The sequence below is a fragment of the Ursus arctos genome, unplaced genomic scaffold, assembly GCF_023065955.2.
Source record: "Ursus arctos isolate Adak ecotype North America unplaced genomic scaffold, UrsArc2.0 scaffold_18, whole genome shotgun sequence".
Taxonomy (NCBI): Eukaryota; Metazoa; Chordata; class Mammalia; order Carnivora; family Ursidae; genus Ursus; species Ursus arctos.
Genome location: NW_026622852.1, coordinates 47,625,818 through 47,769,202, shown reverse-complemented (window position 1 = coordinate 47,769,202; position 143,385 = coordinate 47,625,818). Strand labels below are relative to the sequence as shown.

The window sequence follows — 143,385 nt, the reverse complement described above, 5'->3', positions numbered from 1 at the left end:
TCAAAATATGGCCTCTGAAAAGAATTAATGTCAAAAGCCTAAGACCAGGAGATTTTTGCCCAAATACAGGAGACATTGTTACTTTAGACTTCAGGTGACATTTTAACTGTGTCCTCAAAGATCTTGGAATTACAGTACCGTGAATCTGTAATGTACTTTTGTAATGATCTGGCCATTACTGAGAAGCTGTTTCTCCAGTTTATCATAATCATCAAGGCTTTGGATTAGGAGTAAGGAAATGCTGCAACCAGACACAGGCTTTATATATTAGTAACGTCTACTGCAGTTTTATTTTAAAAGGTATCTTGTTCATAATTCTTATGTCTGTCTTACAGTGAATCCATGAACCTGACTACCACCAGCTGGTCAGCTCCGGTTGTGTGGGATGGCACTTTTGATGAAAAAGTATTGGAAAAGTATTATGAAAAAAATAAAATTACTGTGGGATTGACTGTGTTTGCTGTAGGAAGGTAGGTAACGCCAAATGTCCTTTATAGTCAATCTTCTTATTGTAGAAAATGGTAGATTATCAATAATCCCACCTCAAGAATCTAGGAAAAGTGGGACAAAATAAAGCCAAAGTAAACAGAAGTAAGGAAATAGTAAAGATGAGAACAGAAATCCATGAAACTGAAAACAGAGGAGCAATAGAGAAAAATCAAAGAATTAAAAAGCCTTTTCCTTGAAAAAAAATCAATAAAATTCACAATCATCCAGGAAGTCTGGCAAAGAAAAAAATTTGACACAAATTACCAATATTAGGAAAGAAACAGGGTATATCACCTCAGACCTGGCAGACATCAAAAGGATAATCAGAGAATACTACACTACACATACATACATTTGAAAACTGAGGTGAAATGGACCTTGAAAACACTATCACAACCCACTCAACATGAAATCGACCATCTCAACAGCCCTATATATGTTGAGGATATAGAATTGATAATTTTCAAAACTCCCAAAGTCTCCAGGCCCAGGTGGTTTCATTGGAAAATTCTACCAAATAGTTAAAGAATTAACATCAGTTCTACCTAATATCCTTTGAAAAATCAAAGAGAAAGGAACACTTTCCAATTCATTTTATGAACCCAGTGCTGCCCTAATATCAAAATCATATCCAAAAAAGTACAAAAAAGTAATAAGTTGAACAATGTACATATTACCCAATAAAATTATAAATTTTTATAAAGAACTTCTCAAACTCAACACCCAAAAAACAAATAATCCAGTCAAGAAATGGGCAGAAGACATGAACAGACACTTCTCCAAAAAGACATACAAATGGCTAACAGACACATGAATAAACGTCACTAGCCATCAGGGAAATACAAATCAAAACCACAGGGGGATAACACACCAGTTAGAATGGCAAAAATTAACAAGACAGGAAACAACAAATGTTGGTGAGGATGTGGAGAAAAGGGAACCCTCTTACACTGTTGGTGGGAATGCAAGCTGGTACAGCCACTCTGAAAAACAGTATGGAGCTTCCACAAGATGTTAAAAATAGAGCTATCCTACGACCCAGCAATTGTGCTACTAGGTATTTACCTCAAAGATACAGATGTACTGAAAAGAAGGGGCACAAGAACCCCAATATTCATAGCAGCAATGGCGACAATAGCCAAACTATGGAAGGAGCCAAGATGTCCTTCAATAGATGAATGGATAAAGAAGATGTGGTCCGTATATACAATGGAATATTACTCAGCCATCAGAAAGGATGAATACCTACCATTTGCATCCACATGGATGGAACTGGAGGGGATTATGCTAAGTGAAATAAGTCAAGCAGAGAAAGAAATTTATCACGTGGTTTCACTCATATGTGGAATATAAGGAACAGTGCAGAAGACCATAGGGGAAGGGAGGGAAAACTGAATGGGAAGAAATCAGGGAGGGAGACAAACCATGAGAGACTATGGACTCTGGGAAACAAACAGGGTTACAGAAGGGAGAGGGGTGGGGGGATGGGGTAACTAGGTGATGGGTATTAAGGAGGGCATGTGTTGTGATAAGCACTGGGTATTATACACTACTAATGAATCGTTGAACACTACATCAAAAACTAATGATGTACTATATGTTGGCTAATTGAACATAATAAAAAATAAATAAAAATAAAATAAAATTATAAATTTTATCAACTTTATAGTAACTCATTATTAAATATTGATAGTAATTTACTCTTTTTTTAAATAGACCTTTTTAAAAAGTTTTATTTATTTTTTTTAGTAATCTCTACACCCAATGTGGGGCTCGAACTCACAACCCCAAGATTAAGAGTCACCTCTTCTTCTGACTAAGCCAGCCGGGCACCCCCAATAGTAATTTATATTTAAAAAGAAAATGACACAGGGGTGCCCGGGTGGCTCAGTCAGTTAAGTGTCTGCCTTTGGCTCAGGTCATGATCCTGGTCCCAAGATTGAGCCCTGCATCAGGCTCCCTGCTCAGTGAGGAGTCTGCTTCTCCCTCTCCCTCTGCTCATCCCCCGACTCATGCTCTCTCTCTCACTCACTCTCTCTCTCAAACAAATAAATAAAATCTTTTTTAAAAAGAAAAGAAAAAAACACAGAAGGAAAGAGGGAGGGAGGGAAAGGGAAAGGAGGGGAGAGGACGGGAGGGGAAGGAAGGGAAAGAGAGGGGAAGGAAGGGGAGAGGAGGGAAGGGGAGGGAGAGAGGATGGGAGGGAGGGAGGAATCCTTACAGAAGAAGCTCCTGGATTCCCAGATCCATTCTGATCCCTCTCTGTTGCTGCCCCAGGATCTGTAAGAGGCATGGTGAGGGACCCTGTGCCCGGTCAATGCCCCTACTTTCAGGACACAGAGCTTCTGCTTCCTTCCCACCCTCCTTCAGTAGAACTCACTGAGTCTTAGAAGAATACTATGTAAGTGAAGGGGCACTGAAACCAAAGCCTCATTAACTTTATCATAACCCCCCCTTCATGTGCCCCTGAAAATCAATCTAATTAATGGCATCAAGTGCCTCTGCAATTAGGAGTATAGGTGGGACTGAAAACAGAAGGATAGATTGAAGGTATCTATATGGAGCATTCAGACATGAATATTTGCTGCAGGGATGAACAAATAAGCCCATATAATAAAACAAATGCCCACGCAAATGTGAAAGACTATGGCTGTGGCTATGACACTGTGGATCTGTAGGGAAAGGCTTCCATAGATGATGCTGGAGAGAGTTGATGTCAGCATGGGAACATCGCAATTGTACCTCTATGGCACATATGTATGGCGAGCATATACAAACATAATTCCCAGGGAGCCTGAAGACCAAAATTTAAAGGGAAAACCATAGTGTATCTTCATGAAATCAAGACAAGAAAGGAGTTCTTAATCAAGATACAGAAAATACTAATCATAAAGGAAAAGGTTGATAAATGTGACTGCATTTAATTAACTTTACCTAAGAAAACATCAGAAAAACCCAAACTGGAGAGAAACTGAGACAGACTGGAGGAGCCTAAGGAGACATCATGACAAAATGCAATGTGTGTTCTGGATTGGAGCTTGGAAACTAAAAAGGCCATTAGGGGAAAAACTGGTGAAATAAAAATAAAATCTGTGGTTTAGTTATAGTATTTAATCACTGCTAATTTCCTAGTTTTGACAAATGTACCGTGGTTATATAAGATAGTAACATTCGGTAAAGGTGAGTAGAGCATGTACGGGAACTCTTTATAATATGGTTGCACCTGTTCTGTAAATCTAATATCATTCCAAAATAGAAAGTTTTTTTAAAAATTGAAAAAAAAAAGTTTGCCGTTATAGTGAGAACGCCTAACAATAACCTTTTTTTCCTGTAAATGCCTGCCATTAAGCTTTTGATCACTGAGGCATCCTCATCAAGGCATCCAACTCAAATAAACATATTGCCAGTCTTGACATGGTCACTAGCTAAACAACTGGGTAAAGAGCCAGGCCACCCCTCCAATGAAATTCCCCTTTTAGAAAGGCCTGGGTAACCAACATAACCAACCACTTGAGTGACCCTGCATTTTCCTTCCTGTGCTTTCATTCTTGCTTTTAGGTTTTAAATTGTGAAACCCTAGGTACCCCACCCCCTACCCCAGTAAAGGCAGAACCCCCAAGGTCCCCCCTTCTTTCTCCCTACCTAGGACCTCGTTCTGTGACCCTGGACTTAGCTTGTACCCTCTAGGACTTGTGAGTAATAAATCTTACTTTTTCAAAGTTCTCTGGTGGTTGTGCTGAGATGCAGCTTGCAAATGTAATGAGAACCACCAGAGCTGGTCCAGCCAACATTGGCTCTGGTAGGGGAAATGTCTTTGGGGGTCTCACCACAAGTAGCAGGGCTCAGGTGAGTCCCAGGTATTCCCGGCCAACAGGATTACCATCGAAGGCTGAGAACAACAAAAACAGCCCTATATTATACCATACACAAAAATTAATTCAAATGGATAACCAACTTAATGTGAAAGTTAAAACAATAAAGCAACTAGAAGAAAACATAGGAGCATATTTTCCCTACTTTGAGGAGGCAATGATTTCTGAAACATTAATACAAAAGCACGAACCATAAAAAATGTGCATAAATTATATTTCTTCAGATTTGAGTTGCTAGTTTCCAACTCGGTAGAACATTTTAAGTGATATTTTTCTAAATTAATCTTGCTTTAATTATTAAATTGCCATAATTTTAGATATTCCAAACTAGAAAGTTTTCTCCTAACTCCATCTGCTATGTTTCTTAAAACTTAGGTCAACATTCAGAACTTACTTTTAATGATTCTATAAACATTAATTGAAACAGGAAGCATGTATGATTACCCTCCCTGCTTTGAATTTACCCGAGGCCATTTATTATTCTGAGAATTTTCACTGGTTGGAGAGACCGGAAGTGAGAGTTTCGTTTTCTAATCCTGCCATCTTAGCACTATCCTGAAGGCCACGAGGCAAAATAAGAGAGACACTGCAGATAGTGGTAGTTGATCATGCTACCTCTAACTTTTTTCTGCATAACTGACCCTTTACAAAGCAAGCCATAGACATCAATCACTGCTCTTGCAATGACCCAAGACCTTCTTGCCTACAACCTGCAAAGCAAGTTCCTTCTTCTCTGATAACTCTGAAGACTCTAGCTCTCATCTTGCACTGGGCTCTATGTTGTATCCCCCTCGTGAGGAAGTCCTCTTCTCTCCTGTAATTCACAGAGTCCCGTCAGGGAGAGGAAAGGCAGATGATTTCACTTGCTTCTATACCGCTTAAATACAACTCAAGAAGTATATCTAATACTTGGTTTGCTTACCAGCATGTTTGGACAGACTACAGCCAGGATAATTAAAGTAGCATGCGTTCCACTGTAATGTAAGACCATGAACTTAGTCATTTCTTATTTGCTTCACAGATACATTGACCACTATTTGAAGAGATTTATATCCTCTGCAGATAGGTTTTTTATGGTTGGCCATAAAGTCATAATTTATGTCCTGATATGTGACTTCTCCAGGATGCCCTGGATACAGCTGAGTCCCCTCCGTTCGATCAAAGTGTTCGAAATCGAGCGAGAGAAGAGATGGCAAGATATCAGCATGATGCGCATGAAGGCTATTAGTGACCATGTCGTGGCTCATATCCAGTATGAAGCTGACTTTCTCTTCTGCATGGACGTGGATCAAATCTTCGTAAGGAAATATGGATTGGAGACTCTGGGGGAGTCAGTAGCTCAGTTACACGCTTACTGGTACATGGAAGATCCTATAGGGTTGCCATATGAAAGAAGTGAGTTATCAGAAGCATATATACCTTTTGGTATGGGAGATTTTTATTACCACGCTGCTGTATTTGGTGGCACTCCCATTCAAGTTCTCGATATTGCCAGGGAGTGCTTCAAAGGAATCATGAATGACAAGAAAAACGGCATCGAAGCAGTGTGGCATGATGAAAGTCATTTAAACAAGTATTTCTTTCTCCATAAGCCCACTAAACTCTTATCACCGGAATATTGCTGGGCTTTTCCTAAAATGGATGTTCCTTTTATTCACAGTATCAAACTCTGTTGGGCTAAAAAGGATTATGAAAATCTTAGGGTGACAATGTAATTAGATAGCACTTCCTTCAGGTTGCTGAAGTTAAGAGCATCATTTTGTCTTATTCCTTAGGAAATTAGCACTTGATACATTTTAGCACTAAAAAAGAAATCACTAACAAAATGGCAAGGCCACCATCACGGCATACTCATACTTTTCCTCATATTCATTTTGAATTGTATAAGATGGGATAGAGCAGTTGCAGAATGAATGTATTGACATCAGATGGAGATACAGTGATTTCATATCCTAGGTGAGTGTTGAGGAAATATTATTTGTGGGATCACATTGAACAAAATAGACTCTCTCACAAGAAAATGAAACCTGAGATATTTTTATTTATCCATGCGGATACACATTTCTCATATTGCTTAAGAAAGGGAATTGAAGGGAGGTGTGGATAAGAAGTCACTGCAAGTATAGTAATATTCTATGTAAAACGTTAAAGACATTAAAGTTGCCACCAGATGGACAGATAATTACTTAAGAAACTTTGAGTCATTCAAAACTTTTTTTTGAATTTGTAGTTTTAAAACTACAAAGTTGTTTGTTGTAAAAACTAATTGAAAAGAAAATAAACAAGATACAGAGAAAATTGAAAGCCACCCCTTTACTCTCCCTTTAAAAACCTATCCTTCAATACTCCTTTTATATGCATTTACATACCCACATGAATACACACACACACTTATTTAATATTTTATACAAACTGATTTATGCCACACACATGCACGCACACAGATTTTATCACTAGTCAGTGTCCAGTTAGGAAAACAAATACTACTATTCTCAGTATTTTAAACAGTGGGGATTTAACTCAAGGAACTGGACATATAAAAGAGGTAATAACAGAGCTGAGGAGTTCACAAGAGAGAGCGGAGCAACCCACAATTTTTTTTTAAATGAAGGCAATAACAGTCCTAAGTCTGAAGGAAAAATTGTAGAATGTCCAGAAAGAGCTAGGACCTAGTATGAGTTGCCAGGCACGAGTGGAGACAACAAAGAGAGGAGTCCCAGTCACTGCTAAAGATGTCACCCAAAGGAGACAAAGACAGAGACAAGAGAGAAACATACAGACTTTTCTCCTTCTCCTATCCTGTCTGCCTGTTTTCCACTGTCTAGTGCTGTCCACGAGTCAGATGCAAGGGAGTCTGGGAGACATAGGTCCCTGTCATATGCAGCAGAACGCAGGAAAAATGAGAGAGGAATCCAACAGTAAACAGACAAATGGCTATCACAGTTCACCAATTTTGCCACAAAGCACCCATACTCCTCCTTCCACCCATGCCTAACTCCCATAAAACGATTTCATGTTTCCACCTTGCAGAATTCAACCAACTTTTGTATAAACAATCACTTTCTTCCCCAAAGGGTGAAACACAAAGTTTCCCTCATCATGTCCAGGAACCCAAGATGATATGAGGTCCTCTCCCTCAGGACTGTATGTGACTCTTCAGTTTGGCCAACTCTGATCTAAATTGTTAAGGAAAAGAATAACTAACACTTCTCCTTAAAAAAAAAAAAGTAGGAAGAGAAGGAAAAGGGGAAAATAATTGGTTAACATATAAAAAGGTACATATATATATAAAATATATATACTTATGTTTATAATATAAATATACATGCCTGCTATAGTCCTCATTTCTTGTAGCCAGTTCTAAGGTCAAGTTCATATTGATCACTTCTTTCCTCCACCACCAATTTTATTCCTACCCTCTGCTAGAAGCTCAGCTGAATAGGGTTCTTTACTAGTGAGATGACATAAACCTTTTCCCTGTGGGATCTGAGTCTTTAGTGGGTCCTTATTCATTGGATTGCCACGGTTTTCCCCTAACATGGATTGTTGGATAAAGTAGTTTAAGAGGCTCCCAGGGAACACCCTGAATTCTAAAATACAGCCCTCATTCCACTATTGTGTAATAGCAACCTCCTTTCATCTTGATAATTGTGATCAGTTCCCTGATCCAGTACACAGACCCCTTCTCTGGCTATTGATTCAGCATGAAGAGAAGGCAAAAAATGGCCAGGAGAAGTCTCAGATCCCAGTTCAACAGGACCATCACTGTTTCGTTGTGCACTAGGATCTCCAAACTCACTGAGCCCAAGGTTGCAGAGAAGGAAGTGAAAATTTCTCCAGTAGATTATTTGGTGTAATTGCAAAAGAAAGCCTCACATCTCTACTTCCCAGTTCCAGATCCATGCATTCTGGCTTTGAGGAAGACAATATGATATAGTGACCACTATTTTAAGATATATCCCATACCTTTAGGATGGCACCCCAACCTCACCAAATGTTGTCTTATAGCTGATACTGTAACTGAGTCTTCTTTAGGCCATTTCACAAAGTTAGCTGCTTCTGGGTCATGACCGACATGGTAAGACCAGTGACTTGCATGGATAGGAGCCTATTGTTGCACTTACTTGACAATAAAATCTATCTCCTTGTAAGGGGCAATGAATAAAACATTCTGTAAGTCCATAAGTGGTGGTGCTGGAAAAGGAAGGTATATCTGTACCCAGAATATATTTGTTTGGGGACAAATTTCTTCTCCTTCCCTGATGGAAAAGATTCAAGGTAACCAATATGCCACCAGTGGCCAGACAGTCCCTCAGAAGAAAGGAGTCACATGATGTACTCAGGGTGGCCTCTGCTGTTGGGTGGTTGCACGTTTAGCAGCAGAGAAAGCCAGATCATCATTGATGAGAGGAAGGACTATCTTACTGAGCCACTGGATAGCCTCCATCCCTGCCACCAAGGCCACTCAGTACATGTCCTCAAGAAAGCACTGTGGTGGCTGCAAAAGGAGGCTGAGTGACATCATGGAAGTTTTTCTCTGCTCGGTTACTGAGAGTCTCCTTTACTAAGATGGCTCTTCGATGAGTATTTTCATGGGACACTCACATCCTTACACTCTGTACCTATTTCAGAAGCCCATAAAGGACCTCAGACTTTCTTGTCACCAATGTTTCAATCTGCCTGAGTCCAATTTCATAGAAATGACTTTCACTGATAGATTACAGCTGCATGTATCCAAGCTTTTAGTTTGTTGGATCAGAAAGCATTAAGTTCATGGTGGGTAGGAGAGGTCATAATTCAAGTAAATTTAGAATCCCATGTGTCCAGTATTCATTCTCTGCCTGGCTATGCAAAATGCTCTGTTTAGTATCTGTATCTGCCACTTTAACCTGCTAAGGGGCACAGATCCTTGCTCTGCAGACTATCTTACATAGAGCCTTCTCTTGCCCTGGGTCTCTCTCAAAATGGGCAGGGTATTGGTTTCTCAGTACATAGGTCAGAGTGGTACTCAAGTACAATATATGTTGCCTCCTATATCCAAAAAGTCCCACTGAGCTTTATGCATACTCTGATTTGCTACTAACTGGTGCAAGGGGCAGGAACTTGCCCAGAGCCAATAACCCTACATGCTCCGCAGAAATGTCACCAATGTGTCAGGCCCCTGAATGTTTCTTCCAATTCCTGCCATACATTTGTATTAGCACGACATCTGGGATTCTTGCTCCTTTCTGCTCAAAATGCTCAGCATGGTGTTAACAATGGTAGCCTGTAAGACGTCCAGATGGTCAAGGACTCGGGATTATACGACGACAACACAGGAGAGTTTTTGTAACTCTGAGGTTTACTGATGTCTCTGCCAGGTAAAAGCAAACTGCTTTGGATGATCCATACTAACTGGTATAAGGAAAAACACCTGTTACCTGCAGGCCAAATATCAAGGACTGTGTTCATTTGCTCTAGCAAAGATACAATGCCAGGAGTCACCTCTTGATGAACTTTATGATTGCCAGCCATTCTGCAAATGTCGCTGTCTTTTATGCTGGCCGAACAAGCAAGGATATTAACAAATCTCAGGAAAGTGTACCTGTTTCGATAACTTCAGAACCTCAGCTTAATCCAATATTATATTCCATTCATCTTAATCTAATATCGTTCGATATTAAACAAGGGTGTGATAGGAATCGACAACCTGCCGTGTTCAAGTTTTTAATGGTAGCACTAATCTTTACAATCGCCACGGGGAGATGTTATGATTATATAACTTTTGATTTGGTAGGAGAGCCTTTTCCTTTGGCTTCAATTTGACCCTTCTTACCACGTTAGCCCTTACACCATGAGTCAAAGACTAATGTAAATACTCTACTAGTTGCTGACTATATATATTTCAACCATGAATTCAGGAATTCAGAAACCACACAGTGGCTCTTTTATATGATGGGACCACTGTGAGATAAACTCAGGGTAGAATCTCCACAAGCCTCTGTTTAGTAGATCATGATGCTATTTCTAGCCTCTAGAAATTGCCAACTCAGAGCTAGTGTCCGTTCTGCGTTTTCCTCCAAGGACACAGTCATCCTACTAAATAACCACAGGTCTTCCCTTGAGGTGACATAGACTCCTCTTGTCAAGAGACTCCAGGTCTATAAACTGGCTTAGGTACGGGAACATGATGAGATACCATAACTTGTTACCGGGACAACTCAAGTCAGGTTTCTGCTCACCAGGGCTGGGGTTTCCCCAGTAATGTAAATCCCATAATTTTCATTGAAATCTGAGAGTCCATTTCAATATCAGTATCTCCCCACACTGATTCATTTCTCAATGACTTAGTGAAAGAGAGAGTTCTCTGAGTCCCCCCCCCCCATCCCCTGGAACACAGTTGGGGGGGAAGGCGAATGGTGTGAACATGATAAATTCACTTCAGCATTTCTGCCTCCCTAAACATTTGGATTTCTTCTACATCATGCCAGAAAAGCTATGACATCTTAACCTCATTGACTGTAGGCTACCACTGAATTCAAATTTTAGATAACATCCAAGAAAACTCTTAGAACCACTTACAGCTGACTAGGACAACATATTAAATCCAGAATATCAGGTAAATGTACCTGTTTCAATAACTTCAGAACTTCAGCACAATCCAATATTATATTCCATTCATCTCAATCTAATATCATTAGAATCCATTCTCACATGTGTTTCCCTGCTAATACAAATTTGCCTTGAAATTTGCAAGAGCTTGAAATTCTTTTAATGGACCTATCTCTTACTGGAGCAGACCTTGAATTCCCTCTCTGAGGCATGCTGTTTCTGACTCTAGGTATTAGGTCTTCAGGCAATGAGAACAGACATCACCTTATAAATCAACTATCTTGGGTGAGATCTTTATGGAATCTTTTAGCAAGAAAAGACTTGTTTCCTCAGAGAGATGAAGAGGAGGAGTTGCTTCCACTGACAAGGGAAGCTCAGAAGGATTAGAATATGAGTTCTCAGATTCATCTGAATCCACCCAAATGTTCTCATTCCAAGTATAGCGGTGCCAGTCTTTCCAAATTCTCTAATTTTAACATGAGACTTTTCCCCCAAGGTTTTATTTAAATTCCAGTTAGTTAACATACAGTGTAACATTAGTTTTAGGTGTAGAACCGAGTGATTCATCACTTACATATAACACCCAGTGCTCATCACAACAAGTGCCCTCCTTAATCCCCATCACCCATTTAACCCATCCCCCCACCCACCTCCCTCCAGGAACCCTGTTTGTTCCCTGTTGTCAGGAGTCTGTTTTCTGGTTTGCCTCTCTCTCTCTCTCTCTCTCTCTCTCTCTCTCCTCTCTTTTTTATCCTCTATGTTCATCTGTTTTGTTTCTTAAATTTCACATATGAGTGAAATCGTATGGTATTTGTCTTTCTCTGACTGACTTATTTTGTTTATAGCATTATACTCTCTAGCTCCATCCACATGATGGCAGGTGTCATTCTTTCAATAGCTGAATAATATTCCATTGTATACATAGACCACATCTTCCTTATCCGTTCTTTCGTTGATGGACATTTGGGCCCTTTCCATAATTTGGCTATTGTTAATAATGCTGCTATCAACACGGGGGTGCCTGTATCCCTTTGAATCAGTATTGTTGTATCCTTTGGGTAAATGCCTAGTAGTGCAATTGCTGGGTCATAGGGTAGCTCTATTTTTAACTTTTTGAGGAACCTCTATACTGTTTTCCAGAGAGGCTGTATCAGTTTGCATTCCCACCAATACAAGAGACTTTTAGAAGTTATATATAAACTTACATTCTAATTATGCATATCACACAATTCGATTTGGGGCCTTATCCTCAGGAATGCGTGTCTGTGACTACAAGTACACATGCACATGCATGCACGCACACGTACCCACACACACATACCCATGCACCAATACACACACATGCTCCAAAGGAACCATCTTGGTCTGTGTCCATGTCTTGAGCTGATATTTCCAATTTTTAGACTTAGCATTTTATTTCTGTAAGCTCTCTAGAACAGTCAGAAGAAGCAATCCCATCTCAAAGACCTTGTACTTGTTATGGCCACAATGGCGAGTATCGCACCTGTGTAGTGTCCTGAAGTCTTCCCTTCAATGTACTCTTCCTATTGAGCAATAATAGTGATAAAGTAATTTAAATAATTGTGATGTCACTACATGCCACAGATTTCTAGTAATCCACAGTAGGATAGGATTCTACATGGTAGTCAAATAGGTGAGCAACCCAAAACCAGAATCCCACTTTGAGAGACTGCTTCTTAGGGCCTTTGGTGGATAGTTGGCAAAAGTGAATATTAGTATCCCCTCTCTGTATCCATGCCCATTTTACATTGCCCCAGTTGATGTTCTCCAACGGCCAGATATGTGAATACAGACCAGGGTTATGCATCTTTAAGAATTTTATATAAACAGAATCACACAGTATGTGCCTTTTTTTGCAGTATCTTTCTTTCACAGTCTCATTATTTTAAGGTTCATTTATGCTGTGGCACATATCAGTGCTAAGTACTGTTCCATTGCAAGGACACACCACAGTTTGTGGGTGAATATCAGGGATCATGACCTGAGCCGAAGGTAGACGCTTAACCACTGACTGACCCACCCAGGTGCCCCGAGACCCTTTTTTTTAAAAGATTATCCTTTCACCAACGAATTGTCTTCTCTTATTTGTTAAAAATCAATTGTCCATGGAGGTATAGATCTATTTCTGGACTCCCGATTCTGCCCCAAGGATCTGGTTGTCTATCTTAAAACCATATGGTCTTAATAACTGTATCTTTAAATCTAAAATTATGCCAAAAATAAAAAGTTTATTTAAAAAATGCAAGAAGATAGAGACCTAATAGAAAATGAACAAAAACTATGGACAATTTGCAGAGAAGGAATGACAATGGCTCTTAAACATTCAAGAACATGCTCAATATAAGCCATAATGAAACAAATGTAAATTAAAGCCACACTAAGACACAATTCAGACACTCCGATTTTCAACTACCAAACATTTTAACAGCACACTTTATATTGATAAGTATGTAAGAAAATGGGTACTTTTACCCATCGATGGTACAAGTTAAACTGGAATAACCTGCATGGAAAACAATTTGGCAACATTTACTTAAACGTGAAATGGGTATAACCTTTGACCCAACAATTCTGTTTCTAGAAATTTACCCTGCACTCTAGTTCAACATATGCTCATAGAGCACGATCGCACGTCCAAGTAGAAATGGAAGTGGAAACACTGTGGCATTTCTTATAATGGCAACGACAATAAGCAAACAAAATGTCTAGCAATAGAGAACTGGTTACATAAATTATGATACATGTAATATAATCAACTAAGGTTCACTAGCAAAAGAATGAGTTAGGTCTCTTTCGGAATCTCAGAACCAAATGATCTTCAAAATATACTGATAAACGTGAGATATTCGAAGTACCGAAGGATGTTTTTAGTATGCTGCCATGTGTGTGAAAAGGAGACCTATAGATACACTTAAAAATAGATAAATGCCCTTATAGGTGCAAGATAGCTATGGAATAAAAGCCAAGAAACTGTGACAGTGGCTGTCGCTGCGGATAGGATAATGGAAAAGAGTTGGTGCTGAGGGGGAAGATAAGCATTGCACAACCTTTCCTCTGTTCGAATTTTTTACTCTGTGTGTGTCTTACTTTTTCAATAAGAAAAACTATTTTAAAAGAAGGATATATAATAAAGGTACATGCTATCTTAAATTAAGAGTGATTATCTCAGGAGAGGGTAATTACATTTGATTATCATTTTGTTTGTGCTTTTATGCACTTGACAAATTTTATAACATGAAAATGTGTTACTTCTATAATCAGAAAAATAAGTACTTGTAAAACGTTCTACAAAAGGGTGAGAAGGGATTAGCTTTACCTGGGATAATTGGACAATGCCTGAAAGGGGTTGAAGAAAACGATGGTGCACGTTTTTTGGCATTCACCTGCACATATGTACACACACGGCACACCTCTCAAAATACACCTCGGTAAGGGCAAGTCAGTCATCAAGAAAGGTAAGGAAGTACAACAAAGGAAACTAAAAGCAAACCATTTTTTAAAATCCTTTTCCAAATGGGACAAAGTTCCACCATCTGGTAGCAATGAGATCTTGGGACCACAGGTATCATTATGACAGTATCATTATGACTTTCGAATGCTTTCATCATCAAAAGAGCCTGGTGACATCACCACAAGCAAAAGATTCAAACACCTGCAGAATATTTTACAATATCTGATTTTTTAAAATACAGACCCCAAAATATAATGATTGGGAAACATCCTAGGACTCCTTTTTACATCACCAAAACTAAAGGTAAGGCTCTTAGGAAGAAACCGTATGAAAGGTTGGATGATCTGGCAAAAATCACAGGTAGGGGTCATCCCCAAACCTTGGCCTTAAAAGTATATTGTACAAAATAGATGGCACTTCAACATATTACTGGCCTTTAAGAATAATGTCATTGAAGGCACACTGTCAGAAAATCATCTGACTAGATGAACTCTTACCTCATACATAGGGTATTTCTAATGGTTTTTTTTTTTTAAGATTTATTTATTTATTTAAGAGAATGAGAGCGAGAGAGAGAGAGCATGCATGTGTGCGGAGGGAGGGGCAGAAGAAGAGGGAGAGAGAGAATTCCCCGAGGAGACTTCCCATGGAGCACAGAGCCCTGACACCAGGCTCTATCCCAGGAACCTGAGACCATGACCTGAGCCGAAATCAAAAGTCAGAGGCTTAACTGACTGAGCCACCCAGGAGCCTCTCTAATGTTTTTGAATTTAAAAGGTGGTCATTCCACATTGCTGGAACACGAAAACTGTGTCAAATGCAAGCCTTCCCAGGCTGGTAGTATCTATAGAAGAACGGTCTAATAGAAATACAATGTAAACCACATTGTAACTTTAAATATTCTAGGAGCCATACTGGAAAAGGTTAAAAAGAAACAGATAACATTCATCTCAATGATATATTTTATTTAACCTACCATATCCAAAATTTCATTTCAACATCTCATCAATATATGCAATCATTAATGAGATATCTTCCATCGTTTTTTCCATAATGAGTCCTCAAACTCCACTGTTTGGACTAGCAAAATTTCAAATACTCACTAGTCACTTGTTGCTAATGGCCACCACGCCGGAAGGAACAGATCTAAACACCTTGCTCATTAAATAAATGTTCAAAAAGTAAGTATCGGGGGGAAAAAAAAGTAAGTATCGGAAACCTCCATTTTACTCCAACACATAACCCAAAAGCAGGACCTGTTCTTGGATAATGCCTACTGAAAACCAATTTAATGCTGGTCAATAGAAGTCATTTTTCCCCCACATTTGAGCCAATGTGGGGCTCAAACTGATGACCCCAAGATCATGAGTCACATGCTGCACTGACTGAGCCAGCCAGGCACCCCATGGGTAAACAGAAATACTAACACTTTCAACACAAGCTCAGTGCATTGGCTGGAGCCAAATATTCCATTTTAGAGTGTAATGCTTTTAATTTAGATTTTTAATCACTGTTTACAAGACTATATCTTTGAGAGAGCGCATATGTTTCTAGGTTACTAGACCTATAGTGTTTGAATAAATTATTAGTCTTAATACCTTCGTGAGAAAAAAATATATAAAAATCAACTTTGGGGGAAGAATATATTCCAGTGCATAAAAACATCTTCATAAGGACCACATTTTCTTTTCTCAGAAGCACAAGTGAAAAAGAATGAGAGTTTTACTGAATTTCCTTTAGGCATTCAGGGTGCACTTTGATAAAGGAATACAAAAGGAATCTCACAGACACTCTGCACCTGATCTAAAGATCCCGAGATTTTTGCAGGCACTTCAAACAAAATAGGTGGTTTCCCTAAGTCTGCCTTCTTCCGAAGGCCAAGCATTCTAGAATCAGAAATCAGACACTTTGGTAGCCAAATTTCCAGAAACTGATTCCATAATTAATTAGTTATTAGAAGATGGCAAGGAAATTGTCTCTTACTTTCCAAAAAACTGCTTTTCTCCCTCCCCCCCTTTTTTTTTCTAGGGAAGAATGAATTCTTTTTTTTTTTTTATTAATAATGATTTTTTATTATATTATGTTAGTCACCATACAGTACATCCCCGGTTTTCGATGTAAGGCTCGATGATTCATTAGTTGTGTATAACACCCAGTGCACCATGCAATATGTGCCCTCCTTACTACCCATCACCGGTCTATCCCATTCCCCCACCCCCCTCCCCTCTGTAGCCCTCAGTTTGTTTCTCATAGTCCATAGTCTCTCATGTTTCGGGAAGAATGAATTCTAAATGGAAAATGCTGTTATTAACCTCATTTGCTTTATTGCTGATGTTGACTAAGCATCATTCCCGGTAAATATAAAAGATTGATGGATCACCATCTTTAATGATTGGCAGAGTAGATCTAAAATGCTGAGTTCTGTGCAAAAAACGTTAATAAACACCCCCTAAATTAATCAGAGATTATCTCCTCTTTGAAGAACTAATTAAATTATAAATACATTCTTTCACTTTTCACCATTCAACAAATATTTACTGAGCACTTTTTTTGGTGCCAGGTCCCGTTCTAGGTGCTGGGAAAACAGTAATAACCCAAACAAAGTGACTGCTGTTATGCAGCTTTATATTCGAGGTGGAGAAGATGGACGATAAACAAGGAAATATATAATAAAATGCCAGGAGCTTTGTATTTTATATAATAGTGCTATGAAGAAAGAAGTAAGGCAAGATAAGAGAAGAGAGAATGCTGGGGGCTATTTTAGGTACATTTTAGCTTAAAGCTACGTCAATGTTCCACCTGATAGGAACAAGATTCAAAGTAACGTGCTATAGAAACATAGCTGTACTGAGAATCTGTTAACCCACTAGTATTCTCTCATAGAAAAATTCGAATTCTTCCCTCATCCCTGCCTTCCTCTTTATGGTCTCTTTAAATAAGCAATGCAATGTTACTGAGTGCTACCGGAAAATCAGCTATATTGTGGGAGCTAATGTCTTTCAAAATTAACCCTATTGCTTTGCTATCATGTTCTACATGTTATTTGCCCTCTTAGGGGGTTGTACCTTAATAGAAAGGCCTCATTGTCACTTGTAATAGTATTATTATAATCTTTTTGAAGATAATGGGCTTAGTCAAAAGGGAAATAATAGACCATAAGCTCATTGCAGGCCTGGATCCCAGAACTGGATGTCATGTATTCCAGAACTGTAGCATTGTGCCTGGCAATATAGCAGGTATTTAGGAATTGTTTGGCTAACAATTCAAATGAATGGATTTGAACTCGAGATTTTTTGTTATTCCAATTGCGTCTGTTCAAATTTAACACGAAATATCTTTTTTCATTTATATGAAGAATAAAGAACCACCTAGAGAAGATAAATCTCTGCTGGTAAGAACCTCTGTTCTATAAATATTCTTAACTGTATTGAGGGCGACCTGGTTAGAGTCAAGTGAGTTCTAATGGTGATGACAGGCAGAAGGATCAGAAAACTGGACTGAATTCTCTAGAGACAATCACTGACAAATTTCTTGGGTATCAGTTCAGAAATATTTGATGCATACGTACCCATCTATGAGTCTGTATGGACACGTGTATGCGTGCATCTCCAAATTTTGCTCCCTCGCCACACTCACTTGCTTACACCAGACAAATTTTTCATATTTGCTATAGTTTAAATATCTCCGTCTAGGATGATATTTTTCTGTAGATTGATAGCCCTCTGTAGTCCACCATGTTTTCTACCAATGACCATATGTAGGACCTGAGAAATTAGTGAAATCAACCCTCAAAAAAAATCAACTTTTTAAAAAAGTTCTCCATTTGTCACTATACATTTTTAATGAAGTTAGGCATGGACAAATTGGATTTTGAAAAAGCACAGTCTTGAGCAGTCCTATATTAAAATATTTTTGGCTAAAAACACCTCTGATATGTCAAAACGGGATGCACTTTCAAAGTTATTATTTGATATTTGATTTTGAAATAATTACAGATTCATAGGAAGTTGCAAAAATAGTAAAGAGGTCACATGTACCCTTCACTCAATTTCCCCCAGTGTTACAGCTTACATAATTGTCATGTGATATCAAAATAGGACATTGATGCTGGGACAAGGTATGTATATAATTACATAACATTTTCTCACATGTGTAAATTTGTAGACGGCCACGGCAATCAATATACAAAACTGTTCTATCACCACAAAGATCTCCTCTGAGCTACCGTTTATATTCACCCCCAACCTCCTCCTCAACCCTTTCTAACCCCTAGTACCATGAATCTATTTTTATCTTTATAATTTTGTCACTTTGAGAATGTTTTATAAATGGAATCATACAATATATGATTTATTGAAATGAGCTTTTTTTTCACTCAGGATAATGCTCTTGAGATCCAGCCACCTTGTTGTGTATCTCAATAGATCACTCCTTTTTTGTTGCTGTGTAGTATTCCATGAAGGGATGTATTGAAGTTTATTTAACCATTTACCTACTGGGGGACTTAAAAAAAGAGATTTATTCATTTGAGAGAGAGAGAGCATGAGTGGGAGCAGTAGAGGGAGAGAGGGAGAGATTTCCAAGCAGACTACTCCCCGCTGAGTGCCAAGCCTGATGTGGGGCTCAATCTCACAACCCTGAGACCACCACCCAAGACTAAACCAAGAGTTGGGTGCTTAACCAACTGCTCCATCCAGGCGCCCCTACTGGGGGACATTTTGGATGACAGTTCTTTTCTTACAGCACCTGAAAAATACTGTTCTACTTCCTTTTATATCCATAGTTTCTAATAAAAAATCCATTTTCATTCAAATTATTTTTCCCCTATAGGTGAATCATTTCCTTCTGTCTGTTTTCAAGATTCTTTTCACCTTTAGCTTTCTTTTCACCTTTAGCTTTCAGAAATTTGGCTATCATGTGCCTTAGCATGGATTCTTTTTTCCTTAGGATTATCCTTTTTAGGGGTCACTCAGCTTCTTGAATTTGTATGTTTATCTTTTGCCAAATTTTGGGGGCATGTTCAGTCATATTTTTAATACTTTTTCAGCCCCATCCTCTTTCTTTCCTTTTGGGATTCCAGCTACATGAATGTTAGATCTTTTGTTTTTGTCCCACATGTCCCTGAAGCTTTTCCTTTTTCTTTTCTCCCCCCGCCCCCCCAGTTTTTTCTCTCTGTTGTTCAGGTTAAGTGATTTGTTATTCTGTCTTCAAGTTCACTGATTCTTTCCTCCATCATCTCCATTTTGCTGTTAAGCCTATTTCTTGAGTTTTTATTTCAGTTTTATATTTTTAAGTTCTAAAATTTCCATTTGGTTCTTCTTTATATCTTCCATATCTTTAATAAGACTTTCTATTTCTTTGCTGTGACTTCCTATTTTTTCATGTTTCAATGGTTTGTAATTGCTCATTGAAGCACTTTTACAACGGCTGCTTTAAAGTCCTTGTCATATAGTTCTAATATCTTGTTATCATGGCATCTACAGAGTATCCTTTCTCATTCAAGTTGAGATCTTCCTGATTCTTGGTATGTGATTTTTTTTATTGAAACTCAGACAGCTTGGAGTATTATGAGACTCTGGATCTTATTTAAATTTTATGTTTTCATAGGCATCCCTATGTGATTTTTTTTATTGAAACTCAGACAACTTGGAGTATTATGAGACTCTGGATCTTATTTAAATTTTATGTTTTCATAGGCATCCCACTGTTCCAGCTAGGAAATAGGGTGGCACCATCTCATTACTGTCAGTTGAGGGGTGAAATTTTAGGTTCTTGACTCTGCCTCCCTTAAAACCCAGTGGGAAGGGGCTCCTTATTACTAATGAGCAGGGGTGGGAGTTTGGGGTACCCATGTGGTCTCCACTGACACAACCACAGGAGGGTTGCCACAATTGCTGAGCAGTGGTGACAGTTTTAACCCCCATTAACCTCCTTTAGCTCCATACAAGTGAGGGAGGGAGGAGATCCTCATTATGGTCTGGTAAGGGTAGAAGTCTAGGCTCTCTACTTAGTTATTGGTGGAAGGATGGATATGGGGCTATGGTTTTTCTGTTGTATTGGGCTGCATAACAGTAAGTAGTGTCTACAAGTTCTCTGCCTTGCTGGGTTGCCCTTTTCCTGGCCCTTTAACTATCAAGAGCAGCGTTTTTTCAGGCCTCTTTTTTTTTTTTTCTCTGTCTGTGCCCATTGGCATCTCTGGGTTGCTGGCTTCTCTGGCACCCAGTCTGGGCTATACGTGGCAGAAAACCCAGGGAACTCACTGCCATGTCAATCCTTGAGTCCCAGTGCACCTACCTGATCTGCCTTCTTCTCTTCACCTTTCAGAGTCTTCTTTTGTTTGTTTTAAATACAATGTCCTGGGTTTTTAGCTATACTCAGGGTTAGGAATAGGGAAAATTAGTACTTATTCCATCTTTCTGGAAGTACTAGTCACTTAAGGTTATTCTTATTTTACAAAATATCCCCGGTTTATGAAAGAGAAGTTCCTTCATAGCCTTGTTAATTAAATAATTAACTTAAAAGTAAAAGAAAACTTAGGGTGGATCCTAACTTTAAATGAAAATCAAAGACAAACATCTAGATCCCTGCTATAACCCCTTTATTTTAACATGTCATTAACTATCTATCACAGAGTAAGCTACTAATACTTGATAAGTGAATTAAATAAATCTGTATTTTTGTCTGAAGATGCATTATTTTTCCTGCTCTGTTAATTTAAAAAATATATCCCCCATTCAAAAACCATACTGTTCCTTGCCTTCTCACCTCTGGTCATGACCTCTTCACCCTACAGTTCTTTCCTGAACTAGCCTTTATCTTTCCAGACCCAGTTTACATATTTCATCTCCAAATAGTTTTCCTTAACCCCACATTTAGGTTGGATGCCCCATTTATATGCTCCCATGGAGATCTGTTTTTCCCTATTAGTAGTTAACACTCTGTACTGTAATTGTTTATTTACTGTTGTCTTTCCAGCTAGTCTATTGGCTTCTGGAGAGGAGGAGCTGATCTAAATGTTCATAGATATAGAACCAGCACCAAACAGTGTCTGCCATATTACAGGGACACAATAATTACTTGCTGAATAAGTGGATTACTCTTAACTTGACTTTTTCTTTGTATCAGGGATCATGAAGCAGAAGAACCTCAGCTCTCAGACTGGTTTAATCCTAAGTAAGAAAAAATATTCTGCACACGGATAATAATAATAATAATAATAATAATAAACAATTCAATTTAAATGGGGGAGATTTTTTTCCCTATCATCAAATTGTACCTATCCTGGCATGTTTCTAGGCCTTGGAGTTTTTATTTTCTTTTAATTTTTTAAAAAAGATTTTATTTATTTATTTGAGAGAGAAAGCATGAGCGGGGAGGAGAGGAAGCTGGGAGTCTGACATGGGGCTCTATCCCAGGACCCTGGGATCATGACCTGAGCTGAAGTCAGATGCTTAACTAACTGAGCCACCCAGGTATCCCCTTGGAGTTTTTATTTTTAAGGCTTTTATATATAAACCTAGTGTCTCTTTATCAAGAATCGGGCAATTAAGGGTCATAACGAGAAAACTGTTATCTAGTTTAACATTCCTGGTTTTATTAGGGGAAAGAAAAAAAAAATCTTTTTAGTAGCAGCCCAAAAATGCCACTAAGGACTTCTCTTGATTTTGGCATTAACACTCGGGGGAGAATCTCATTCTTTATAATGGCAATCGAGTATTCTATTTTATAGATAATTTATATAACCAGTTCCCTCTTGGTTTTGAATCGTTTGCAATTTGAGGGCTGTTGTAACTCATGCTTTGATGAACATCCTTGTATATATATTTTTGTACCCTCTTGTGTGAATTTATCCATATGATAAATGCCTATTGTAGCATCATTAGTTTAAGAGACGTAGATATTTTATATTTTCATTCAGGTTGCTAAATTGCCTTTTAATAATTATTCCACTTGTTTTCTAATCCACAGTGGATAAATGTGAATAATATTTTGTTTTATAAATTTACATTTTATTCTAGTAGTATCAAACATTTTATTGCTGGCAAAAACTGCTAGTTAAAATATCTCAATTCAATTTGTACTTCTGTAATTATTATTGAATTTGGGCATCTTTTATATGTGTGTTCTTTATTTGTATTTCCTGTTCTGTGAATTATTTTTTTCATATTTACGTTTTTAAAATAACCTCAAGTGCACAGAATTAGATAACAATCTTTGCTTCATGACTCACTCTGATCATTAGGTTATGCAAGATCCACTCATATTATTTGTGTGGTTTTTTGCTCGCTTATTTTTAATGAAACAAGAACTTCGACATTCAATAAAATTCAACATCCAGCTCTGCCTTTCCCAGTACCCGCATTCTGTCTCTTCACCCTCTGCCTTGAAACAATCTCCATCCTGAATCCTGCTTCATCACCCCATTGCTTTCTCTTTTTAAAATATAAGTTAGATCTTCCCCATGTGTTGTGGGAAAAGTGTATTTTTTTAATTTAAGTTTTGGTAATTTTATAAAGAGGATATAATGCTATGTATGTAATCTCCAGGGACTTATTTCGGCCCTTAATATTAGAATGCAAAGATTCATCCAAATTGCATATTACTATCATTCATTTTGATGGCTGTGTTAATAGTTGACTACAGAAATATACCACAGTTTGTTCATCCATTGCCTTAGTAATGGGCACTTGAACTGTTTCTAGGTTTTTGTTATTACGAACATTAAGAAGTAACACTCTCGTAAGGGGCCTTTCCAAAGACTTCAAAGTGTTTATAATATATATATATTAGAAAAGTTATAGATAAAACAGCGGCCCAACATCTATCTCTGACCTCCTCTTCAACTGTTGTTTCCCTCACTCCACTCCAATCATGCTAGCTCCCTTTTGTTCTCTGGATCCACCCAGCGTGCTCTCACCTGGGGATCTTTGCACCTGCTGTTCTTTCTCCATAGACCATTCATCCTTCAAACAGCCAAATGACTCATTCTTTCACTTCCCTCAGGACTCCACTCAAATGTTATCAGTGAAGCCTGCTCTAATCACTTCATATAAACCAGCACACCCATGCCCTTTCTCCCTTATCCAGATTTATTTTTTCCATTGCTCTCCTCAACATTTGACACACTGTATATTTGCTTGCTTATTCATTTATTATCTGCCTCTCCCACAAGAATGTGCCTAGAAAAAAAAAAGCCTAGATATAGTAGAGATTCAATATTTGTAGAATAAACAAATACATGAGACCTTTTGTCTAAGTGAAACGATAGCACCTTCATAAAAATATAATACAATGGTAGAAGGCATTGTGCTTTATTATGAAGCATCGTATTGGCTTTTAGTTTAGAATGAAATGACCCCTTCAATATTGTGATATCAGGCAGGAAGTTCATTTTTGGTTCTTATTAAGTAGAAAAAAAACTATAAGCTTAAAGCAAATATAAAAGAGTAAATGTCTCAGAACATCCAAGGAAAGTGTGAAAAATAAGAAAGTTAACAGGATTTTGCCTTAAATATCCAAACATATTCTACTATCATTATGATCAAATCAACATGGAATGGATCAGAGGAGTAGTAAATCCAGAATTAGATCACAGTATGTATCAAAGTTGATACATAACAAAAGCAGTATTTTAAAAATCAGTGAGGAAAGGACTGATTATTTCATAAATTATACTGACACTACTCGCAGTCTAAGTACGGGGAAAAATGGGGTCTTACCCCTATGGCATAAAGATAAATTCCTGATAGATTACAGACTTGACTGTAAAAAATAAAGCAGTAAAACATTTTGTTAGAAAATCAGTATGACAACATGTAAAGTCTAGGTAAGAAGGAAATCTTAATTCATGCTGGAAACCTACTAGCTATATAAAAAGACATATTTCACTATATTAAAAAAAAACTTTTTATTTTGGTTTTAAACCAAGCACCTGGGTGGCTTAGCCGTTAAGCGTCTGCCTTCGGCTCAGGTCATGATCCCAGGGTCCTGGGACGGAGGCCTGCATTGGGCTCCCTGCTCCGTGGGAAGCCTGCTTCTCCCTCTCACACTCCCCTTGCTTGTGTTCCCTCTCTCATTGTGTCTCTCTGTCAAATAAATAAATAAAATCTTTTAAAAAAAAGTTTTGGTAGACAAAAAATCTGGGAAAAAATTATTTGTAATACAGATAATAATTATCAAACCATAAGGAATATTCATAAACTGCTGAGAATAAATTAACAATTCAATAGAAAAATATGAAACTCAGGGCATCTGGGTGGCTTAGTCAATTAAGCATCCAACTCTTAATTTCGGCTCAGGTCATGATCTCAGGGTCATGAGACTGAGCCCCACATTGGGCTCTGTGCTGGGAGACTGCTTGAGATTCTCTGTCTTCCTCTCCCTCTGCACTTCCCCCACTGCACACGCTAATATACATATATATAATATTTATATATATTATATATAATATTTATATATATATTTACCATCTGCTCACACATATATATTATATATAATTTGCTCACATTAGAACAAATTGAGATAGCCAATAAGTATATGAAAAGATACTCAAATTCACTAGAAATCAGAGAAATGTAAAATAATGTAATAATGAGCTATTATTTATACCCATCAAACTGGAATCTTTTTATTTATTTATTTATTTTTAAAGATTTTATTTATTTATTTGACAGAGATAGAGACAGCCAGTGAGAGAGGGAACACAAGCAGGGGGAGTGGGAGAGGAAGAAGCAGTCTCACAGCAGAGGAGCCTGATGTGGGGCTCGATCCCATAACGCCGGGATCACGCCCTAAGCCGAAGGCAGATGCTTAACCGCTGTGCCACCCAGGCGCCCCTGGAATCTTTTTAAAGCTACAATCTAATAGTATAGGAGAAATTCTGGTGGGAAGGTGAAATATTGCAGCTGTTTAAAAAGTAATTGGGTAAGAACCCAAATTTTTTTTTAAATTATTTATTTATTTATTTATTTATTTATTTATTTATTTACTTGAGAGGGAGTGTGAGCAAGTGGGGGAAAGGGCAGAGGGAGAGAATCTTCAAGCAGACTCCCCACAGAGCACAGAGCCCCACGTAGGGCTCTCTCTCACGATCCATGAGATCATGACCTGAGCTGAAACCAAGAGTCAGCTGCTTAACCAACTGTGCCACCCAGGTGCCCCAGGTAACAACTATTAAAAATGAACACAGGTATACAGCAAACGTACTCCTGGGATCAGCCAGTAAAAAAAACAGCAATAAAACCTAAGGACATAAGATTAAGATTTGTTATATCACTTTTTATAACGACAGACATCCCAGAAATAAAATGAAAACCCATTCATAAGGAAATGGCTAAACAAACTGTCCACACCTTGGAATATTATGCAGCCATTACAGAGAGTGAACGAGAACTAGTCCAGAAAACACGAAAGGATTTCCACAAAGTTGTATTGAGTAGAAAGGCGAGCTGCAGAAAAGGATGCATTATCTCATTATTATAAAATAAACAAGATTCTAAAAGCCTGGATATATATGTGTATTTAATGTATATGTGCATATTGTACACATATTTTCTATAGAATTCTATGAATATGGTGGGGGGAAGAAAAGGGTACCAACTAGGCTGCTAATATGGCAGTTTGGCTAGGAAGAAGGGAGGTGGAATATTGTATACTGTGGAGCAGGAGTAGATGTGGGAAACATACACCCTGGAAATTCTCTAGTACTATCATGATTCTGTTTGCTCATGGTATGTTTATCTCTGTGACATCACATCTGCTTCCTACACTTTCTAGACTCCTGTTCAGTTTCCTATAACTAGACATACATCAATATAGCCTGGACTTACAGGAAGAGTCCCTGCCCTCTCCCTCCAGAACTACTTTTTGAACAAATTATACCCTCCCATATTATTGTCATGATCACATCTCACCAAATCTTAGTAATACCTTCTAGCATTGAAATTATTTCTAATTCATTTTGGCACCTATTCTCTCTTCATTAGGAATGTGGGTATCTTAGGTCATATATATGATGTCCCCCCTTCATTATCGTGCTTCTATGTCCCACCTATGACAGTCTATAGCACTATGACACTGTAGCATTCTCCCCTGTGTACCTCCTTCTGCAAATGTTCATTGTTAGCAATATACTTTGTGAGTAGGTCACTTTGTATCCTGCTGAATACCATCTGCTCAGGCCTCCTGAGGTATTTTCTAAGCTCCTCAGATACTGAATCTATCAGGGTGTAAGAGGAAGAATGCAACTGAGATGAAGTAACTCTGGTGAAGGGATGGTTGGCAGAGATGTGAACAAGGTGAAGAGACCCAGCAAAGGATATGGAGGCATCGAGAGGCTTGCAACAGCAAAAAGTTATGACCACCCTCTGCCTAAAGGGACAAGGGAAGGGATGGTGTTCCTGGAGACCAGGGATTTCTGGAACCAGAAAAGAGCTACCCAACAGAAGCTGTAGTTGTATATGGACACAGCCACTGTTAAGATCTCAACAAAGCTGGGAGAGAGGGGAAGAAAATAGACAACCACCTTTCCTGTCCTCTGCTCTCATGCTGGTGCCTCCCACTAGCAGAACTCGCTGCAAGCCACAGGGCAGGGAACTTTGGGTGATCGGTCTGCTCCCAAGGCAGGCCAAGTAGAGAAGGGCTGAGGAAGGACAGCGGAACAGTAAATGGAGAATAACTAACACCAGGCACCCTTTTTGCCACTAAGCATCATTTCTCGAATTTGACTTAGATGGAGAAGCTCATGTTCCCCGAACAGGAGAAACAAAAAGTCATATCAGCTAGGGGGTATCATCAAGATGATGGCAATCCAGCCCCATTCCCAACCTAAACTGTAATCTAAATTGTAACATTTGCCATCTCTAGCACTCTTCATATAAAGTGGTGAAGGGGAGAGAATAATTAACAGCAAATCATGGCTACAATCCCACTTCTGTAGCTGTACAGGTGGTTGGGAATAAAAGGAGGCAGCTAACAATCACTACCCCATGGTTTCTTTACCCTCTGCTAACCCCTTTGATGGCCAGAGTTTCTATCTGATAGGGTGACTCAAACCTCCATTCCTGAAGAGTCTGATTCTCTTGGTGGTCTCACCTTAGGGAGTTGCCACAATTTCCCATTGACCATTATTGCTGGAAATGGGAGTAGCAGGGGCAACCCCGAAGAATCCCTTGCATTCTATGTGAAGCCCTCCTTGCCGTCATTGTATAACCTCATCTCAGTATCTTCCTGGTGAGGAAGATCAGTCATGCTGGCCAGCGCAGTAATGCCATTTTCTGCCTGTTAGCTCAGCAACATGAGGAACCACAAGGGATCGGCTATCAGGTTCATAGAACCATGACTTATTTCCTAGAGGAAAGACTCCTCCCTTGGGAACTGAGAACACTACACACACTGAACGCAAGGTCACAGCAATGGTGAGTAAACATTCTATAAGTGAATTATTAGATGTGATTGTGAGCAGGAATAGCCCCACATCCACCTTGTTTTATGAACGGCGCATGTTAGCTTGGGAAGAAACAGTATTTCACAGTGCTCGCTGATTCAAAGCATGAATGGTGTAATACTACTGAACAGTTCCTCAACCTTTTCAGGGAATTAATCTCGGAACTAGCACTGAAACTGAGACTTTCCCTGGCTCTTCCACTTTCTATCAGGCCAGCTGCCTCTAGACGGTGAGGCACATAGTCAGACCAGAGAACTTTATGGAAATGGGCCAACTGTTACACTACTTTCACCATGGAACGAGTACCCTGGATGGGGGCAATATTATGTGTGATACAATGGCAACTAATAAGATATTCTGCAAGTCAACAAAGCTGACAAATTTGTAGGCAGGAAAAGCAAATCCCTCCCCAGAACATAAAACATTCCCCTGAAGGACAAGTGTTGTTCCTTTCTTCGTGGAGTCTAACATAATCAACCAGCCATCATCTGGCTGGCCGGTCACCCTGGGAAGTGGCTTCATACTGTGGGCTCCCATTGTCCCTTGTTGTTGACAAGTTGGGTGCTCAGCACTGGAGATAGCTCAGTCTTAGCAAGGGGATGTCCATGTCATTGAGCCCATGCATAAACTCCACTGGACTCCAAGTAGCTAGGGCCACGTTATACAGAGACACTAAGCCAGTCACAAAGGAGACTGGGCAAGGTGTCTAGCTGCCATCCAGAGGGTCGATCATCTTGTCTGCCTAATGCTGAGCACCTCTTTGGCAGAGAATGCCCTCTGGCCAGCACTTACCTTCCAGGTAAGGAGCTTCATACCTGTAATAGAAATCTAATGACTCTAAGTCTCTCCTACTCCTTCCTCTTCTGTTTTATCAATTTCCAAACACAAGTTTTTACCTGCCTTCTTCTTTCAGAGACTGCTTTTGTTCTGTCAGCAAATCTTTAATCCGATCTAATGAAGAAAGAGGGATAATCTTCAAACCCTTTCATCTTCACAAATAGATACTGATTTGCATCTGGGATGTGCCTAGGTGATAAGCATCATCACCCCGATAAGGGTACAGGTGGCCAATATTAAGGCGGAGTTTGAGACTTGTGAGTCAAATAGAAGTGTCTGACTATAAGCTCTAAGAAGTGTTTAAAAATAAATGCATAATAAATAAGTAAATGTGGAAGTTCAGAAAATCCCTAAAATAGTAAGAGTAAGGGTACTTTGAAGAATTTTTTTTATTAATGTACTATTGAGGGTTGCCAAATCTTACTCTTATCTGGGTCAGAATTTGTAAACAAAACCTGTAAATCACCAAAAGCAAAATGGCTTCTCATTTTGTAGTCGATTCCTTCCAAAGCAAAGGTGTTAATTTGTTTTAATAGTTTAATGCCCTGCCTCCAGCCGAACTATTACTTTTGTCTGCTTCTTTGCTTTGTTTTTTGTTTATTAGTACTAATGCTGCTTCTGCTGTTATTTTGTTACTATTAGAAGCAAACCTAATATTAATCTTCTCTTTTGGACTAATCTTATTTTCTTCTGGTTTGCACTCATGGGCCTAGAACAGTAGGAAGGGTGGGAAGAAGGTGCTCTAGATCTCCTAGAAAAGAGGGAAGAAGAGAAAGAGGCAAAGCGGGTAAAGAGAACAGAAGACAAACGCACACGGTGGTGCTGTCTGCTTTAGGCAATAAGCAGAGAAGTGATCAGACACTGGGCAGCTAGTTTAAGCCGCAGTCAGAGCTCAAGGGAAGGGGCGCCTGGGCGGTTCAGTCATTAAGCGTCTGCCTTTGGCTCGGGTCACCATCTCTGGGTCCCCGTGCTGGGTTCCGTGCTCAGCGGGGAGTCTGCTCTTCCCTCTGCCTCTGCCGCACCCCACCCCCCCACTCCTGTTGTCTCTCACTCACTCACTCACTCTCAAATAAATAAATAAAATCTTTTTAAAAAAGATTTTTAAAAAAAGGGGAAAAAAATCTCTGGGCTCAAAAGGCAGTTGGGAACACTGACTGAAGCACAGATTAGGAAAGCCAACTGGTTAATCTTGAATCCTGACTCTGCCATTTGTTAACTGTGGGATACTAAGTAATTGACTCAACCAATCTCTGCTCATGTTTCCTCATATGAAAAATAGAGATAATGATGGTAGGACAATGTAGGACATTGCAAGGATTAAATGAATACTATAAAGCACTTAATCACGGTGCCTGGCACATAGTAAGTACTTTGTAATCATTAACTATTATCACTTGGACCACAACTTACGTTGTCATGATAAGGTGGTAGCTTAATTTGTTTCGTTTGTTCAACAGAAAGCGTCCTGATGTAAAAACAACAACTGATTGGTTTGCACCAATCATATGGGAAGGAACTTACAACAGACAAGTCCTGGAAAAGTATTACAAAAGGAGGAACATTACCATAGGCTTGGCTGTGTTTGCTACTGGAAAGTAGGTGCTACCAACATTCATCCTTCTTTATTTTGGAAAAACATGGATAGGTACCCATAAACTCTCTACATCCAAAGAGTTACTCATACTTAACCCTAATCATGATTTCTGGCTGACCTGCATAATTATAGTGGTTATTTTCTGCAGCCATGGCTGAATCCTTTACACGACTTGGGAATCTTCTTATTAATATCCACTTAGCTCTCTTTTCCTTTTTTCTCAATCAACTTTATGGCTCTTCTCCGGCCCCCAAGCTCACTACCTCCTCTTTCATTAATCAACACAGATAAGCTCTATACCCAACTTCTCTGCCCCTACCCATTGGCAATTCGGTAGCAACAATGACACATGGTATTCGACAGCATGCCTAAGTGACATGTTTTCTCCTGATGAGTTTTCAAAATAAGTGTTTTGTTTTTTGTGTTTCTCAGGTTTGTAGATCAGTACCTGCAACAGTTCATCCAGTCCGCTAATAAACACTTCATGAGTGGCTACAATGTTATCTTTTATATCTTGATGGATGACTTCTCCAAACTACCTCCCATAGAGTTAGGTGCCCTTCGAACATTTAAACTATGTATTGTATTCAGACGACATGAGTGGAAAGACCTGAATTACATATACATGAGGAACTTGCATATGTACGTCCTAGAACACATCCAGCACGAAGCTGACTTTCTCTTCAGTATGACCGTGAACCAGATCTTCAGGAGTGACTTTGGGGTAGAAGCCCTGGGCAAGTCTGTAGCTCAACTCCATGGATGGTGGTATTTTGGACATGCTAAAAACTTCCCTTATGAGAGAAGCCCTAACTCAGCAGCTTTCATCCCTTTTGGAGAGGGAGATTTCTATTACCGTGGCGCAATTTTTGGTGGTACACCCTATGAGGTTTTAGCCTTCATTGAAGAACATAAAAAAGGAGTTCAAAATGATGCCCGAAGAGGATTTAAGAGTACATATGAACGTTACCTAAACAAATATTTATTTATCAATAAACCCACTAAGTTGTTATCACCAGAATACAGTTGGGATCCAAATTTTAGACCGCCCCCACAAATTAAACGTGTAAAGATAGAATGCCAGTCAAAAAGTATTTGAGGTTATATCATTAGATTTATGAATTAATAAGTGAATCATCACAATAATTCCTCAAATATAAAACTTGTTAAAAGTTTCAGTGTTTTAGAAGCTTGCAAAAATGTGCAATCTTCCAAAATAAATTGTTTTTCTCCTTGTAAACTTGAACCATCTAAATCTGCCTAAACTGGATTAAGAATAAACGGATGGTAATTTAATGTTAATGCACAGTGATGTTATTATCTACATATAATAAATAATGTAGAAATACTTTTGGAGGCATAAAATGAAGAAACACACCCAGACTCTAGTTCAGAAAATAAAGATGGTAGAGAGATGATAGATAGATAGATAGATAGATAGATAGATAGATAGATAGATAGATAGGTGATACACATACACATATACACAATGTCAAAGGGATATATTTAAGGGAAAAAATATTCATCAACTCACTCATCAAATACTCTTTTTTAGTGTTGGGAGATAAATACTGCTTATAATTAATCTCAGTTAGTATTTAATCTATTATCTGATTGAACTTAGGTGAACTGGAGACATTCTACCAAAAACATATCTTACCTCTATTGTTACAAAGATGTTGGATTCATTCTTTTTTCTTTTTGGGGGGGTTGGGCAGAGGGAGAGGGAAATCTTGGAAATAATTACAGACAACCATAAGAGGACTCTGAAAGATAGAACGAGGAAAGCAGATGGGCTAGGGACCTTAGGACTTGAGGAACAATATGGCAGGGAGTTCCCTGGGATTTCTTTTGTCTCCCGTATATCCCAGACCGGGCACTGGAGAGGCACACAGCTCAGAACCACCAAAAGGCAAAGCCCAAAAACCCCCAAGCCAACCAACCAACCAACCAACCAAACAAACAAACAAACAAAAAAACCTCTAGGACCAGCTAGGAAAAGGCCCAGGAAAGAGGCAGCTCATCAGAGACCTAACGGGGAAGCCCATCTCCATGCAATACCTGGCTGACCTGCTCTGCCTACACCAGCAGCACCTGCAAAGAGGAGGCAGAGGATTCCACCCAGAAGCTCAGTGTCTCCTGGTCCCCCGCTCAGCAGTAGAGGGAGACTCATTCTAGCATCTCCTGGGCTCTACACAGTGGTAAAGATGACGCCCACCACTACCACCAGAGGCAGAAGGAGGCCCAGGTACATGCTTCTCTCCCTCAGGGGCACTGGCAGAGATGGAAGAAGAAGTGTCAGCACCAGATGACCTAGAGAGATGGCCCCTGAAAACCTTCCAATCCACATGCCCGTCATCCTCCACCCAGCACCTAGAGGCACCGGGGAGCCCAGGAAGCGCCTTCCACTCCCTCAGACAATACCAGCAGTGATTAGGTAGGCACAGGGTGGCCCAGACAACAGGCTCAGGGAAGCACTCACTGCCCCATAGCTTGGCATCTCCCATACTCCCCCTAGGAGCACCTGCCTGGGAAAGTGCACGCCACCCCTGCGGGCAGCATCAGCACAAGCAAGCAGGAGACCTGATGGTGCCGGGTGAGTGCAACGGACCAGAATGACACTATACAGGCTCCGAATCCTATACTATTATTGGAACCACAGCCCAGAAAAGAAAGCCAGGGACGATGTCCTAAACATAAACAGGGTGACTGTCTGCTGAAATAAAAAACTTAAATAGGATCCAAGGTCTCAACACTTAGTAGTCAAAATTTCCAGGATACAATAAAAAAAAATCATTCATACCAAGGACAAGAAAAGTCACAACCCAAACAAGAAAAGGCAATCAACTGATGCCAACATAGAGACAAATCAGATGCCAGAATCATCTGACAAAGGTTGGAACAGCCATCATAAAAAATGCTTCAGTGGGCACCTGGTTGGCTCAGTTGGTGGAGCGTTGACTCTTGATCACAGGATTGTGAGTTTGAGCCCCACAATGGTTTAGAGATGGCTTAAACAACACAACACAAAACAAACAAACAAAAAAACCCAAACCAAACCAAACCCAAACAAAAGCTTCAACAAGCAATTCCAAATTATCTCAAAACAAATTAAAAAATAGAAAACATCAGGGAAAAATGTTTATTAAATGAATGAATAATGTTTAGTAAATACTGTGGAAGAACACATATCATGTATTACTATTTATATTTTACTTTACAGAATGCAAAGCAACAGTACATACTGCTTAGGAATATAAACGTACAGGTAAAAATACAAAGAGATAAATTGCAAGGATAATCACCAAATTTGTGATTGTGGTTACCTCTGTGATAGAAAGGAAATGCGATCAGAAAGGATACACAAAGTATTTCATCTGTATGTGAAATGTTTTATTTCCTAAGCTTGGTTACTGTTACTAAGGTGTTCATTATAGCAGTCTTTACACTTTGATGCCTGAAATTTAATAAAAAATGACTTTATTGAACAACTCTACTGAGTGATCTCTGTCTCTTGTAGTTCAAAAATTTTCACTCAATACCGTAAACGAAGCTTTTGAGCTTAACTTGCTAATTTTTGCTTTAACCTTTAAGTTTTTAGGTTACAAAGACTATTGCCCCTACCAAAGACTGTACAAAATGCATATATTTCAAAGGAGAACAAAATATATATATGTGAAATAACTTTATCTACGATAAAATCTAGACTAGCACCATATGTAAGAGGAAAGATTGTCAATGTTCTAGTTCTTAAATTAGGTAGCGGTTTCTAAGTAAAAAGAGTAATAAAATTGACAAACTACTCACAGAATCCAACAAGAAAAAAAAAGAGAGAAAACACAGATAACCAATATCATAAATAAAAGGAGAGACATTTTATTACCAATTATTACCAATAGCACAGATAACATCAAATATAATAAAAGGATACTTTGAAACAAAAATTTCCAATACATTTGAATATATGGAAGAAACAGAAATTTTTAAAGAAAAATATAAAATTGCGAACGACACGGGTAGAAATAGAAAAATAAAATATCTTAAAGAAACTGACTCAGAGGGGGGAAACAAGTCTTCCCTCAAAAATAAGTAGGCCCTGGGTGAAATAGGTGAAGGGGATTAAGAGCACACTTACCATGACGAACACTGAGTAGTGTATAGAATTGTTGAGTCACTATATTGTATACCTGAAACTAATACAACACTGTAGGTTAATTATGCTGGAATTAACATTTGAAAAATACGGGAAATAAAAAATACGGGAAATAAAAAATAGACCCTTACCTCATAACAAAAATTAACTTAAAATGGTTCAAAAATCTAAATATAAGAGCTAAAACTATGAAATTCTTAGAAGAAAACATAGGGACAAACCATGCCCATGGATTTGGCAATGGTTTCTTAGATATGACACCAACAACATGAGCAAAAGGAAAAATAAACTGAAAGTACAAAACTTTTATTTTTATTCTTTTTTTTTTTTATTTGATAGAGAGAGAGCGTGCACACAAGTGGGAGGGAGGAGGGGCGGAGGGAGAGGGAAAAGCAGACTCCCCGTTGAGCAGGGAGCCAGACGCGGGGCTCAATCCCAGGACCCAGGGATCATGACCTGAGTTGAAGGCAGACACTCAACGGATTGAGCCACCCAGGCCCCCCAAAACTTTTATGCATCAAATGACATGATTAAGAAAGTGAAAAGACAACCACAGAATGGGAAAAAAAAACCCTGCAGATCATTTATCTGATAAGTCTAGTATCTAGACTTACCTATATAAAGAGTTCTTACAACTCGACAAAAGAGAACAAGCCACTTTAAAAATGGAATGGCCATTTTTCTGAAACTATATATGCAAATGGCCACCAAGCATATGAAAAGATGCTTAACATCATTAGCCATTGGAGAAATGAAAATCAAAACATTGAGATACAACTTCACACCCACCAGGATGGCTATAATTTATTTTAAAGATTTTATTTATTTTTTTGACAGATTGAGAGTGGGCGCACACAAGCAGGGGGAGCGGCAGAGGGAGAGGGAGAAGCAGGCTCCAGGATGAGCAGGGAGCCTGATGGGGGCTCAATGCCAGGACCCTGGGATCATGACCTGAGCCGAAGGCAGACACTTAACTGATTGAGCCACCCAGGTGCCCCAGGAGGGCTGTAATTTTAAAAGATGGAAAATAATAATTGTCAGAGTGAGGAGAAGTTAGAACCTATGTACGTTGCCTTGAGAATGTAAAATAGTGTGGCGGCAGTGGAAAACATGTTAGCAATTCCTCAAAAAGTTAAATATAGAATTACCACATGACCCAGGAATCCTACTCCTAGGTACAGGTCCAAAAGAACTGAAAAGGTTTTCAAACAAACACTTGAACGTGAATGTTCATAGCAGCACTATTCGGAAGAGCCAAGAAGTGAAAACAATCCAAACGTCCATCGGTGGGTAAATAAGCAGAATGTGGTTTCCACACACCCGGAGAATATTATTCAGCCATAAAGAGGAATGAAGGACTGGTACAGGCTGTCACATGATGAGCTTGAAACCATTATGGTAAGTGAAAGAAGCCAGTTATGAGAGACTACCTATCATCTGGGTCCATTTACATGAGATGTCCAGAATCGGCAACTCGTAAGACAGGAAGTAGGTCAGCGGTAGCTTAGGGCTGGGGTTTTACAGAAGGGGACAGTCAACAGCTAAAGGGTACATCATCTCTCTTTGCCGTGACAAAAATGTTCTAGAGTTGGCTGTGGCGATGGTTGCATATATTTGTGACTATACTAAAAAACCACGGACCTGGATGCTTGAAATGGGTAAACTCTCTGATATGTGAACTCTATCTTAGCAAAATTAAGATAAATCATTAATTTTAAAAAATAATTCCAAGCTCTGATGTATTCTCCAGCAAATCCAAAGAAGAAATCATGCCAAAATTACACGAACTCTAGGATGATAGGAAAAGAGAGATTCATCAACTCACATTCGGGGGCTGGCAAACTCTGATACGAAAACCTGACGATAGCAAAACCTGACTGACTGTGTTCTCAGGCACCCTTTCACGAACAAAGACAAGGAAAATTATAGGCCAATCTCATTCATGGACATAAATATAAAAAATATTAAAGAATACGTTAGGAACCCAAATTGAGAAATCTATTAAAAAGTTAATCAATCATGACCAAGGTGGATTTATCTTAGGAATGTAAGGTCAGTTTAACATTAGGAAATCAGGGGCACCTGGGTGGCACAGCGGTTAAGCGTCTGCCTTCGGCTCAGGGCGTGATCCTGGCGTTATGGGATCGAGCCCCACATCAGGCTCCTCCGCTATGAGCCTGCTTCTTCCTCTCCCACTCCCCCTGCTTGTGTTCCCTCTCTCGCTGGCTGTCTCTATCTCTGTCGAATAAATAAATAAAATCTTTAAAAAAAAAAAAAACATTAGGAAATCAAACAGTGAGATCTACCACATTAAAAAATCAAAGCAGGGGAAAAAATCACAGCATTTCTAGACAGATGTAAATTTTTTAAAAAATTTATAAAATTCAACATCCATTCATGATTTTATTTAAAACTTTCCCCAAAAAATAGTTTGGAATTTTCTTAATGCGATCAAGAATATCTACAGAAAACCAAAGTAAACTTACCATTTGCTCAATATCAAATATTAGAAGGCTTTCCTCTGAAAAGAGCAATTAAAGGTTTGCTGATATCACTACTTTTGTTCTATGTTGTGCTAGAGATTCCAGCCAGTACATGAAGGTCAGGAAAAATAAATAAAAGGCATAATTATCTACAGATGATATATTATGTACATAGAATCCCCCCAAAAGCTAAGCCATTAGAATTAATAAGAGCATTAAGCAAAATTGCTAGATGAACCAATATACCCAAATCAACTGCATTTCCAAATACTATCCATAAACTGTTAGCAAATATATTGTTTAAAGATGTCTTTTTGCAATAGCATAAAAATTAAGTATCTAGAAATAAACCTATCAAAAGATATGCAAGACCTCTATATCGATTGAAAGTCACTAAAGACTAAAATAAATGGTGAACTGGAAGATTTAATAGGGCTAAACATGCCAATTCACTCAAAAACAATTTATCGATTCGCTTCAATCTTAATTAAAATTCCCAACAGATGTAGTTTGTTGCTTTTGGTTTGGGGTTTTCGTTTTGTTTTTGTTTGAATTTGACAAATTAAAAAAATACATATTTGAGAGAGAGTGCGCACGCACGCATGAGCAGGCCAGAGGGATAGGGGCAGAGAGAGAGGGAGAGAGAGAATCCCAAGCCGGCTCCACACTCAGTGCAGAGCCCAACGCAGGGCTGATCCCACGACCCTGAGATCAAGACTGAGCGGAAATCAAGAGTCCAATGCTTAACCAACTGAGCCACCCACGTGCCCCTTGACAAGCTGATTTAAAACACTATTGAAATTTTAAGGACCAAGAATATCGAGAACACTCTTTAAAAAAATAAGGTGAGAGTTCTTGTTGTATCAAATATTGACTGATTATAAAGTAAAAAAAAAAAGTAAATAATTAACACACTAATACTGTCACAGAAATTGACAAATCAGTGGCACATAACCAAGATATGCAATGACTCACACACAAATGAACACTACATATACAACGGTAATGGTAACGCATGGTCATAAAAAAAAAAAAAAGATAATCTTTTCAGTAAATGGTGCTGGGAAAACAGAATATTCCTATGGAAATAATGAAACTGTATTCTCTCTCACCATACACAGAAACCAAATCCAGGTGAATTAAAAACCTACAAGTGGCCCCTTCCTTCCTTTTCCTTACTCTCCCAAATAATTTAGTCCCAAAGCCTTGAGGTAGGGCAGAGCAAAGTGGGCGTTAACAATTTCTCACCAGCTTACTCCTTTATTGTCACCCATCTAGCTCAAGTTGTCATCTCTCACCTGGATTGTTAAAATAGCATCTTACTGCTCTCCCTGCTTCTGACCTTGCCTTTCAGTCTGTTCTCAACACAGCAGCCAGGGTGATCCTATTAAATGGTACACAAGACCATGTCCTTGCTCAAAACTCTGGTAGGGTTTCCAATCTCAAAATAAATGTAATAGTCCTTACTGTGATTCCAAAGGCTCTTATCTCCTAATGCTCTCCCCCCAGTTCAGCCTATTCCTCCTCACTGTTCCTTGAACTCACCAAGCATGTTTCCACGTTGGGGCTTTTGCACTATTTCCTCTGCCTAAAATGCTCTCTCGCTATCTCTTTTTTACTAGGAGCCTTCCCTGACCACCTGATTTAAAATTATAGACCCCTCCCCAGAAAACCTTAAACCTAAGTCTTCCTTCCTTGATTTATTTTTCCTCCTTCACATTTACAACTATATAGCATAGGATATATTTTACCTTTGCATTATCTTTATCCCCACAAGAATGTAAGCTTCCATAAAATCAGGCTTTTTGTCACAGTTTTAATTTCAATACCTAGAAAAGTGATTTGCATATAGAAAGTGTTCCATCAGTATTTGTTGAATAAGAAAAATAACAAATGACTGATGACTTTGGAAATTGTTCTCAGATTCTTAATTCCCCTGCTTTCTAGTCGTGGAGCTAGGACAAAAGAAGTACATTAAAGTTAACACTAGGTGGCATAATATCATAAGGAAAGTAATCGTTAACAACCCATCCTTTCCTCCTGACTGATACTGCTTCCAGAAAAGCCATTGTTGCCAAGTTTCCTCTGGCCTCCCCACTTCCCAGCCTGTTGGTGTCATGTTTGCAGTAATAACTTAAATTTCACTGATGTATGCCCCACCTGCATGAATGTTATTCTGTCCTGCCAAGCACCTCAGTTCTTCCATAAGCACTAGTGCACAACGTGCCAGTGTATGTTACCACGTTCCTACTCCCCATCCATTGCAATACCCCCCAACCCACCTTCAACTAAAGTCACCGCTGCACTAAAGCCCTCAAGTTTCCAGGGCGGTGGGGTGGTCTGTGGTGAGAAAGAATCTGTCTCCCCTGGGTTACACACTGCTCGATTTCCCAGATTTTACTTCCAAACTTCTCTCCCTAGAGCCCACACCAGAGCCCTAGGGTCCATAGGTTAGGAATCGATCTAAATGGCAGCTACCATGGAGGACTAAGACTCACTACTTCCCTGCACCACTAATGATGACTGGACTCAGTGCTCCTGCCAAGGAGCTGCTGTCACTAATCTGCCCCACCAGTTCCCTACCAGGGCAGGATGACCAACTTGTCCCGGGTTGCCAGGGACTTTTCCAATTTTAGCATAGGAAGTCTCAGGTTCCAGGAAATCCCTCCATCCGGGGCAACCTAGGACAGTTGATAACACTACATTAAACCCGGATCTGTCTGCACTCCACTCAAACTCAGCCCAGATCTGTCACATTGGTGCTACAAATATTACACCATTCTCTCATTCCACATGTGGTCATCACCAAGCACGTCAATTCTCCCTCCTTTGTGTCACCTATATTCGTTTTCTCCTCCACATGCCCACTGTAAAAGTTAGTGGAAAACGACAGTAACCAAGAAAAGACACGACCACTGAAGATGCAGAGGCTTCGGCAGTGAAGCATTGGATCACATCACCTGGGGCAGGCACTGGCTCAGAGCAAAGGGAAGATGGAATGAGTAGGGGAAGAAGGAAGTTAGAAACATCAGCCACAGGCTCATACCCAGACAGAAAAAAGGACTAATATCTAGACATTATTTTCTTCTTTGCTTAATGTATGTGCACATAGGTGTGTGTTTATGTATTTTTGTATATATTAAGTAATTTTCTTCTTCTCCCTTCCCATTGTAATTTTAAGAATTAATGGCAGTGGTTAACTTTACAATTTCATCTTTAGGTTACAGAATATTCAAGAGGGACTCCAACTGAACTTGAGTAATTGACATCATCCAGATATGAATGTAATGACATTTGGAACCTTTCCTTTTTGGGGAAAAGGTGAGAGTGCCTATTTCTACCAAGGGTCATTGTATCTTATTAAAGAAATGGCTGGAATCTGGTATTGCTGCACAGGAAGTTGAAATATATGGAGAAAGTTGTGTATGGACATGGAGTAGGCAGTGGGATGAGCTGTCCCTGTCATTACACCACTGCCTCTCAGTCCAAACCTACTTTCATGCTCTGCTTTGTGACGCCAGGCCTGGGACTACGGGAGCTCTACGTCTGCGTTGCCAGTCGACTTCCTTTGAATTCTGCAAGGCAGACAGAAGATGGGAGGAGGGAAGCACTCCTTTCCTGACAAGTGGTTAGCAATGATAACATTCAACTTTTGGGGGGGCACTTCTAGAACCAGGCTCATCATGCCTAATCAAAGACATCGGCAATAGTTAGGCCATGGCACCCGTTCCACAGTCTGAGGTCCCCTCCTTTGAGCTTCCTATTGTCTCCCCAGGCTAGAGTAGAGTTCCTGGAGTTCCTCTCCCTGGGTTAGCTCGGTATCCTCTTTTTTGCCTTTTCAGTTCTCCAAAACTACTTAGCTAATTCCCTATATTAAATTCTCTCTGTTGAAGTTCCAAGGTGTGTTCTATTGTTCTGAATGTATCCTGACTGATCCAGTCACCCCGCTAAGTAAAGAACCCTAACCACCTGCAATGCTGGCTAAAAACAATGGAAATATGAAGTGAGTGGTAGAAGAGGGAAGTGATCAATATGGACTATGACTTTTTACAGCGACGATGACTGTATAGCTAATGTGTATTTTTGTTATGTACATATTAACCAATGATTTATACTTTTTCCCCTTCCCTGTTACAGTTTTATATGGAGTGTGGGTGGAACTTAATTTACAATTTTGTTCATAGGTCACCAGGCCACAAGTTACCTCTAGACCTACTGGAGAGGAATGAGGATCACCAGGAGGTCCTGAACTTGAAAAGGCTACAATGACCAACGGGACTTTGAGTCTCTCTTCTTGTTTGGAGAGAAGGAGTGTCTTTGTATGACAGGCAGGAGTAGGAAAGTATTAAATGACGAGTGAACTTAGATGCTAAGTGGTAAAGGGGTGGGCTATATAAATGTTGAACCCATTTGTCCCCAAATTCATGTTTGCCCTTCCACTGCTGTGCAACCTATGAGAGGGCGCACTGGCTTTTCTTAACTGTGGTGCCCAGGCTCACTATCAGGTGGTTTCTGAAAGACTGGAAGACGGGGGTAGGAAGGACGAAGCCAGGATATTTCTCTCCATCTCCCTTCTATCTCAGGCACTTCTCTGGCAATGACTGCAACTCCAAAGGGCCCCAGCGCTCACCAGACAGGTCCTTAGAGGTCCAAGGCTCCAACAGATGAGCCCCAGCTCGGAGACTCAGCAACACGGCTTTCTTACCTTTGTCTCTCCAGGTTGCAGGCAGAGGTTCTCCCACTGTCACTAACCTCTGGGTTGCTTCACTTTCTCAGTAATGCAGTCAGTTCTGTCATCTGGCAGTCACTTCCCTGCATTATATTTTCTCTGTTGTAAATACTAAAGACGGTTGCCACTTTCCTCATTGTCCCTGATTATTTAAAACAGATGACAGCTGATCCCAGTCTGGGTACACTATAATGCTCAGTCAATATTCTGCCACTTTCCCACTTCTGGGAATTTATATCAAAATATATCTACACACCTACAAAATGAGATTTGTATGAGTTTATTCTATGTGCAAAGCCAACAATATATTGAGAAAAAAACACAAGCCACTTTCTGTAAGGGAACTGCTTACATGAATATTGGGACATCAACAGAGCTGTGAAAAAGAACAAGGAAAACCCCTATGAACTAATACAAAGTATTCAGTGAAGAGAGCACAGGATGGTAAAAATAGTGTGTTATCTTTTGTGTAAGAAGAAAAGAAGACTATGTGTTTGTACGTGCATAAAGAAACACCAAAAGACACACAAAAAACTAATCAAAGTGGTTACTTACAGTGGGTAGGGCAAAGGAGAACAAGGTAGACAGAGACAAGAGAGAGTATTCCCAATATATAGTCTGTGTTGTTTGGGCTTTTGAGCTGTATTAGTCCGTTACCAATAGAAAAAGTCACAAAAACTATAAAAATGCACAGGAAAAAAATGCAACAACCTAGTCACAAAATGATAAACAAAACCAATACCAAAATACTTTACATAAAATTGTAGGAAAATAAAAGAGGAAAAAAGACTACCTACTGTCTGATTCCAACCCTAGGACATTCTGGAAAAGGCAAAGCTACAGAGACAACACAAAGATCAGTGGTCATCAGGGGGTTGGAGGAAGGACGAACAGGCAGAGTGCAGAGGAGTTTTAGAGCAGTGGAAATACTCTGTATAATATTATAATGATAGACGTATGTCATCATACATTTGTCCAAAGCCATAGAAAGTACAGCACCAAGAGTGAACCCTGAGGTAAACTATGGGCTTTGGGTGATTATGATATGTCAATATAGATTCATCCTTGGTAATTAATTATTAAAATAAAAATGTACCATTTCTGGTGAATGGAAGAGGCTATGCCTGTGTAGGGGCAGGGAGTATGGGGGAACTCTCTGTACCTTCCTCTCCATTATACTGTAAAGCTAACACTACTCTGGAAACATAAAGATGAGAGACAAAGGAGAAGAAAAGAAAGGCAGCAAATTTTCAGAGGCCTTCAGTCCTCATTTATGCAACTGGTCAAGAAGCCCATGTGGAAATTGTAACTCCCTTCCTCAACCCATTCAAGTTTCAGTTGCCTTTGACTAGCATAAGCCGGGTGAAGCTCTTTGCCTGGTTGACTAACCCAAACTTAGATTCCTGAGGTATCCAAGTCTGCCTTGTTTTCTGTTAGACTTAATAACTGGGCATGTAAAAAGCAGCTTCCATGCTCAGCATAAACCTGGCTTTATAGCAGTAACCCTAATTTACCTTTGATAATTAGGGCCAATCACACCAGCCAACATTAGAAGCCTTACTTCTCTAGCTATGAACTGAGTTTCTTGACTGATCACAATGTTTTATGAAATACAACAATGATACCCCAAAAAAGCATTCAGAGATTCCATGCATTATATTAATGGTAGAATTATAACAAACAGGAAGGGCAAATCCAAACAGATTAAACATCAATTTTGATGATTAAAAAACATTTCCCCCAAGGCTTCCAGATAAAGATGGCAGATTGAACATAATAATTCAATTTCACTTCCTCTGAAATCCCACTAAAACTACCATAAAGGGATCTTTTAAAGCCCAGAAAACTATAAATACAAAGACAAGGAAGATAATAGAAACAAAATTTTGCTAGCTGGAATGCAGAAAAGTACTTGGGATACAGTGGGGAAAGGCAAGAACTGAACTGACGCATATCACAGAATCTTCCAAGGGCTCAGGAACTGAGTGGACTTTTAGAAGTGGGGGATAAAAAGTGATATTAAATAAGCATTGATAGAATGCAGTTTTAAAATACATTCCCCACCCCTCGAGTGTGGGCTGGATTTGGCAACTCTCTTCTAAAGAAGAATGTAGAGAAAGAGAAACAGTAAGGAGAGGAACCTGAGACACCACCCTAGCCAAATGCTCAAGATTATCATCACCAGTCCTAAGTCATGTTGACACTGTGCACCCCTGGTAGGATGCAGCATATCCCTGCGGTATTCCTCCCCCCAATCCATATTCCCAACGTAATCACGGCAAATCAAAACATCCAGCAAACCCAAATGGAGGGACAGCCTACAAAACACCTGTCAAGGTCATGAGAGACAAGGAAAGACCAATCAACGGTCACGGCTTGGAGACTAAGGGAACAGGATGACTGAATGCAATCTGATATCCTGCAACAGAAAAAGGACTTCATGGAAAACCTGGTGAAATCCAAACAAAGTCTGTGGTTAGTTAACACGATCATCCTCGTGTTGATTTCTCAGTTCTGGTACATACAGCTTGATCAAAAGAGATGTTACCATGAGGAGAAGCTTGGGGGAGAATATACAGGAACTGTCTTTGCAACTTTTTCTGGTAAATCTAAAATCATTTCAAGATAAAAGGATTTTTGAAATACAAAAATGGCATGGCACTGAGTAAACTCCTGCAGAAGACCGGAACTGGTGAATGGGGAATGACAGACAGAGCAGCTATGGGAGCAAGAACCCTACTGGAAAATAGGAGCATGACCTAAGTGCGTGCATACCGAATGCTAAGACCCCAATACCAGCCTTAGAACTGGGCACCCCACACGGTAGAGTCCCTACAGATCAAAGAGAGAGGGAGAATACATTGATGAAAGAACCCATGGGTACCATTATCACCCAAGAACTAGCACTCAGTGCCGGGGCAGTACAATCTAGAACATTAGATATTTTATTCTGTGACGCTAACTTCATCTAGGCTCCAGGGAGATGCTTCTCTACTTCTCCTGCTCTTGTCCTCCTTTCTCCTCAAAGTAAAAGGTGATTGTCCCTGAATGCTGCGTGTGGGGGGGGAGGCAGGGGTTGTGCTTCTATTGTCAGAGACAGACTTTGCTGCTCAGAGAATGTGCACAGTAGAAGCACTTTGGTAAAACAAAATACAAATTAACTAGTGTGACAAATCCTTCCTCTCTGAGAGCATGAATGAAACAGATACTTGCATTTTAAAGTCTCAGAGTATTGAAAATTCATTTTTTTAACTCATTTCAGATTCCACTTGGAGAATTCACTGATAATCACTAATTAGCATACTGTTCAACACTGTTACACATAGCAGCTGAGAAACATTTTGTAGTATTAAATAATTCAAATTATTCTTAAATCTGTGTGTGTCTAGAAGTAATATGTGTGCAGCAAGCTATGTGTGCAGCAAGCTATTTGTATCTTATACTGACAGATGGATACTAATTCTAGAATCCTAATTAGATTTACTTTTATAAAACATATGATACGATTTAATTAAATTTTCAAAATATGAAGTTAAAAATTCCAGCTTTAAATTTTTATATTTGTTGATTTATAATCAGTATCTTACCTTTCAGTTTTAATAGATTATCTTGAATGTTTTATTTTTTTTAGAAGATTTTATTTATTTACTTGATAGAGAGACAGCCAGCTAGAAAGGGAACACAAGCAGGGGGAGTGGGAGAGGAAGAAGCGGGCTCCCAGTGGAGGAGCCTGATGTGGGGCTCGATCCCAGGACCCCAGGATCACGCCCTGCACCAAAGGCAGACGCTTAACAACTGCACTACCCAGGCGCCCCTATCTTGAATGTTTTAAAAGAAGAATATGTAAAGTCTACAATGACTTAAGAAAGGTCTTAATGTGATATTATTGTCAATAAATCAAACTTTACGTGAAGTTTCAGGGTAATATTTTGCTGAAATTAAGAAAAACAAAATTCATAGCGAAGAATATAATCATTTATTAGTTTGGCAAGTCTTTACTAATCATCTAAACATCACTTTTGCATTTGCAATAAAAGTTAATATTCAGTTGTCTAATAAGTCATAGGCCTTCAGTCATATAAAAACTGCGGCTTGAGATAATTTTCAGTTTTGTTGTGAAGGTATACATATCAAGTCAAGAGAAGAAAAGAGAGTTTACTCAGTAGTTTGAGTTATAACTTTTAAATATTTAGACATGTGGTATGTGGGCCTCCATTAGTATTTATCCTGGAACACATAAAATTATACTGAAAAGCAATTTAATTCAGTAACTGGCATAAAGAAAAATAAGAAAAAAAATTAAATAAACAATTTTTAACCTCAGAAAAATCACAAAATAAGAAAAGAAATACAGTCGTAATATATTATGATACTTGACTATGCATAATATTGGCACAGGTATAGTGTAAATACTGGACATTCACTCAACCAAAAATTATGTTGAGAGGATAGAGAAGGGAAGCAGAGAGGATGGCAGGATGAGAGATAAAGCCTCAGCTATCATAAGGGAAGTCGTTACACAGGATCTAAAATTGCTACTCCCCATTCCCCACAATGGAAGAGATTCCCTGTAATGTATCTGTCAACAGAGAACTGGCGAGGTGCCTACAGGTGTAATGCTAAGTCCAGAACCCAATACTGGCTGCTGTTGGTAGCAAACTGAGCCCTCAGCAACGGCATGGACCAGGGCAGCCTTGGAGACAAGAAGTCCATGTTGTTGAAGCCCATGCATAGCCTCTACCACTGACACCATGGCCACTCCATTCAGCAAGCATCAGGCTGGCTGGAGACAAAAGAGAACTGGCATTTACAGAGTGAGCCACCTTGAACATCCTAGTATTAAGAAGCTCTTCTGCAGTGGAAGATTTCTGCTGAGCATTTCATGAAAGCAAGAGGGATCAGAGGAAAGAAATCTAGGGAGTATTTGCCTTTTATCTTTTTTTTTTTTTTTTTTTTTTGAAGATTCACTGATTTATTTGTCAGAGAGAGAGACAAGCAGGGGGAGCAACAGGCAGAAGGAGAAGCAAGCTCCCCACTGAGCAAGGAGCCTGATGCAAGACTCGATCACAGGACCCTGGGATCATAACCTGGGCCGAAGGCAGACGCTTAACCGGCTGAGCCACCCAGGCATCCCATTTTTTATCTATTTTTTTAATTCTTATTTAATTTATTCTTATTTTAAAATCCATTTTATCAATTTTTTTTAATTTCTAGCAATAAGAAATAGTTACATGTTACTTTCTACAATCAAAAGTAAATTTTCATTAATTAACTATGGTAAAACCTCCCTGAGATTGAATCATCACATTCACTGTGTTATGTGATGACCATGCCTACTACTTGCTCGTTTCTGTCATAGGACTCTGCCACCCCCACTGAGATTACGTCTCGCATTCCAAGTTCCAAATGTGGCCCGCCTACCCGTCAGCATTCTCAGCCTAGAAAGGGCAGCCAAAGGAAAGTGCTTTTTAAAGATTCCCATACTTCCTTCACTAATTCATTCCTTGCGCCCAAACTAAACTGAGCGTCTTCTGGAATATACCAGGGGATCTAAGAGGGGCCCACAGGCAGATTACATGACAGATGGAATCCTGCATTCCTATACCCTAAAATTTTTTATCCCTTCTTTTAGACCAAATTCTTTCTGGCTTTTCAATGCTACTTGGGGTTTGCCAGCTCAGGACATCGTTAGAACTACAGTGGGCTGCCCAAGCAACCACAGAGACTGCAAGTGCAATCTTATCAATTAACGTGGCTTAATCTAAAAACTCCGCTTCCATTTTCCTGGTCAAGAACCCTCAACTCCATTCCTGCAAATATTCCGCATATTTTCATGACATAAATGAACAAATTCCTATCATTCTTGTGGGTGTTAACACTCAACTACGATGTGCCACAATTGAGAACTCGGTTTCAGATAAATCTAGGAGTTCGGGGTTCTCTAAGCCTTCGTTTCTGTCATAGCTCACTATTCAATTTCTCAAGACCCTTCTCTTCCCTAATCTAGCTTAACCTACCGCTCATGTAAAATATTTGGCCTAGTATTTGAATTCATGTACTAATATAATTTACCAAACCACAGAATCAATCTTTTTTTTTTTTTTAAGATTTTATTTATTTATTTGACACACAGAGAGACTGCCAGTGAGAGAGGGAACACAAGCAGGGGGAGTGGGAGAGGAAGAAGCAGGCTCCCAGCAGAGGAGCCTGACGTGGGGCTCGATCCCAGGACCCTGGGATCACGCCCTGAGCCAAAGGCAGACGCTTAACGACTGAGCCACCCAGGCGCCCCCACAGAATCAATCTTTGAATTGGTTTTGAGATACCTCAGCTACGACTAAAAGCTATAAGAGATTTTTTTCAAGACCATCCCATACAGACTTGAGTGTCATTCTACTAGGGCAATATTTTTACAATTTGAACATGTCATCTGCTTGCTTTAAATCATCCTATGCCATTAAAGGCATCCATCATGGTTCAATCACTCTTCCCCTTTAAATTGGTCTAGGCAGTAGTTATCTGGTTTCCCAGAACTTCCTCTTCAGTGAGCACACAGTCCAATACGACCATACAAGATAACTTGATTCGCTATTTTGCCATATCATAGTACGGAATGCCACCTTACCATCATGTAATACAAAAGGAAGTCTCCGCCTTTTGCCTGATCTCTATGTAATTACCGTTTCCCTGAAGCCGTGTTACCTGCAATCCACTGTCTGAAACCACTAGACGGTAAGCCCCACGGAGGGACCATGTCTGTCCTATTAGTCACAGTATCCCCAGCACCTAGACTGTACTTGACACATAGTAGGCACCTAGTTAACATTTACTGAACAAATTAATAAACCCAAATGTCAATTCCTCTAAGAAACTTTATTATAGTGCTTATTACATGTTTTTCCTTCTGGACTGGGTCTCTCGAGACAGAAATCTATCTTGATCCTGGGACTGCAGGTTCAAGACCCATGTTGGGTGTAGAGATTACTTTAAAAAAAAAAGACAGAAACAGAGGCACCTGGGTGGCTCAGTCGGTTAAGTGTCCACCTCTTGATTTCAGCGCAGGTTATGATCTCAGGGTCGTGGGATCAAGCCCCAAGTACGGCTCTGCATTAGCGTGGAGCCTCCTTGGGATTCTCTGTCTCTCTCTCTCTCCCTCTGCTTCTGCCCCTCATTCTCTTTCTCTCTCTCCTTCTCAAATGAATAAATAAATCTTAAAAAAAAAAAAAAAGACAGAAACCTAACAACAAAGACACCTAGTGACCCTGCAACCAAAGTACAGGAAAGAACTCAAACAATGCATACAATAAAACCAACATCCCCACTACCATCATCAAGGGAGATATTGTGAAATAACTGAGAGTTTAAAAATTTACAGGCTCATCTGCATAGGAATGTCAAAAGGCTGGAACAGCTTAGGTTGCTAACACCTGCAGAACTGGTCTCCTAGGAGATAAACAAACTTCTTACATCCCTGCCAAAAAAAAAAAAAAAAGCCCTATTTGGAAACTGTCTGTATTTCTTTTTATACCATTATAATAAAAGGAATTCCTTCCAATAGAAACTCATTAGGTGTGAATGGGTATTCTTCATAAAAATAACAGTTACATCTGAAAATGTTAAGAGGCTGGTTGTTAATACTTGTTAGGGTAAATCAATTCAATGAAGTTTCTGTTTTTCTTTTCTTTTTTTTTTTTTTTTAAAGATTTTATTTTTTATTTATTTATTCGACAGAGAGAGAGACAGCCAGTGAGAGAGGAAACACAAGCAGGGGGAGTGGGAGAGGAAGAAGCAGGCTCATAGTGGAGGAGCCTGATGTGGAGCTCGATCCCAGATCACCGGGATCACGCCCCGAGCCGAAGGCAGACGCTTAACCGCTGTGCCACCCAGGCGCCCCTAATGAAGTTTCTGTTTTTCTAATAGCAGAGAATTTTGGTGCAAAGAGAGCTCTGATGGGAAAAAAACATGCTTGGCTGGATTGCGGCAATGTGATAATTGGGGTAAGTTAGCACTGCACACTATGAAGTAGAGGAAAAGCAGGTAAGAACAGGGCAAGGTGCTACGGACAAAATACCCCAATTTACAAACTGCCACAGGTTGCTTCAAGACTTAGAACAAAGTATCTTTTCTTCTTGTTTCTGCACCTCACCCTTTGCTCTCCAGTTAGTGCTGCTTATCTGCTTCTAAATGAAGGATTGTGGGAAGGATTCTGGGTGGCTGCTGCTGCTGCTTCTTCTCCTTCTCCTTCTTCTCCTTCTTCTTCGTTTAAAGATTTTATTTATTTGACAGGAAGAGAGACAGCCAGTGAGAGAGGGAACACAAGCAGGGGGAGTGGGAGAGGAAGAAGCAGGCTCCCAGCGGAGCAGGGAGCTTGATGCGGGGCTCGATCCCAGGACCCTGGGATCACGCCCTGAGCCGAAGGCAGACACTTAATGACTGAGCCACCCAGGCGCCCCTGGGTGGCTTCTTCTGAACACACGCACTCCACTAAATACAGCTACTGTGCTGCTCGCTTTACTTGCAGTCAGAAAATTATGCATACCCAATGCTTCAACTGGTACTACTGAGGCAACAATGAACTTCCTGTCACTTTGGAAGGCCTAGAATTCTCAAAAAAGCCTTGAGATGATTTCAACACCTGAATAAATTGCCTGACGGAGAGCTAAGAAGGATTCAGTGAGTACATATGGGACATAAAACCAATCAGCCTCGCTCAAGGGGAAAAAAATCACTGATACCACCACACACTTCTGTTATCTATTGTATTGCCAATCTATAAAAATATGGTAGCTTTTACATTAAAAAAAAATGAAAGTTCCACCACACTGAATTAGAATCACTTTGTGGAATTCTAAGAATAATTTAATTTCATCACCTTTTGAGGAAGTTTGTATAAAATTACCCCTTCATTTTATGACAGGCAAATTACAACACAGACTGTTTGCCATGATTTAGTGCACGGCCTGTCTTTTCATTTTCTTTTCAGTCTATGGACATTTGGTTAATAAATGATAAAAACAGAACTCAACCCAGAAATCATTCTCAACTTCTTTCCTTCCGGTAGAAAAACAGTTTCCATTTCTCCATCAAGAAAGCAATGTTTAGAGGAAATGTGGGGTAGCAAAAAAGTCACATTGTTCTTTTATTTTAAAAAAAGCTAAAAGTGAAAAGAAAACGGCAATCATTATTTCCTTAATTCCTCTATATGGTTTGACTAACTCTTAGTAACCACGACTCCTATGTTCAGCACAGATTAAAGGAAACCCGATATGTAGATGATTTTAACTTTAAAATTCTATCAGGAATACAATGTGGATTTAATCTTTACTTGAGTCTCCGTGTTCACCATAAAAAATCACCAGGCACTGCATACAAGACTTGAGGATATGCAGCGATACACCATGTATCATACTTGTGATGAGGAAATGCTGGGCCTGCAACCATTGCAGTTTTCCGGGTTCCCTCAAAGAGCCAACTAGTATCTTTGAATTTCTCTTTCAACCTGAGCCACCTGCCATCATCTCTATACATCACTTTCAAACTCTAGACATCACTTTCTCCGTTGAGTTTCCTTTGCCTGAAAAAGAGCCTTTCGTGGACGTTTTCTGTTCTTGGTAAGATACAGCACTTTTTCTCAGATCACACCAGCTCAAGGGGAAGGTCAGATCACAGTAAGTCTCCCCACACTATAGGTCTCTGACACAAAGATCCTGCCTCCACGGGCACCCGAAGAGCTCCAGTTTCTCTGCTCAACGGCTCCGGGTGCCCCAACGGCTGCTCTGCAGAAAAATCTGCTTGGTTACCCATTGGCTGGCACCATTTTACTCCTCTGCTAATGATTTTCCCTGGTGCTGCTAATGAACAAAACAGGGGCCAGGCTGCCATGCCCACAGATGGCACTACAGCTATTGGGATGAAACTGCCAACGTCTATGCCATGGGTCCTGTCCTTTGACCATTCCAAAGTCTTGCCACTAATGCTCCTGACACTTCCGTTGTCAGCGATACAGCCGCTATAATTTCTACACCGTTTTCCTCTGTAGCTACCATGTTTTATCATTCTGAGTCTGACAGCTGGGCTGTAGAACTGTATGCATAAGCCTCTGCTATACTCAAACCATCTGTCTGCTACTATGCTAGCCGACCGTTCTTTTTTTTTTTTTTTTTTTTTTTAAAGATTTTATTTATTTATTCGACAGAGATAGAGACAGCCAGCGAGAGAGGGAACACAAGCAGGGGGAGTGGGAGAGGAAGAAGCAGGCTCATAGCAGAGGAGCCTGATGTGGGGCTCGATCCCATAACGCCGGGATCACGCCCTGAGCCGAAGGCAGACGCTTAACCGCTGTGCCACCCAGGCGCCCCTAGCCGACCGTTCTTAAATATAGGCTCCTGAAAAATCTTCTTTATTTTAAAGAATTACACATTTACTCTGCCTTTTTAGGAAAAACTTAATTCCTCTCCAGTTGATTAAGAAAAAAAAAAAAGCCCTTCTTTATTGAAGAGTGTTAGACAATCATAATAAACTTCGTAGGGATAATAAAATCAGAAAATCACTCTTTGGCAACCCCTGCCCCTCAATAAAATAATTGATTCAGGCAACAATTACCAGTGGATGTCAAAAAATTGGCAAATAAAACAAATATAGCAAAATGCTAGCAGTTACTGAATTAAGTTGTGGGTCAATTCTTTCAACGTTCCATCTGACTGAAATTTTTTCAGTAAAAAGTTGGGGCAGGGGTAAAAGTCTCCCTTGATTTACAGGGAGGTGGGTCTCTTTCATGCGGATTGGTCTTCCCTTACGTACAAAACCCTGGAGTCACCTAGGCAACCCCGAGATACACTGACCTCTGCGGCAAACACAGGTTAAGCCTGAGCTAAGAACCTGCTAGACTGACTCATAATTTTTGTTCTGATGCCTTCCTCTTTCCCACACTTTTAGTTCTGTTTCAGAGCTGTTTTCACTTCCCATCTGTTTTAAGAGCAACCCCCGAAAACAAATATGAGTTTACAACTACACAGTCACAACAGAGGGCAAGCCAGAACCATCTGGGAAGCTTTATCAAAATACACACATCCAGAGCCTGACCCTTTGATATTTCAATTCACTAGTTCTTGGGTGAGGCCTGGGCATATGGTTTTGAAAAAGTCTCCAGATAACTCTGATATGCCTCTCTGAAACAGAGAGGTGTTTCTTTGAAACTATACATAATCTTTTACCTGAAGAATCTATATACAGAAGAAGGGACGGGGGCAGATTTAGAAATGAAAAAGATAAATACCAAATTAGGAAGCTCAAAAAGTTCAAATTATTGGTATGGTAGTCATTAATGCTGCTCACCGATGTCTAATTCTCCTCTTTCCTGAACCCCCCAAAACTGCACTTTCCCCTTCTTGTTTAAAGTTGGACCCGGCCATTTACTGGCTTTGATCAATGAAATATGAGCAGTGGCATGTGTCACTTTTTTTTTTTTTTTTAAAGATTTTATTTATTCATTCGACAGAGATAGAGACAGCCAGCGAGAGAGGGAACACAAGCAGGGGGAGTGGGAGAGGAAGAAGCAGGCTTCCAGCAGAGGAGCCTGATGCGGGGCTCGATCCCAGAACGCCAGGATCACACCCTGAGCCGAAGGCAGACGCCCAACCGCTGTGCCACCCAGGCGCCCCGGCATGTGTCACTTTTAAGCAGAAGTCTTCAAGACACAGTACACAAGTCACCACATCCCTTTCTTCCTGCCTCGGTGATGGTGGAAGCATGTGTTGAGATGGTCCCTCCATCTGCTGAGATCCTTGGGGGACTGTGATGAAAAAGCCCCTGTCATCCCATGTAGGCCATTAAATGGGACTAAGAAACAAACATCTTTATGATAAATCATTAAATTATGAGAACTGTTCAGGGCACCTGGCTGGCTCAGTTGGTAGGGCGTGAGTCTCTTGATCTCAGGGTCCTGAGTTTGAGCCCAGGTTAGGCATAGAACGTATATAAAAATGAATGAATGAATGAATGAATGAATGAATGAATGAGTAAACAAATAAAATGTGGGGATATTTAGAAAAACATATGAAAGTTGTTCATTAATGCAACATAATCTACTCTATCCTGACTGATAAACTGGCAAAACTTTTTTTTCCACAGAATCTAAGCAACTCATAGAGAATGAGTTCTATCTCCATCAATGACTAAACATTTATAGAGACGGTGTTAAATAAAGGGAAATGAGGGAGTTTTAGGGTCAGAGAGCCCTAAGTTTAAACCTGTGGTATCACTTGTTTGTTCTAATAAAATTAGTATATAATGTCTGTATAACGTACAATTACCTTTAGTGACTGCTAATGTTTTTGACGTTCTTACGATATACCAGGCACTGAGCTGAGAACACTACATGGATTATTTCACTTACTTTTCCATTTTGCAGATAAGAAAAATGAAGTTTAGGGGCGCCTGGGTGGCACAGCGGTTGAGCGTCTGCCTTCGGCTCAGGGCGTGATCCCGGTGTTGTGGGATCGAGCCCCACATCAGGCTCCTCTGCTATGAGCCTGCTTCTTCCTCTCCCACTCCCCCTTCTTGTGTTCCCTCTCTCGCTGGCTGTCTCTGTCTCTGTCAAATAAATAAATAAAATCTTTAAAAAAAAAAAAAGAAAAAAAAAAAAAAAGAAAAATGAAGTTTAAAGAAGTTAAATAACTTGCCCAAGATCACGGAGCTAGGAAATGGCAGAACAAGATATCTAGTATGGGCAATAGGGCCCACAAAGCCTGCGCTCTTAACCACTACTCCTTCGGCTTCCCTATGTGACTCTGACCAAGTTACTTGACTTCTTGGAAGCTCAGTTTCCTCTATAATGGGGTTGAGAGCTACCAGGCAGGGTTTTTCTTATAAGGGTTAAAGAAGATAATTGGGTAAAGCAACTAATACGATTCCTGGCAATTAGCAGGTATTTAAGACAAGGTAGTTATTATGTTTTAGTAGCTAATACGTCACTCCTTGGCGTCTCCTATAAATGGAGACTAATCAATACGGGAAAGATAACAAGAATAGATACTTGTCATGACCTATCTGAATTCAGTACTATAAGAAGATAGGTAACACACACAATAATCAATCCTACATTACTCTGCTTACATTACTTAATGGGCAACGTTGACTTCTTAAAACGGGTTTTTGGAAATAAAGATACTGTGTATCAGCAAATACCACCTATAAAATTCCCAAGGATGTAATAACTGCATCCAGTAGCTCCAAGGCCATTATGTCTCAAGGTCCAAGAAAAAAAGACTTCAAGGGTAGTGAAAGGTATTTTCTGCTCAACTATTCACAAATGATACTGTGGGATTGATAGAGTTTAATAACCTTATGGTCCTATATTCATTGATAAACTACATAAGACAATACCACATTTAATGTGAAAGTACTTGCTCTGGGTTTTCTATTTGTTTATTTAACTTCCCTTTTTCTATTGCTTCCTTATGTAATAACATAAAAGGACAAGTACAGATTTTCTACATAGACAATATTCTGCAAGCAAAGAGTTTTATTTTCTCTCTTCCCAGTCTGCATGCATACACTTTTACTTCCTTTTCTTATCTTACTGCATTAGCTAGGGCTTCCAGTATGATGTGGAAAAGGAGGGGTGATGACAGTCATCCTTGCCTTGTTCCCGGTCTTAACAGGAAAGCGTTATGCTTTTCACTATTAAGCATGCTGTTCATCGTAGGTTTTTGCGCATGTTTTTTTACCATGTTGAGTAAGCTCTCTTCAGTTCCTAGTTTACTGAGAGTTTTTATGATGAATGAATATTGGGTTTTGTCAAATCCTTTTTCTGCATCTATTGATGTAAGTATGTGATTTTTCTTCTTAAATCTGTTGATGTAAGAGATCACATTAACCGACTTCCAAATGTTGAACCATTTTACATATAGCTGTATATAATTTTTGGTTTTTTTGAGAGAGAGAAAGAGAGCACTAATGGGGGGTAGTGGGCAGAGGGAGAAGGAGAGAGAGTCTTAAGTAGGCTCCACATTCGGCATGGAGCCCAATGCAGAGCTCAGTCCCACAACCCTGCGATCGTGACCTGAGCTGAAATCAGGGGTTGGATGCTTAACTGACTGAGCCACCCAGGCGCCCCTGTATTTAATTCTTTTTATACCTTGTTGGGTTTGATTTTGCTAATATTTTGTTGAAAGCTTTTACACTTTAAAACTTTAAGCTCATGAGAGATATTGTTCTTAGTTTTCTGATAAAGTCTTTGTCTGCTTTTAGTGTTAGGAATGGTGGCCTCATAGAATAAGTTAGGGAGTATTCCCTCTGCTTCTATCTCCTAGAACAGATTGTAGAGAATTGGTGTGATTTCTTTCTTAAATGTTTGGTAGAATTCACCAGTGAACCCATCTAGGCCTGGGGCCTTCTGTGTTAGGTCATTAATTGTCAATTCAATTTCTTTAATAGACATAGTCTGTTCAGGTTGTCTATTACATGACCTTTTGATAGGAAGAGTTCATTCCAATCCTTTTGTTAAGATCTTTCAGGGGCTTCATATTTACCTTCTAAGTTTGGCATGTACCTTTTAGTCCACTGCCATTTTTTAATGCTCCAACTTTTTTTTTTTTTTTTAAGATTTTATTTATTTTTTGACAGAGAGAGACAGCCAGCGAGAGAAGGAACACAAGCAGGGGGAGTGGGAGAGGAAGAAGCAGGCTCTTAGTGGAGGAGCCTGATGTGGGGCTCGATCCCAGAACGCTGGGATCACGCCCTGAGCCGAAGGCAGACGCTTAACCGCTGTGCTACCCAGGTGCCCCAAATGCTCCAACTTCTTGCATATCTTACTACTTGCATTTTCCCCAAAATATCAAGCTCTGTCATATGCCTATGTATGCATAAGGGCTTTTTTCTGTGTTCCTAAAGTATCCTTTTCTAATTTGTATTTATCCTACTAAATTCAGCGCTCCACAGAAGCCTTTCCTGATGTCTCCAGGTAATTTACCTGCCCCGTTCATCTTATACAATAGAAAAACAAAATTATTCTTTAAAATTATAAGAAAAAAAGCCAAACTTTTAAACAGTTCTTTTAGATTTTCAGTGTAATTCAAGATGTACAATGAAATAAACTATAAAATACTGACCCGGTTGTAGACAGTGTCCTTTATAAATTCAGTATCAAAGACAGACAGACAAGACACATTTTGACACAGCGTATCAACAATGATATAAACACTGAACAATAAAATATCATTTCAAGATAAAGGTTAAGTATATATCAAGACTGAAGGCAAACTTTTGTACTCATTTAGGTGTAATTAGATACTTAGATACATCACTTTCTCAGAAGTGTTTGTATATGAAACATTTGAGTCTTTTTTTTTTCTTTTTCCTTTTCTGAATGGTTAAAGGCTTAAACTCTAGAGTCATACAGACTTGGGGTAGACATCAGTTATAATCTGTGAGACCCTGGGCAAGTGATTAAACCATCTCAATTTCCTCATGGGATAAAAATAAATAGTAACTGGGGCGCCTGGGTGGCACAGCGGTTAAGCGTCTGCCTTCGGCTCAGGGCGTGATCCCGGTGTTCTGGGATCGAGCCCCACATCGGGCTCCTCCGCTATGAGCCTGCTTCTTCCTCTCCCACTCCCCCTGCTTGTGTTCCCTCTCTCGCTGGCTGTCTCTATCTCTGTCGAATAAATAAATAAATAAATCTTTAAAAAATAAATAAATAAATAGTAACTAGTTGTGATGGTAAAATGGTAATGATATTACTCGAATTATTAAAAAATAATGTCATTATATAGACTTCTCTTTCCCCTCATGTACAGTGTTTGAAAAAATGGGGTTTTTTTGTTTTGTTTTGTTTTGTTTTTACCATGGATCCTAGTACCCTGCAAATAATAACCTGTCAAACTCCTTCTCCAACAACATTCTTCCTTATTTTTTTTATAACTTTGCCAAAACAGTAGACTATGGGCTGGACGGAGCAACATTTCAAGTAGAGTAATCCTTCTGAACCAGAAACTTTCCTTTTAGTAGTTATTAAAAATAAATCATGTCTAGAAAAATAATTGCTCATAATTATAGGTCTCCTAGACACACTTTGCAGGAAACATAAATGGTTATGAGTATCTCAGAGATGTGGATATGAGAAAACAGGCAAGACAAAGATTTGGATCACCACAGTCACATGTGATATTATGGGCTAAAATGTGTTCCCCTAAAATTCATATGTTGAAGTCCTAACCCCTAGGACCTCAGAATGTGACTGTATTTGGAAACAGGGTCTTTTTTTTTTTTTTTTAGACAGCATCTTTAAGGAGGTAATTAAGGTAGTGTGAGGTGGTTACGGTGGGTCCTAATTCAATATAACTGGTGCCCTTGTAAGAAGACGAAATCTGGACACAGATGCATACAGACAGAAGACAATGTAAAAACATAGGAAGAAGATGGCACCTACCAGTCAAGGAGAGAGGCTGGGACAGATTCTTCCCTGAGGCTCCTTAGAGGAAATCCCCTCTGCTGACTCTTGATCTTGGACTTCTCGCCTCCAGAACTGTAAGAAAAATAAACTTCTGTTATTAAAGCCATCCAGCCTGTGGTACCTTATTGTGTAAGCCCTAGCAAGCTAATACGTGTAGAAAGGAATACTAAGAATGTAAGCTCCACAAGGGGAGGAATTTCTGTCTTTTTTTTGTTCGTTGATGTATCCCAAGTACCCAGAGCAATGTCTGGCACATAATAGGTGCTCAGCAAATATTTGCTAAGTGAACTTCTTAATAAATAAGGCAAATTAATAAAATTCTTCCCGCAGATGCTCTATTACATACCATCAATGTTTCAGGAATGCTGTTTATTCTCATAAGACCTGAGAACCTCGACTCTCAGTGCTCTTACCAACTCTGTGTTTAATTGGTCTGCTGCCACAGCCCAAATATATAAAATCCTCTGGTGAAACTCCTGGTATGATTCAATTCCAGGAGTAATTTCTTAAAGACAAGAGCTAATAAGATAAAAATGCTGCCGAAATACAATAAATGTGAATTAGTCCACATAGAGAAACAGATAAACTTGTTAGTCCCATCCTGGGGAAAATACCACAAACAGATGTAACTTGCTGGTATTTGCTGTTCCCTGAAAAGTGTCTGACTAGCTGATTTCACTAAAGGCATTGAGAACAGCCTGGATTCACAATTTTAAGGAAAAAAAAAAAAGGATCCTCCTGTTGTTTTTTTAAAGCATGTCTTGCATGGACACAGGAAAAAGACAGATTAAATTTCCTCTGACTTATTCAATTACATGGCTTCGTGGTGCATGTATGTCTTTAAAACAAATCCATGTCTTAATATCATCACTATCACCATCAATCAATACTTAATTTAGTTCCATGAATATGCTAGGGAAATAACAGCAAAATAAAACATAAAAGGAATATGGGATCTATATTCTAATTCTAACTTATATGCAAATATCCTTTAATAACAGCTAGAACAAAAAAATTCACCAAAATTCTAATAGTTCTTGATGTGGGGAACAAAGACAAAAGAAAAAAATTAAATTTCCTTACAACTTATAGCTCACTGACAAAAACTCAACTGTTTTGATGTTAATACTCTGCTAAGGGCAAAAGACAATCTTTGCTTAACATTATCCTGACCTCCAGGATCCTATAAGTCTACTTTAACATATAAAAATTCCTTTGGAAAATTCCCTATATCTTAACTCCCCCAAGATACATGTTGGCAATCATCCTCCAAGCATATGGCCCACCGATATACATCTGAAGGGTCTCATGACTAAGGTTTTACTAGATAGTAATAAATGACGTTTTCCTAACAATAGCTAGCCCCCTCAAGGTCCTAGAAACCTTGCTTCCAAAATTCCCTAGAGACTTACATATGCTAGAGAGACTTACGCTATCCCTAACCCCCTCCCAACTTGAAAGTATATAATCAGTCACCCATCATAACCCCAATGCAGCTCTTTCTGTCCACAGGTCCTGTCCCTGTCCTATAATAACACCACCTTTTTGCACCAAAGATGTCTGAAGAATTCTTTCTCCGCCGTCAACTTCAAACCCTAACATCTTTCCTACTTCACATTTATGCAGAATCTGCATGAGAAAGCCAGAATACACTAGTTTCATGGGCAGGCAAAATTCAGCATTTTAAAATCAAAATGTGGAAACATCCAACCTGCAGGTAATTTAAAAATCAAGTCAAAACTTGTTCTTAGTTCTCAGTCAGCACTTGGGCCTGGAATTAGCTCTCCAACTGATGCAATCTGAAACCAGAGCCAACAAGTGTTTACCAAAGTCTTTGTCCCAAAGGGAGAGAAGCCTCTTCTCTAAATCTCCAGGAGTGATGCTGCTGGGATTGCTTTGAGACTTGAGCAAAGGGAGCAAGTAGGAGTACAAACATCAAAATCACTTTGAAACATTTTCTTTTCCGGCAAAGTGAAAGCCAAATAGTTTTTCATGATATGCAATTTGTAATCAAGCCCTCCTCTATTGAAGGATTTAATTAGTTGCTGGTGCATTTGCTCCTTTTTCCTGGGAACCACAGCATAAACAGGAAGTACATGCCTCTGGGGCTTATTCATTGCGGAATGGAAAAAATGAAGCTGTGGATTTTCTCAAGGATGATTTAGAGAGGAAGGATCATTAAATTACTGTACTCCCCTCCTTATCTTCTCCAGGAGGCTTATAAACCAAACGACTGCACAAGCTGTACTCCACAGGCAGGAAAATGCAAACAGTTCTTTGCCCATATGTGCCTGGAAGTCAACTTTACAGCTGTGTCAGGCTTTCAGCACATACTCAAGTCTGCATCCCAAAGCAAAGATGGTCTGCCACAGTCTTAACACCTGTTAGACCCGGGCGTGCTCAAGTTTCCATCCTGACAGTCACAAGGCTCAGGAGCTAAAATCAGAAAGCCTACCGTTTCACATTAACCAAACACCACAGTGTTGGGTATTAAACAACCCAACAATGAGCCTATTAAGAAGAAGAAAAATGTACTCCCCACAAGGGAGATCTTTGTGGTGATGGAACAGCTCCCTAGCTTGATTGCAGTGGTGGTTACACCCACCGATGCATGTGATATAACGGCACAGAACTACACACACACACCTTGTGCTGCTGTCCATGTCCAGACTGGTAACTTACTAGTTAGTAAGGTGTAACTTTTGGGAAAGTGGGTAGAGGGTACATATAACCTCTCTGCACACTCTCTGCAACTTCTTGTGATATCTGCACTTATTTCAAAATACAATGTTTTTTAAAAGTGGACCTTCTTGGGTACATCAACATACTTCGAAATTTTGCATCTGGAGAAGTCGTGGAGAATAAAACATAGCCTGGTTCTCAAGGGTAAGGTTTCGGCCGCCACCCAACGGAGAGCTTGAGGCTGGGAATGCCCTTGCAGATGCTTTGCCTGGGATTCCGTTTCTGGCCTCCCGCACTGCCTGTACCCCCCCCCCCCTCAAATTTAGGTCACACTTCAACGCCACCTCCTTACGGCGGCCTTCTCTGCGCCCCCTAACTAAAGTAGATGCCCTCTGCTATTCTGAGTACCTCGGTCCCCTCACTGCGTTCTACGTACGTGGAAAGGTCTGGTTAGTTTGTCTCCTGTCTCCCTTATAAACTCCATGAGGGCCGGCACCGTGTCTGCCCCGCGCGCGGCACTGGGCGGGTGGCAGGTGCACCGAGAGGAGTTTGGTGAATAAACGCACCTCACTGGGATTCACTCCCTCTTGCTCGACGGCGTCGCGCCGCTTCCTCCCCCTCGCACCCACTGACCCTCTCAGCCCAGGCGGCCCTCGGCCACACACAGGTGCCCCTCCACCTCCTCGCCTCCACTCGGACCCCACCCCCCCAGGGAGGGCGCCATTTTCCTCTTACTCGTCTGCCCAGAAGGCTGCTCTCCCTCGCGTGCATCTTTTCCTCAGGCCACCCCTTCAGCCCCCTCCCCAATATCTTCAGCCAGCGCCCCGCACTCCCCGGCGCCCGCCCCTCCCTTCCGGTGCCGCTCTTGGGCCTGGACCCCGGCTTGGGGCCGCACCGCCCCCCGGGCCACGCCCCTCAGCCCCAGCGGGCCTCTCCGGAGGGGCGGGCGGACGGGCGGAGCGTGGGGGGGGGGGGCGTGTCCCCCTCCGTCCCGAGCGTCGATTGGTCGGGCAGCGGGGAGGGGGCGAGACTGGAGCCTGGGTCTCTGCCCCGCGTCTTTGCCAAGCATTCTTCGCGGAAGCTGTTCCAGCATCGTTGACGAGGACGTGAGAGCGGCGCCTCCGGCTCGGGCAGCATGGCTGAGAAGCGGCAAACAGGGGACGCCGAAGCCCGGCGGCTCCCCGACTCCTTCAGGGGTGAGCCCCCCGCCGTCGCCCACCGCCCCCAGCCCTCCCCTCGGGAACGAGCCACAGCCTGGTTGTCCCAGGCTCGTCTCCGTCGCGTTTGAGCCATGCGACCGCTGCTTTAAGCTTCGGTGACGCTGAGAATAGCGAACCCTGCTCTGCGGGCTGGGGGGGTCAGATTTAGGGATGTTAGGGTGCAGAGTGCACAGCGGCTTGCCTGGCACCCGGGGGACGCACCCACTGCAGGGCACGTTTCCAACACTGAAGCCAAGCGGGGGCTCGCGTGCTCCAGCGGTTGCCAGATGCCGGGGCCCTGGGCCAGCGCTTCGCGTTTATCATCTCGTGGCATGCATGCGGGCAAGGAGATGCTTAAGTGACTCGCGGCCAGCGAGCGGTGGAGCCGGGGCGCAAACCTGCACCCCACACCCAGGACCCTGCGTCTTCCTGTCGCGCGACTCCCCTTTCCTTCCCACCCCGTCCCCTCCAGCCAGCCTTCGCCTACTCCCAGAGTGAGCCCCCCCTTCCCCGGAACTGAAAAGAACTCCTGCTCCCCCAGCCCTACCTCTGGCCGATTTCATCTTAAGAAGCAAGACTGACCTGTGAGGTTTTGCCCCCGCCCCTCACATATAAAAGGTTACATTTGTGGAAGAAAAGAAGAAAGTCTCTTTCTCCTCTCTTCCCAGCTTTACTTTCTGCCCTATCCTGCCCCCTCTTTACTCCCTTTGTCCTGGGGACCTCGCCTTCGGGGCTTTTGTTTCTCACCAGGAGTTCGTTAAGTACTCCCACCCTACCAGGGCCCTCCCTGTCTTGAAGGAAAAAACCTTGAGTGGCCCATTTTGTTTCCCTGTGAAGGAACTAGTACCCTTGAGAGGGCTATCACTTTGAACCTTTATTGTCTAACTCCTTGGGGTAGGGGTGGGGTTGCAATAGAGAGGTGACAGTCCTCCCCGAAGGGGGGGGGCTGGGTCCCTCCCAGGGGCTCATAGTGATCCAAAGGAATTATTTCTAAGGATGGAATTTCAGACAGGCTGACAGAGAGAGCGACATTTTAGGGGGGCTGGGTGGGCTTTTCCAGCATCCCACAAAGAACATGATATTGGACTTAACTATTCTGATTAGTTGTAAAGCAAGCTTTGTCCACCCATCTAATATAACTCCCATTCCTTTACCCAACCACCCTTCCCAGGAGCATCAAAAGAATTATCCCTCACTTTTCTCTGCTAAGCACATTGGAGAGTTACTTTCCCAAATCAGTAGTGTAACAGGAAGGATGTATTTGACGAAACGGATACTGAAAGAGGTTGAATTACTTCAGAGTCACTCAGTTTATCATTAATGGGGCCATATTTTAAATCGGGTTTTGACCGACTCTCAAACTTGCAGTCCACCTCTTTCATAGTTGGTTGTCTTATCCTAGATGGGAAGGTGGGTAGGATACTTCCCTCTGTGCCCTGACCTTTTCTGGTGGGAGACAGAGGGACTATGAGGACAGTATTAGCAGTTTGGTGAAAGCAGTGGGAAATCTATTTGTAGACGTTCTTTGGGAATACACGTGATCTGTATTTATACTTAATATCCCTTTGTTTTTTCATGGTCACAGACCAGTTTTCACTTCTAAGTTCTTTTTCTTGGTTCTACGATTAACTTTTTTTTTTTTTAGACAGAATGTTTTTTCAGACTCTAATGAAAACTGTGTGCTCCTCAGAAAATTATACATACAAACAAAATTTTGCTTAGTCTAGTGAAGTCTAGCATCTTTTTTTTTTTTAATATAAACTTTTGAGATCCAACACTGGTAGGAAAGCCATTACTAGAATTTATTAAATAGAATTTATTGAGTGCTTGCCATGGGTCAAACAGAGCCTAAGTGCTTTACAAACATGATCTAATTGCAGTCTTCTAACAGCTCCACAAGGAAAACATTATCCACCATTTTACAGCAAGGAAGCCAGGGCTCAGAGTAGAAAAATCACACATGTGTGTGCTTCAGAGCTAGGTTTCAAAGCTTGGCTATGTGATTTTCCATTTTCCCTATCCTAGAGCTACCTCCAAAATGTATACCCCAGAGAGGACCTTCTCAGACGTCAGTACTTCACTGAAGGTGAGAGACAACAAAGAAAGCCCAAAGGAACCTAGCTTCAGTCCAGACCTCTTGAATAAGACATCTCCAGAAAGCTGCCTATGAGGGAGGCAGTGGAATAGAAAAGCCCAAACTCTGTCCTTTTGTGATTTTGCTGACAGTCTTAGGAATATGAATATGACCAAACCTAGTAGGGCAAGAGCCAGTGCCTTCACTTTGTAATGAAATAATGCAGGTGGATTGCAAAGAAATGTATTATTATAATTAAGAGGCATGTCAACAGAATATATCCCTTTGGGAGAATGCCTGAAAATAAGCAGAATCAAGGGACTGATTTGTTTATTTCAGTTGTTACAGCTGATCAGATTGGGGAGAACTTTGTAACTTCTTTAATAATTAATCTGAGTTAAACCATCAATGGTCATAAATTAACTCAAACCAATGACCATGTCTAGTAAAGCTGGCATATGCATATATATGTGTGTGTGTGTGTGTGTGTGTGTGTGTGTGTGTGTGTGTGTATTAAGACGTTTCCTTATTATATGTTCTTATTACAGATAGACTATTTGTCTGGGTTTATATTATCTTGGTAAAGGAATTACAATTGTCATGGTAATACATTGTGAAGTGTGGAAGGAAAAAGGTTAGATTACAGTCAGTGGGAAAAAGGAAGTGTGTGTCAATTCTCCTTTCTCCATTCTTTTTGAATCTTTGTCTATACTCTGGGATTGGTAAAGAAACTTAAACCCCAGGCATTTAGCCTGACATTTCAGTAGATTAGCCTCTGAAGATGTCTGTCATAAAGTATCAGCCAGTAAAAATTATACCAACTTTGTCCAGTTGTGAACATACTTACGGTAAGAGTGGAATTTAGAATTCAAAGATCTGAATTGAGATCTCAATACCATCATTTACTACCTGGGTCACCTTGGGTAAGTCTCAGCCTCCCTCGCCAATTCTTTATCTCTGTCCTGGACATAATCTTACCCGTAGTAACTGTCTCCCAAGGTTTCAAGAATCAAATGAGAAAATTTATGTGAATGTACTTTTGAAACATTGAAATGTCAACTATTGAGATAATTCATTAATGGGGAAAACAAAGAATGAAGTTAACAATGACTATTCAGAAAACCTAGTAATTATTGCAGGGAATTTAACTTTATGGGCAAAAAGTTGTATGAAAGACGGTCCAAGATGATTTAGAGCTGTGTTGTCCTGCTCAGATGTAGTCTGTTTCTCCTCCAGAGATAGAGTCCCCAGGCAGATTGTTAGTCTTGATATTTTCTCAGCAGTGTTTAGGTCCCAGAAGGCAATTCACTTACTGAAAAGTTTATGCCTATAAACTGTATCAATATGATCTTTAAGTTGTAATAAAAATAGCAGCTGCTATTTATTGAATACTTCCGAGCGTCGAGTACTTTTTGTTGGTTTTTATATGAGATAAGTATTGTTCTTTTCCCTCATTTTACCACTGAGAAAAGTTAGTGGTAGAATTGGAATCTGATCCCAGAACCCTGAGCTCTTAGCCACTGCTCAGCTTCTTGACCTCAGTTGAAGAACTGTGCTTCTGTCTGCCCCGCCCCACTTTTTTTTTTTTTTTTTTTAAGCAAGCTCAATGCCCAGTGTGGAGCTTGAATTCATGACCCTGGGATTGAGAGTTGCATGTTCTACCAACCGAGCCAGCCCCCCCCCCCATTTTTATATAAAATGTTGTTGCCCTCCAAAGACTTTTATGAGAAAAATTTCATTGTAGATACTTTTAAGATGTGCAAATAAAGGAGCTGGGGGGAAGAAAAACACAATGGAAGAAGGAGGAGGGGTTTTGTTCTCAATATATTTCAGCTCTAGTCTAAATTTAATTCACTTAATAACATTATGAAATTGTTTTTCTCCAATTTTTCTGAATATAACTGTTTCTATCTTTCCAGCTATGGGCAATATTCAGCCCAGACATATTCATTCTGACAACTGCTTTGGGACAGAGAAGGATTCTGAACTGTAGTCAACAATCATTTACTTGGGAGATGTTTTTCGAGTACCTGTTTTGCTCTAGATGTCTGCTGTATTAGCTCATCTATCTTCACATTTAACCCTCTCAGGAGGTACTCCTATTGGCCCTATTTTTAAATGAGTAGATTGAAGCACAGAGAATTAAGAAACTTTCACAAGATCATACAAATAATAAACGGCAGAGCCAGCTTTGAAACCATCATGCTATGTCGTTTTAAGAAGATCAAAATCTATGAGGAAGATAGACCTTGAATAGGATAATGACAAGTATGCTAAATGTGTTTTAGAGGGGGTAAAGTGCTTTAGGCGCTTTGGAGAGGGGGGCCTATTTAAGACTCAGGGGGTTCTAATTTAAAATTACTCATGACACCCTCACCTCTTTTTCCTCCTGCTTTAGGGCTAGAACAGTCGAATGGAGAAAAGCTACAGAAAACCCCCAAGATGCTTGGGAAAGAAAATATTTACACTTAATTTCCTTACTCTTTTCAAGCAATGCGAAGGACTCCTTTTTTTCAACTTGTATTGGAAATCCTTCTTAAAAGGGTTTGTCCATTCCCTTTTTCTAATATCTCATGGTAAACACCTTTTATGACTCAGATCCCATAATGCTTCACCAGTATCGGATCTTTTGGTCCGGTATTGTAGCCATAGATGGTTTCTAATAGGGAGGAAAAGGTACTGTCTCCGGCCATGGTTCTTAACTTGATACCATCTGGCCTGAAGTCACTCCAGCCGGGAGAATAATTTCTTCCCTAGAGGTTTAAGGATACGGGCATTCGAAGAACTATAAACCATGCCTAATTAAAATAATCATTTGAAAGATGGGTTATAGTGTGTGCTTGTTGCTTTGAAAGCCTCTGCCCAAACAAATGCAAGTTGTGATCTCCAACTAAATACTGACATTTTTTCAACATACATTTATTGAGTCCCTACTGTGTGCTAAGCTCTGCCCCTCTCTCGCTCCACCTGGTGTCATTTTTCTCTCTGCAGTGTGCTGCCTCATTTTTGTTTCTCTCTTCACTTTTTTCTCCATTTCTCTTCTTTTCCTTTTCTTCTGTTTTTTCCCTACCCTTCCTGTCTTTCTTTTTTTTTAATTTATTTTTATTTTTTAAAAAGATTTTATTTATTTGATTGAGAGAGAGAGAGCACGAGCAGGGCATGGAAGGGCAGAAGGAGAGGGAGGATATAATCAGAAATATTATATCCTGAATATTTCTACCTTTCAGAAAAATTCAGAAATTGCCAAGACCTTTCATTTCGACCTACCGTTGCTCCTTAAAAAGTGCTGTTAGGACCATGCTGTGAGCATGTTTGTGAGACCAAATTCCTAGCCCTCTTATCTCTCCCCACCCAAACAGCACTGTTCTTGGCAATGCACGAAGCGGTGAAGAGCTTCACTTGCCTTCCAGGAAAGGGGAAGGAAAAGATTGGCCTTAAATGTTGCTGTTCAGGCCTTGCAACAATCCTTGGGCTCATCTTTTTCGTTTTGTGTGTATTCATGCAAACGAATCTTGAGTTAGATTTTCAGATATTGTGTAAGACCTTTCTGGCCTTTCCCTGAAGAGGAAATCTAATCTTTTGAACTTTAGAACAAAATTTCAATGATAAATGGAATTTATTATTGCACATGATTTCCAGCAGTGCCAAGTTCAGTAGCCCTTTTAGTAAGTCAGCTGATACCGTATCATGAACGACATGTAGAGTTCTGAAATTATGCCTGTGTTATCAACTTGCAAAGATTATTTTACTGCTTTTTTTGGACGCTCACCCAACAAAAATTACCATACAACTTGTTTTGTTTTGTTTTCATTTGTTTCGTGGTTTTGTTTCTTTTCTTCTGTCTCAGCTCAGAAAGTCTTTTGCTTTATTACCCTGGAACTCCAGGAGGAATATTTCATACCTACTTTACAGACTTTTGTGAATATTAGAAAGATGATATATAAGGAGTCCACTTGTGGCTGGCAATGTGATAGACATTCAATAAATGGCTATTATTAGTAATAATTAAAGATACCTCCAGAATGAGAGAAATTTAAGAATTATGCAATTTCATCTTTTCAGCAAAATTAGTTTGCACAATAAAAATGCATGGAAATTTTAGTAAGTGTATATGCGAGCAACAGAGTTTCTATTTGGGAAAATTGGACATAACCTAAATGTTCATTAGGTTCATGGAACAATGGACTATTACTATTCGACCTTTAATAATGAAGAGTATGTGCTGACATGAAAAGATTTCACAATATGGGGGGAAAGCAGATTCAAAATTATTATGTATACCATTATGTCATTAAAAAAAAAAAGCAGGGTAGGAAAGGTTTAGAGGACACATAGCAAGGCAGGAAAATCATCGCCTTCTAGAGATAATGAAAGTATAGATAATTTTTCTTTTTTTAATTTCCTTAGCTACAATTTCAAATTTTTATGAGGACAATATTTTACTTTTAAAATAAGAGAAAAAAGCAGTGTTTTTTTTTAAATTTATGTCAGTTCCGTGGAGATAAGCCCAGTTTGAATATTGAGTTAAACAGTGTTGATGTATCCACTTCTATCCATTGTCAAAACCTTGCTTTGGTCAGTTAAAAATTTAATGCAGTTTTCAGAAGAGTTGGTAGTCAAAGAAAAAAATCAACCGTGGCCAAGTAGCATTTATGACCAAGTGTCATGGGATCACTAATCTTTAGGAGTGTTCCCACCCAGCAATAGCAACCAGAGTATCTCAGGAATGCTGATTGCTCAGTACTTGTCTTTTACCTCATGCAGCTGGTAGGGAGGATCCAATCTTCAAAGTAATGAATGAGAAACTTGAAGGGAATGAATTTCATGAAATCTGGGGGAGTAGCTGAGAATTTCTTTTCTTTGGCCCAGAAATGGTGGAGGATGAAGGGTTCACTGATAGCCTGGTGAAGTTGAAGCCTCACCTGTCCGAGGCATGTGATCTGTATACCTTTTAGGAGCTAATACCAGATGGGGACAAATTTCAAGGGTTGAGAATGGGATAGTTTAGGCACTAGCATAATACGAAACAGTGCCATCCCCGGGGTATACACCGATTCTTTCCAGCGGAGCATTTGAGATGTGAAAGACCAACCCAGTTTTTAGGATACTCACTTCATTTCTTGTTCCTCTTCATTTGTAATCCCATGTATTCATGTGGGGCTTTCAAAAACACGTCACAGTGGAAATGAGCGCGTGTACACGTATGCACACACACACACACACACACACACACACACGGGAAGAGACTGGGCGGGAGCAAGAGAAGAATAAGAAACATCGCTGCCCTCAGAGAGTTTATAGTCTAATATGTTCAGGACACAGAGCTATGAGCTTTGCCTGGAAACAGGAGGCTTGGGCAGCATTTTAGAAGGAACCAGATGCTGTCAGAAAAGTATTTGTGGCCAGTCTGTTCCTTGTTTGGACCCCAGTTCACTTTGGAAGCCTAGACCTGAGCCTGGCCACCAGCCTCGAGACTGTCATGCTATAAATAGGCCCAGCTGGAATTAAGAGGCCTTCCTCAGTAGGAATATCAGATTCCATTCTCAGAACTCCGACCATGCTTTCCCAGTTTGGATACTGTATTGAGAAAGTGCTCCAAACACGAAAACTCCTTTCATGAGGATTTTTTAATTCAGAGGCAAAGGACCGAAGGAGTGAATTGACTTAGAACATGAGCTCTGGGGTAGGATGACCTGTGTTTGAATCCCAGGTCCTCCTCCGTCAGTGTGGCTTGGGAAGGCTTTGTTGCTTCAGTTACCCCATTTGTAAAATGGAATTAAAAATACTTAGGGTGCCGGGGTGGCTCAGTCGGTTAAGTGTCTGCCTTTCGCTCAGGGCGTGATCCCAGGGTCCTGGGATCGAGCCCCACATCAGGCTCCCTGCTCAGCTGGGAGTCTGCTTCTCCCTCTCCCCCTGCGTGTGTTCTCTCTCTCTCCCTCTCTCAAATAAGTAAAATCTTTAAAAGAAACACTTAACTTCACAGGGCTTTGTAAAGAGTAAATGACATACACGTCTCGAGTAACTGAACACAGTGCTTGTGACACATCGTCTATAAGTGACAGCTGTGATTATCGTCAGTTGTGATAATGCCTAATGGAACTTCCCGCGCAAGCAGCAGTGTGTCCTCGCTTGGAATATCCTCTCAGTAAACTGTCAACGACCCCACAAACTATAACTCAGAAACCTCCGGGAGACTAACTTAGGGCGCTTTTATCCAGGTGTGCGTAGGACGTTTACCTCACACTGTGACACAGGACCAGAAAACCATAAAGTCATCTGTAGTATTTCTGGGCTTGCATCCTGTGTTTCAGAGCACTTGACCTGGAGGCCACCTTGTGTCCCTCTTCTCCCATGCTGTCAGCCTCAGCTCTGCTCATCTCTTGGCCTGCTGTGGCTTCAAAGGCCTGTCTCCCTGCCATCTTTGCCCTTCCCAGCCATAACCACTGCCCGGCCTGCCTCTTTCCCTCTTGCCGATCTCCCTCGTTATTAAGACAGTTTCCTGGAAATATTGCAGAAGCTTTCTGTGGTTCATGAGAGAAGTGATCGTATCCCTGGGCCTTCTCCGTCCCTCCGCCCTCCACAGAGAGGAAAAACAAGCTAGGAGTGTGGAAGATGCTGGATACGGAAAGTGGAAAACACAACCCAGGAAGTGAAGGCGGTTTCCCAGGATGGGAGGGAAGGCAGTCCCAGACCAGCTGCTCGCACGACCGAAGAGAGCAAGTCCAGACACTCCTTCAAGAGACACTCTCTTAGAAGAGGAAATTGGTAGAATACCTAACCCTTGTGAGAGGAGACAGACCATTGATGAGAGCTTTGAGGTTGAATCAATACATGCATTAAAAACTAAGCAGAAAGAAAAAGCAAGACATGGAGAAAAAAACCAAAAAGTGGTATGGGACAGAAAAACAAATTAAACATCCCTACCTGGCTTAGCTTTGAATTGCATTTACATATTCATGAAATGTAAAATCTGAAAACAACCTAACCAAAATGATGATATCATTAGAAGGAGGGGTATATTTATGGGGTGCAGAGAAGCTAAATCCTCTTCCATAGTGGAAAGTCATTAAGTCATGCTCAAAGTGGAGAAGGCAACAAGTAACAACATCAGCATTTTATTTAGAAACATGGAGGTATAGACCAAAATACTCAGCCAACAGAGCAGTTGCCTTTGAGGAAAGCAAAACTGGAAGAGGTAAGCAGGGGACTGCTCTCTTTTTGTACTAATCTTGGAGAACTTTGGGACTTTTTAAACTTTATACAAGTATAACTGATAAAAAAAATTAAAACAGAAAAAGCACAGATGAAGGGCACCTGGGTGGCTCAGTTGGTTAAGCATCTGCCTTCAGCTCAGGTCATGATCTTGGGGTCCTGGGACTGAACCCGGAGGCGGGCTCCCTACTCAGCGGGGAGTCTGCTTCCCCCTCCCCCTGACCCTGCTCGTGCTCTCTCTCTCTCTCTCTCAAATAAATACATAATTTTTTTTAAAGCACAGATGCATAGCAACAAAGGCTAAAAAAAAGGTGAGAATAATAGAGGGGAGAAAAATAGTTCACAGATTTTAGTTATAAAGGTGTGTGGTTTGGAAGAATATTCATCATCTCTGGATTGAATAATTTCCCCCTTTTTATACTTTTTCTGCAATTCTTGCAGTGGAGCGTGTATTACCTTCCTAGTAAGACAAGAGCTAGTTCATGTTGCAGGAAAGGAAGCAATTAGAAAAGTGAGAGGAAAGCTATGTACAAAGATGTTTATGATACATTGTTAATGATCCCAAGAAACCAGAAACAGTGTGTCTAATCATCCGGAGAAGGGTAATAAATTACGGTGCAGGTGCCGTGAACTCGCATGCAGTTCACCTTTAGTTAAGCTGCCTGTCAGCTTAAATGCTCTTTGCCTTCCTTCCCTGCCCTTTTGGTATCTTCCTTAACTGTTATGTCCTTCAGGAAGCCCCTCTGACAACCTCCACCATCACGTACCCGCCCCCCCCCACTGTCACCTCTGTCCTAGCTGCGTAAGTTACCCCTATTCTGTGGTTTCAAAATGCTCGACAGTCTATGTCTACACTTACCGCCTAATGTTATAATTATCTGTCTTGCCCCCTGAACTTGAACTTTCCTGATAGCTGGGATCCGATCTTACTCACTTTTACCACTCCAGGGCAGAGCACAGGACATAATAAATATTAGGTGCCTAATAAATGTTTTCAGGATAAAAAATAAAGTGGGAAATCCTTGTCACGTTAAGTAGATGAGAAACAGCAGCAGCTGCACGTCAGGGTTGTTACAGGGCTGAGACGGGGAAATCCGTGTAAAACAGTAGATGCCAACGAGCTTCGGTGTGTTCAGTGAACAGAGGGTGAAAGTGGTGGGAATGTGCTGATCACAATGACAAGAGTTGTATATTTTTTGTTTGCACAGATGGCCCCAGTACAGGCCTTGGACCTTGTGGCTGGATTTTGGTGGCTGTCTCGTTCTTGTTCACGGTTATAACTTTCCCAATATCGATATGGATGTGCATAAAGGTAAAGACTATGTCACTGGAGTCTGCAAAGGGGTCACCCCGTCACCACATAAGCCCACATTGTGTGTACGTGTGTGAAAAAGAGAGAGACCTACCGGCCTGAATTCTTTTTCCTTCATCTCTCCCTTGGAAAATTCCCTCCAGTCACCTCTTGTAATGGGATTTGGGGACTTCCTTTCAGCCATGGTCCAGGCAGTCCTTCTCATTGGTTAGAGTAAGGATCCCCATCTGAAATCTTCTGAAATCAGGAATGTGGGGTGGTCCTGTCCAGAGTCCAGACACTGGGCTTTGCTTGCTGGCTCCATTGTTCACTGTGTGACCTTTGCCACGTTTCCTCCCTGTAAAATGGGAGGAAGTAACAACACCCACTTCATAGGGCTGTTGTGAGGATTAAATGATGTATTTAAACATACTTATCCCAATGCCTGGCATATGGTAAGGGCCCCCCGATGGCTGGTTATTTTTTCCATAAAGTTATTAATACTTCGACAAATGACTGTCATTTACATCTTCCTAGGAAGGTAAAATATGCTCCAAGAATTTTCAGATAAGTTTATTATTATAATTTAAAGGAATCGGGAGACAAGCTATGGGAAATTTAGTTGGTTTTTGTTGTTTTTTTCTGTATTAACAATGCATGAGTATCTGAATGGTGACGGTAGCGGCTGAGGAGTGGAGTTACGGATTTGCGGCTGTATACTGCCCAAATGGCCCAAATTTTATACGATGACTATTGCTTTTATAATCAGTTAAAAAAATAGTAAATACTATTTGGTATTATGTGCTTGGTAATTAAACATTGGACATGTTATTTATAGATACTGTTTGGATTTTATTTTATTTTTTTTAACTTTTATGTGTTTAAGAAATCCCTACGCCCAGTGTGGGGCTCAAACTCATGACCCCGAGATCAAGAGTTGCATTCCCTAAAGACTGAGCCAGGCAGGCACCCTGATACTCTTTGGACTTTAGAGAAAAAACAAAATAGAGGCATCTCACCTGTTTAGAACAGAATATATATTTAAGAAGCCATCTATAAATATATAGCATATATAAATAGTTGTACTCCTCATGTTAAATTATTATTTGTGTTTTTAACCTAGATCATAAAAGAATATGAAAGAGCCATCATCTTTAGATTGGGTCGCATTTTACAAGGAGGAGCCAAAGGACCTGGTCAGTACTAGAATTCTGGGTGGTTGGCCTGGAGACTGAAATTCTTCTCTTGTTGATGTGAATTCCCTCACGTGGGTCCCTTCTCTGTCGACTTGGAAAACCGTAACAGACGCCGCGTAACAATAGCAGTGGTGCTGGCCAGTCCTGTTACAATCACCCTTTCCTTCCCTGGGCTCCCCTCCCCTTCCCATCCCAGCTGATAAGATTATTTTGGGCCAAGAATAGCCACAGCTGTGGAAGTTGGAGCATGAGAATTCCTACTCCTAAAGGCTTCCTAGATTTTATTCTCTATGCCTTTTTGGGGGCAAACTTCCCTTAAGCCCTACTGTATTCCAGGCTCTGGGAATTCAAGGGAGGCTAAAATATAGTTCCTGCCCTCCAGGAGCTTGCTGTCTAGCGGGCACTAAAAGGAAACCGTTACAATCCCACGTGATAAGTCCTATGACCGAGTCATTGCAGATAGCTGTGGAACCCCAGAGACAGGTGACGGACCCCAGCTAGTAGGATGAGACCAGGCTTTGGAGGTGACATCTCAGCTGAGTCTTGAGGCACGGAGAGGTGTTGGCCAGAGGGGTGGTGTTCCCAGCAGAAATGGCAACATGGTGCAGAGCGATGCAGGGGCAGTGTGATGGGCCCAGGGGCCTGCGGGTAGCTCAGCCCAGCGGGAGCACAGAGCTCGAGGAGAGGGGAGCGGCCAAAGAGGGACCCCGGGGCAGGTCATGCGGGACCCCGTGTGGCACGTTCAGGGGTCCATAGGTCAGGAAAGATTGCTGTGCTTTGGTCGAGAAAACGGGTCAAAGGAGAGAACCTGGAAGACCTAGAAAGACGTGGGAAGGATTGCATTGGTCCAAGTGAAACCCAGACGCCCAGTGGTGGTGGAGTCAGGAAATGACGTCACGGGCCTCGGTGGCAGCAGTTGGGTGGGGGGAGAGAGCAAGAGGATACCATTCCTGGCATCTGGCCCGTGCACTGAGACGAACTAGCTGCCTTCCGCTGGCTACGTTGGTTCTGTTAGAACGAACGGACAAGGTGCCCGTGTCGCTCGATAATGTTCTGTGTTTCTTTGTTGCAGGTTTGTTTTTTATTCTGCCCTGCACTGACAGCTTCATCAAGGTGGACATGAGAACCATTTCATTTGACATTCCTCCTCAGGAGGTAAGGTGGGCTTTTGCCATCAATAACAGAGGTCATGTGTGAAAGTCGCTGGCGATGAGAGAAGCACAGACTATGTTGGTGGTGAGAGCATGGGCGTAGAGCCTGTCTGCTGTCACCATTTTCTAACTGTGTGGCTTTGAGCAAGTTCCTTAACCTCTCTGTACCGTAGTTTCCTCATCTGTAAAATTAGAGGTCATAATAGTAGGACCTACTCTTTTTTTTTTCTTTTTTTTTTTGAGATCGAGAGAGAGAGAGAGAGAGAGAGCATGAGCGAGCAGGTGGGAGGGGCAGAGGCAGGCTCTCCGCTGAGCAAGGAGCCTGACGTGGGGCTTGATCCCAGGACCCTGAGAGCATGACCTGAGCCGAAGGCAGACACTTTATTGACTAAATGACTGAGCCACCCAAGTGTCCCTAGGAGAACCTGCTTTAGAAGGTTCTTGTGAGGACTACCTGAGACGTTATATGTGCAGTGCCTAGAATAGTGGCTGGTAAATAGTTCGGTGCTGCTACGTGTGTATCATCACCAAGCGTGGCGTAATGTTGACGTAAGTGTGATGTTAGCATTATCATGTTTGTCATCCTTTTTCCTGCCACATTTCTCTGCTATGGGTTTCAGATAGAAAATCCGGCTTAGTGCAATATTCTCCTTAAAGTTCTTGATTGTATTCTGGATAAAGAATTAGGAGCTGCTCATTTGCCATTTTAGATGAAGCATGTAATGCTTTATAATAGTAACACTCTGTGCTCTTTCAAACTACTTCACAAGTAATATCACAGTGGAAACTCACAGCAGGATCCTGGAAAAGCGTGTAACTGCCGTGGGGCAAAGGGGTTCCACCAGACCAGAGTGGCAGAGCCGGGAGCGACGTTCAGCTCCATGCTCCATGCTCAATGCACCCGACGTTCGCTCCCTCATGGCCCGTGACGTAGTGAGGGCCATCCTGGGCCGCACGTCTAGGGAGGCATCATGACCGAGGCAGACAGAAAGCCTGGAAACAGGATGAAGGGAGGGACCGAAGAATAGTGTCAAGTGTTTCCTGGCCAGGGGCCAGGCGCACAGCAGGGAGGTGGAGCCTGGCCCTATGGCCTTCTCTTGTCCCCGATTCCAGGAACCAGCGTAGGAACCTCCTTGCTGGTACCCATCCAAGTAGTGGGTGAGGTCGGCCTTTATAACCCACATGCATGTAGGGACACCAGGAATGACTGATACCCACAAGAACAAGGCTAAGAGCTGTGCTGTCTTCTCTGCATGTGTTCCCATCTTTCAGAGAAGATTGACCCTCACAAGGAGCCCCTGGCAGGGCAGCTGGGAGTCCTGGCATTCTCCTCTGTAAACACTGCAGACATCTGGCAGGCTTGCTGGAAGCTGCTGCCTTCTAACGGCTCTCTCCTCTCCTGCGAGCTGCTGAACGCGGAGTGGATTGGAACTTGGCGAGCAGTCCTTTTTCCGATCCCCTGTGAATTTAATATGAAGGAAGATAAAAACTCTGCCCACGATAAACAGCAGGCAGAGAGGCTGCAGCTTTAGAAAGCTCTGGCTGTGGCAGTCGCAGGGGCAAGAGACTGTTTAGAAATGATACACATTTTCCTATCACATCATGGGAAATAATTAATTTTCACACAAAGATGGTAATATACTATTAGAAGTATTTTTAGATTATCAGAAGAAAAGATAACTGCTTTCCTGCCTGACGGGGATAAACAGCTATGGAAGACCGTTGTCATTACTACCTGCCATTTACAGAGCCCTTCACACTCGCAAAAGAGCCTGGTTCTACCGGATCTTCAACTTCAAAGCAGTTTGCAAGCAATTTGCGTAGAACTGGGCAGCGTTATTAGCGCCATCTCAGAGATGCGGACTCTCTAGGTCTAGCAGTTTAAGAGCCTCACTAGGGATCACCAAGGAAGATACAGGAGGTACAGCTCAGGTCTCCTGACCCCCCCTCCCACGCTCTGCCTCAATCACTGTATTCCTAGGGTCACGTTTCAGGTCATCTCTCGTTTATTCACTACCTGCTCTGTATCCAACAGTCTGCCACTGCTGGAGATGACAAAGACAAACTGCCCTCAAGAAATGCATAGTCCAGGGGTGCACGGGTGGTGCAGTCGTTAAGTGTCTGCCTTCAGCTCAGGGCGTGATCCCAGCGTTCTGGGATCGAGCCCCACATCAGGCTCCTCTGCTAGAGGCCTGCTTCTTCCTCTCCCACTCCCCCTGCCTGTGTTCCCTCTCTCGCTGGCTGTCTCTCTCTGTCAAATAAATAAATAAAATCTTTAAAAAAAAAAAAAAAGAAAAGAAATGCGTAGTCCAGTAGAGAGGCAACGAGGTCAACCAGTAACACGGTCACTGCAGTAAGGTGCAAAGTGAAAAGTATTTAACCCTGCCGAGTGAGGGAAGTTTCACAGAGGAAAAGACACTTGAGTTGTGTCTTGAATAATGAGTAATCTTGTGCCCATCTGATGGTGTGAGGGAGAGGAGAGGAGAGGACATCCAAGCAGAGGGGACACCGGCACGAAGGCCTGGGACACGGAACATGGTGTTCGTGGGACCTACCGCTTGTCCTGTGTAGCGTGTGTGCAGGAGGGAGTGGGAAGGAGTGAGACCCAAGGGCCGGCTGTCCAAGGACCTGTAAGCCAAACTAAGCCTCCCTGAAGGGGGTAGGAAGAAGCATTGATGCATGATGTCCTGGAAAGCATTTTTATGTAGCATGCTATAAAATATATTTTTACCCTGACCTCCCCCTATAACAACAGTCCTCATTCCCTTCGGTTCGACCTCACTGTGCTGCCGTAGAGAGTTCATGAAGCCTAGGTTCTGCCACAGCACCGTGCCATCTCGTGCACTGTGCTCCCTGCCCTGCATGCTCTCACGCCACCCTCGGGAAATTATTTCTTCCTGCAAGACGTAGTCCAGGTGTCACCCCTGCCACCTACAACTGTCCCTCCTTTGTCCCATCAAGGCTCCCTTGATTCCCCACCCTCTTTGAAAGTACGAGTCAGTGTCTCCAGATGTGTTGAGTGATTGAAGTAATGTTTTTTGTTAAAATTCTAAAGGCATTGTTAGGATGCTTTGGTGTCTTCGTCCATTCGGGCGGCTATAACCAGATCCCACCCACTGGGCGACTCATGAACGACTGAAATTTATTGCTCCCCATCCTGGAGGCTGGAATCCAAGGTCAGGGTAGCAGCAGACACAGTGCCTATATGAGGGGCTCCTTCCTCGTTCCTAGATGACCATGAGGGTTCAACCCTCAAGACCTAATCATATCCAAAGGCCCCGCCTCCTGCCATCACACGGGGGTTGGCTGTCAGCATCTGAATTTGGAGGGCACACAACATTCAGTCGGTAGCACTTACTAAAGACAATCAGCCGGTGTCTTAGATGTTCTGTAGAAGAACGCTGCCTACAGTTCTGTTAAAGCAGGAGTTGGTTGGCAGGTGTAAAATGGCTTTCTTTCTGTTACAGATCCTCACCAAGGATTCGGTGACAATCAGTGTGGATGGCGTGGTCTATTACCGCGTCCAGAATGCCACCCTGGCCGTGGCGAATATCACCAACGCCGACTCGGCAACCCGTCTTTTGGCACAAACAACTCTGAGGAACGTCCTGGGCACCAAGAACCTTTCCCAGATCCTCTCCGACAGAGAAGAAATTGCACACAACATGCAGGTGAGGCTGTGAGTCAGCGGAAATTCCAAGATGAAGCCAGAGGGTTAGCGGTTGGCTAATCCAATCAGGGGGAATCACTGGCCGACCTTTTTCTCGTCATAGGAGGGTTTTCTCAAACTCAATGGAAGGGAATATTTTTCACAAATAGCTCATGATCAACAGCTCAGATACATGCATTATTTTTTTTTATTCCCTTCAGTGTAGGGTTTTTTTTCCAGAATTAGCAGGAATCTTTTTTCTTTTTTTTTTAATTATTATTATTTTCTTAAGATTTTATTTATTTATTCGACAGAGATAGAGACAGCCAGCGAGAGAGGGAACACAAGCAGGGGGAGTGGGAGAGGAAGAAGCAGGCTCATAGCGGAGAAGCCTGATGTGGGGCTCGATCCCATAACGCCGGGATCACGCCCTGAGCCGAAGGCAGACGCTTAACCGCTGTGCCACCCAGGCGCCCCAGCAGTAACCTTTTTTCTTTAGCGTAATAGTTCTGAGGCCTTTCTAGAAGAGTGCGGGTGTCGTGAAAGCTGTATTCTCTGCGCGAGTCCCATGACTCCCTTGTAACTCGTATGCGTTCTGAACTTCCTAGAGTTCTAGATTATGAGTTACACCTGACTTGTCCAAAAAAGGTGAAGTACTAGAATCCGAGATCTTGTTATTTGTGTAAAGGTCATCATGTGTCAAATCTATGACCTTACCTGATGCCCACAGCCACCGCAGGAAACAGAACGGAAGGTTTCGTTCCTCCCCTTGTAAAGGGACGAAGCTGAAGCACAAAGTACAATGGCTCACCCGGAGTCACATTAGGTCCGGCGCTAGCTGCCACCTATTTTAATAGTAAAGCATGATCGGGAGACCATACCCACTGGTTTATATATTATCCACGGCCGCTTTTGACCTACAACAGCACGGTTAAATAGTTGCAAGAGAGACTGAAAATAAACAATCACTGTCTGGCCCTTTGAGGACAAGTTTGCCAACCCCTGCATAGCAACAGACCCGGATCAGCTGCCCGGGACCCGGCCCGGCAGAGAGTAACTAACGTCTCTCCCGGCTCTCCCCCAGCGCCGTGTCCGCTCCCCAGCCCACTGAGCTGCCCTCGGCCTCTGGGCTGGGCTGAGCATTCTTCGCTGGCCTTCTCTCTTCCGAACAGTGTACCCTGGATGACGCCACTGATGACTGGGGAATAAAGGTGGAGCGCGTGGAAATTAAGGACGTGAAGCTTCCCGTGCAGCTCCAGAGAGCGATGGCTGCAGAGGCAGAAGCTTCCCGGGAGGCCCGCGCCAAGGTAGCTTTGCTTTCTTTGCTTTTTTCTCTTCTCTTCTCTTCTCTTCTCTTCTCTTCTCTTCTCTTCTCTTCTCTTCTCTTCTCTTCTCCTTTCCTTTCTTCTTCTCTTCTCTCTTCTCCTTTCCTTTCCTTTCTTTTCTCTTTAATCTCTTCTTTCTTTCTTCATTTCTTCCTTTCTTTCTGTAGTTTTTTTTCCTATTGAGTTTTCTTCTTAATTACAAAACAGTAAAACATTGATATAAAAATGGAAATAATCCTCAAGTGTTTAGTCAAGTTGAAAGCCTCCCTGTCGCTTCGAGCCACATCCCCCCAGGGGCCACTGCCCGGGACAGCTTAGTGTCTATACTGGGGCTTTACCTGACGTGGGTGTTAGACTGCTGGCTTGTTTGTTTTACGAAAGTAGGGTCATACCATACCTATTGTTCTCTACCTTGCTCGTTTCGCTGAACGACATCCTGTGAGCACAGCAGTGCGTGTAAAGCTACCTTCTTCTGTGACTGCGTGTCCCATACTGTGTGTTCCCGGTCCCCCACTAAGCACAAATTAACAGTTCTGACTTCAGAGCAACTGGGCAGTCCCGTCAGTGTGCTTACCATTTGTTCCTTCCCTATTTTGTTTCATTCAAAGATTTTATTTTTTTTCTAATTATTCTCTACTCCCAGACATCGCTGATGTCTGCTTCCCCCCCCCTTCCTTGTCATCCCCATCCCTGCCTACCTCTGGAGCCCGCATGGGTGCGTGCCCCCGATGAGAGGTATCGAGGAAATATCTATTCATCTAACCTAGGAAACAGGATTTCTGGAGCTAATACATAAGCACACCGGGATATCTCGCCAAACCCACGGTAGGGAAGCAGACTCAAGTCTCCAGAATTGGAGCCAGGGACCGCAGAATTGGAGTCAAGACTGAAGGGAGCTTATCATTCCATCTCCTGGGCCCCACCTCACTGCTGACAGCTGGTGGGCAGAGTGTCTGACTCCCCAGGTGAACACTAAAGGGGACAGACCAGCCTTGATTCCAAATTCACAGCAAGGAGATTTTCTTTGCTCAATGTTTAGTCAAAAGGGCAAAGTCAGATATTAATAACGTCCCACAGGCCCTTGCCTGTATATGAATGGGTGGAGGAAGAGGGTCAGTTCTCATAGGAGGGGTTGCTATGAACTTGACTGATCTCCCAAGACACAAGGAGCAAACCAATCTGTTGTTTTTGTTGGAAAACAGTAGTAGCTGGAGATAATCGGCTAAGCACAAAACCCTAACCTTCTAGTAGGAAGCCCTTTAAGCCACAAATCGGGAACTATAATTTCTTAGCCAGCACCAAATAGAACAGTAAATCCTTTGACACTCTATGCCCAGAATTTTCTACTAACCAGAATGGTTAGGTTTTCCTAACGTGATAATTAATGCTCATGAGGACAACTTGGTAATCCTGCAGAACCCGCAGGTGCTCTCTCTCTCAAAGTCATCACATTTAGAAGACTAAGTGACATTTCTGGTAACATAAATATGCCCTACGATAATCTAATTCGTATTTTGAAAATTAGGAATTGCTTTTACCTAGAATGTGTCATTAACCAACAGCCCCATTTCCAAGCCATACTGAATGGAACTTCTCATACATAGACGGCTTAGACTATCAGAGCCCGAAAGGTCCTTGGAGATCACCTTCTGAAGGTGACAAATAACCTGGCCCAGATGCTGCCCTCCACCCTCCTATTCCCCTGCCAGTAATTAACCACAGCACTGTTTTCCCCTGAGCTTCGACTTGACCTCAGAACCCTCCTATTGCCCTCCAGGTAACAAGCCTCAACTGCTTGGAATTGGCTCCAAAAATGAACCTTATTTGCCATCCCACTATTCAGATGAAAAAAATGAAGCCCAGGAAGTTTATGTGATTTTCCTCAAGATCACACTGTTGATGAGTGGCCGTAGAAGTTAGAATTCCCCTCTGCTCCTCACTGCTACCTCTGGACTTACCGTGATGGGCAGAGCCTCTGTGCAAGTGTTTCCACCAGCCAGGAAAGAAAATTCCTGAGAACAATGGGAGGAGATGGAGGAAGCCGGTTAGAATGCTGAATTATTGGGCTCCCACTTAGATGAGACCGTAGGGACCATCTAGAATATTCTCGTGGACCTGGGCAGTGACTGCCTTTAAGATGAGGGTGAACACATAGAATCACAAGGAGCCTCTCCCTTCCGTAAAATACAGTAACCGTGCAACCACCATAAGGCCAAAAACTCAAAAATCATGTATTCAGGTTCTCATGGAAAAGAGGGAGTCTGTCTCTTCAATACGTAAATTGTGAAAGAAAAGGGGAGGGTCTCTAGACTAAGACACCAGAGAGAAATTCCTCAAGTTAATTAGCCATCAGGGAAATGCAAATTCAGATCACACGCAGATGCCACACTGGATATCCACCAGAATGGTTAAAAAAAAAAAAAAAAAAAAGAAAGAAAGAAAGAAAGAAAAAGAAAAGACCCGCATGTGGGTGAGGGAGGACCAGGCGCTCTTAATTTTGTTAGAGACTCTAAATTTGGTGCCTCCACTTTGGAAAACCATCTGGCAGTGTGTACCCAACAGAAGTGCCCTCGTGTGTTTACTGAAAGGCACGTACGAGGGTGTCGACAGCAGCGTTTTGCGTTACCCCAAACTGCAAACTGCCCGTGTGTCCCTTGCCGTCAGATGGCTAAAGTGTGCTTTCTTCACACGGAGGCGCACCATGCAATGAAGAGAATGACCGTCCAAGTGCCCCCAAGCGTGGTTTGAGAGGACGGAGCCGGGCACAAAGGAGGACAGACTCTCCCGCAAGCCTGACAGTACGTTAGCCGAAGCTCTTTCTCAAGTGTTTAGACCCGCTCTTAACGACTTGAAATGTAATACCTTTCCGCTTGCACCCTTCCTGATTTCCTTTCTGGTAACTTTCGAAAGAATGCTGGCACGTGCTTTCAGGCTCATCTTCCCGGGTCTAGTCATCTATTAATTGAGTGGGTGGAGGGGTAATACATCCTGATAAATTAAGGTTTTTGTCCTCTAAACTGAGTGCCTTCTCTCGGTAATACCATATCCAATTTCCCCCATCTCACCTAATGGGACCACCCAGGCAACCGAAACCTAGAAACGGGGGCTCCACCTCTGTTCCTCTCCCTCCCTGTACCCACTCAGCCCCATACTCTGCTCTCCTGACAGCCCTTCAGCCTGTTCCTCCCTCCATCCCCACTACTGGCAGATGGCCCCGGTCTCTCTGGGGCTGTCCCACCAGCAGCTCTCCGTGTCTCCTCATCTGTCCTCAGACATCTGTCAGCATGTTTTCTCCAGCGAGATCTGATGAGGTTCCTGCTGGAAACTGTTCAGCACCTTCCCACCGGCTACAGGCTGCAGACCAAACACCACAGGCTCCCCTCTTCCTCACACCACATTCAGCCGCTTACATTTTTCTAGAATGCGCCCGCTTTTTTTTTAACCTCGGTACCTTTCCATGCATGCTGCCTGAAGTATTCTTCATCTTTGTCCAAACAGCAAAGCTTTCGTCCCGTCCTGTTCAACTTCTCTATCTCACCACCTCACCTTCTGCAAAAACTGCTTTCCTCTGAGGGCTAGCACTGTGCCTTGTACCCGTCTCTGTCAATGCTTGTCACGCTGGGACGCAGCTGGCTGTGTCCGTGCCTGTGTCCCCTCCTTGACCAGTTGCCGAAGGAGGCAAGGGGTCCACTCTCTCCCCCAAGCTCCTGCACAGGGCTTGACCCCTAGCTCCCCAACATTTACTGTATAAGTAAGTGTAACTCCACAGGTCCTAAGACCTTGCTTCTGATTCTGATTCTCACGGGAGCATTCTGAACCATGAGTATTTTGAAATCCATGTGAAAATAACCTAGTGGAACAGTACAGTTAAGCTTGAGGATCCTGGTATCTTCACCCCTCTTCTGGGGATTGAAATAAAAGGAGCTGCCTTGTTTGGCTTCCAAATCTTCTATGCTTCAAGGTATAGGTGGATCCGAAAGTCAGGTCTTGACTTCCCACTCGCCATTCCTATACAACAGCCTCCATTTATACGTACCGCACGCAGTGCGGCTTTCTGTCTTCCCCCCCGTGGCCCAAGAAGGCAGGTGCTCTCCTACTTTAAGAAGAAGAAACCGGAGCTCAGAATGTTAAAGAACCCCCTCGAGGACACTCAGCTGGTTAAGGGTTTGAGGTTTGAGCTCCAGCCTGTCTCACTCCAGAGCCTCCCCACCACCCCAGTGACGTTCAAACTTTTATGTTCACATAACCTCTCAAAGAATTTAGAAAAACTGTATGTCCCCATCACACATTTTAGATAGACCTATAAAAGTTTTCATTTGAATTGATATACTTGGCTGAGCATATAATCCCTGGCATGTTTTAAATAGTGACATTTTACACTAAAACTGTGAACCTCATTCTTTTAAATGTATCCAGTGAAATTCAAATAATATAATGACTCCGTCGTCTATTTAAAATATGTAGATAAGCTCTTCATAGTCGGGCATGTTTCACTGTCCCTTTTTCTCCTTATATTTTCACTCTACCTCCTCCACGATTTCTTTTCCTAATACAATATATTTTGTCATGAATTATTTTATTACTCTACTGCAACACATTTAGTATTGAAGTTAAAATTAATTTTTTAAAAAAATTCATGCGACTACAAGCAAGGCATTTAAATGTTTCAGAATTTCTCCTTAATAATTTTTTTTTACTAGAAATGCTTCTCTTAGCAAGATGAAGAACTCATGTCTTTGTAGCTGGCTATTACGTATTGCCAAAAGATTAAACATCAATTCTGGTCTTAACTTTTCATTTTTATGGATCTAAGGACTAAGAACCTTTGCTTACATAAATAAGTGGGTGGAAACAGAAGTTTTGTTTAAAGTCACACCATGCAGTTCTTTGTACTGCCTCTGAATTTATGTGCTAAAAAAATTACATAGCGATCTTCATCAAAAAATATATATTTTAAAGATTTTATTGATTTATTTGAGAGAGAGAGAGAGCACAAGCAGAGGGAGTGGTAGAGGGAGAGGGAGAAGCTGACTGCCCGCTGGGCAGGGAGCCTGATGCGGGGCTCGATCCCAGGACGCTGAGATCATGACCTGAGCCAAAGGCAGGCACTCAACCTACTGAGCCACCCACCCGCTCCTCAGAAAGTATTTTTAATGGTCATCAACTTTCAGTTCTGTGAGGTTCTTTTTCCTTTCTTAAAAATCAAAGAACTGGAAAGCCATGTGACTTGCAAAAGGATTCGTATCCAGTCGTTGGTCACTCTCCACCCCTACACAGTATTTCGAGTTGTCCCTTTCTCTGGTCCCCTGAAGCGTGCACCAAAGATCACAGTAAAAGAGGGCGTCTTGATCTCAGGCACATACGCAGGCAAATCAGATATGAGAAAAAGGACATATGGAAACTGGGTAACTGGAAATTGCTTTCTTAAAATGTTTTGGCTCGGCCCTGGAAGGTTTAATGTACGTACCTGGGTTTGAAGTCTGCTGGTGGACAGCTGCCTTTTTCTCCATTTTGACTGCTCCCTCCTCTCGTGCCATAGGTCATTGCAGCCGAGGGAGAAATGAACGCATCCAGGGCCCTGAAAGAGGCCTCCATGGTCATCACCGAGTCTCCTGCAGCCCTTCAGCTGCGGTACCTTCAGACGCTGACCACCATCGCTGCCGAGAAGAACTCCACGATCGTCTTCCCCCTGCCCATAGACATGTTGCAAGGCATTGTGGGGGCAAAACATTGAGCCGCCGAGGCCAACGCAGAGATGTGCCCTTCCTTTCCAGGGTAGAGTGGGGACCGAATCAGCCCGTAACCTGTAAGGAGAGAGGAGGGCGGGACCTCGACTATCCTTCCTCTCTTTCCTTTTCCGTATGTTGACTGCAAGGTTCTTAGAATGTGTAGTGATCCTAGCAACAGATGAAAATTGTTAGCTTGTAGATACTGAGAAAGAGAAGGGGTGCAGGGAAGGGACCGGTGATTTATAGAAGATAATTTCTTACTCTTTAAAATATTTTAAAGTTCATATATTTAGATCATTATGGAATAGGTTCAATCCCGCTTGTTTTGACTTTTCACTGGGTCATTCTGCAGGCAGGCCAAAGGCAAGAAAATAGGTTATGACCTCCACTTGACACCCTGGCTGGACAAATGCGTTGCAGAAAGCAAAGACCTTAGGCAATGACCAGCTTCTCTGGGCCACACGTGCCTTACTTCCGGGGAATCTTAAGGAAACATTCCTGCCATCCGCTTACTTTCTAATCCCAGGCCATGTTTCAAAATGATCCTCTCTCGAGGGGAGGCGTTTTCTTGCCTGTACCTGTCAACATTGGAGGAAATGGTCAAGATCAGTGAGAAAGATGATGTTAACCCTTGACATACTTTTAAATCCACTGTCACAAAGATCCTTTAAGAATAATATGTTTCTTTCCTTTTTTTTTTGCTCGAAACTTCTTTGGGCCTCTCTACGACCAAATGATTCCCCTGTGGTCTTTCAAACCAGCTAAATACTTGTCACAAAAGTGCTTTTTTCTCACTTTTGCCTATTTTCATATATCAGGTTCTCAATAGTTTGATTTTTTTAAATGACACTTTCTCTAAATTCTATAAACAATTGTTTATATACCCATTTGAATAGCTTAAGGACTAATACTTTTTTAAAAAAATGTCTTCAGAAAGCCATTCTGCTTTACTGTCTGCATGCTATTAACTACTGTACACTGTGAAATATTTTGGTTCCCAGTCCTGTTCATTGAATACTATAAGGAATTCACAATATATTGGGCACATTGTAGCCAATGAGCTTGGGGAGACACTGTCAAGCTTAGGATATATATATACGGATCTAGGTCTTTTTTCTACTTGCAGAATCCTCTTTTTCTGTCACCTGTGTCAATGCCAGAAGAGGAAGTGCTCAGCCCCTCTGAACCACAGCTGCTTATTTTGCAGTAATAGGAAGCACCTTCAGTTTTCCAAATGCCTGTGAATCTGAGCAACTGGCATTCTTCCTGCTGGTCCAAACACCTGAATGGCGACATTCCTTCTTGAGGCTCTGAATTCACCTAGACAGGTCTTCCCTACCCAGAGCCACCCTGCATCTCTGTCCTTAGCGAGATCACTCTGTCAGTCCCAGACTATGAGTGTCCTCTCCCCGATCCCCCATTTCCAAGCTTATTTTAGGAAACCTGGAGTCATGTATCCAAGTTTCCAGCTGAGTTTATTAGGTATATATGGAGCATTTTGGCTTGGAACCCAAGGTACTCATTTTAAATAATGATCTTATCTCTTTGGTGAGGCGGTGACCCATGAGGACCAGGAAACAACCCCACATCCTGGCTGAAAATCTCTTCTCAGGCTTCGAGTAACCGTGCTTCTGCTCCTGGAGTTTCCCTATTTGCAGATACCAGTCTTCGCCTCTCTGCCTCGTGGATTCATAGCCCAGTAGGTTGGGATTACATTGCTTGAGAGGGAGGAAGCATAAAAGGGGTCTAGGGTGAGTGTTGCTGCGAGAGGTTTTCCACGTGGCCTCCCTTTCCAATGCTGTACATAATAAAGTGTGCACTTTTACTCATTTTCTTGGGTGAGAGTCTGTTTCTGCCTGCATTTAGTGTCTGTGGATTTCGTTTTTCAGAGGTGGCGTGTGAGATCCTCCCATCAGTCCTGGGCTGGCTACATTGGCTTCTTCATGTGCTCTTTGTGGGCCAAAAAAAGGAGAGCTTACAATTGTCCATCTGTCATCTTTCTTGTCTATACTCCCTCTGGTGCACCTGCCCACTTATTTTCCCTGGGGAGTTGGAGATCCTCAGACACCCTGAACCCGTCGCTAGTTTAATTTCTCTTTGCTTTAATCCAAACAGGACAGGAACTCCCTTCTGTCACCCATTGGTCTATCATATCTGCAATGCCTTGCACACTGCCCGGCCCCAAGTACACGACCAATACCTACAGACCAGCCCAAGGTCGGACACAGGATCCGAGCCCAGGCCAGCCTCTTCGGCGCCTGTCATGGTACATCACGATGACATCCACATTGTAGATGACAAAACACAAGGTCACTTTTTTGAGGGGAAAAGTTGTTAAGAAGAGAAACTATGTGGTTGATATGATACTGTTCTCAATTCACTATTTTGCCTTCGAGAGAGAAACACGAAGTCCAAGCGACTCTGTTGCCTCCACGACTTCCTTTTTCCGAGCACTGTGGAGCTCTGTCAAAGACCACAGCCACCAATAAACTGAAATTGGCCAATAAACTACCTTGAATGGCAGTAGAGGAAATGAATTCGGGGGCAGGTCTCCTTGCAAATTGTCCTCCCACAAGTTTCCAGGATGTGAGCTGGCTTGCCTAGACAGGCCTCCACCTGCCTCTTAGGGAAGGTTCTAGAAGCTCCAGGTGAAAATGCTTTTGTTCCAGAACTCCGCATTTGTCAAGTTGATTACTTTCACTGTGAAAGTAACCCTTTGGGGTGAGGCAGGAGTTACAAGATCAGGTCCGAATCCCTGAGCGTGACAGTTGAGGTTCCCCTGGATCCCACCCACCTCTCAGATGTGAGGCCTAGCACCCCACCCCCACCCCCACCCCGGCCTTACAGGCTGTTGTCTGTCCCTGAGCATGACATCCTCCCTCATCACTCCCTCTGTACTTGCTGCACAGTCTGCCTGAGAGGACTTGACCCCCCCCCACCCCCTCCATGTCTCACCTGGAAAATTCCTTCTCCACTCCCCTTGTCACCTCTGAGATGAATCAGAATCTCCAGAGGTAGGGCCCCTGGGGCATCTATGCTTTTAAAAAGCTCCCTGGGCAATCTGAGTGAGCAGCAGCTCTGAAATGGCAGTGTAAACACACACACACCCCCTTCCTACCATATAAACCTTCATGCTGGCCTTGGTGCCACAGTTCCAGGAATGGGAGTCTCACTCTGTAACAGGTGGGGATTGGAAGGAGCAGGGGGCAGAGAAGAAAATGGGAGAGAATGTGGGGAGAAGAGACCACAAGGATAGAGGGAGGAAAAGGGATCTGTTCTACAGCAGTTCTGTGCCCTGGTTTGGAACATCCATGGAGAAAACGTCTAGAAGAAACTCATGGAAAAGTCTAAGAAGGACTCTGTGACACCCCGAGCGGGAGCAGAGATTCAGGGCTGGGGGGACAAAGCAGGGCACAGAGGAAGTCCCTCTCCCACAGCTCGGGGAGCCTTCAGGGCACCTTCTGTGACGGTAACTTCAGTAGCAGAGATTTCTCCCAACAGGCCTGGGGCAGCAGAATGACTCACGAAGGCAGCGGAAGCCAGGAAGGTGTAGGCAGATCAGTCACAGGATAAGAAGGCTGTGGGAATGCACCTTGCCCAGACTTACAGGCAGCGAATGCAAATGGCTAAGGGCCCTGCTTGGAGCTCTGTCCCCAAAGGTGCCCCAAAGCCACGCCTCCCGAGGGCTGAATGCAGTGGGGAGGTAAGACACCACAGCGGCTCCTGGGGGGAGTGCAGCTCCTTCGCTGGCTGATGGGTCCGGGGCTCAGGAACACTTTGAGTCAAACAGATATTTGCACCCCTGTGTCCACAGTGGGCTCATTCACAGTAGTCAGAACGTGGACATGACGAGAGTGCCCACCGACGGATGAATGGATAAACCAAATGTGGTGTATACACACAAGGGAATAGTGTTCAGCCACAAAAAGGGATTAAATTGTGATATTTGCTACAAAATATATGAATCTTGGAAACATTGTGCTAAGTGAAACAAGCCAGACACAGAGGACAAATCTTGTATAGGAAAAGGCAAATTCACGGAGACAGAAAGTCGACTAAAGGTTACCAGGAGCAGAGAGGAGACAGGAACGGGGGTTACTGTGTAATGGGCACCCCATGTATGTTGGGGATATGAAAAAGGTTTGGGTATAGATCGTGGTGATGACCTCATAATACTGTAAACTTATTTAATGCCACTGAATGCCACTTAACAGATGGTCAAAATGAATATTGTATGTAGTTTACCACAATAAAAAAATAGCAAAAATGGAACCATACGATTAAAAAAAGTTTTTCTTTTCTTAGGGGGAGTTGTTTTGGGTCGTTTGGTTTTTTGGTTTTGGTTTTGTTTTTTTTTTCCTTTCGCTCAAGCATTCCCTGACCAGCTCTGCCAGACTTTCTTGGACCGCGTAGCCATCTGGGATGGCTCCCCTCCTGATTCCCTTCCACCCAGTCAATTCCCCCAGAGACATCTCTATGCTCCTTCCGCCTCAGCCTGGCATCAGCTTCTCGAAGGTCCAGGATTCACACCTAGCGTGAATGATCTCATCCTCCCACCGACGAGGCCCCTCCCTGGGACCCCCAGAAGAATCACCAAGACATATGGAGCCACGGCAGGCTCACACACTTCCAAAAGCTTTTATTAAATTCAATTTTCCAAAAGCTCAGATACTTGAGACAATTTCGCAAGGACCCTGAATTTTCACGTGGCTGTTTTTGGCTACAGTAGGTAAAAACACACTCACACACACCAGAGTGGCCCTGCTCGCTCTAAGATCTCTGATGACAGGTGGACTGTTAGAAAAGGCACTGACCAGGAAGGGGTGGGGCCTGTCTGTCCTCAGGCCGCCAGTTCAGCCATGGCCCTGTCCAAGGGGTCCACAGACCAGTAATTGTCATCCCAGCCAAGGAACCAGCCCACGAAGGAGGGAGGCTCAAAGCCTTGCTTCACGACGGTGATGGGGGTCCGCCTGTCGCGATTAGCTGGGTCCGTCTCGATGTAACGCTTAGCTGTAGATAGACACGTACAGGAAAAGGAAACCCCAGAAATCCTTAGTGCCTCCTTCACCAGGGAGAGGTGCTTCAGGGCAGGGACTGCCTACAATGGCTTCTGGTCTTACCGTCTCCAATGCCCAGTCCCTGCACTAGACACCCCCATCCCTTAAGGGCAATGACCCCACATGGCTCCTCCACCACCCTGCCCGAGCGCACCGGAAGGGACAGGGGTCACAGTTCAACTTCCTCCTTCCCGAAGTTTATATCATTTCTCATTCTTGCCCTCCCCTATTGGGAGATAGTAAAGGACCAGCTTGAGGGTTCCAGCTCCCAAATCGGATCCGGTCAGCTACCAGGGATCGGGTCAGGAACCCCCAGCCCCACGCGGGAGGCTGTTCCCACCACACCACAGGACACAGACCCACAGGTACACTTGGTCCTCACCAGAGCTCAACGCTTCTGTCTTCTCCTCTTCTTGAGAATCCTTTCCAACCCAGACAAAGACCTGGAGCGAGATGTGAAACCAGATGGGTGTGAGGGTCCCGGCCACAGGGGGAGGGTCCAGGGGCTGGACGCGGGAAAAGCCCGCAGCTGACAGAACCCACAGACCAGAACTAGAAGGATGTGGAACCATGTCTGCACACGGGTGACCTCCCAGCATGCTTTGTGGGCCTACCCACCCTTACATGTTGGTCTGCGACGTCTTTTTAGGCAAGGTGAATTACCAGCTTACATTAGCATCTGGAGTTCCCAGTTCTCTTGACAACCTGGGCGATCTGGCAACCACAGGCCATCACCTCCGTGTGAATAAAGCTGAGAGGCAGCCCCCCCACTTCAGGCACTCGCTCAGTTCCTGTTTGCCTCACGCTGCAGCAGCCTGTGCCCCGACCCATCCCAGACCCTCACTCACGTGCACTGCTAACCAGATGCACCGGGCACTGAGTTTGAGACCCCTCCCTGAAGCGCATGAATGACGCTCTGTAGGCATGTATTTGCTCGGCAAGTGAGTGGCCAAACACATGCTCACAGCCAATATGCCCCGAGTCTGCTACGGGCCATTTCTGTGTGTCGGGGCCGCACAGGTCTAAGGCTTGGAAAAATATAAGTTTCGGGCTTGAAGACAAGTTTTGTCATACACACATTTTTATGCTTATCTAACATCTTTTAAAGAGCGCCTGTCATTGATACGCTGCTATTAGATGATAAAACACCAGACTTGACTTCTCTCACTTATCCACAGACGCGCTCCCTGCTAAACGGGAAGCCCCTCGCGGCAGGTTTTACGGCTACCCTGCTCATCACAGGGTTCCGGCACCGCTCCCGGAAGACAGCGGTGCATGGGATGTGCTGGCTGAGCGAGCGAATAAGCAGAAGAACGAGCAGATCATGTAGCCGGGGCAGCAACCGCTGACGAGAGCTGGATGGCTCAAGCTCTGAACATTCTGGCACTGATCTCCACCTGGGCATCCCAAGAAGCAGACGTAGTGGGGAGACGTATGCCTTTGGGGCTGCCATCTGTAACTCTGACAACTCGGATAGGCAGGGTTACGGACTGCCATCTCCCAGGAGAATGTAAGGCCCGTGAGGGCGGTGGAATGTCTGCTGTAGGCACTGCTCTACCCCTGGCCTGGCACGAAGCAGGTGCTCAGTTAATGTTGGTCGACTGAATGAATGGCTCCATCGCCTGCCGGTCCTACACAAGAGTCTTCCCTAGGAGATGAAGCAGAGAGCTCAGGAGCCCTCTAAAACAGAAGGAGATGCACTTCGAAACTTCCAGGGGATACTCTGTGGACAGTTTACGCCTGCATGCTATGTGCTAAGTTCAAGTTTCTTTATCAGTAGATTTAAAGTCAGAGTTCACAATCCACTCAGGCCCAGGAGAGAGTGCTGGTCACCTGATTTGCATTTATGGGGTACTATGCAGTTGGTAGATCTCATCTACATCTCAGCTTACTGAATTAAGCAAGATAGGTACTATTGTTCCCATTTTGCAGAGGAGGAACTGGAGGCCCAGAAGGGGGAAGGGACTCACTGCAGCACAGGGACCTTTCCAGTAACACCTGGCAACTGATCTTAGAGCTGGAAGTCTAGCGCCTCCCACTCCCTCAGCCCAGACAGCCAACACTTTCTGTCCGTCGCCCACCTGGTCCCAGGTGTCCAGGAGCATGACATCATCTGTGGCCAGGTCTTCCTGCATGAGCTCGCCAGGAACCTCTTCGATCTGGGAAGGAACAGAAGAGGTTAATGAAAGCGCACCAGCCCCTAGTTGAGGCATTCCCTGCCTTGGTGGGGTTCATTGGGTTTGCTCCAGCGGGCAGGGGGTCCTCCCTCCTCCACGAGGAGCCCTCAAGGGCTTCTCCCTGCCCTACTGCTGGCAAAACACTCCTCAGAAGCCCACCTCCCGATGCAGAAGCAGAGGCAGAGGCCTCCGCGGGGGCTCACCACAAAACGTCCGATCTTGTTGGAGCAGGCAAAGAGGCGAGGAGGGTGGGCGTCCATCTTCTTGTCCTTCAGCCGCGGGGACGTGCGGTAGGCGGCCTTCCCGCCCAGGGCCTCCCAGAAGCTGTCTGTGAGGGGAGGCCCCAGCAGTTGGCCACCTGACACCACCTCCCCCCAGCACCACTCATCAGACCCCATGGTAACCCTGCCCTGGAACAACCCACTGCTCTCAATCCCCCTCCACCTTAAAATCCCAGGGAATCAGAGACAGACAGGCCTGAGGGAATCTGAAGGTGATGAAACAGAGACCAGAGAGCCGACTTGGCAGTAAACACACAGCCAGGACTACCTCTGGCTTCTGAATGACGACAGCACTGCAGGATGGGGATAATTATCCCTGCTCAACAAATGGGGTGACAGAGGCTCAGAGAGGGTAAGCAACTCACCCAACATCACGCAGCTAGTAAGTGGTCAAGCCAGGGTACAAATCCTATCTGACTCCAACCCCACCCCCCTGATTCTTTCCACTACACCTGCTCTGTCCACGTGCGGCTATTTAAGTTAATTAAAATTAAATACAATTAAACATTCAGTTCCTCATTCTCATTAATTCCCAGCAGCCATATTTCAAGTGCTCAGTAGCCACATGTGACTAGTGGCTACCATATTGGACCTGGGCAGGTATGAACATGTCCAGCCTCTCAGAAAGTTCCATGGGACGGCTATAGACTGAGCTGCTCCTCCCCATTTCTACCGAGCATCAGGCGGGGAGGAATGGGCTCACAGCAAGAGCAGAGAGACTGAGGGCTGGCATAAAGAAGACGTTCCCACCTATGTTCTGGAAACACAGCAGGCTTGTGACAATCCTGTCCGTGGAGATTCTGAAGATTAGGCGGGACTGCTGCCCCCCGTGAGGCTACCACTCCTGCCTGTCTTTCAAGGCTTCCTAGCAAGCACCACCTCCTCCAGCAGCCTTCCCTGAATGCCCCAGTCCACACTGAGCTCTCCTTTCTCTTAGCTCTTGAAGCCCTCCCTCTCACTGACCACAGCCCTCATTTGAATCCAACCTGCTTTTCTTGAACACACGTTTGGGGACAGGCACTAGAAGGCACGAGGATCTGGAGCCCCTCACGCAGAAAGAAGGAAGGGAACCTAAGAGCCTCAGTCCGCCGGAGAGCAGCGGGCCCGTCTGCCCCCAGCGCCTACCTGGCTCGCTGCCTTCTGCCACCTGCACAGGTTGGGCCTGCAGTACCCTGAGCAGCTCCTGGGCACCCGTCTTCTCTGCCTTGCTGGCCCCTGCGCCCACCCACAGGTAGGCAGCCGAGGGAGTTTTCAGGACAAAGGCATCATTGGAGTTCAGCGCACCAGCCTTAGGAATTATCTGGGAAGACAACGCTCGATTAATCAGAAACCAGACAAAAAGTCCTCAGCCCCCTCCTTACCACCCAGGAGATCCTGCAGCAGGACCAGCTCTTAGGTGGAGACTTGGAAGAGCACCCCTATCACAGCTGAGGGCACAGACTTCGGACAATGAGGGGTTTCGTTGATTCCCATGATTCACTAGTGGGCTGTGGCTCAACATGGTCATTCTAGAATTCTGGGCTGCATTAACAGAAGCTGAGTGCCCAAAACAGAGGAGGTGATAGTCCCATTCTCCCCTAGGCTGCTCTGACCATCCTGCAGGATTATGTTCAGGTCTGCACCTTCCACCATGAAAGGGATAGTAGCCATGTGGAATATAATCAGGAAGTGTCCAGATGGTGAAGAATGGACTACCTGTTAGGCAATGAGCTTCCCATCATGGAAGGTATGCAAGGGGCACCAGGCATCCTTGAGACAAGAGGAAGTCTAAGACATACAGTTCTGCTTGCCGGGCCAGGGAAGTTACAAAAAGCTGCTTCGTAACTCCTGACCCAACCGCCCCCTCCCCTAACCAGTCCAGTGCCCAGACATCTGCCCACCGAGCGTGAGAGGTCTCAAGTAGGCCAACCCCTCCTGGGGTCCGGGGCCTGGGCCTTACCTCAACGGCTCTGGTGGCTCCCGAGCTGCTGGCCCGGACCTGGAAGAGGCGGGTACTGGCAGGGGCCGTCTGCCCGCCCTCACGGGAAGTGCCACCCTTGTAGACGATCATCGGTTTCCCGCCGAACAGGCTCATGAGGTGCGCGGGCTCCTTGCCTTGGACCACACGGCTCTGGCAGGGTGACAGGAGAGCAAGTCAGGAGAGCGGGGCATTCGTCCTTCTGGTGGCAGCAGGCTCACCCCCACCCCAGCCAGCATGGCCTAGGCCCGCCCTCCAAACAAGGCCAGCACGTCAGTGTCTGCACGAGCTGTGGAGTGTGACCCTACAGCACACAGGAGCTGGGCGGGGAAACGGGGCGTTCCCGAAAAGCTGGAGACAGCGCCACTGCCTCCCGTCCCCCGGGCACTGCCTCGGCGGCTCTCCCCTCCCATGAGGACCTGCCTTGCTGACCCTGAGTCTAGTCCAAGAACCAAGAGAACCCATGTTTGCAAATATTCCCTTAAATAGAAACACACAGATTGTTTGGGGACATTCTTCCAGAACGGTGATGTCAGCCCAGGGCATGAAAGACGGCAGAGTGGTGAGAATAGAGCTTTCTAGATATGAAGAGACCCCCTCTTGCACAGCAGAGGAAACTCTTAAACCCATAAATCCCTTCACATCACATTTACCATGGAGCAGTATCCCCTTGTTCTCAGGGTTAAGGTCAACATCCTCACCAAGGCTTCTGGGTGGTCTGACCCCTCTGAGCACCCCTTTAGACTTCTCTCTTGGCACTTGGTCCCTTGTTCTAGTGCTCAATGCCCCCTCCCACCTCAGGGCCTTTGCATATACTCTTCCTTCTGCCTGAAATGTGTCTCCCCAACTCCTACTCACCCATTAGGTCCCAGCAGAAAAGTACCTTTGTAAGGAGGTTCTTGTCTAATCCAGGCAGATCCTACCTGGGATCTATATGTCCTTACACTTAACACATATATAAAAGGAGACTATTATGGGCCAGGCATGGCTCTAAATGCTTTACTAATATTAACTCTCCATCTACACAGCAATCCTGGGACACAGAGGGGATACTTTGAGAATACACAGGCACAGAGAGGCTAAGCAACTTAACCATAGTCTCCCAGAGGTGAGACAGGATTCAACTCCCAGCAGGCCGGCTCCGCATCTGCCCTCTCCCTGTGCCTCTCCTGCGACTCTCTCCATGTTGCGGTGTGCGATCACCCATCTATTTGCCTGAATGTCTGCTGAACATCTTTCTCTCCCCCAGACTATAAACCACATGAGCACAGGGGCGTGACTATGTGTTCAGGGCTGCAGATGGTGTCAGGCACGTGGGAGCCCTGCCTAAATGTTTGTGGGATGGGTGGATGGACAGTCGGATAGAGGAGTGACCCAATGGACGAGGTGCAGGGTGGGGCCCAGCGGGGCACTGGGCTGGCCTCACCTGGACAGGGGACCCTCCGAGCTCCTCATCCAGCTGGGCGGTCAGGATGGCAGATGCAGCGACCTCATCCTGCGTAGACTGGGCACCCTGCCTGGAAGAGGAAGCGATACTCGGCACAGAGGTTTGCACAGAACCCAGAGTGTCTCCTTGGCCCTGGGCCTTGAGAAACCCACAGGTCTCCAGATTACAGGCAATGAAACTGAGAGGGAAAGGGATTCTCTCAAGAGCAGCCGGTGCCAGGAACCAAACCCACTTGCCACATCCCCGGCTCAGCACCCAGCCTTATTCTGAGATCTGAGCAAAACCAATGGTCTCCCTTATCCTAAATGTGCCCTGCGAGGGGCCGGCTGCCTCATCCCAAGCTGGGTAGCCATGAGGGAAGGTGCCCCGAGATGCCAAGATGGAGAAAGGTGGCCAGGACATTTCTCACGGGTGAGAGGCAGGTCAGAGAACAAGTGGGACACGAGCCCCTTCGCAGGAAAAGACACCAGTGCTTAGCCTCACGTGAACCTGCCCAGAGCAGTGTGGGCAGATGTCCACCGAAAGACCCACGGTGCTTGCCCTGAGAGGGGAGATTTGGCCAGGGCTTTGCTTTCCGCCCCACATCTCCCTAAACTGCCCACATTTCCCATAACTAATGCATGTTATCTGTAGAAGCAAACAAAATCTGACAAATCAAGGTGCTGATGCAGCTGCAGTTTTTAAAAAATGCCTTCTTCTCCGTTTTATACCACGTGCACGTATTACCTAGTCCCCAAAAAAAAATTCTTTGAAGCTGCTTTTAAATGTCTGACGTTGTCACATAGAGAGGCGTTCTCCCAAATAACTGACCGGCACTCTTCCAAAGTACCAAGGTCGTCAAAGAAAAGACTGAGGAGCTGTCATGGATTAGGACACGGTGATTCATCACTAAGGAGGTGACTAAGTGTCATGGGGGGTCCTGGGTTAGAGCCTAGGCTGGAAAGAGAACATGAGTGGGGCAACTGGTGAAATCCAAGTAAGGTCTACAGGGTGGTAAATAATATTGCATCCGATGTTAATTTCCTGGTTTTGATCATTGTACTCTGGTTACGTAAGATACGCACAGACAGGGAGACGTGTAACAGGCACGTGGAAACTGTCCCATTTTTGCAACTTTCCAGGAAGCCTCAAGTTATTTCAAAACAAAAAGTTTAAAGAGGAAGACATCTAACCGTCATCAGAAAGTTTTGAGACGATATAGTAAGAGCAATACAAGTTAAAAATATACTGAGATACTGTCTTATAAACAATAGGGTTGACAAACATCCAAAAGTTTGACAGGAGTCCACCAGGGAAGCTGTGGGGAACAAGACACGCACTCTTGCTGTCGGAAACACAAAATGCTCCCAAGCCCATCTAGGGAAACTGGGCACCATCTGTCAAAATGACAAGTGCATTTAGTCTTTGACCCAGCAATCTCACTTCTGGGAACTTACCCTACAGACATTTCTCTACATGTTCAAAATGATATTTGTTTAAAGGTCACTAATCATAGCAATGCTTGTAATAGCAAAAGACTGGAATCAATCCAAGTATGCATTACAGGGAATTTGTTAGACAAGCAACAGCGTAGTCACACAGGAGAATACTGTGCAGCTATAAAAGAAAAAAAAAAAACAAGGAAGTACCCCATGTACTGACATGGGTCGATCTCCAGGAAGTACTAAGTGAAAAAAGCCGAGTGCAGGACCATATGCACAGTACGCCATCCTTCGAAGGATAGGGAAGGAAGTGAACTAGGAATATGGTCATATTTGCATGAAAAATGACGGGAAGAATATATAAAAAAAAGAATGAAAGCCGTTACTCATGGAGGGGTGGGGACTGGAGAATGGGGTGAAGGGGGATGGGGTGGGAACAAGATTTCTCAACAGACACTTATTATTCTGTCTTGATTTTTGAATTTTGTGAATGCATTACCCATTTTAAAGGAATTAAAATAATTTTTAATTAGAAAACACGTGGGAGGAGAATGCCTGTAGGTTCAGTATTTGGTGTGGAATTATGGGAGGGATTTTCTGCTTGCTTCTTCTCCCTATTTACTGCCTCTCCTACGACGGACACGTCGCATTTTTGGAAGAATGGTTTAAAAGCTGTTTCGAGAAATAAGACAAGTGGCGTTGCCCCGTAGATAGGAGCCCTCCCTCACAGTGTAGCTGGCTATTCCACTGCTGGCCTCTCAGCGCCATGCCATGCTCAGGGCCCAGGCGGAGCCCGCCACATCCCCGCAGCACAGGACCCCCAGCCTCACCAGTTGTAGATGATCTGTCCCTGACGGCTGCCGTGACGGTAGTTGTACAGAATGATGTAACTGTCCCCGCCGTAGAACTGCCCGTACGTAGAGGGGTCCACGGGCACTTTGTTGGAGCCTTCGATTCTCCAGATCTGCCAGGACAAGGCCAGGTTCAGACCCGGTGCGGGGGCCCCCGCCGCCCCCTAAATCAGGCCAGCGGGGAAACCGCAGTGCAGTGGGTTAGGGTTACATAACAGGACGAGCTTTTTATACGTGGCTTCACTTGGGCTCAGGCTGGACCTAAAGAATTTGCCCCAATCACTGAGCCACTGGGACTCAAACCCTGGATCCTTATATGATACCCCCCGGCCACCCCGTAGATCGTCCTCAGAGTGGTCAGCACAGGCACAGGGAGCTGCACGGAGGTATTCAGAACGTGCTTCAGCGAAGGTAACACAGTGAGTGCCTACCTCAAAGTGTCGTGAGGATCAGGTGAGTTTACTCTTGAAAATCTAGCACAGTGCCTGGCACAGGGTGACCGCTGTGTACTGGCAGCCACTCTCATTATTAGAATTATGATTGAGGTGATTACTAATGATACACTTATCTGTATCGTTAGTGAGTTATCTGGATTTTACAGATCACCTCCAGAAGCAGGAGCATCCCTAGGTGACCTCAGAATGACCCTGCTGGCAGGTCTCCTTGCAGAGATCTGGTGAGTTTCCCCCAAGTGGTCATAAGGTCCTGCAGCGCCACCTAGTGGTGTCACGGAGACACTGCACACTCCAAAACCAAGAATCTCAGACCTTGAAAATTCTAGGTGAGGGAGTGGGATTAAACCCCATTTTACAGGTGAGAAGACTGAGGCTCAGAGAGGTCACTCAGCCAGGTTGTCAGAGCTCTTTCCACCTGCGCTACCCTGGACATTTCCCCTGAATCCTTCCCCCCCACTGAAATAGTGAATGAATGAACAAGTGATAGTCATACCAACGAAAAAAGCAAGAATAAATAAAAATGAACACTTTTGGTTGATTCTATCATGTAGAATGGAAACAAACAAGTAGACTCTACTTCATCAACACCTCTGAACCCCAGCCCCCATCTCTCCACCTTCACCGTGACCTTGCTGGGGGCCAGGTTGCTTCTGTTGCCTATGCTACTACACCAATTTCCTCATGGGGTCTTAACCTTCGTTTTCCTGCCTCTAATCCATTTTCACAGCAAGTTTCAAAAACACAGAACTGAACTTCTTGCATGTCCGCTTTTAAAGCAAGAAAAAGAAAAAACCCTCACTTGCACCCACCAGTTACAGGATCAAGGCCACAGCCTTGGACATGGCATTTGAGGCCCTTCCTTGAGGATGCGGTCAGCCCCAGGCTCTTGGGACAGTTCCCTGCCTGGAATACCCACCATTCTTCCTCCCTGGCAGCAAACTTCGACTCATCCTCTGAGGCCCAACTGAAGGGTCCCCACCTCTGTGAAGACTGCCCCAACCACCCTTTTGTCCTTTCTCAGTTCCCATCATCTGTGTGCTCGCCTCCAATCTTCCACTAACCGCACGGTCTCAGCAATCAGCTGTGGTGGTGTTTAGACCAGGGGCTCCTTGCTGGCAGGGTGAGGTCTGAGACACCTGGCCCAGGCCGGGCAAACAGTAGGTGCTTGGGGTATGTTCGCTGTAAAACTTAACTGAGGCAGAAGAATCCCATCCACCAAGACTGTGGTCAAAACCTCACAGAGGAAAGGCCTCAGGGAAGCGGGAGGCAATGCGTGAGCTAGAGGTGCCCGGGAGGGAGCATGGGAAGGGCCTGACACACCCACCCAACCCCCCACGCACCTGCTTCTGGCCTGTGCCATCGTCATCCATGCTGTGCTGGGCCGCCATGGCAGTGGACGTGTGCAGGGTGGCAGCATCGAAGGGCACGCGCTCTACATTGGCGATGTGGCTGGAGAGGTAGGTCAAGCCTGGGCCGTCTGTCTGGTCTGGGTCCCTCCAGTTCTTGAAGAATTGCTTGAACAGCGGGGTCTCGCCACCCTCAGGAAGGACGGAGACCTGGACAGGAGAGGGAAGAGCAGGATGGGGCTGGGCTCAGGTCCCCCTGAGGACAGGGGCCTCCCCGCAGAGGACTGGGGAGACTCAGACACCCAGTCCACACGCAGTGGGGACACCCACCCCGTCCCAACCCCGCCCCACTCCAACTGGACCCATCCTCACCGTGCTGCGTGGCTCCAAGACTTACCTGGGTCTGCCTGGGGTAGTCCATCTTGGAGATGAAGTCGGAGGCCGTTTTGAGGGCAGCCTTCCTCTCCTCTGTGTTGGCCTGCTTGCCTGTCGGCAGATGGGGGGTGAGGCACCCGGGGTCAGTGCTATGTCCTAACATCCAGTGGTCCAGGGGAAGCAGCAGCCGAACCTCCCTCCCTTTTCTTCTGAGGCTACGGACAGCCAAGACCAGAGATGACCGCTCCTAGAGCCCCTGCGGGTCCAGCTGGGGGTCCTAACTGATGCCAGTACCCACAGCCACCGTTGTGGTCCACTGACTGAGCACACACTCTGTGCTCAGAACTGTACATGGCTGATTTCGCTTAATCCACACAATGACCCTTTGTGAGAAAGATCATTATTAACTTGTCCCATTGACATATAAGAAAACCAGGGTCTTAGAGAGGTTAAGTGACTTGACCAAGGCCATACAGCAAGGGGGAAAGCTGTGACTCAGACTCTGAAGCCCACACACCACACCCTCAGGCCCCCTTCTCGCCCCCAGGCCACCTATCCGCAGTGGGGGCCTTCTCCCACTCCCCAGTCTGAAGTTTGCCCCAACCCTGAGAGCACCCCCATGCCTGCACAGCTCCTGGCCAGCAGGTGCCAGACTGTAGTCCCCAGCCTTCTCACTGCCGAGGCTGAGGGGCCCAGATGATAACAATAATAATGGCCACAAGTGCTCTATCTCTCTCTCCCTCTCTGTCCTTCTCTCTGCACCCACTGCCTCCCTCCCCTTTCTGCCCTCCTCCCCTGGACTAATGGTAGAACACCCAAGCAGGATGCCGCTGGGTCCTCTCAGAAGCATCTGGGCCAACGTTTTCTAAGAGCCTCTCATAACCAATCCCACGGGACATTCCCCACAGATCCCAGGGACCCCGAGCACAGCGGTTCCCAAATAGAAACCAGATCACTTTCGTGAAAAGCCCCAACATACATTAGCAAGTTAAAGGCTCTTAAAAGTCCTGCAGTGAACAAGCCTGTTAACGGTGTTGCCCATAAGCTTATTTGACCACAGACGTATACACTTTCTTTTTTTTTTTTTTAACATGATGCCAATTAGCCTCTGAGAGAACTGGTGTTATAACACGCTTGGGAAATACTAGTTTTAGCCAAATGGGAAATGTGAGGCCCCGAGAGGGTAAGTCAAGTGCCCAAGATCACCAAGCGAGTCAATTGCAAAGCCAGGGCTTCAGAACGAGACTCAATTTCTATTAGGAACCTGCCATGCCCCAGGCACCCGCAACACACACTCTACCCTCCCAGGGCCACAGGAGCTCCCACCAATTGCCTGGGTCCTGGTTAGAGACCCTTCCCCTGTCCCCAGTACCTTTCCAGACAAAGATTTTCCCATCTCTGCCATGGTCCAGGATGAAGCAGTCCTCGGACCTCAAGGCCCCCTGGGCGAAGGGGTTCTCATCAGCAACGAGGGAGACTGACATGGTGCCCGCGCCATTGGAGACCTGAGGGGATGAGGGACGGGAGGCCCAGAACGTGAGTGACCTCTACCACTTCGGCCTCCCCAGGCAGCACCCCCCAGCTGACACATGGGTTGGCCCACATCCCAGCTGCCACCCCAAACAACATGGGACAGTAACACCCGGACCCGCATCCCCAAGCTCTGAGGCACACTCAGGTTTTCTTTCCCCTTCTCTGTTTTGTCGAAACCACATCTGTGATCCCCACACACGTGTAACGTGGAGACTGCACACAGAGAGGGAGGGGGGATGAGACGCAGGTGGCACAGGAGAAAATTGGCCGAGGAGACAGTCAATCTCAGTTAAAAAAAAAAAAAAAAGGTAGAAAAATATAAATGCAGATGCAGTGTGGTACCCTGGATTAGAATCAGGAATGAGAAACTGGGGAAACCAGAAACAAATCTGTTGTTTGGTTAACAGTGTTGAACCGCTGTCAATTTCTTAGTGTTGACAAATGTCTCTGGTTATGGTAAGATAATAAGGAAAAGCTGGATGAAGGGTATTTGGGAACTCTGTGTCCCATCTTTGCAATTTTTCTGCAAACCTTAAAATTATTCCAAAACGAAAAGCTTTCATGAAATTAAAATGAAAGTAGACCATACTAGATGAAATTCAAAATACTGATAATCCTCAGTGTTGACAAGGTTCTGGGTAATCTGGGAGCACTTTCAGAATGCAGTTTAATAACGTATCAGAACTTGAAGTAACAAACATTCTACACTTACTGAGTACTTGCTACGCACCGGGCACTTTTCTGAGCAATTCTTATAATTTAATAACTTATGTCGTTACAGAACCCCTTTAATCCTTGCAGCAACCCTAGGATAGTTCTACTGGTATCCCCATTTTATTCACAAGGAAACCAGGGCACAGAGAAGTTTACATAACTGCACAGCTAGAAAGCCAGACTTGGGATTCAAAGCCAGGCAACCTGACTCCAGAACCGGTATTTTCAATCACTGACTTCTTATTCAGGCTTTGATCCAAAAATCCACGTCTGGGAACTTGCTCTAAGGCCAGACTCAGCATAAGTGCACAGAGAGGGAGTGTTTGCAATCAGAAAAGGTGGAAACAGCCTAAAGCCTATCAACGTCTGTTGAGATTCTTACATTCATAAAACAGAATACAACAGAGCTACTACAAAGGGCCACCTAGTCCTCTGATGTAGAAGCATATTCCTGGCCACACTGAGAGGGAAAAAGGAGGTCATGGAAAAGCATGAATAATTTGGATCCATTTATAGCAAACAGAGATGGAAAAGTATGTAATTAGATACAGAAAGATGTAATCTGGGCCTTCTTTCACTAACATGATAGCCGTGTAGCCATGGTAACCCTTAAAAAGGATGCGGGAGAGGCTGATTTTTTAAAAATTGAGTCGTTACTTTTATAATTAAAACATTTTAAAAATAGTACTTGTTAATCTTAAACTAGTGAAATTACATTGACTCTAATTTTCTTTTTACGTTCTGGACTATTGCTTACTATTTTCTTCAATGAATATACATTTCTTTATAATCAGAATGAAAATCAAAGTGGTTTTTCTTTGGAGGCGATGGAAATCTGCACCCCATTTTGTTGTAATTGTACCACAAATAAGCCAAGGGCTCGATGTGAGTATCATGGTCTAGGCCAGACTTTCACCCAGAGCTCGGCCATGAGGCCAGAGTTCCTCAGCTCAAGCTCAGCCTGAGTTTTAAAAACCACAAGACATAAATTATAAAGTAACTACACACACACACACACACACACACACACACACACACACACACACGTCCATTTCTGTAGTATTTCCCCAAGTATTTTCCTAAACTATTTTCCCATCAGTTTTCTCTGTGGACTCCTAGAAATCCTGCAAAGTTGGTCTCACTGTCCTACTCCCCACTTTCCAGATGAGGACACTGAGACCTAGAGAAAGACTGTGCCACCCAAGACCGCACAGATGAGCGTGATGTACATGTGTCTACAGTTGACCGATTTCTCTCACCCCTGGTGCAGGAAGGCTAAGGAAGGAGATGGATGTCCACTGGAGACACGTGGAAGCCGAGCCCCCTGCCCGAGGGTGCTCTGCTCCGGGTCCCATGGCAGTGGGAGCCCGGGAAGACCAAGCCCCCCGCCTCCCTGTCCCGACCCCACACCCTGGGAACAGAATAGCCGAGGCTCACCTTGTAGAGCTTGGCCAGCTTGCGGTTGGCCGCGTCCTCCTTGGCTGTGTCCTCCATGCCTGCAGGCAGAGCCGGCTTAGCGCCCAGCACCTGCAGGAGACGACAGGGGGAAGAAAGCATGGCTATGACCACAGGGAGGGGCCTGGGCTCCTCAGAGAGCTCCCACCCCAGGCAGGGAAGGACCCCCCGGGCGTCCACCACAACCCTCCACTAAGGGCAGGACCCCCTCCAGAGACGTCCTGCATCTCTTCACATGCCTCCTGCGTGTGGATCTCAACAAGAGCAGCCTGTAAGTCCTTCCCTCCCTGCTGCCCTGTCCCTGGGAGCTCCGTGACAACACCCCGCTCCTTCACCTCCAGGCCAGTCCTTCAGATAGTCACGCTCCCATTTCCTCCTAGGCTTTCTCAGAATGATAAACACCTTCCACCACACGCCCTTAAGTGATCCCACTTAATGCTCATGCCCACGAGGTGCCGAGGATCACTCTCATTTTACAGAGGAGGAACCTGAAGTCAGAGAGCTCCAGTAACTTGTACACACGGCTCTGAGGTAGCTAAGTCAGAATGTGAACCCAGATCCCTGCGATTTCACAGCCGATTTTCACTCCTCCATTCTGGGCTACTCCTGACTCAACAGCCCCAGCTACTGCCCCCTCCAAGCTATGGTTGGTATCCAGGCTTCTCCCCACAATAACCTTCTGCTCTTCCTAAAAACTGGAACTCAACGTCCTCAGACAAGTAGGAGCCAAAGGGCATAGAGCAGAGCTCACGGTCTCCTCCTTTTCCTGGTGAAATCTGCCTCTATTGATATGTCCTCAAAGCCCAATGGCTGGCAGTGCCATCCTGCAGTTGCCTAAATGGGTCGTAAATCACTAGGAATGATCAGAAGAGGAAAGAGGGGATTGGGTCAGTTGTCTCTTCCTGATCTGGCTCCGGTACCAGGATTGCTCTCAGAAGATGCCACAACCCTCCTCCTCAGCTCCTTGGGGTGGATCGGGCCCTCTGGCTGGAGGGTGTGGCTCACAACCCCAGCGGGCACCAGGCCCTGGGATTCCAGCCCCACCTCCCAGGGGAGTCTGGGAATTGTCCAGGAAGTTGCTCTTCCCCGCTCGCTGAGGAGTTCCAGCTTAGTGGAAAAACAACTTCGCCTCACGATTGCCTAACCGATGGAGGAACAAAGTGAGCATCCCAGACCTGCGCTCAGTCCCACCCTGCATCCCCGGGATGCGGCCCTGGGTACCTGGAGCATCGCCTCAGGCTCAGCACCCTCCTCCGACACATGCACTCGGGCCCGGCCGCTCCGCTCGTTGTCGCGGATGCCCTTGGACACCTGTGTGGCCTTCAGCCTCTCAAATCGGTTGCTGTTGGAGCCACACCACTGGTAGATGTCCTGTAAGACAAGGACCCTGTGTCAGGCAGTGCCCCAGCCTTTGAATCAGCCCCACCCAATGACACAGCGAGGAGGGGACTCCGGGGTGTGTGTAAGCCCACCTTGTTCTCGGCCTGCCCACATGAGGCTGACGGGGCACGCACAATGGGCTGATCCGTGTGTGCCAGGGTGTGTGAGTGCACGGCTGGGAATGCGTCTTCTCACAGGTACCACCACACACAGAATGTGCATAAAAGCATCTGCTCACTGCTGCGAGTGGAAACTGGCACAACCGTTTTGGAAAACCATTTGGCTGTAGCTACTAGAGCTCCGTGTACTGCTGTCCTGTGAGCCAGCAGCACCCCTCCCAGAGGCACGCTCCACAGAAGTGCATTTGCATGTGCCCGGAAGACCCATGTGAGAACATTCAGGGGAGCGCGCCTGGAATCGCCTCGAACCACAAACTCTTCCAAGTGCCCACAAACAATAAAAGCATAAATAAATAGGGGCACATCAGCCTGGTTCAGTGGGACGTAGCAAGGAGAATGAACAATCAATAACTAAATGCTACGTGGATAGAACCCAGAAACAGATCAAAAGTCATCAGACAGAAGAAAGAACGATTCCATGTACCTAAAGTTCAGAATCGGATGGAACCCTGCTATGCTGCTCACAGTTCAGGATGATGGTTACCCAAGGGCTTGCCATCAAGCCCTGGATGAGGGCTGGATGAGGACAGGAGAGGACTTCTGTGAGCTCATGACGTTCTGTTTCTTAATCTGGGTGTTGGTTACACCAGTGTGTCCACGCTGAGGAATCCACTGAGCTGCACACTCAGGATTCACACACTCTTTTGTGTACCTATTATACTTTAATAAAAAGCTGATGCTAAGTATGTTTGTCTATGTTTGCATGGACATTACGCCATGTACCTAGATGAGGTGGCGGTGGAATGTCTGGCCATGTCCATTTGCAGGGATGAGTGTACCTGGATGTCAGGAATGTGTACAAAGCATCACACATCTGTAAGCTGGGCTGGGGTAAGTGCATCCCCCCCCACATTGCCACGTATAAGTGTGCATGTCCTTGAACAGCACACCCAGGTCTATGTGTGTAGGCACTCATCATGGTATGCGTGTCCGTGTCACGGTTTTTGCACACGCCTGCATTTGTGAGTGGCTATATGTAAAAACGTACATGAGATGTGCATACAAACACAAGATGTTGGGGAATAGATACGTCAGCTGAAGTCCGAGAGCACTGTGCACAAGGTCTGTGCACCTGAGTGTGACAGGCTTGAGTTTGCACACATGGGAGTCTATGCATGCTGGGCACCTCTGTCCCCCAGTCTCTGCAGGTGTTTCCGACTCGTGCACAGAACACATGTGGTCCCTAAGGCTTGCACGTCTTTGCGTGCATTCATACAGGTGTGTCCACCTCCCCCAGAGGCAGGACCAGCCAGGCCAGAAGCATCTCAGGGGCCCCTGGGAAAGGGCAGGGCAGGAACTCACATTGCCCAGGTCCAAGATGAAGCAGTCACCATTGTTGAAGCTCTCCCAGGACACGGGCACCTCAGTGGCACGGACCACACGCCGCCCTTTGACCTGGAAGAGTCTCTGCACCACCACTTCATTGGGTACCACGTGCTTGAATCCTGATGCCACGCCTCCTTTCTGTTGGGTCAAGGAGACAGTGTGAGTCCAGGACAAAGGGTCCAGGGAAGCAGATATGGGAGGAGGGGAGAGGGGCAAACTGAAGGAAATTCTGGCCTGTGGACCAGCAGCCTTCCAGCAGATCCCCTGGTCAGATTCTACCTGCTGCCACCCCTTTGAATCTCATACTCCACTAACAAAGACCTGGGACCACTTGCCTAAATCGAAAAGCTAGACATTCCTTTCTCAAAACCCACTAAGGCCAGAAATGTGGCCTCCCCATCTAAGCTCCTCTCTGCCACCTCACTTTGCAGAGCAAAGCCAAGTCTGAGTTGAGGCACAGACTCCATGAGGGCAAGGGGACCAAGGGAAAGAGTTTAAATTGAGCTCTTATTATGCCTACACACAGTAAGCAACACAAAATTGTTGGGGAAATGACAATGCACACTGTGCTGGGCATTTTGCATGCATCATCTATGAGGGAGGTATCCTTATCCCCATCTTACAGATGAGGAAAGTGGAGTCCAGAAATGAAGGGACTTACCCAAGAGCTCACAACTAGTCAATGGTGGACCTAGGATTCAAACCCAGGTGTGACTGAATCTATAAGGCCCACATTCTTCCCCCAACATCAGGGTTTCTTAGAGCAAAGAGAACTAGGGTCACCCAGGATGAAAGGCAGAAACAAGCCACCGCTCAGAGCAAAGTCCTTCAAGTAGAATGGTTTCTCCTGTTGTGAGTGAAGCGCCCCCTGGTGTCCCTTCTTGGTACCAGCATGAGGCCCTTCAAGAGCATCCCCTTGGGCTGAGCAGGGCTGCCCAAGGTGTTCACAGAGCCTTTCCTTCCACCCTGCTTCAAGGACCCTCTCTCACTGGAGGCCAGGTGAGGAAGGGCAGCTGAGGGAGAAGATGCAAAGCCCTGTGCTCACCTGGTAATGACCGCAGAAGCTGCCACTTTGTGAGCCCATGCCTGGGAGCTGGGGCACTTCCTTTACAGACATGCAGCTGGGTCCTCACTACAAGCCCCTACGGGAGGGACTTTCATTACCCCACTTCACAGACTACAAAACTGAGGTACAAAGAGGTTACACCCTGATCCCAGGGTCCCAGCTAGTTGGTGGCAGTGCTAGGTTTTACTCCCAAGTTTGCCCTTCCAGGGACCCAGCCTTGCCTATCTACCAGCCCAGGAACTCCTGAGCATCCACAGACAGCTCTGACCCAAGCACTTCGTTCTAAAAAGACAGTGGATCTGAAAACTTTCTCCAAAAGGTGCTGGAACAACACACCAACCATTTCCACGGATTCCTCAGAGATGAGAAAATGGGGACATGGAGGAAGAGGAAGGCCCTTTTTTATATGTTTCTGAACTATTTCACTTATTTAAGCATGACTTTTGTTATTATATGAACAAAATTCAATAGGATGGTCTTAAAAGTCACTTTCCAAAATAAAGTGATGAGATATATATATATATATATTATATAGATAGATAGTTCCCTATCTACACATGAATATACATAGCTATATGTTCATAGGAAACATTATCCATTTGGGGTGTGTGTATATATATGCTATATATATATGTATTTGTAAAGTTGAATTTGGTGTATATCTCTAAAAGTAGAGTCATGGAGAACTTTTACTTTCTAAAACATACATTTCTATGATGTTTGACACTTTACAAAAAGCTTGTATTGTAGTCAGAGAAAGAAAAAAAAGCTATAAAGATTTACATTTTTTAAAATGTTAAACTGTTTATAAAACAAAGAAAAATGTATTGATTGGGGCTGGTCCACTTCACCCCCTGAACTCCGGGTTCTTTATCTAAGAAATGGGAGGGGGGCTGGAAAGGGCTCAGTGGGGCCAGGGGCTTCTCTGACTCAGCCCAGCCCAGATTCTATTTGAACAAAGGGTTTCAAATAACCCAGCCACAAGGGGTCTCTAGGGTTCTGTCTGAGAGGTGGAGGAGGAAGGGGAAGAGGAGGAGGAGAGATCGACAGAGTCTGGAAAGTGCAGTACTTTTCAGGATTGGGGGGTTGCAGAACAAGAGGGGCCAGGCCCTACAACAGCCCCTTTCTAGTGGCTCCTGTCCCCTCGCTGCCCCGTCTCCCACCCCGAGGACAGAATCGTTTCCGAGGAGCAGGCTTTCACAGGAACAAGTCTTGCGTAACAAGCTCTGCTCCTTGGGGATCTATAATTGATGAGGGCACCAGGCCAAGAACTTTAGGCCTGCCAAGTGCGGGGGCAGCTGGAGGACTTGCAGAAGGTGGAAAACAGGACCAGCTTTGGACCTCCCATTTCCACCAGGGGGAGCCTGGGCCTTTCAAGGACTGAAGTCCCAAATCCAGTTCCAAATGCTCCCTGGAGCATTCCTCAGAGTATGGTCCGAGAACATCCTGGAAAAAGCACCAGAGGCTAAAGCAGGCTTGCTGCCCATGCAGATTCCTAGGCCCCATCTGCACTAAGATCAGAGACCAGGGAGGCTTGAAACATCCACTGTGAGCCAGCTCTGTGAGGGCCTTCACACTGAATCCCAGCTCCATCATTTACCAGCTGTGTCAGCTGCTAACCTTGTCCAGAAATGAAGTTGCTGTGTCTACACAGCAGCAACAATCAACAGGCACTGTTGTTCCGGGGGCTCAATAAATATGTGAGAGCACACAGCCAGAGGCACCCGACTGGCCCAAGGCCTCACAGCAGTTAGCGGGGGTAGCCTTGGGTCCTGAACCTCAATCTCCCTGACTCCTCGCCACGTGCTCTTTCCACTTCCTGCTCTAAGAACTGCAAAAAGGCCTGGTCCTTCTCTAGCTCTGAGGCCTGGGTCCCAACCTTCTCACCTCTCCTCCTTAGTACACCGAGGCTTCAAAAAGAAAGAAGATGAAGCTGGACAGCTCAGCAGGAGAAGCTGTGGGCATGGATAAAGTGGCAGACAGGAGGCACTAGGTAGGCTCCAGGGCATCCAGCCCAGCTCCACCCAGCCCAGGCCTCAGTCCCCGTTCCCAGAACACACCCTACCCTTTGCTATCTCAGTCTCAGAGTGCTTTCCCATGATCCAATCCCCTTTGTGTCACCTGAGCAGATCCCTGTTCAGACCCCCAAATACCACCCTGTTGGCACAGAGGACCCTTAGGCCCAGAGAGGGACAATGACTTCTCTAAGGTCACACAGCACATCAACAACACAGTTGGGGCTTCTTCACCCCTATACGAGAACCCTGCTCATGAGAGGCAGGTTGGTGTAGTGGAAAGAATGCCGGGAGTCAGGAGATCTTGGTTCTAGTCCCAGCTCTGGGACTCACTTGCTTTGTGACCTTGTGCCAATTGCTTAACCTCTCTGTGCCTCAGTTTCCCTCCCTAACATCAAATAAGATTTTTGGACTCTGACATTAAGGCCCATCTGGCTATCAAAGTTTGTGATCCCCTCCCTATCCTGACCAAAGAGAACCGAAGCTTTGTAAACCTACAGCTTTCTCTGAGCCCTTCCAGAGTGCCAAGCCCTGGGCAAGGCATTTCCCAGCTACCCTTCATCAAATCCTCTCTCCAGTCCTGAAGGGCAGGTACAGCAGGCTCTCATGTAACCAGAGAGCAAAGGGAGGCTCTCAGAGAGGCCAAGTGACTGGCTTGTCACACAGCATATTAGGGCAGAGCCTCTCAGGGCTCCTCGCTTGGCTTTGCTCAGCCCCACCTGGCTGAGGGTTGCAGGGGAAGGGCTCAGAGGTGTTGGCTCAGATTCCTCAGAGTTCACATTCAAGGGGGATTCTAAGGAACCTAATGAGGAATGTGGTCAAGGGTGCCCTTTCAAATACTTAACATAGGGCCTTCTGTTGGCAGGCCCTAAGCACTAACGGGTGCAGGAACAGGACTGCTGGGGAAGTGATAGGCTGGGTTCCCACCCCTCGCTGCTGGGGCTAGCAAGACAATCCTGTGAAGCCATAAATTTTCTTCTCCCCTTTTTAAGATAAGAAATCAGAAGCTCAGAGAGGCAGTGTGATTTATCCAAGGTCACACAGCTAGGAAGGGCCAGGATTCAAACCCAGGGCTAGCCAGCTCCAAAAGCCGAGCTGTGACCCATCTGCCCATCACCCCACAAGGCTGAGAGATGGGTGGGCCTGAGCGAGCCCTGCCATTGGTGCATCTGTCCCTGACGCCTGGGACCCACCTTGTACTTGAGGCCAGACTTGAAGTAGCCCAGGAAGGTGGCCGACTCGAAGCCCTGGACCTCACGGTGCTGCACGGCCCGTCCGTTCAGGTAGTCATCCAGCTGCACGGTGAAGATGGCCGCTGCCCCGCTCTCGTCCTGGCTGCACTCATTGCCTAGGGAGCGTCAGAGCAGCGTGAGCCTGGCTTCCCGAAAGTGGTCCCAGCCTCCCATGGAAGAGGAGCCCAGAGCCCCCAGGGCTGCCCTGGTCTGGCTATAGAAGCTGGGCAAGCCCTGCCTTCTGTGGGCCTCAGTTGATCCATCTGTATAATGGGGCAGTGGGGGCTAGACTTCATGGTCTCTAAGAGTCCTCTCAGCCCTGACCCGTCCCCCCACAATCACCTCTCACTCGTTGCCCCGCACTCACTCTCAGACCTCTAGACATGAAGTCAGGCCTAGGAGCAGTGGCTCAATTCACAGATTCGGAAAGGGAGGTGCAGAGAGGGGGCAGAATTTAGGAAGTCTCACAGCACAGCAGGGACTCTGGGCTCCTGACTCTGAAGGGCAAGCTGGGGTGTGACTGGAACTGAGCCAGGAAGTATGGAGGGGGCTCAGGGGCACCATGTCAGCCCAGCTCTGAGATGGTAACCTGTCTCACCCTCAAACGCTCCTGTGGGGTCATGTGGCGTCATCACGATGTCCCCTTTACAGAGGCACTGAGTGGCCTACCAGAGGGCGGAGCCGGGGTCTGAACTGGGACAGGCTGGCTCTACAGTCTCAGGACACCATCAGCCCAGGGGCTGGCACATATCTGACGCTCAACAGTCACTTAGTTCCCTGAGCGCTTCCTGGGGACCATGCTTCCAGGGGCCGTGCTTTACAGGGCAGGGGGCGGCCTCACCGAGCCAGTAGTGGAGGTCATACTGCAGGTTCCCATTCCTCAACTGCACTGTCTTCAGGATGACATAGGCATCGCCTGTGAAGAAGTCTCCATAGAGGTTGGGGGGCACGGGCACCAGGTCAAACTTCTCCACGCGCCAGATCTGCAGGCCGGGCTCCTTTCCCGCCTTGAGGAACTCGGGGTGTTCCACCACCATGCTGCTGGGCTGGAAGAGACGGGCAGAGCCTGAGTGGGGGCAGGAGCCTCGGTGAGGAGAGACCCCAGGGCATGAGGGAGGGTGGTTTCCAGCCCCAAGAGCATCTCACTTGAGCCTCTGACTCTCCCTGCCCCTGAGGCGAGTCTACCCCTGTCTCTGTGAGTGAGCAAACAGGGCAGAGTTTAGGCTCCAAACCCTGTCCTTGACCAGAGTCTGTCTCACCTACTCAGCTCAACGGCGATGAAGGGACAGAAGGTTCTACCTTCCTTCTCCCTCCCCTTCTTAGTGCCAATTGGATGGGGCAGCTGAGGCACAGAGAGGTGAAGTGATTCTGCCAAGGACCCTCAGCTAGGAAGTGGCATAGCAGGAATTGCTCGCGAGCTCCAAGAGCAGAAGCTCTGGAGCCATAGGGAGACCCCCTTAGATGGCAAAGGTAAAAGTGGGGGTCCCCAGGGGTTCAGCATGTTCCCTCCCAGCATCCTCAGCAGCTCTTAGAACTAGAAGGGTCCTCGGAGAGCTCATTATCCAACCCCATTCTGCAGATAGGGAAATTGAGGCCCAAATAGGGGAGGAGACTGGCCTAAGTTCACACAGCCTGTTTGCTTTTGCTCTTTGGAAGATTTCCCATGTTCCATCCGTGTCCCCATCACACTCCCAAGAAGGGCCTAGATGACTGAGCCCAAGTGGCCTCCTGCGCTGTCTGCCTCCTCCCTCCTGCCCCCCCCCCAACATCCCACCCCCAATTCCATTTCTCGGAAAAGGTGGAGAGGACGCAGCCAGGGTCTGTAGGAGCCTGTTGGAGATGAGGTGGTCAAGGGTGGGGGAAAGGCCATCAGACATGCACAGGGGCTGGAGATGGAGCAGAGCAGGATGGTTAGCCTGGAGCCGGAGGGCAGAAATCAGCAGGCACAGGTCACCTCAGGCCGGAGGACGATCTAAGGGAAACCAGATGGGGAGAAGTCAGGCAGAGGGGTGGAGGAACACAAAAGGAAAACAGGAGAGAGGAGGAGAAACCAGACAGGGCAGACATATCAGGGAAGGGAGAATAAATAACAGTAATGAGGATAAGCAGACAGAGGTGAGATCATACAAGAAAGAGGGGGAAATACTGGAGAGGGAAAAGAGAAATCAGACAAGACAGAAGAATCTGAAATGAAAGAAAAAGAATCAGAAGAGGGGTCGGAGGACAGGACACATCCCTGTAACTAAGACTCTCGTTGACTGGAGCCGGAGAGCTCTGGTTGGCCTGAGAAGGCACAATTAGTGACCACCCAGCACGCTTCCATGGGGGAGGACCCTCATCCATGGGCCTGACGAATTTATAATTGTAAACCGTGCAGTGGTCCCTGACTCTGCTATTCCTAATCTCCTGCTCCCCACCTCAGCCCGCCCATGACTGAGCCCAGCGCTGGGCCAACGCTGAGATGGGAGACTGAGCCCTGAGGCTTTATAAATACCAAAGACCTAGTTGAGGCCCTTATCTCCACTACTGGCCACTGCATGTAGTTTTGCCCGTTTCTATGGGAAGGCAACTCAGTACATTCTCTGCTAGTTATTCACAGAATGTCAGAGCCGGGAGGAATCTTAGAGAGAGACTCTCGTGTCCCACACTGTTGGGGGAGGGAGGCGACTCATCCGTGGTCACTCTGCCATCCGTCCAGTAGCAGAGCAGGGGCCCTGGCTTCTCATTCCACACTGCATGCCGCCTCCCTCACGCGGCACCCTCAGGATCAGCAGTCACCGTCAAAGGCTCAACCCTCAGGCCCTTCAAGATCCTAAAGTGTCTTCTGAAACATCAGAGATTAAATGTTGTTCAAGACCATAAAAAAAAAAAAAAAGAATCAGAAGAGGGGAAAGAAATCAGGCAGAGGGAAAAGGAGAAATCAGGAGGTGGAGATGTGTAAGACATCAAAAGGCAGAGGCTAGGGAACAAGAAATCCGGCCAAGGTGAGGTTAGCCTCTAGGGAGGGAAACAGCCAGGCGCCCTGAGGCTCCCACCCCCAATCCACGGGAGCCCCGGAAGCAGCAAGAGATACTTACAAAGCAACAAAACAGTTTTTCCATTCTAGACCTGAATTACTCCCCTTTTCCTAGCGCTGTATCTGCAAGAACTTACAATAGAGAGTTACTCCGGGAGCCCCCGGGCCCCCCGGGCACTCACCCGCACCTGGGGCACCCGCCCCTGGGCCACCCGTGCCTGGGCCGCCCCCCGCGAGGCGGTGGCCGCGAGAGCCGGCGGCGACAGCGCGCACAGCGCCAGGACCAGCGCGCAGAGCAGCGCGGGCGCAGAGTGGTGCGGAGCCATGGCAGCGACGGCGGCAGAAGACCCCAGTCCGCAGCCCCGATCTCCGGGTCACCGACCCTATATAGCCACCGGCCCTTCCCACTCAAGCCGGGGACCGCCCCTCAGGGAGGGCGCGGGCCGGGGAGGGGCGGGGATCTGGCCTGGAGGTTGGAGACGTCGGGGATCCAAGCCGGACCGACCCGACTGGGCGTGGCTGTCCCTTCACCCCTGCTCCAGGACGAGACCCGAGACCGAGCAAAGGGCCTGACACGGAGTAGGCGTCAACGCAATGCACACTAAAGGGATGCGTGCAGGTAGGAAAGGCAGAAAGCCCAGCTCAGCCTCCTCGGTGCCCCAAGCGAGGCCCCTCCCCTCTCTGCGCTAACAACTCCAGCAAAAACATAAAACACAGTTTTTGAAGGCTTTCCACACATCACATCAAGCCTGGCAGTTCCTAACATCTTTTACAGAGTAGGTACTATGGACAGCCCCATTTTACAAAGGGAAAAACTGACTGCAGAACGGTCAAGCAACTTGCACACACCTGGGAAATGGTGCAGCCAAGATGTGAACTCAGGTAGTCTGGGTGGAAGGCCCCCTAGGCAGCGAGCAGCTGCCCCCAGCTAGGGACAGGAATACTGGGGGCTTGCCTTCACTGCTCCAGTGAGCGAGCAAGACTCCAGAGGGACAGGCAGACCTCTCAACTCCTGAGAGTGCAGATTCTACTTTACTTGAGACCGCCCTTCTTTCCCTCTTTTTAAAGTTTGTTTCTATTTTTTAAGACTTTATTTATTTATTTATTTATTTATTTATTTATTTATTTGAGAAAGAGAGAGGGGATGCGCATGAGCAGGGGGAGGGGCAGGGGGACAAACTGAGCCTGGAGCCTAACGCAGGCAGGACTCCAAGATCGAGACTTGAGTTGAAGTCAGACACTCAACCGACTGAGCCACCCAGGTGCCCCAACAGTTTTTATTTTTAAAAAGTTATTTATTTATTTATTTATTTATTTGTTTGTTTATTTATTTATTTTTAGAGTGACAGCCAGCAAGAGAGGGAACACAAGCAGGGGGAGTAGGAGAGGAAGAAGCAGGCTCCCAGCAGAGGAGCCTGATGCGGGGCTCAATCCCAGGACTCTGGGATCACGCCCTGAGCCGAAGGCAAACGCTTAACGACTGAGCCACCCAGGCGCCCCTAAAAAGTTTATTTTTATCACAACTGGAAGTCACCTATTTGTACAAAGTTGTTCCCTTTCAACCCCACTCAGTTCTCCCCAGGATCAACCTATTCTATCTACCTCCTTTAGCTGATGCTTCTGGGCTTACCCTCATATCTTAAATACCAAGCCCTTGTTGGTTCTTGTAGTCCGTGGTGGTGGTTCTGCGGGTTTGTGTATGGTTTGTTTGGTTTTTTTTCCAGGGGAGGGGGTCTTTTTTCAGTTCCAGATCTTATCTATTGGCTCCCCCTGGGGAAGACGAGGATTTAAGTCTCTTCCCCACTCCAAGGCTCCCTTCCCACCTCTCCACTGTCCCACTAGAGGCACCCAGTCATCGTGTTTGAACAAATACTAATTCGAGTCCAGGAGGCCTGCTTCCCATCTCCACCAACCCCTTTCACCTCCTCCCCACCACTCTGCTGGACCCACTTCTCTGTTTCCAAGTTCTCTTCCCATCCTCTCTCCCAACAGCCTAGTGCAATGAGAGGAAGAGAACAGGGGAGGTGGAGATCTGGTCTGACCCCTGCCTCTACTGTGTGTAAAGTACTTTATGCCTCAGTCTCCTCATTTACTAAATGGGTAGAGTAGTTGCTAAGGATTAAATCAGTCTGTATGTATGAGAATGGCCTGGCCTGCAACTAGATAAATGGGAGTTCCTGTCCTGATTCCCCCCAAGCTATGGTCACCTATCCCAGCCTCTCCTGGAGCCCAGCCTCTATCGAATCCGGCTGAAGTTCTCCCTGCACCACCCACAACTTCCTCCCACTTAAGGGGGTCTGTGGGTCAGATAAAGAGCTAAGGGAACACACAGAGAGAAGGCAATTCAGACTGTAGAGATTACAAGAAGGCTTCGTGATGGGACGGACTTGTGACCTAGGCCTCAAAGGATAAGGAGGAGGAGGACAATTGAGAATAAAAGACATTCTAGGAGAGGGGACAGCATGGGCAAAGGGCAAGCAAACACAGGCCACATCCAGTGAATAAGGAGGGGGTCCAGCCTAAAACACAGGGAGCAAGAAGAGATGAGAGGGTGGCAGGAGTCACAGGGGCCCTTGTGCCCTGCTGGAGTCTGAACTTTATCCTGGTGTCTGTGGGGAGTCCCAGGGAGCTGCCCGAGGTCTTGGGGCTGCGTGCCTAGGCATGGGCCTGTAGAGCCTGCATTCGGAGCTCTGCCCTCTCCCTGCGGATTTGGAGGATTATAAAAACCCCACAGTTCCCATATGCTTTTGCTGTAAGCATAAACTGGTTTCACCTCTCTGGACAGCAATTTAGCTCTCCGAATTCGAGAAAGACACAATGCAACAAAAGTTCCACTTCCTCCAGTATTACTTACAGAGAAACACCAAAATATATGTGCAAAGATGTTCACTGAAGCAGTTTGAAGAAAACTGGAAAGGACCCAAATGTCCCGGTTCAATAAATTACGGAGCCACCATACAATGGACTACTTTGCAGCTGTGAAGAAAGAATGAGCTAGAGCTGATTGTGCCTAGCACATAGTAGGGACACAGGAAGCAAAGAGAAACCTCTAAGTGCAAAAGCAAATTGTACAAGGACTATAGTATGGCTCCTCTCCTCTTTTTTTATAGGGGTTCCGTTTTTGCACACATCCTTAAAAAGTCAAGGAGGGTGAAATCCAAACTGTCCAGGCAGTTTGCTTGAAAGGAACAAAGGGGGAGAGTTTCGCCCGCAAATACTGCTGTGGCTGCCTGAGGCTGGGGTGGGCACCCAGATCACTGTCATCGGCCCGCAAGAACACCCAAGGGTGATGAAAACATTCTCACACTGGAAAACGGTGATGATGACACACCCGAAAAATCTACCAAAAATCAGTTACTGAACGCTTACAATGGGCGAATTGTTATGGTATATAACTTACACCTTGCCTGGAAATAAAATGAGCGGTAGGGTTTGAAACTATTTACAAGTATGTATCCATCCATTGTCATTGGGGTTTTTTTTCTTTGTAAAAAGAAATAATACCATTAAAAATATACTTCAAGTGATGCCTGCTCATTAGACAGTTCGGAAAATACAAACAAAGTAGGAAGAAGACATTTCCTCATCATCCCAGCCCCCAGAGTGAAAGTGAGCTGGCGGCTAGCCCAGCTGAGCAGTCCCTTCTGGAGCAGTGTGGCCCCGACCTGGCCGGTTGGTGATTCACAGAGGGCTGCTGTGGCTTGGCCTTGGCCCCAAGGGTCACTGACCACCAGCCCAGGGTCCCTGGCCCCCAGGTTACTGATTACAAAGGCCCTGCAGCTTTGCCTGTCACAAAGCTCTCAGCCCTAGAGACCTAGTGAAGACAGCCCGGCCCCTTCCCCCCAGGGAGCCCACAGCCTGGAAATGCTTGTCAAGGGGCAGTGACATGTGTGCACTATGATGGGGCAATATGGCCTTGCACTGCTCCTTGCCTGGAAGAGGATGTATGAGTTCAAGACAGCAGGGGGATTTGGGTGCAAAAGAAAGACTCCTACGTAAAAAGGAAGAGGCTCAAGTGCTAGGCCTGCCTCTGCCACTGACTTCTAGGGTGACTTTGGACAAGTCCCTGTCCCCGCCAGGGCCTCAAGTCTCCATATGCCCTATGTAGTGCGGCAGCGGGCTTTGACTCTAAGATCCATTCCCAGTGCCAGCATTCCCAGAAACTGGCTGTGAAACTACAGCCAGAACCTACATATCTGTGAGCCTCAGGGCTCCCATCTGTAAAATGGGGGCACTGGAGTGGGTCACCTGTACAGGACCCTCTGATTCAGACAGTCCAGGGCCCCTGACCTGCAGAAGGAGACACTACCATCACCAATGCCCCCTCATCTCCGGGTCCAGACGTCTCTGGGAGAAGAAAGGGAGGGAAGCTGGGGCAGGGGGGGCCCAAGACCAAGTCTCCTCAGAGTTACCAGGGGAAACAGGCATTAAAGTTCACATGTTACAGATGGGGAAACAGACTCAGGGAGCTTCAGTCACTGGCTCAGAGCCACTCAGCTGGAAAGAGGCATTGCTGAGATTCAAACCCAAGCCTGGCCAGCTCTAGTCCCCAAGCACTGTCGGAGGGGATCAGGCAGGACCTCCTGACACCGTCTGGCCTGAGCAGAGAGAAACAGTGACGTTTCGGCTACAGTCCCTAAACCAGTCAAGCCCAGGCCAAGCCTGGCAGCCAGGAGTCTCTGAGGCAGCCAACCCCCGACACCTCCCAGGCTGGGTCAGGAGGTCACAGGAAGGCCCTCTGGGCCTCCATATACCTGTTGAGTACCCAGGACAAAGGCATGTCCTAGGAAGACCCCGAGGCTGTGGCCGCTGAGCAGAAGAGAGACCGAGGCACCTGTACTTTGGGCCACTCATGGGCGCTCAGGTCAGGCATGGTTTCTTTGACTCGAGGGGCAGGCTGGCTCTGTCACCACCTGCCATGTGAGCACATGTCCTAGTCCCTGTCCTCCTCTGGAGCTCAGACATCCCCTTGACCCTTGATCCTGGCTGCTCCTGGCTCCTGCCCACTGCCCGGCACCCGCTAGGCAGCTTTTCAGGGTCTGCCACAGGAAGGGGCCTGTGTCGCTCCCCTGCAGTTGGACCCCCTCAACCAGCTCTGGCCCTGCGCCCTCTCCCTCACCAAACTTAGGCTTGTCTTCATGTCTCTCTGGGTGTCCCAGGGCAGCTACCAGAGACTGGAGAAGGCAGCCTCACCCTCCGTCCCTGGCCACTATGTACAAAAGGCCCTTGACTGGGTCTGGAAGACACCACCCTGTTCTCTTCTCTTCACCCCAAACACTGCTGTTCTTGATTTCTCAGGCAGTCGGCCACTCATGGGAAGCCCTCTCTCTCGGAGCTTGTTTGCTTTCTGGCTCACTGCTGTTCTCTGGGTCCTCCTGGGAACACCCGCCCCTCTAGCCCTGGATTTTGCTAATTGGGACAATAGTCAGTAAACAGAGAAGCCAGTTATGAAATCCAGCGAAACTGGACAGGGCCTCGGTACGGTGTGGGGAGCCCATGGATTTGAAAGCACACATGTTTCAGAACCTGCGAAACTCCACTCCTGGAATCAGGGCCTCAGTCTCCTTATCTGTAAAATGGGGGACTGATACCTAGCTCACAGAGAAGGGACGAGCCCCAAAGGCCTGACACACAGGAGGAGCTCCGCAAAAGTCAGCATCCTTCTTCTTGAACTGCCTGGTTTCTTTGCACAGAGGCCTTTGCTCAGCACATACACAGCACACGAGAGGAATGTGACAGGGCAGGAGAAAGGTTATAGATTCCACAGTGAGATCCTTGAGTTGAGGTCGGAGCTGCATGACCCGGAGCAAGTTACCCTCCCTCTCAGCCTCAGGTCAGCCATCTGTAAATAGGGATGGTGAGGCCCAGTGAAAGGATGGTTGGGAGCTCTGGACTGTTGGTGGGAGTTACCCAGAAGAGGACTCGTTAGCTACAACGTTCATTAGTCCATCCTCTCTGTAGACAATGACACCAAGAACAAGAGTGTCATTTCTTGGAGTCACATAGCGAGTATCTGGCAGGGCACCCCTAGAACCCACACCTCGCCTCCCAGATCAGAGCTGAGGTCTGAGCCCGTGACAGGACAGGGCTCCCTGGAAGAGCCAGCTGGACCTCTGCCTTGGCCCTGTCTACCCTGGGTGTGGACAGCTGTTGGGGAGATGGCCAGTAGAGCTTGGCTGACGCCATATCCAAGAGGCCAACTATCCCAGGGACTGAAGCCACTGGCACTTTCCCAGTTTCCGGAGGTAACCCCACCTAGTGCTGAGAGCCAGGACAGGACATGAGAGGGGGCCTGGCCCCACCACTTCCTGACCCCATGCCCTGGAAGCAGCCAGATTTGGCCATGGCTGCAAGCCCAGCACCCTTCCTGCCAGGGTCTGCTTTGTAGTCTGTCTCCCCTTCCCTGGGGGAGGAGCTGGCCCTCAGATGCTTGGCAGGCCAGCAGCTGGGGCTGTAAACAGTGGCAAAAGCTGTGTCTTACCCCTCCAACACCTCGCAGCCCACCAATAGGGGACACAGGGCACAAACACAAATCAGCAGCAGGACAAAGAGGCCCAGCTACAGGCATTGTAGCTGTGGGACGAGTGGAAGATGGGGACACAGTCTCCATCTGCAAACATATGGGGAGAGAGGCAGTGCCTATGATGCCCAAACCAGAGCCAGAATGAGCAGAAGCCATGGGAAGCAGCTCTCTGCTCCACAGAGGAAAGGCTTTCCAAGAAGGAGAAAAACAACAGGCATGATTGTGGAAAGAAGCTCCTGCCAGGAAAATCTGTATGTAAATCCCTGACCTAGCACTTCCTAGCTGTGTGGCTTTGAGTGAGTCGCTTCTGCTCTCTGGGCCTCAGTCTCCTCGTCTGTAAAATGGGGATTATAATACCATCTTCTCAGGGGTGCTGTGAGAATTCAGTAAGGTAAAATACATGTGGGGCTTAGCAAAGTGTTTGGCATACAGTATGCAACTATAAAGAAAGTTTTGGTATTGTTTGCTGGGGGTTGGGTAAATATCTCTCTGAGTATAAAACTGGGGTCAAAATACCTTTCTCAAAGTCAAGTGGAGGAGACTGAATCAGACCATAAATGTGGAAGATCCTAGGACTATGGCTTGCATAAAATAAATGTTCAAAAATGCCACTTTCTTTCCCCCTCTCTGGAGAGGTAATGAGCTGCCCAGTGGTGACCCAGCCAAGAGGACTCAGGTGACGAGTGAACCAGCTAATCTCTAAGGACCCTTTGGGCCCTTGGGCTCTAAAATTCTGAAAGAAACAGGAAAGGCAAATAATGTTTGTGCATTTGGCCAAGATCCCTCCTGCCTGTCTGGGGATCAAGTTAATCCTTCACCAGGATCCACCAGGCATGTTAGAGGCTCCCCAGGCCAACAATCATCATGCTGGGAACTATGACAAGAGGACATCAGAAGATAGTGACATGTCCCTCCTGCTGCAGGCTCCAAATGAAGCCCTTCTCTGTCCCTGAGCCTCGCACAGCCAACTGTGGCCAAGACCCCTGTGCTGGGCTCTGGCAAGAAGCTTGAGCCCATCCACCTGGGTATCAGTCTGCACCCTGCAAGCAGAACTCTTGAGAAACACAAAGGGGGTGGGTGTGGGACAGAGGAAAAATGACAGAGTCCAGGAGCAGGGGCCAAGCCCCCATGAGTTCAGGATACCAAGAATGACCAACAGGGTGAAGGATGTACAACATGCCATCAAAGGGAGCACAAGGCTATGTCCAGTGTGAGTTTGAACATAGCCTAAATCCCTACTGCAAGGGGACTGGGCAAGTGGCCTTTCTGCAATGCTTTAATTTCCTCCTCTGGAAAATGGGGTGATGATCCCTACCCTGTAGGGTGTCTGGGAGGATTGAAAGAGCCCCTGGTACTGTGCTTGGCATGCAGCAGGTGCTCAATAACCATAACATCCAAAGACGACTCCCAGCATATATCCAGGCCCTACACACATACAGCTCACTGGCCCCCATATCTACCCTTGACCTCTACCTCTGTGTCCTTGCATGCAGAACAGGAGAGGGCTGCGGGTCCAAGCCAAAGCCCAGAGGCCCAGAATTGCTGCTGGTGTCAGGGATGGGGAGGCATCTCAGGAGAGGGCCTGCAGCCAGGACCTAAAGAGCTCGCCCTGCCTTCCAACCCCTCCACCAGTCTCTCCTTATGACACCCTGCCCTCTTCTCTGGTCTGCCCCCACCTCAAAGAACAAGGGCTCTGGAGTCACCATCTGATCCCAGTCCTATCATTCACTACCCGGTGACCCTGAGAAAGAGAATCAACCTCTCTGAGCCTGTGTCCTTGGGTACAGAGTGGCCAGGTGATCTCACAGGCTTGCCAAAACTTGATACTAGTAAAAGTCAGTTATGGAAAAACTCCAAAGCCTATGGCATGATTAGAGATTCTTTGCAATGTATCTCAAACTTTTATCCATAATAGAATTCCCAGAGATTCAAAGATATTTTTTATCGTTACTAATCCTTTTGATTTTAATAGTTTTTTTAAAAAGTACTTTCCCTCTTAAACATAAATAGAGGTAGAATAGTGGAATGCTTTTGTTCCTCTCCCGGCTCAGAAGATAATCACAACCAGCTGGAAGAATGAAACAGGACCCAGCACACAGAACCCAGGGCCTGGCCCTCGCTCGAGCTCCAAAACAGGGGCCGTCTTCTCTCCCCGGGGCTGTTCCCAGCTTCACCTCCACCCAGGCACCTGCCCCGTGACCAGCATCCTCCTGCAGGTGTCTGGCCCTCTAGGGGCTTTGGGAACCCTCTGTGACACTGTGGCCTAACCAGAGTCATCCCACCGGGACATTTTACAGAAGGGCTGAGGCCAGAGCGGAAGTGCTCAATCCCACAGGCTCCCTGCTTCTCACACTTCCGCCCCCACATCCCAGGGCTCTCCTAGTTCAGGGTCTCCATCTTTCCTCTGCAACCACTGCACTGGCTTCCCCACTGCCTTCGATGCTCCCATGATCCACAGAGATTGCATCGTGGTTTACTCAAGACCCTTCCACAGCCCCCAGTGCAGCTTGAAAGTCAGGCATTTAAGACCCACCATGCTCTTTCAGCCTCGTTACCCACTGACACTCCCAACCACACTCTCTGCGCCACCTAACCTTGCCTCAATATGTCACTTTCCTGCCTCCAGAAGAGCTGGGGTCTATCCTCAGCTCTGCCTCTGCCTCTGTGTGACCTTGGACAAGCTCTTGCCTTCCTGAGCCTCAGTCTCCCCATCAGGCTATTGGGGCTTGCGTGCAGACCAGACGAGATAAGGCCATGTGCAGCAGGTGCCAGAGGGCTCAGGAAATGCTAGCCTGGAGCCACTGCTTCCTCCAGGCACCCACGGTCCCTCCACCCCTCCCACAGCAGCTGGTGGCTATCTGCTTCTCAACCCCAGCAGCTGTGTGTGCTCTCTCCCCTAAGCCCCGGAATGCAGACGTGCTTGCAGCCAGCAGCAGCAGCCAGGGAGGGGAGGAGGAGAGAGGAAGGCTTAGAGGAAAATTACCCGGCTCTGGCCCAGCCAACATTGGTGCTCACAGCCACCTCCCAGGGAAGGGATCTGGGGGCCTGGCAGGCTCTTTCTGAGCCGTGGTCTTGGCCCCAAGCCTTGACCCCTGTCTGAGCTTGTAGGGTGGTAGGGGGGTACCCTGGGCCCCACTCATCCAGGACACTCCCACTCTTTGGCATCGGAAGAGACAGGGAGGAGGAGGCAAAAAACAGACAGGCCTTTGTGAGAGGAGAAAATTGGCTCCTGCTGCTTCGTGCTGAAGCCCCAGGCACTGACATGGAAAGGGTCCTTCTGTGACCTGTCTCGTTGCTGCATCTCAAGCCCTATACCCTGGCTACCATGTCCCAGCGTCACATATACCATGTTCTCTATGCCCCATACCAGGCCCATGTTTCTCATGCCTTGTCCTGCATGTGCACCCTGATGCGTGGTGCCGGTACTGGGTCCCACGTCACTTAGACCATACATCATGCTCCATGTACATCTGTGTTTGATGCACTCTGTTGTACGTGCCATCTTTTGAAAAACCAGGTCCTGTCCCTTGAAAGCATGTGCCACAAACTTTGTGCTAGGCCCACGAACAGGGTCCCTCACTCCATGCTGTGATTCCAGTCACTAGCGTAGGGATGAAGGAGGACAGATTCCCAGACCTTCCGACTGTTACCTATGCGACCTCCGCTCTCGGTGCCTCAGTATCTTTGGCTATGAAATAGAAATGATATTAACATTTACCTCATAAGAATTGTTTTGGGCTTTAAAAGAGATCATGCATTTAAAACGCCCAGTGCATGGCACAGAGTCAATACAATGTTTGCTAACATTGTTACAAGCACACCCAGGTATCTGTACTACCTCCTGCATACTTCCTGCCAGGCTCCCACATCCCTGGCTCCCACTAGACATCAGACCTTCTACCACATTAGTGAAATTCCTCGGAAATTCCTACGGAGGAGAAATCCGAGGCCCAGAGAGGGGCAATAATCTGCATGAGGTCACACAGCCAGGAGTGAGGCTGGGAGGGGCACGCAGATCTGGGCATTCGAAGGGACAGAAAGTAGATCAGTGGTGGAACAGGGGGGTGGGTGTGGAGACTGCCAGCAAGCAGGCAGAGGCATCATTTAGGGAGGATTCGGGGTGATGAAAATATTCTCAAACTGGATTGTGGTGATGGTGGTATAACTCTGTAAATTTACTAAAAACCATTAAATTAATGAAAACAGTTGAATTATGTGTATGTAAATGACATGTAAATTTACTTTGACAACTTATGTACATTAGACTTCCAAAAAGCTGTTTGTTTGTTTGTTTATTTTAAAGCCCATGCACTTCCCATCACCATTCTGCCCAAGCATGCAGCAAGAAAAGTGACTCTCCGTGAGCTAGGAGGGATGGTCAAGCAGAGGCTTAGCAACCGCTCTGAGGCCCAGCCAGGAAAAGCCTTGCACGGTGAGGTTCCCAAACACCTCTGCAGCCCAGGTGTGCAGCACAATCACCCAGGGAGCTCCAGAAAACGTGGATTCCCAGGCCCCACACCCAGCCTCTGAATCTATAGGTCAGGGTGGGGCCCAGGCACCTGGGATTCGGAGGCTCAGCCTGGACTGGGAGCCTTCATCAAAGCCCAGCATCTCCTTTCACACTTGGGGAAATGGAGGCCAGGCAGGAGAGGGGACTTGTCAGACCTGGTGGATCAGCAGTGGGAAAGCCAGGGCTGGAATTGGGGGCCCCCTTTCTTGTCCTTTCTCTTGTTTCCCTCCTCCTCCCTGGCCCTCTGCCTCCTGGTGACTCAGGGCTCTGAGTCATCCTGTGGCACCACAGAGGAAACTTCTCAGGAAAAACAATCCCCAAACAAAGCCTCCCCTGATCTGGGTTACAGAATAGGCCCAGGAGGCTAAGAGAGGGAGGGGAAAAGAACATAGGCTGGAGGTGGAGGCCAGGACCCCAAGACCCGGTCTCTTCTATTGGCCACTGACTTGTGTGGGGCCCTAGAGATGGCACTTCCCTGCTCTGAGCCTCAGTTTCCCCACCTATAAATAACACCTACTATGGCACATAGAGGCTTATTATGGACCACTCAACATGATAAGTATTTATAAGCTTTTTCTTGTTGATAATGCTTCCCCAAAACCCATGGCTAGCATCATGCCCATTTTACAGGCAGGGAAACTAAGGTTCAGAGGGGTTTACCCAAGGTTGCATAGGAAGTGCGGGGCAGGGTCTGAAACTAGGCCTATGTAAGTCTGAGATCTTCCTCTCATGCCTACACCTTTAAAACATACCTATTGCATGCATTGGCATGCAGGCCATAGCTCACCAAACATGAGGCAGATGGCCACAGCAGGTGCTCAACTACAAACGCCTTTCTCCTTTCTGCATCAGGTCCTGTCTCAGGACCTCCCGGCCCCACAGGGAGCACACATGAACTCGGGCAATCACTCAAGTGGTTCTGGGCAGCTGGAGCACAAGGCAGGGAGCATCCAGCGCCTGAAGAGCCCCAGAGGAGGAAGATTTGAGCAGAGCCTGGAGAATGAAGGGAGGTTTTTCTTTGGGTAACTGGGAACTGGGCAAGTTAGGAGGTGGGAATAGCAAAGGCAAAGGCTCAGAGGTGTGACCCACATAGAGCAAGGCAAACACTCAGAGGCGTGGCTGGGGAAGGGGCTTGACTGACAGGAGTCCTGGCCTAGACCCAGGCAGTAGGGAGAACAGGATCAGAGCTGGTTTCTGGTCTGCAGAGGGCCTGGCTGGCAGATGACCTGGGAGTCAGGAGTGGGACCTCCCCTGGAGCCCCTCCTCTGAGCAGGCTTCAGGACCACCCCAGATCCCTTGCTACTCACCGACGGGTCAGAATCTCCCCCAAGGGCCTCTTCCTCGGCCATAGCTGGGCTGGGCAGACAGCAGGCGAGCCTCTCCTTCCCACATCAACCTAATCACACAGGCCTATAAATAGGACCCTGTGGCTTAGTCTGAAATAGCTATGCCAGGCTCAACTCTGCGGCCATCACATGGGCACACACGGTTCCGGAAATGGTCCTTGACACATTGGCACGTTAAAAACTGAAACTTCCTCAGGAAACTATTGTTCGTGCTCTAATTCACTTTCTTAAACATGAGGCAGTGGGCTGGGGAGAAGAGCTCACCCAACTACTGCTGGTGACTGGAGACGGGCCTTTGAGTCCTCTCTGCTTCCTATGCTCTGGGGACCCTGAGCAAGCCACAACCTCTCTATGGGCCTCAATTTCCCCAAATGTAACTAGGGTGGTTGATTTTCTCAGGGCTTGTCTAGCCAGGATACTCCCTGGAAATGTCTGGGAGAGCCCCTACCCCCAAAATGCTCATTCCATTGTTACCCCTCCCCCTGTCGACTTGGGAATTGGTTTTTGTTTTTGTTTTTTTTAAATTATCAGCATTTAAAAAGTGAGGATTACAAGAGGGAGAGATGAACAGGTCTGAGCCCTACCACTGAAGGGCTGGGTGACCTTAGATGAGTCACTGTCTCTCTCTGGGCCCCAGATTCCTCAGCCATAAGATAAAGGTGCCGGTGGGATGATCACAGATTTGCCGCCACAGAGGACTCCCCAAGGGGCAAGTTACAGCATGGACGGGGCTGTTACCAACCGAAAGGGAAATAAACATAACCGAGCTGTCAGTCTACACCAGGCCTACGCTTAGGACTTCATTTCCTCATCAGTAATCCTCAACAACCCTCTATCACCCCTATTTTCACAGCTGAGTAAACTGAGGCTGAGGGATTAAGGGATGTGACTAGCAACTCAGGGCCAGAGTGACATTTCAGGCTCAGACCGTTGTCTCTGGTGCCCAGGATGTAACCGCACTTGGTGCTACGTTGAAATAGTGCTGGTGGCTCAGGAGTGCCAACCAACGGGGACATAACCCAACAAGGGCAGGGGACAGAAAGAGGAAGAGTATTTTACTGTGTGTGCAGGTAGGTGGGAGTGACCAGGCTTCACCCAGTGATACTCATTCTCTCCAACCCGTTTACAATGTTGACCCTCCCATGTGCCCTCCCCTTTGCCTCCTATCTGTTCTTAAATCCCATTGTGCAAGTCACTCCCCAGCTCAAAGCCTGTCCATGCCTCCCTGGCACCCAGAGGACTAAGCCCCAGCATCTCGGGACACTCCCCACCTCAGCCCCACATTCCTCCTTTAGCCACACGACTCACTAGTCCCTAAGCACAGCGGCTCCAGGTGGCCTTTGTACATGTGAATCCCTTGGCTGGAATGTTCCAGTGCTCCCTTAGCCCAGTGCTTGACGTAGAGCAGGAAAAGCCCTCCCTGGCTCCTGGAGAGCCTGGCTCGCATCCCAGTGCACTCTGGGCCTCAGTCCCCCCAAATCTGGATTTCCAAGGGTGGGGTGGGATTTGACTCACCTGCCCTCTGCAGTGCAGAAGCTCAGCAAGGGTTGGCCAGGTAAATGGAAAGATGCAAAGAGCAGAGAGGATGCTGGGAAGTGCACACTTCCCAGGACTGACCAATACCGAGCCTTAAAGCCTCTATGGAGGCTTAGTGTCAGGACACCACGCTGTGGAAGGGCCAAAAATTACACCCTCAGGACGGGTCAGAGTGGGACCTGCGCTGGCTCTTTCAAGGGCTTCCCCCTGATAAGGCAATCTGCAACAGGTCTCTCTCCTGCTTTAAAACTTCCAGTGGTGCCCCAGTGTTTTAGGATAAAAATCTAAACTCTGACCAAGGCCTCCAAGGGCCTGCACGCCTGGGGTGCTGCCCAGTCTCCAGGGCCTTCCATGGTCATGGTCACGCTCCTCTCTTCCAGTTCCTCCCGCGGTCACGCTCCTCTCTTCCTGTTTCTCAACCACTCCACACGCATCATCCTGCCTCACAACCTGGTCCGTCCTGTTCCCTCTGTCTGGGGGCTCCCTTCCCTGCTCACCCAGCCACCTGTCGTCCCTTCTCCAGGTCTGGACTTGGAGGGAGACCTCAGTCCTGTGTCGGGTCAAGATCCTGCCATGCCCACCCAACTCCATGTGCTCTTATAACCCCAGTCATCTCTTTCACAGCTGAAGAAAGGCTGAGTCTGTTATGTGTATCATGGCTGACTACTGCAAGCCCCAACACTGTATGGCTCATGACAGATGGGAAAATCTTGTTCTTTGCTGATGTTCCAACACTGGTTCCAGGCCCAGGTATCTGGTGATGCACACATGATTGAATGAATGAGCAAAGGAGCAAATTAACCTATATGTATAACTCAAGACCAGAAGGTGGTGAGAATCCTGGTAAACATCGGAGGCAGGAACACAGGGCCCTACAAAGATCAGAGAAGTGGGAGATTAATTGAGGGGGGCAGCCTCCCAGGAGCAACAAGGAGAGAGCACTTCCAGGAGAAGGTATCCAACGCTCCAGCAGGTGGTACATGGAGACCTGAGAAAACGCCACCAGATTTTGACAAGTAGGAGGTCTCTAGGGCCCCCCTGGTTGAACCCCAGTTCAGCAGAGGTGGGCATGAGGCAGGGTGCACTGCTGGGGGACAGCAGTTGAAAGGGGTGGGAGTCTTACTAGCAGGTACTCAGCTGGGCCTGAGCCAGCCTGGCCTGGCAGGGTCTGCAGAAGTGGGGAAGACAGAAGACAGGCCCCTGTGTCCTTGCTGCCAAAAGCATCGGCAGCTTGTAACACTCTTCAGTGACAGATCACTCTGAGGCAATGCAGCTCTGGGAGCTGTCAGGGCTCAGGCCCCAAGCAGGAGCATCGGAACCAAGACCGGCCCCAGATCCCTCCTTTCTGGGCACATCAGGGCTGGCCCTTTGGCTGCAGAACCCTTAGGGGGCCAAGTCTCATCTCTATGCCTAGCCAGCCTTCTAGGAATCCCTGGTTGTTTTGTAGACAAAGCATTCCGGAGACCATCAGAAGGCCCCTGCACCTAAGCTCTGGGAAAGAGGAACTGCTCCAAGAAGTGTCACCACCCGAAAGCCAGCTGGACCACAGCAGATGAGTAAACCCTGGAGCCATATCGCGCCTTCTCCTTTTGGCCCCCAAGGGTGATGTTATGAGCTGGAGGGGTGTTTTCCAGGCTCTCGGCACAGTTGCTATTAGAAATTCACTTCTGTTCCGGCATTGGAGGCTGGGTATTTCCCCTGGTACTGATCCTTCCCACTTCGCAGCTCACAAAGCTCTTGAGCATCTATAAGCTCGTATAGTCCTCACGACAACCTTGTTAGGGGATGGGCGGGAGACCAATACACCCATTGTATAGGTGGAGAAACTGAGGCCTAAGCTGGGTCATGAAGTGGGTCCCTTGCTTCCAGCCCAGAACGCTGCCTGCCCACCCATGTCAGCATCCTACAGCGGGTCACCTGTGAATCTGATAGTCAGGTGGGCCCCATCCTGCCAGCTGTCCCAGGTGGCTATGACTCATCCACCTGCCCTGTGACTCACACAGCTTGGGTACTCCTCCTACGGTCAACAAGCCTGGAGACTTGGCAGCCACAGCCCAGCTTTTTCTCACTTCTCCAAGGCCTCTGGGGAGAATTCCTGGACCTCCGGGGAATCCACCCTCTTACCGAAGAGATAACAGAGGCCTTGAAAGGGAAAACGGCTTTCCTACAGCCACACAGTGAGAACGTAGCACAGCGGGGATAGGGACCCAGGCGCCCTGGCACCAAGCCCAGCCCTTGTGTCTTCCCCACAGGATCACACTTGCCTGGCCTCCCTCACAAGGGAGGGTGAGGAACAAATGAGGCAACGGGCAGAAATGCACTCTGGGCTTTACTAGAGAAACCTCAGGGACTCCCTTTGAGTCCACAGTAGTGACCAGCAGCTGCTTCTACTGTCCCCTCCAGACTTCCCCGGGCAGCCAGAGCTGGATTTAGGAGGACTCAGGGGTGTCTGCTCTGCTCCACCTACCTTGCAGGGCTGTGAGGAGGAAGAGGGCTGCTCCGTGCAGAGGTGCTGGGACCACGGCAGAGGCAGAGTACAAGGGGGTTATCAGCACCACCTGTAAATAAAAGGCCAAGAATCTCAACATCAGACGCTCAAGGTCATCTGGTCAAATCCCATTTGATACTTCTACCCGTCCCCAGCACCCACCACCACAGTCACACGGCCTCTACTTGCACACCCCAAGCAATGGGGCACTCACTTCCTGCCAAGGCTGTAAGACCTTCTGTTGAGTTTAGCTGGTTGAAAGAACTGTCATTAGGATGGGCTAAAATCTCTCTCCCTATGCTTTACACCCACTGGTTCTAGCTCTATCTGCTCAGATCACCCAGAATAGGTCTGTCACCCTGTTTCCCAACAGCTCCTTAGACTTGGGTCCCTCAAATCTTCTACAAGTTGTATAACCTCTTTCCTCCAGCTTTTCCTGAGACCAGGTTTCTGGTTCCCTCCCTCACCCCTTCCCTGATCAGCTCCAAATGAACCTTGTCCCTACTGACAGCACAATACCGAAAATTTGACATTCAGGCGAGCTCTATCCAGAGCAGGGCAAGCAGAACTCTCACCTCCATCATTTTAGATATCATGTCTCTATTAATCCAGCCTAAAATCCCATTTGCAAGTAAGGCAACCCCAGTGCATGTCTGAATTCAGCTTATGGTCAACTTCAGAGCTATGGTTCAGGATTCTGGAGTTAGACAAGATGACCCCTCATTTAACTAACTGCGTGACTTGATCAGGTTACTTCGCCCTGAGTCTCAGTTTCCTCCTCTGTACAAGAAGGATTATGTCAGAACTTATTCCATAGGCTATTATAAGGATTAAATGAGATAAGATATGTCAAGCGTTTTGTACAGTGCATATGTTTACTCTGATTATTAATTAAATCCCTAAGCCTTTTTCTAGAAATTATATTTTTCTCATTCTGTGCTTGTGCAGTTAGGGGACCCAAGCTGTTTACATGCTGTATCCTCACTTCTATGCCTAAGCATTGTTCTACCATTGTAAGACCCTATTATCATTATCTGGCAACAGGTCTTTCTCTCCCATCAGGCTGCGAGCTGCCAGTCTGCTTTGCCTCTGAAATGCTGGTCCTGGCACATGAGCTGGCAAACAGCAGGACCAGGGAAATTATATGCTAGATGAGCGAACGAAGGACCAGCCAACACTGGCCCCACAGTGGATTGTGCATCCCAGCCCTTTGGCCCCCTGCCTTTCAGGGACAACCTGGATCTTCACTCTGCCTCACTCCCCAGAACCCCAGCCACCCACATTCAGGGGACAGCTAAGCAAGCTGGCTCCTGCCTACACTGGAAAATTTCTCTGCCCAAACCAGCTTCTCCAAGCCAAGGAGAGAGTCCAAGATCCCAAATGCAGTGGGGCCCTACAGGCTACAGAGATTAAGACACCAATGAGCCCTGTCCTCAGCTGACGGTAAATGGCCCAGGCATTCCCGGTGTATTTCTGCATTGTGAGTGGCATACATAGCAAAGCAGGGGATCTGAAAAAGAGGCTGCATGCTTATCTGGCACTGGTGTCCACACCAGCTCTGTGGGCCTTCTTCAGAGAGTTCCACCTGAAACTTCCTGGTTCCATGGGATAGATCAAAGCAGAGTTGCACTATATTGTGTTCCTGCAAGTGACTAATGACGTCTCAGTTTCTGTTAACTCTGTGTGAGGACAAGCCTTTGAAATCCAGCCCGCTTTTCCTCTACACCCCTCCAAATCACACCCTCATCCTCCTGGTGGTGCTACATTTCTTCCCGAATGTAATCTGCTCCTCCCCTGATGTTCCGCATCTCAGCAACAGCACTACCAGCCACCAGCCACAGCCTGGGCCAGACCAGACACCAGGGCACCACCCTCCTCAACCTCCCCTGTTCTGTCACTCATTCTTCCAACACCACCTCCCCCTGCCCTGCCCTGCCCTGCTGGTTCTGCTCAAATACATCCTCATGTCTCCACCCCCACTGCCAACATCCAGGTCCAGGTATGACCACCTGTCATCTGGGTGACTGCAGTGCTTGTTTTCTAACTGGTCCCCCCACCTCCTCTCTCCCCTGTGGTGCAAGCCCAGACCACGTCGCTCCTCTGCTCAGACTCCACCATGGTTCCCCTAGAGCCCCAGAGATAAAGTCCAAGATCCTCAGTGAATTTGTCAACGTCCTTCAGGATCTGCTGCTGCTGGTCCCATAAGCTTCAGCTTCTTCAGTTCCTGTCTTCCATCCACACCCCTCCAAGCTCCAGCCAGGCCAAGCTGCACTCTGCCCCCTGCGTCTGCATGTACTCTTCACACAGAGTCTTCTCTGTTCCAGAACTCTCTTCCATCCCTATTCTTCATCTCTCCTTCCATTCATGATCAAGCCCAGTTTCCTCCAGGAAGTTAGCTCTAATTTCCCCTCCCCCATGAGGGTGAGCTCCTCTGAGTTCCCACAGGCCTCCAGTCTTCCCTGTCACACTGGATTATGGTCCATTTCCCAGTTAGCTTCCCCCATTAGACTAAGATCTGCTTCCATGGATCCCAGCTCCTAGCCTAGGGCTGGGGCCATTACAGCTCAAGAATCACCAAAGGAAGACGCTAGTAAATCACATGCTTGCACACATGCATATACACATGTGTGCACACGTGAGTAAACATATACTTGTGCACATGTGCGCACATTCACAAAGACAGCTAAGAGTGCAGGTGCTGCCACCTATGGGCAAAAAGAACATTACATTCTTCCCCAGGCTCTGGATGGGAGGAGCCCCAGAGATGCAAATTTGGCTGGGTTTAGCAATAACTCAGGCTAACTCCAAGTTGGTCTGTTTTCCATTCTGGGCCTTAAGGCTGCAGCAACTTAAAAACAAGGTCCACAAACCACTGACTAGTCCACCGCCCACATGCTCCAGAGGGAGCCATAAAGAGAGATGTTTCCTTCCAGCATTCACCATCCTGGTCTGGGGCCGGCGGGGCGCCTGTTTACTGAATTATATCTTAGAGAGGGGGAGAAGGCACAGTCCGTTAGCGCTGCCCACCAGTGGAGGGGCTGGCCTTTGGGTAGAGAGCTTTGTGCAAGTGACACTGTGCAAGTCACCAGGAACCCCGTATGTCTAGGTGGCCGAAGAGGAGCTTTCTGCCCTGGTGGTGGAGGGGGGGAGCCTGAAGCCAGGGGTGTTTTTCTCTGAAAAGCCTGCTCCCAGCATCATGGGAGGACTTTCAGATTTGGTGGGAGAAACACGATATCTGCCTAGCAATCCCAGAAGGGTTCAAATGGCCGCCCCAAAGACAACACTGCTTTTCTGAGCACCTAGCAAGGATTAAACTCTTTACATACACCATGTCTCATCCTCCTGATACTCTGCCAGGAAGATATCGTTGTTTCTATTTTGTTTAAGGAAGGATACAAGCTCAGAGAGGTGAAAATGTGCTTCGAGTCATACAACTAAGATGTCTGCACAGTTCCCACCAAGGCAGGCTGCCTTCCCGACTTCACTAAATTTCAGGCATTAAGGCTAGGTCTTTTGCATAGAGAAAAACACAAAGCTTTGGTTACTCTAGATCATTGGTTAGCAAACTCTTACTGTAAAGAGCCAGTTAGTAAATGTGTTAGGCTTTGCAGGCCCCATACCTTGTCTGTTGCATATTCTTCCTTGTTTGGTTTTAGGTTTGGGTTTTTTGGCTTTTTTTTTTTTAACCACCTTTTAAAACAATGTAAAAACCATTCTTAGCTCAGAGGCATACAATCACAGGCTGAGGCCTCCCCAGGGCTGTAGTTTGCAGCCTACAGACTTGAGAGAAGAATGTCTATAATCTTAAGTATAAAAACTTCTGGTGGAAATAGTTAAGACGAAAGCTGGGTCCTTCAGCTGTGTTTCTCCTGCTTCAGATGGCTTCCTGCTGAGTCTCTTTCTCCTAAAGAAGGGCTCTACCTCGCTCTGCAATTAGGCAGCAAAATATTTCAAGGGCTGTTCAGATTCTAAAAACTCAGCTGTGGACTAAAGAGACGGTCTGACTCCGCATACGGCACAAAAGCTGGAGGCAAATTCGATGGGTAGAAAGAACCTCTACCATAAGACAGTAAGAGATCTAGGCTCTGGTCTGGGCCCCCAACAAAGGATTTAGAATCTTACTATGCCAAGTGTGGCCCCTGGACCAGCAACTTCTGCATTACCTGGGATCTCATTAGAAATGAAGAGCCTCTGGCCCCACCCCAGACCTAGTGAACCAGACTTTGAATTTTCACAAACACCCCAGGTGATTCATGTTCACGGTAAGTTTGAGATCCGCCGGGACAGCTTTCGTGTCCAGCTGCAATACTGTCCCCACAACCCTTTCCCCGAGGAAAGAAAGGGTTTAAAGACATCTTTCCTTATGTCATAGTATTAAGTCTCTGACCTATCATCTGCACTAGGGACCTCAAGAAGCACCCTGTTTTGGATGCACAATCGATAGACCAAGACCTTCCATTGGATCTTGAAATCAAACCTTCGACTGGCAGAAAAGTAGAAGGAGGAGAACCAGAGAAGGTGCCACTCTCCACTTCGCAGTGCGGGGACACCAGGCAGAGAGGGAAATGACTTTCCCAAGACCATGCTGCCAAGGAAAACGTGGGGTTTGACTATGGTCAAGTTGCTTCATCTTCCCAGACCTTGGGTTTAATAAGTGAACTCGTGTTGGTCTAGATGAGAGCTTTTGAAATCTTGCAAATGGTGGAGGAGCAACCAGGCGACTCGCTGTGCGCTTTACAAAAATCAATTGCTGTCTCTGGGCCTGAGTATCCTTGATCATGAAGTAAAGGGCGGGGCCAGGGAAATTCCCAAGGTCTAACTGTAAAAGCTGGAATCTAGAAGCTATTTTGAGGCAAAAAGGCAGTCAGAAGGGGAGCCTTCTGCTGGTGGTCACCACAGTCACACCGAAGTCTCAGGGCTGGTAACACAAAGTCAAGCCCGTCCCTCTGAAGCACGGAAGCAGAGCAGTGACCTGGCTTAAGCTCAAGGTCTTATGGCAAGTCCCAAGCAGAAACTGGAAATGAGAACAGGCTTCTCTCTGCTTCCTCAGTTTGGAACCATAATCTTTATCCTTACTGATGCTGAACTGTGCAAATGTATTTGTTAAATAAATGAAGTACGATGTTTTGGGGAAATGGTCCCTGAGCCTTCTAGTAAGACAGCTAGAACTTTGATTACCAGCTTTCAATGCTCCACCAAGAAGGCTGCCGTCCTCACGAATGCCTGGTGGGAATAAGAGCTCTGTGGCCTTCTGAGCAGCAATTTGGTAAAATGTAGCAGAAATTGTAAAATGTGTCATTTTGACCCAGTGACTCCATTTCTTGGGCTCTCTTTTAGGAAATAATGAAAGAAGACTAACGTATACACTCGGATGTTCATTGCACCATTGTTTGTAAGCAGCCTCAATGCCTGATAATAGAGGAAAGTGAACCATGGTATATTCCCACTTAGATACAACAACAGAGGGAGGAAAAAGCAGATTTGCATATATCATTTTCATAATAAAAAAATAAAACTTTTTTTTTACAAGTAAAATGCATTATTTCATTTCTTTAATCCCCCAATCGGAATGAAAGATTTTCAATAGAAATAGACATGCCTTTATCTATTTAGGTAGAGAATACTTCTCAAACTCTTCTAAAAATTAAATTTACTGTCCTTAATAACATGAGAAAATATTTATGTCATCATGTTGAAAAAAAAATCAGAATAGAAAAATTATAAATGTGGTATGACCACAATTATATAGAGGTAAAAAAAAAATGTGCTGCAAATATCAGGAAGGAAATGCCCCCAAAATGTTAACAGTGATTATCTCACATTGGCAGAATTATGGACAGTTCTTATTTTTTTATTTGCTAAATTTCCTTATCATAAGCATTCATTATAATTAGAAAAGGAAGGGGGGTAAAGTCCTTGGAGGAAAGGGGAAAAAGCACCCCATTTCCCATGAGTATACCACTCATACCACTTTGCCACTCCCCCAAAATTAACTAGTATTTACTGTGTCCACTGAGGGCCCAGCCTGGCCACACTGCTTACAGAAAGGAGATTAAGGGCCAGGACCCACCCTGAAGGCTCATATATACTGTCTATCCTTTGCTTGGCAAATAAGGCAGACCCAGATGATATCCTCATTGAGGCTGGAAAGCAATAATACTATTTATTTAATCCGTTTAGCAAGATACATGAATCCACTCCCACTGGTGTGGCTCCTTCACCGAGTTCCCTGAGACGCTATGGCTGAAACCATTTCTGGAGCCCCCTGGGGAAGAGCAGGTTTCAGGGATCCTGTTATCCCTTAGTCTAAGCATTGAATGCAAGAGGTGCAAGAGGTTCCCTCTGAGGCAGAACAAGCAAGGCCCCGTCAGGGACAAGGACAGAGAGCCGGGAAGGAATCTAAATGGTCACCCGGCCCCGGGTGCTCACAGCTCCAGACTTCACCTTCCTCATGGACAAATTAGGACCCATCACGACAACCTCAGGGCTACTGTGAGGCTCAAAGAAAAGAAGGTAAATCATTTCATCTCTCCAGGGTGAGCCTCAGTTTCCTTGTCTGTGAAATGGAGTCAATATCTCCTCCCTCACTGGGCTGTGAAAAGACTAAACAAGATAGCAAACACACACAGCAAGCATGCTCCCTACGGTGGCCAGGACTTACTGCTCGTAGAACAGGGAGTAAGATACATAAATGAATACTAGGCCTCAACTTCCTTATCTGCACTACGGGGCAAACAATTCAGGCCACAAAGACCAAAGTCACGAACACTGGCTACATCTCCAGCTGGCCCTGGTGCAGGTTAAACATAATGACTGCTGTGGGCTCACTCTGAGGTCCACGTTCATGCACTGAGCACAAAACCCTCTGACTCAGAGACCATCAGAGCCAAGAAAGCCCGATATTATCCTGCCCACCCCTCTAGTGCAGGGTGGACCCCGGGGCCCAGAGAAAGACACATATTAGCACAAGTCACCCAGTACTTCGTCAGTGGCAAAACCAGGACCCAAGTCCAGGCCTTCTGCTGCCCAGCCTTGCCCACCACGCCTACTGCTTTTCTCTGCCCTGCCCTCAAACTGCTGATGTGGTCCCAGGGCAGGGCAGGGGAGAGCAAGCATATGGTGGGGGAGTGTGGGGGGGAGGGGGGCAGGGAGGGCGAAACCAGCGAGCAGCAGGAACCCAGTCTGCCTGTGGTCTACAAACTCACAAACCACATCAGGCTGAAATATGACACACGCTCAGTTGAAAGGGAGGAGACAGTTTTATTTAACATACCCTGGCTGCCTAAACATTGCTCTCTCCATTTCCCTCCCCCGAAAAATGCATACCTCCGGGGATCTGCTTTCCTCTGCTTCTGCCAAAGGGCGGGGAGATGGTCCTGGCTGGGACCCCAACTCACAGAGTGACCCAGGGCAAGGGAGCTTGTGTTCTCTCAGCCTTGATTCCCTGAAACAGAGGGGAGACTGACCTACACTGTGGAGTCCTGTTGATACTATAGAAAAGGATGAGTTTGCCAAAAGTGCTGACGGGAGGCCCTTCAAACCTCTCTGCTCCAGGGCTGAACTCTCCAAGCTGTGCACACAGCCACCGTGAAAACCCCAGCAGTTCTCATTATGTCAGGACTACAAGGAAACTTCAGGATAACATTTAGGGACTAAGAGTCATGGCTCTGTAGTCAGAACTGCAGAAATCAAGGACATAATTAATGTCCCTGTGGTTGATATACTAAAAAGTAGCTTTCTTTTATAATCATGCCAGCCAACATCACCCCCGTTCTACAGATGAGGAAACGGAGCCCCAGAGAGCTGGCCTTGCCAAAGGTTACTCAGGAGAACTAAGGCTGAAGCTCTACTCCCAAATCAATGCTTCTAATTCCTCTCAGTCCTGTGGTTTCTAATAAGTAAATATAAACACTCAGAGGCTGTAGACACAGACTGTAAAGTTTGCTTGAAGAAAACCAGAGAACAATGCCTCAGCAAAGGACTCCAGATCATGCAGAGATCACCTCAATGACCTACCTGGCAACTTCTTATTATTATTACTCCTTTTCTTTCTTTCTTTCTTTCTTTCTTTCTTTCTTTCTTTCTTTCTTTCTTTCTTTCTTCTCTCTTTCTTTCTTTCTTTCTTTCTTTCTTTCTTTCTTTCTTTCTTTTTTTTTTAATGCCCGACACGGGGCTTGAACTCACAACCCTGAGATCAAGCCCTGAGCTGAGAGCAAGAGTCAGATGCTTAGCTAACTGAGGCACCCAGGCGCCCCTGCTTGACAACTTCTCAAGAAAGACCCAAACTACCCACAGGAGTAGGGAGAAGTGACCTATGGCACTGGATGGTTGAGAAGCATAAGGCATCCAGTCAACAGCTCTTGCTCATCTTGGATTGGTAAATGCACACATGGCTGCTAACAATGGCTACTTTTGGGGAAAGAAGAAGGTCTGGAGCGATGAAGCTTACACTATACTCTTCTCTCTGTTTGAATCTTTAACAATAGTTTTCCCACTTTACAAACATTCAAAAAGAAAAAAAAAACAACACTGCAAAACTCAAAATAATTTAGCAGCCTTATCCAGTAGCTATCAGCCTACTGTTTGCTTTTCACTGAAATTTATAGCAGGTTCTAAGACCTTTGGCTGGGCTTCCAGAGTCTGCAGCTCTGATCCATCCCAGGGGCCACTGCTCTGGTTCAGACCTGCACTCTCTTTAACTTGGACCGTGCAACCCCCTCCTCTGGGTGCCCCTTCCTCCAGCTTGCCTCCTCCCATGCATCCCCTACACCAACCACAAGATTAGTGAGAGTTTTTATTGTTGTTCTGCTCAAAACCTTTCTCAGCTTCTCATTGCCTTCAGGATAAAGTCCAAACCCCTAGTTTACAATCTTTATTTACAGTCTCAACTTCCACAGCTGCACCCTTCCCTCATGGCCATTCTAGCCACAGACTGCTCAAGAAACCTCAGTACCTTTGCACAAACTGTTCCTGTTTCTTAGAATATCTTTTCCCTCAACTCCTTTAACTCCTGGGAGCCTATTACTTATTTCTGAGGCCTGGGTCACCCAGACAGACTTAGTCACCCCTTTATGGGTTGAAATAACTCTCAGTATTGAATGATTGTGTCAATCACTATGGATGGGAAGTATCTTGAGGACAAAGAGCTTTGTCCTCCTGGAGGCTTCTGTGCCCTCACAGGGCAAGGCACAGGACACAGGCCCGGGTAAGTGTTGAATCGATGAAGGAGGGAAGGAAGGAAATGCCATGAGAGGCAAACCCTACAGCCTCCCCACCCACCCCATCTGCCCGCTTTCCTAGGTTCGTGTTAGTCCGTAATAAAAAAAAAAGACTATGGAAAATTCTGGAGTAAAGTTTCCTTCCCTGATTCACACGGAAACCTTCTTTGCTGCTGTGTAACTCCCCCCGGGTGCCAACGCAAGCTCCCCGGCTGTTTACAATTTCCCTGGCATTTATAAATAGCAAGGCCTCAGAAAGGAAAACGGAATTTCAAAGGAGCTGGATGCTGCCTGTCTTCCCATCCCATCCTTCCTCCTCTGCTCCAAGCCCTTTCCCCTTCACATCCCCAAGAAACACCAACCAGCACCCCCAAGTGTGTGGATGGGGAGGGACGGGGATGTATTAATGAATGGAATACTCAAGAAAGAGTAAAAAGCCCCACCAGCTAGAAGGACTCCGCCAAAGGCCAACTGGAACTAGGTCCCAGCCCTACCCCTTTGTCACTGTGTCACTGTGAGCCCATCACAAGCTTTCTGGGCCCTGTGGTTTTCTCAGCTGTAGAATGGGGTTGAGGTGAGACTCCAGCAAGCCCATGGTCACTATAAAGTACCTAAAGTACCGTGCAGCCCGCGCTCCCAGTGCGCAGGTCAGAAATGTGGTCCTACGAGAACAGGCCATACAGGATCACGTCTTTGAAAAGTGTCTAGGAGCCAAAGTAAAGCAGAGGCTCCTCCCCAGAGGCCCCGCCTTCCACAAAGCCCAAGTTACCCCCCAGGACAGCCCTGAATGCCTTTGGCTCTTTAGAGTTCTAGGCGGTTTAAGGATACCCTCTCTGCTCTGTGGAAGGTGTAAGGGTAGGATAAAGGGTATATGTCTGGGCAGATAAAGGGCTACAAAAAAAGCCAATGTCCCCTGCCCACCAAATGCTCCCCCGCCTTCCAAAAACTTGGGCTTGCCCTTGGCCATCGCCCAGAGCAGCCGGCCTGCACTGGACCAGGGGGGACACAGCCGTGACCAGATTCGGGGGTGATTAGCCCCCAGACGAGATAGGGGCCTAGGGAGAAGGGAGACTCCAATCACTGTTGTCAACTCTGAGAGAAGTTTCCGTGTGAGTCAGTGAAAGGAACGTACACTGTAGGGCCGAGGAGAAAGCACCTTCAGGTAACAAACGCAAGCAGATTTCAGACGAGTACAAGGAAGAAGTTTCTAACAGTCCTGGGCCCAAAAAGAGGAAGGAGCTGGAGGGCTCCTCACCGCCCCGGGGAGAGCAGGCAAAGGCATTATTACCTTGGAGTCAAGGATCCGCTGAGCAGCCTCCCCGGCGGAGCCACCGCCCAAACCGCGGACGCACGGCTACCTGCAAGCCCGGGTGGAATACACCGAGTGCCGGGGTGACCCCGAGCCCAGGTCCCCAACCGCGGGGGCGGGGTCAAGGTTAGCTCAGGTGCTTGCAGCATAGCGGGGCCTGTAGGTGGAGACCCGGCCCCCTTCCTCCCCTGCCCCAGCCCCCCAGTCCAACCCTTCTTGGTCCCCTGGAAGAGCAGTAAGGTGAGGGAAGAAGCCCCTCTCCAGCGATGCCCCGCTGCCGGGACGAGCTCCAGACTCGGGAGGGAGAAGAAGGACCCAGATGCCCGGGATCCTCAGATGCCCGGGACCCCAAGATCTCCGGGGCCATGGCCGCCCCCCCCCCAACCCCCTACCTGCTGCTGAGGCGCTGCCGACGGCGGCTGCAGGGTCCAGCTGCGCTCAGCTGGTTCCGGGCGGCGGGGCGGGGGCTCTGCGGTCGCTCGGCCGCGGTGGGCAGGGCGCGGGCGGGAGCCGCCCTCGGGGCGGGGCGGCCGGGCCGGGGGGTGGGGAGGAGCGCCGGCCCCTGCCCGCAGGCAGCTGGGAGGGTGGCCACTCTGGCTCCAGGCTGGCTTTCGTCGAGTGCACTCTGTGTCACTTCACCAGACCCCGGGCTACCTCCCCGCGACGAAGGCATCCGGCCCCTCCTAGGAATAAACTGAGTCTCAGAGCACGGAGGGGAGATCTGCAGGAGGGTGGGGAGAGTGGGGGGAAGCCGACCCAGGGGAGCGCCCGGGCTGGCTGGGCTGGGGCCGAAGAGCGCAGTTGGGGTGGGCAGCGTGCCACGCTCAGCTGGGATCCACGGAGGCTGATTTCAGCTTCAGTGAGTTCCGAGTTCAGGAGGCAGAGCCCTCCTCAGGAGAGCGAAATGGGCTACCAGCTAAAGCAGGGGAGATGTGCAAGCCGCTGACAGAACCACTGCACGAAAGAAAGGAGAATGTTTCCCAACTTCATTCAAAACGAAAACACAAGAAATGCCAAGCGCATCCCTGTCCTTAAAACAGAACCGTAAAAAAAGAATCTAAAGAGGCTTTGGAGTCAAACGGCCTTGGTTGGAAGCCCTGACACTTACCAATCCTGTAACTTTGGGCAAGTGACTTAAATTGGCAAAGTGTCATTTCCTCATGTGTAAAGTGGGTATAGTAATTGCCTCTTCGTGGGGCTGTTGGGAAGACACAGAGAAAGACTCTCAGCGCAGGGGTGGGTACTGTGGATTCTCCATAAATGCAAGTTCTTATCAGTGTGATGGTGGATATTATCTCAGGTGATGGAGAAAAGCCACACTGTCAAAAAGATGAGTGCAAGGTCACTTTTAAATAAATGTGATATTGTCTTCATCTCAACAGTATCTCACATGCGTTGGAGAAACAGCCACGTAGGATGGCACAGGGCACAGGGCGGCCTCCAGCAGTCCGGCTGCGAGGATGGATTTCCAGGCTTCCTGCAGTGGCTCTGTGGTTCCACGTTGGGAGGACTCCCACAGCAGGAAACTGGACCAGATGACCACGATG

General features: G+C 45.5%; 4 protein-coding genes and 2 long non-coding RNA genes across 13 annotated transcripts; 4 read left to right on the top strand and 2 right to left on the bottom strand.

Annotated features, from left to right (window-relative positions):
- Positions 1–5,011: 5,011 nt before the first annotated feature.
- On the top strand, positions 5,012–6,556 carry LOC123001884 (N-acetyllactosaminide alpha-1,3-galactosyltransferase-like). Its single transcript, XM_044389566.3, has one exon. The coding sequence runs from the start codon at positions 5,351–5,353 to the stop codon at positions 6,074–6,076; it is 726 nt and encodes a 241-aa protein (XP_044245501.2). The 5' UTR covers positions 5,012–5,350; the 3' UTR covers positions 6,077–6,556.
- Positions 6,557–30,342: 23,786 nt separating this feature from the next.
- Positions 30,343–31,398, top strand: LOC113266261 (glycosyltransferase 6 domain-containing protein 1-like). Its single transcript, XM_044389513.2, has 2 exons — positions 30,343–30,350; positions 30,732–31,398. The coding sequence occupies exons 1-2, from the start codon at positions 30,343–30,345 to the stop codon at positions 31,396–31,398; spliced, it is 675 nt and encodes a 224-aa protein (XP_044245448.2).
- Positions 31,399–33,427: 2,029 nt separating this feature from the next.
- LOC113266363 (uncharacterized) lies at positions 33,428–61,720 on the bottom strand. 2 transcript variants are annotated; one of them, XR_008959973.1, is made up of 4 exons: positions 61,535–61,720; positions 58,094–58,189; positions 54,059–54,255; positions 33,428–53,455 (listed from the first exon to the last, which is right to left on the bottom strand). It is a non-coding gene; the product is annotated as an uncharacterized LOC113266363 (long non-coding RNA). The 2 variants fall into 2 exon arrangements; XR_003320360.4 differs by lacking the exon at positions 54,059–54,255 and having other exon boundaries at positions 61,535–61,712.
- A 42-nt stretch (positions 61,721–61,762) lies between these two features.
- Positions 61,763–87,454, top strand: STOM (stomatin). 2 transcript variants are annotated; one of them, XM_026513890.3, is made up of 8 exons: positions 61,851–61,995; positions 72,493–72,596; positions 73,699–73,771; positions 74,844–74,926; positions 78,390–78,593; positions 79,744–79,878; positions 85,436–85,671; positions 87,179–87,454. In XM_026513890.3, the coding sequence occupies exons 1-7, from the start codon at positions 61,935–61,937 to the stop codon at positions 85,628–85,630; spliced, it is 855 nt and encodes a 284-aa protein (XP_026369675.1). In that variant the 5' UTR covers positions 61,851–61,934; the 3' UTR covers positions 85,631–85,671; positions 87,179–87,454. The 2 variants fall into 2 exon arrangements, with proteins under 2 accessions (XP_057169717.1, XP_026369675.1); XM_057313734.1 differs by lacking the exons at positions 85,436–85,671; positions 87,179–87,454 and having other exon boundaries at positions 61,763–61,995; positions 79,744–82,353.
- Positions 64,033–70,932, top strand: LOC130544049 (uncharacterized). The gene is made up of 2 exons (XR_008959977.1): positions 64,033–64,084; positions 65,992–70,932. It is a non-coding gene; the product is annotated as an uncharacterized LOC130544049 (long non-coding RNA).
- A 2,793-nt stretch (positions 87,455–90,247) lies between the features above and the next one.
- GSN (gelsolin) lies at positions 90,248–142,332 on the bottom strand. 6 transcript variants are annotated; one of them, XM_057313731.1, is made up of 19 exons: positions 142,231–142,332; positions 131,291–131,381; positions 114,970–115,040; positions 112,734–112,938; positions 111,854–112,008; positions 107,556–107,717; positions 105,916–106,065; positions 104,677–104,766; positions 102,365–102,497; positions 101,015–101,103; positions 100,612–100,827; positions 98,796–98,929; positions 96,524–96,614; positions 95,080–95,250; positions 94,266–94,440; positions 93,063–93,187; positions 92,764–92,841; positions 91,065–91,125; positions 90,248–90,635 (listed from the first exon to the last, which is right to left on the bottom strand). In XM_057313731.1, exons 3-19 carry the CDS (start codon positions 114,991–114,993, stop codon positions 90,466–90,468), a joined length of 2,229 nt encoding a protein of 742 aa, XP_057169714.1. In that variant the 5' UTR covers positions 114,994–115,040; positions 131,291–131,381; positions 142,231–142,332; the 3' UTR covers positions 90,248–90,465. The 6 variants fall into 6 exon arrangements, with proteins under 6 accessions (XP_057169714.1, XP_057169715.1, XP_026369673.2 ...); XM_057313732.1 differs by having other exon boundaries at positions 114,970–115,031; XM_026513888.4 differs by lacking the exon at positions 114,970–115,040.
- Positions 142,333–143,385: the final 1,053 nt, after the last annotated feature.

Excerpts from the sequence above, each read along its gene's own strand:
- STOM (XM_057313734.1), top strand. The coding sequence starts at position 61,935 with ATGGCTGAGAAGCGGCAAACAGGGGACGCCGAAGCCCGGCGGCTCCCC. Across the intron at positions 72,597-73,698 it reads CGATATGGATGTGCATAAAG|ATCATAAAAGAATATGAAAG; the intron begins GTAAAGACTATG and ends TTTTTAACCTAG. Across the intron at positions 73,772-74,843 it reads AGGAGGAGCCAAAGGACCTG|GTTTGTTTTTTATTCTGCCC; the intron begins GTCAGTACTAGA and ends TCTTTGTTGCAG.
- GSN (XM_026513886.4), bottom strand. The coding sequence starts at position 115,234 with ATGGCTCCGCACCACTCTGCGCCCGCGCTGCTCTGCGCGCTGGTCCTG. Across the intron at positions 112,009-112,733 it reads TGACCTCCACTACTGGCTCG|GCAATGAGTGCAGCCAGGAC; the intron begins GTGAGGCCGCCC and ends GACGCTCCCTAG. Across the intron at positions 100,828-101,014 it reads ACTACCCCAGGCAGACCCAG|GTCTCCGTCCTTCCTGAGGG; the intron begins GTAAGTCTTGGA and ends TCTCCTGTCCAG.
- LOC123001884 (XM_044389566.3), top strand. The coding sequence starts at position 5,351 with ATGAACTTAGTCATTTCTTATTTGCTTCACAGATACATTGACCACTAT.